Source organism: Malania oleifera, chromosome 5 (genome assembly GCF_029873635.1).
Source record: "Malania oleifera isolate guangnan ecotype guangnan chromosome 5, ASM2987363v1, whole genome shotgun sequence".
Lineage (NCBI taxonomy): Eukaryota > Viridiplantae > Streptophyta > Magnoliopsida > Santalales > Ximeniaceae > Malania > Malania oleifera.
Window position 1 is genome coordinate 58,875,524 of NC_080421.1, and position 144,179 is coordinate 59,019,702.

A 144,179-nucleotide genomic window follows, 5' to 3' on the forward strand; every position below is an offset into this window, starting at 1 on the left:
AATATGGACAGTAGGTCTTCAAATCTTGAAATGATCTACAGAGTTTATTATAAATTAACAATTTCAATAGAATTTCTAAATGCTATCAAAGAAAGTCCAAAAGGGTCAACATTATTATTACAAGCTAACAATGAACGTACCTCGTTGGTATCTCAACCAAAGAAACTTCTTTGGCATGAGATTCAAACTGGGGGAGAATGAGAATTTAATGAGTTAAATGAAAACAATGATGAAAAAATTCAAACAATTCAAAAGACAATGGCTACAAGTATTATTCAAAATCCAAGCAAAAATGTCAAAAATAATTTTTGATCTTTATTAACCAAAAGTAGATGTCTAGGACAATTAAGTTCAAGACAATCTGAAGATTTAGGCAGAAAAAGTATTTCAAGTTTTTACACATAACCAAATAAATTTTACAAACTTAAAGGAGTTAACTTTGAACTAGAAATCCTGCAAGGATATTGTCAAGAGGAATCTGATGAATTAATTTCTCCAACTATGTCTCAAGCATTAGATGAAGATCAAAGAAGAGTCTTAGAAGAAAGCCAAAGAAAGAATTTATTAACTATAAGTAAGAAGTTTGAACCAAATATGGAAGTCCTTAGAGAATACTATAAGCATAAATTAAATCAAAAGAACAGAGATGAATTTTTCAAAAAATATAATAAAGAAGAAAGAGAAAAAGTAAAAGCTGATTGGTTAGAAGAAATACAAAGGACTCAAAAGAACATTTTATTTTTCAAATATTTAAAGGACAGACAAACAGTCAATGTCATTCATAATAATGAAAAGAATTGGAAGCTTTTAGATAATAATGACCTATCCTCAATACATCCGCCTACACATTCAATTAAAATAGATTACAAAGGAACAAAAGTTATAGCCTCACCATATAAAGAACTCAAGGAATTAATGCACCCTCGGAATTTCAAAGCATTATGAATGAAATATTAAATCCTTATACAAAATTTACTATTGTATACATTGATGATGTCCTTGTATACTCTCAGTCAATTAAGCAGCATTTCAAACATCTTAACATTTTTCTTGAAGTAATTAAAAAGAATGTTTTTGTGGTTTCTCAACCAAAGATCAAATTATTTCAGGTAAATGTTAGATTTCTAGGCCATAATATTTATGAAAATACAATTACTCCAATATAGAGATCATTAGAATTTGTAGACAACTTTTCAAATGAAATTAAAGACAAAAATCAACTTCAAAGATTCTTAGGAAGTCTCAACTATATGGCAAATTTTATTCCAAATATTAGAATAATACTCAAGCCACTATTCAAAAGATTAAAAAAGAATCCACCAGCTTGGTTAGATGAACATACTCAAATAATTATTAAAGTTAAAGCTTTAGTCAAAACCCTACCTTGCCTTAGTCTTCCTGATCCAAAAGCTTTTATGATAGTAGAAATAGATGTCTCTGATGTTGGATTTGGAGGTATTCTTAAAAACCAGTTAGGATCCAAAGAAACCTTAGTCAAATTCCATTCAGATGTCTAGTCAGGACCTCAAGTCAACTATTCAACAGTTAAAACAGAAATTTTATCAATAGTTTTATGCATTCAAAAATTTCAGAGGTGAATTTCTCAAAGGATTTTCAGCCTATGGAAATTTGATGGTCAACCCGTTAAGCCACGAGAGCATATGAATACCATCTTCATTAACATGAAATGGATAAATTAACATAAAAAATGGTGTTCCCAACATGATTTCCTGTTGCATATATTTGACGAGTATAAAGGTAGTTTTAAAACAAATCTCTTGATTACAAATATGCATATCTGAAATTTTGTATTGTATTTGCAATTTTGCATTATTTGCTCCATATAATTGAGTTGTAGTTTTTTCGTAATATTAGGTCGGAATTAATCCCTCCTGAACATAGTTCATGTCTGCTCCAGTGTCGAGTAAGGCACGGGCAACAAGAACAAATGTTTTGTTAATTACTAATTTAACTTCTGTATACCATTTGTATATATTAACTTTTGATAAATATCCTAAAAATACTTCTCTTTCAAAATCGACTTCAAAATCATTTGTTTCATCTACCTTTTCAATTTCATATTCTATTTTGGATTTTCCTTTATCACAAAACGTATTGACTTTGATTTGTAAATTACTCATTTCTTTTTTCTTTTTTTTTATTTCTTCCTTTGTATTATTAACTTCTCTCTGTACGTCTTGTATTAAGGGTTGATTATTTGTATTGTTAACTAAAGTTTCTTTTTCTCTATATCTATTGATAATGTCTGCAATGTCATAACTCTTTTGAAATTCTAGTTTCCCATCTTTTACTAGATGTTCTTTTAATTTTGTAAAATATTTGCTCTTAACTTTTGGATCATCAATATGTTCTATCATTTCTAACATGACTTCACTTTCTTTTGAAATAACATTTAATGACTTTGAACATTTGTTATAAAAACAAAATCCTATATCCTCTTTACACGACTCTTCTTCGGATGTTGATTCTGTTAGCTTTGGTGTATTCCCAAGAGGGGGGTGAATTGGAATTTTAAAACTTTTTCCTAGGTTAAATCCTTAACCAGTATTATGCAACCTAGAATCTTTCTAAGCAAATGTCAATTACCCACTAATATAAAACTGTGCAAATGATCAATACAAATATAGCAAGCTCAGTATTCCCCAAATAAGTATGTATGCAAATATTTAAAGCAATTAAAACATTCACGGTGACTCAAGTACAACCATATATGTGCAGAATGGAAAGTGCGGAAATTAAATGGAGAGCCAACAAAAAATATGTTATCGAGGTTCAGCCAATACAGTCTACGTCACCGCCTTTGCTCACTAGCACAAGGATTTCACTATAAGCTCACTTCACGGGTGGAGCGGCACCGATTACAATCAAGTTAATTAATGGGGCTAACCTCAACCTACACCTTACAAGGATGGTGCACCTAGCTTTCCTAACTGGGTCAAAGCCAATCTAGGACTATTCAACAGGGATAGTCTCTCTCTTCAGGCCCATGCCTGAAATACAATCAATGAATAAGAAATTTTGTGTACAATTTAAGCGCTTCTACACAAGCATATATGTACTACAATACAATCAGGATAAATATGCACTCACATATGATATGGATTTAATGCTCGAGTGAGATCTTGAAACTTAATTCAAGATAGTATATTCAACAAGTGAATAGACAATGATACTTCAAAAACCCTAATCAAGTATTAAGCAAATATTTTATCAAATACAATCACAGTAGATACTTAGGGTTTAAGCTTGCAAAAGATTTATCAAATGAAGTGTGCAAGCTTCCAAGTCTTGCAATATAAATGCCAAGACTAGTAAGCTAAAATCAAGATCTTCCCAATCAAATATTTATGAAATAAAATACTATGGGAAAGATCAAATAAGTAAGAACTCTCAAAATAAAATTTTCAAAACGTGTGTGTATGTGAGAGTATTTGCCAAAGGAATGATTTGTAAAAGTGTATTCAATAACCACAATAACTTCCCTTCAACCTTGCAATTGATTTGCAAAAGATGGGAACAAGTAAAACCAACACTCAACCAAAAATAATGTTTGCCAGAAAGTATGAGTGAGAGTATTCAAAGATATGAGCTTGGAATCAAAAGGATGTAGCAAAAGAGTATGAAAATTTTGGGAGGAAAATTCCCTAATCACTTTTGCTAATTTGTTACTAATTAAGTAAAATGAAGTGATATATATAGGACCCTTTTATTTTGACCATTGGGGACCTATTTGTCATTTTTAGAAAAGTTTAAATGAGGTTAATAGAAAATAACAACGTTTTAATCTCATTAAAATCTGAGTAACCTGAGAGGGTCGATCGACCATCTTAATGGTTCGGTCGACCGTGGTGCTCGATTCGGTTGACCAGAGAGAATTTGAACTATGAGTTCGGTTGACCATTCATAAGGCAATTTCTGAACCTCCGAGGTTCAGTCGACCATTTTCAAGTTCAGTTGACAAAACTTTGGAGTTCGGTTGACAGAACTTTGGAGTTCGGTCGACCAGGCAATTTTTGTACTAAGAGTTCGGTCGACTGGGAGGTTGGGATCTCCCCATGAGTCAGTTTGGTCGACCAGAGCATTACAGCTCATTTTAGGTTCGGTCGACCAAAGGGTTAAACTGTTGAGCTTGTAGAGGTTCGGTCGACCAGGGCATTGCTTTATATTTCTGGTTGGTCAACCGAAAGGTCAAACTACTGACTTCAGGAAGGATGGTTTATCAAAGGGCCCTAAGTATTAGGGTTCGGTCTACCGAACATACCAATTTGGGAATTTCGATCCTTTTCTCTTTAAAAGGTTGTCCCTATTCATATGATGATTAAATTTAAGACAATAGGGAACATTTTTATGTAGAATTATGAGCCCTAAGGTCACTCTTAACTCTTTTGAGATCTACCAAAAAAATCTGGCGTCGGTCGACCGAAAGGTGATCCCTAAGGCCAATCTATGGTCATGTTGAGCATTGAACCCTTTCACACATGTAGATGCATTACTACAAACCATTTAAATTATTACAGACCAAAAAATGAATGCAAATATAATAGCAAACAGGTCTTCATTCTTTCGCTTCTTCAGATGTCATATATATGAAGCATGATCTTTGTAGTCCGTATGACCTCCTTGAATTCCTACCATCAGTGCGTGCTAAGGATGACCCTGTTCAAGAAACTCAGTGCACAGGTGAGAAACATTGGTTTTGTCATAATCAAAATGGGATCAAACTCATAGAGTCAACATTCTCCCCATGTTTGATGATGACAAAAACAATTTGCAAAAGTGGGCAAAGCCAACAAGCTCCCCCTAAGTATATGCATAGAATTTAAATTTGAAGTACATGCATATGAAAAATGAAGACCAACTAACACAAATTTTGCATTCAATTCTTAGTTGTCAATAAATCTCAATTCTTATATGTACTAAGATGTATTTAGCTTTCCCAATTTTGCATTTAGACATTTCTTCCCCTTTTTGACATCAGCAAGAATGGGCTACAGTAGGAAAGTAAACACAAGACATAGTCAATTAAGTGAATGATTTAATTTTGGGAAGAACATTTTTAGAAAATTCGGCAGCATGCTATTTGAAAACAAAGCATTTCCTAAAAATTAAACCAAATACCTAATTGATTCCCAAGTATGCATATCATTCAAATCAATCATGCAAGATATTCAGTTATAGTCCAAAACAATGCATGCCATGATTCAAATGCAACCAACATTCATGATCAGTATGATGCACACATCTTAATATATACATTAAGAACATGAATGAAAGTGCTAGAATTGTTAAGGAATTTTAGAGCCGAAGAATTTTAAGTTGAGTTGCTCTCCCTATCAATTTGAAGATATGGCTTAGGTGAAACGAGTTGCTTATACAGATTAAGATTCATTTCATTATGCCTAGTAGTATAAGTCTTTTACGAATTATACTAGATATTGATTAAAACATAAAAAAAAATCCAACCAGTATAATTATCCCAACAAATCATACATGCATCAGGAAAGTGATATTAAGGCATAAAGTGATGCTCATAAACCAACAATAGTCCATATTAGATTGTGAAGCTTTAAGTACTGGATATAATGTTCAAGGTTTTTCTAAAAAACCTCAATATTTCAATAAAGATAGTGATGCATATAAGATCTTTAAGCTCTTTCTCTAGGGATGGAGCTTAGCTCCTCTAACTACCTGATGATTATGCAAAGATGGAATTTAATTTTCAATTGGTTTTCACTCATCCTATTAAAAAAAAATGTTAACATAAATTTTATCATAATCAACTTTAGCACGTAGTTTTATTTTGGGAAAATTCCTGTTGAAATTTCGGCAGCATGCCGTCTGTAAATCAGACATTTTCCCATAAAACCTGTACCAAAGATATTCAAGCAAGTAATATATTATTCAATTTAAGCATGCAAGAACCTATATCAACTACCAACACGCAATACACATCCACTGCATCTGCCATGCATGAGGCATTCTAGACTAAGCATGAAGTCAGGGAGCAATTATCAATTCATAAATATAATCTATCCATCAAAGAACATAAATAGTGGAGAATAGAGGATAGCTTTGAGTTCAGTGCAATGCTTATATATAAATTCAGGCATAAAATAATGGTTGATAGCATTTTAATTTTTATAAACATGAAAGTGTAATTCTCCCTCTGAGTTAATCACTTAATCATTTTATGCCCTTTTCCTTTAAAGAAAAAATTTTAGCCAAGTATACGAAATTTTTAAATGATTCAAAATTGGTCAAAAGTGCTTTAGCTTAGAGGATCAAAAATTCACATGCAATACTTCTTCAGAGTCTTAAGCCAACGTATGCCTCTTTACTTATGAGTTCCAATATATGATAGAGGCCCAAGTTCAAATGGCTTTCAAATTTAATTGCTTATGCGCAGGTTTCTTTTGAACTATGACTTTTCTTTAAATTTGAAACCTAGTGCAATTAATTTAGCCATTCAACTTTACTAAAGATATGAACCTCTAAAGATTTGACTTGAAGTATTGAGAGCTTGTGAAGCGAATTTGGATAAACACTCTTATCAATTTAAATCTATGTTAGGTTCAGAAGAGTATTTAGAAGAAACAGGACAGTATATATGATATACTGTTGAATCCCTTCAAGGCTGCCTCTAATTTGGCTAAGAAGGATATCTTGTAATAAGCACTTAATAGAATAGGAATTCATGATCATTAGTGCTTATAACCTAGAGTAATGATTGCTACTTGTTCAAGGCTTTTAAGTTCAAGGATGGGTTTAGGATTAAATGATATATAGTGTGAGATGGATTCCCTAAACCACAAGTTAGTGCAATGGACAAAAGGTATGCTTAGCTTTAGATATTCATATTTAAGCGTTAGTTAAGCAATTTGCGATTTAAATACAAGGCAAACATGTCATGTCCATTTGGAAGTGGATTTTTATTCAAGCAGCCAATAATTTCATATTTCAATCAATGAATATATGTATTAAGTTCAGATTGGTTATTTTTCTTGAATTTCCATATTGGCTTAATTTTTCAAGATCCTTAGTATGTAAAATTTTGAATAGTGGACATACACTAAGTTTTTACATTTTCATCCCGAACCACTTCCTAAGCCTTTAGTCAACACTACCCCCTATAGCTAATCCTAAGTGTTAAGGAAGAATTATGTGATCATGTAATTCCTGTTTGAGTAAATTCTTTCTTGAATTTCAAGGGGTTTGTTTTCTTAACAACCCATACCATTTTTATGTCTTTGATTTTTGATGGGTTAGGACTAGGTGGTACTTTAACTCTCCAGACCCATTTGGATTTCACACCTTTCCTTTTAAACGGGCAATTAAATTTTATGTGCCCCTTCTTTTTACATAAGATACATGTGGAGTGAGTGTATGGACTGGAGGAGTACTAGTATAATGTTTAGATTCTCTTACAAAGTACCCCATGTATAGGTTCTTCCTTTTCCTATTTTCAATCCCATTAAAACCTATACCTTCTTTGTCTAAGGTCATCGATTGTGAGCCTTGAAGCTTGTCTAAGTTTTCTTTACCCCTAGTAAATGTATGAATGATTTTGACTTAGTCCTCAATTTTCTTTTCGAGATCTTGAATTTTTTAAGTTCCTTAGACCTTTGCGAACATTTTGAAGTTTCATAAATTCTTTAGTCATATTGTTTGCTTTATTTTCAAGATCAAGGATATGAAGATCCTTTTTATTTTCAATTGTAAGTTGGGATCTTACGTCTTTAAGCTCTTCTTGCAGCTAGGGGTGAGCAAACGGTCGGTTCGGCCAAATTCGGTTAAATAACTGAATTAACCAAAATTTTTTGTTAACAAGAACTGTTAACCGAACCGACCAAATAGAGGGGCCTCACCGAACCGAACCCGACCGAATTACCTTTTCGGGTAATTCGGTTAACCGAATTTAACCTAATTAATTTGAAATTAATTAATAAAAACATAATATATTTGTAGATTTTTTTACCAAATACTAATTAACATATTAACAAATTAACATATACTAATTAACATATTAACATATTAACAAATTAGCATATACTAATTAACATATTAACAAATTAACATATACTAATTTATATTTAAATTTTAATTAATTATTAAATCGGTTATTTCGGTTAACCGAATTAACATTCCTCTTAACCGAACTGATTTACCGATTAACCGAACTTTGTAAAACCATAACCGAACCGACCAATCTTAAATCCTCAACCAGTATTATGCAACGTAGAGTCTTTCTAAGTAAATGTCAATTACCCACTAATATAAAACTGAGCAAATGATCAAGACAAATATAGCAAGCTCAGTATTCCCCAAATAAGTATGTAAGCAAATATTTAAAGCAATTAAAACATTCACGGCAGTTCAACTACAAGCATACATGTGCGGAATTAAAAATGCGGAAATTAAATAGAGAGTCGACACAAAATATGTTATCGGGGTTCAGCCAATATTACCTACCTCCCCGCCTTGGCTCACCAGCACAAAGACTTCACGATAAGCTCACTTCACGGGTTGGAGCGGCACCGATTACAACCAGGTCAATTAACAGGGCTGACCTCAACCTACACCTTACCAGGATTGTGCACCTAGCTTTCCTAACTGGGTCAAAGCCAATCCGAGACTATTCAACAGGGCTAGTTTGCCTCTTCAAACCCACGCTTGGAATACAATCAATGAATATGAAATTTAGTGTACAATTTAAGTACTTCTACACAAGCATATATGTACTACAATACAATCCAGATAAATATGCACTCACAGATGATATGGATTTAATGCTCGAGTGAGATATTAAAACTTAATTCAAGATAGTATATTCAACAAGTGAATAGACAAGGATATTTTATAAAAACCCTAATCAAGTATCAAGCAAATATTTTATCAAATACAATCACAATAGATACTTAGGGTTTAAGCTTGCAAAAGATTTATTAAATGAAGTATGCAAGCTTTCAAGTCTTGCAATATAAATGCCAAGACCAATAAGCTAAAATCAAGATCTTCCCAATCAAATATTTATGAAATAAAATACTATGGGAAAGATCAAATAAGCAAGAACTCTTCAAATGAATTTTCAAAACGTATGTGTATATGAGAGTATTTTCCAAATGAATGATTTGTAAAAGTGTATTCAATAACCACAATAACTTCCCTTCAACCTTGCAATTGATTTGCAAGAGATGGGAACAAGTAAAACCAACACTCAATCAAAAAGAATGTTTGTAGGAAAGTATGAGTGAGAGTATTCAAAGATATGAGCTTGGAATCAAAAGGATGTAGCAAAAGAGTATGAAAATTTTGGGAGGAAAATTCCCTAATCACTTTTGCTAATTTGTTACTAATTAAGTAAAATGAAGTCATATATATATATAGGGACCCTTTTAATTTTGATCGCTGGGGGACCTATTTGTCATTTTTGGAAAAGTTTAAATGATGCTAATAAAAAATAACACTATTTTAACCTCGGTAAAAATCAAGCAACTCGAGAGGGTCGGTCGACCATCTTGATGATTCTGTCGACCGTCGTGCTCAGTTCGGTCGACTAGGGAGAATTTGAACTACGAGTTTGTTCGACCATTCGTAAAGCCATTTCTGAACCTCTGACGTTCGGTCGACCATTTCAGGTTTGGTTGACCAAACTTTGGAGTTCGGTCGACCAGGCAATTTTTGTACTAAGAGTTCGGTCGACCAAGAGTTTGGGATCTCCCTACGTGTTAGTTCGGTCAACTAGAGCATTGCGGCTTATTTTAGGTTTGGTCATCCAAAAGGTCAAATTGTTGACCCAATAGAGGTTCGGTCGACCAGTGTGTTGCTTTATATTTATGGTCGATTGACTGAAGGGTCAAACTGTTGACCCCAAGAAGGTTCAGTTGACCAAGGGGCCCTGAGTATTAGGGTTTGGTCGACCGAACATGCCAATTTGGGCATTTCGGTCCTTTTCTCTTTATAAGGTTGTCCCTATTCATATGATGATTAAATTTAAGACAATAAGGAACATTTTTATACAGAATTATGAGCCCTAAGGTCAGTCTAAGTCTTTTTAGGTCTACCGAAAAAATCCGGTATCGGTCGACCGAAGGGTGATCCCTATGGCCAATCTATGGTCATGTTGAGCATTAAACCCTATCATGCATGCAGATGCATTATTACAAACCATAAAAATTATTACACATCAAAAAATGAATACAAATACAATAGCAAATAGGTCTTCATTCTTTCGTTTCTTCAGAAGGCATATATATGAAGCATGATCTTTGTAGTTTGTATGGCCTCCTTAAGTTCCTACCATCAGTGCATGCTAAGGATTAACCCATTCAAGAAGCTCAATGCACAGGTGAGAAACATTGGTTTTGTCATAATCAAAATGAGATCAAACTCATAGTGTTAACAGATTCAATTTTTGAATAATGTGATGAACTTTCTTGAAACTCATCAAAAAATTCTTCTATTTTAGAAGATATTTCTGATTCTGATGATTCTGATTCACTACTTGCAATTAAAGAAAGCATTTGCCTTTTGAGAGTATTACTACAATTCAATTCTTTGATTTCTTGTCTAACTCTACAATCTTTACTATAATGACCTTTCTTTCCACATATGAAACAAATTATTTCGCTTTTGTTTTGATACATTGATTTTTCTTTTGATGGCTTGGAATGGTTTTTCTTTTTACGTCTATAATAATTTTTGTCATAGTTCTTGTAGTGTTTTTTTCTAGACTTATATTTATAATGAGGTTTATTATAATATTTTTTATACTTCTTTTTTTAGGGTGCTTGAAACTTCTCATACCCTATTGAGTACAAAAATCTCCCAGTTTACCTCTATTCCTTTTAAATTCACTTCTTATTTGAGATTGTATTTTAAGCTCATTGTAGAATTTTAAACCCTCATGATTAATGACAATAATAATTTGACCATAAGTAATTGTTGCGTAATTTTTTCCCAATGTATCCTTAATTCTATCTCTAACTCTTTGAGCAAATAATTTTGGTAATCCTCCTATAAATTTTTCCTTCCAAAAACCACTTCTGCCATCTGGTCTCCATAAAACTTTTGCAAGAAAAATGTCTTTGTACCATGAGAAATCAAACAATTTTGGACAAGTTAGATTGACTAATATGACACTATTCATTTCTAATGCATTGTCAGGTCCTCCTATGAAAGCTTTAAGGATTGACCAAAGTAATCCTGAAAAAGCGTCACTAACTTAAGTTGGTTGACCATTAACATCTTCAATTTTGACTGCAGCAAATATTTCTTCTCTTTCTCTTGAAGTGAGATAATTATCCCACCAGGCTTTAAGAGACCCATTAAATCCTTGAACTAGTAAATGTGCTATAGTTGGATCTTCAGCACTAGTGTTTGCTAAAGTTGTTTGTTGAACTAATGTGACAATTTGATATTCCGTAAAACCATTAAGATTCCATTCATAAAAAGCATTACCACTAAACCTTCTTTCTATTTTTAGGGGTTCATCTTCAAATAACAAGCTTGGAGGTGTTGGTCTTTTGTAATAAGTTCTATTGCTTTTACTTTTCCATGAATTATTTATCTTATTTATCTCTAAATCACTTTCTCCCTTAAATTTTTTCTCTAAATTATGAATAGCTTCTTCTTTTGTTAAGGTATTAATTTTTTTATCTTTATTTTTATGTTTGTTAAGTATTTATAAAACATTATTTATATTTTGTTCACTTTTAGATTCGAAACTAAAATTATTGTCTTTAGATGAGAAAGGTTTGAATATTGGTTCTTGCTTTTTAATTTATTTGCTTGATTCTCCTTTTTCAAAAGTAGATTTAAACTTGATATCTAAAGATTCTTCCAAGAGATTTTCAATTCTCGTGGATTGATTTGCAATTGTTTGTAGTATTTGATTTGTATAATTATTTTGACTCATTATTTGATCAAATTCATTGTTTAATTCCTTAACTTCTTTGTATGGTGAGGCTATAACTTTTGTTTTTCGGTAATTTATTTTAATCGAGTTTATAGGCGGATGTATTGAGGATAGATCATTATTATCTAAAAGCTTCCAATTCTTTTTTATTATTATGAATGACATTGACCGTTTGTCTGTCCATTAAATATTTGGAAAATAAAATGTTCTTTTGAGTCCTTGGCATTTCTTCTAACCAATCAACTTTTATTTTTTCTCTTTCTTCTTTATATTTTTTGAAAAATTCATCTATGTTCTTTTGATTTAATTTATGCTTGTAGTCTTCTCTAAGGACTTCCATGTTTGGTTCAAATTTCTTACTTATGGTTAATAAATTCTTTCTTTGGCTTTCTTCTAAGAATTTTCTTTCATCTTCATCTAATGCTTGAGACATAGCTGGAGAAATTGATTCTTCATATTCCTCTTGATAATATCCTTGCGGGATTTCTGTTTCAAAGTTAACTCCTTTAAGTTTGTAAAATTTATTTGGTTCTATATAAACACTTGAAATACTTTTTCTGCCGAAATCTTCAGATTGTCTTGAACTTGATTGTCCTAGACTTCTACTTTTGGTTAATAAAGATCGAAAATTAATTTTGACATTTCCTTGTGATCTTGAATAATACTTGTAGCCATTGTCTTTTGAATTGTTTGAATTTTTTTCATCATTGTTTTTATTTAACTCATTAAATTCTCATTCTCCCTCAGTTTGAATCTCATGCCAAAGAAGTTTCTTTGGTTGAGATACCAACGAGGTACGTTCATTGTTAGCTTGTAATAATAATGTTGACCCATTTTGACTTTCTTTGATAGCATTTGGAAATACTGTTGAAGTTGTTAATTTGTAATAAACTCTGTAGATCATTTCAAGATTTGAAGACCTATGTCCATATTATAATTCTTTGTTTGAATGTCTAATGTTAAAAGTTGTTTGAATGTCTAATGTTAAAAGTTTATATATTGATTTATCATGAAAATTTGCCCTAATGTTTGGATTTTATTCAAAGTATATTAGACCTTCGGCTATATTTGATTCTAACATTCCTAATAAGGAATCGTTAAACTCATGATGTCTGGCGTCTCTAAGTAAAACACAGACTGGCTTATTAAGACCGGCTCTTGTAAGAGAAAATAATCCTACTTGGACCATTATAATGTGAATTCTATCATAGTTTGTCTTATGGGCTGCTAAATCTTCTAGACTCAGGAGTCTCTTTTGTTGTCTTGCTTGATTTGTTACTAATGAGATAGATTTATTAACAACTTTGACAAGATATTCTTCATGAACTTCTATTGAACCCTTTTGTTTAATGATTTGAGATTCCGTTCTAGACATTTTCCAGATTTTTTTTGGATCTTGTTTAGGTAAATCTTCGCCATACCAATTAGCTAATCTTTTTTCAATCTTTCCTAATGAAATTTGAATTTCTTTTTTATTTGATCTATTACTTGAAGTGGATTCTCTTTGATCCCTTTTAATTTTTTTCAAAAACTTTCCTATTCATTTAATATTTTGAACCAATTTATCCATTTTCTTTCTTATATTTTCTTTATTTTACAAATTTTGATATCCTAATCGAGACCACCCTAGATGCTCTCCTTCCTTAACAGGTTGACGATCGGATTGCCACAGGCTGACCAACGCTTAGTGAAATCAAAACATGCAATTTTAAAGAAAGTGACATCCTTTGAAAAAATAATTTTTGATAACATCGAAAGGGGAAGACGAATCCCATTCGGGTTCAATGAGAAAAAGGTCTTCAATGATATCTTTGATAATGTAACCTTTTGCAATCTTCTTTTGAGAGGAAGAAGAAGAGTTTTTTTGTCTTTCCATAATTTCCTTGAATGAAGAGGTTTGAACTGTTGAAGGTTTGATAAGGGGTGAATATCTGTCTTGAATTGGGTCATCTTTTGAGGAGATGGCTTTTGAATAATAATCACTGGTTCTTTGTTGAGATATTTTTCCCCTGTAAAAAATCTCTTGTGAGAAAATATGGTATTGAATTTGAAGTCCCTTTGATAAATTCAATTTGAAAATCAAAAACCGAAAGAATGACTTGCTATCTAGAAAATATTTGTTGTGAAACAAGATTTTTGACATCTTTTTCCAAAATATCTTTTACACTTTTACAATCAACTCTCAGTAAAGATTATTTATTGAATAAATCATCTTGAACTTTTTGAATGCATAAAACTATTGATAAAATGTAGAGACCCGAACCACGAAAATAAGGAAATTAAATAAGAAAAGGAAAATGGGGATTTTAGCATGCTTCGTCGACGAAGTCCATGTTCTCGTCGACGAAGGCCCTTATGTAGTTCGTCACCGAAATTCAGTGCAAAGTCGATGAAGAAATATAGAACGTCCGAAAATATCAGGTTTAGGGTTTGTCGATGAAGCCCTTCTTTCGTCGACGAACGGCCTCTGTGGTTCGTCAACGAAGGTGTCATTTCGTCAACAAATTTGATCAAGTCAAGGGTCTATAAATAAATTTTCAATTGCTTCATTGTTAAGAAATCAAAATATCTCTCTCTCTCTCTCTCTAGAACCTGCACCCACACTCTCTCTCACTCTTCGATCTTTCGTCGATCGTTGCCCGCTTCAACGATCGAAAGGTACCATGAGGATCAGGGAGCGAATATCTACAAGTCTAGCGGAGTGGATTCTTGATCTCACGAAAAAGTTAGGGTTCGATTTTCGAGCATCTCGGGTCATTTTTTAGGAAATAGGTAAGGGGATTATATTATGTCAGCTATGTTTATGAGATCTAACAAAATGAAATGTTAAAATAGTTTTTAGATAAACAGTTACGACTTTTCTAGGGTTTTCAGGCCTAGGATTCGGTTAACCGACTTTATTTTCGAAACCAACCATTTAAATTCAAATATGATATTTTTAAAGTATAGTATTGGTTTTTCTAAACATTTTTACCGGTTGGGAAATTGTTATTTCGAACCATAGACTTTTTTTAAAATCAACCAAAGACGGTAGGGTTAATTATCTCCATTTTTCCCAAATTTAGCTATATATCTATATTTAATAAAAATAACAACCTGGAGATATTCATACCCCAGTTTTAGCAGCAGTATTTACTTTCTCAAGCAGATGATTTATTTATGAGTTACTAGATAAAAAATTGTGTGGCATAAGTATAGTTTTTAATTGGCATTAAATGAGCAAATTTGTGTAATACTGAAATGTAACGGCTATAAGTCGAGATATGAGATATGATGGCTATATGCCAAGAGATGAGATATAACGGCTAAATGTCGAGTTTATGAAATGCTAGTTTTTAGCGAGCCAGTTATGACAGATATGATATGTCGATTTTAACCGAGTCAGTATCTAGCAAATGTTCTCACAGAATTATGTACAACTTATGTTATATATAGTTTTATAAATGAATTATGATTACAGTTTTATATGATGTAAATTTCCATATATGATAGTAGAGCCCTGTTATGATAATCTCATGGTAAGAGCACGATACCGTAGCTATATGTATGTATAGGAAAGGCGATTGGTGGCTTGGGTAAAGTACTCTCCGATGCAGAAATTCTAGTGCTCCATCTGATGGAGTAATTTTGGATGACTCAGCCTTCGAGCGACCTTCAGGTACATATTGAATAGGCACCATCATACTACTTTATGTTTGACTTAGCATTAGTCGGCCGGCTATTTGCTAGGTCCAGTCTTCGGGCCGCACAACTCGTCATGGGAGGAAACATGTTGTACGTGTATGTGATGGCGTAATGACGCTAGTCCTACAGACCAGGTTGTATCTTCTGGGCAAATTTGGGCATATTTACTATAGAAAGGGCTATATTGAACCAACGGTATGTATTTTCAAATTTACAAAGCAATATAGTTTTAAAATGCCAATTAAATGTATTTAAATGTTAGCAGTATATGTACACACGAAATCTCATGCTAACCACACACTAATATCATATAATACATCTTACTAAGAGATGTCTCACCCTAGCATATAAATGTTGTTTCAAGTCCTCCGAGGGATCAAGCCTAGCGTCCTGCTGAGCTGAGTTTGGATAGTAGACAGTCCTTGTCAGAGCTGGTGAGATATTAGACAATGTCTATCTTTTTTGGGATTGTAATAGTAGTTTATGTTTTAGTATGTATGGATGTATATGGGAAATAATTAGAAACTCTGGTAAGTATTAGATGATGTATGTTTTTCAGTTGTGTATGATTATACAGATTAGTATGGAACACCCGTTTTTCCCTTGTTGGGCGGGTTGTATATGTATGGTATCAGAGATATTTATGTTATGTATGTTTAGTGGCCCTCCAAGCCCATCGAGAGGGTCGGGGCGCTACAGTTGGTATTAAAGCTAACCAGGTTGCTAGGCCTTGTAGACTTGGTTAGATGAGGTTAAGATATTTTACCAGAGTATAGGTTTCCGAGTAGGATAAGGATAGGAATGGGTATGATAGGAATTTCGAGTTTTGCTTCGTAAGCCTGGAGGCGGAAATCCATTGGCGAACTATTTCTTCTTTAATGACTTGGGATCTCTTGATTTTGAAGCCTTCTTAGCCATTGGATTATCTTTATACTTAAAGTCATACCAGCTCTCGATGTCTGATCCCAAGAGATTAAGATCAATGGTTTTGGTAGAATCATGATCTAATGAATCTGAATCAGACGATTCAAGTTGAGCATTCATTTTGATTAATTTAGACTTCAGACTACTAGACTTTGATTTTCTTGAGCATAGTGAAACAGTATCTTTGTCTCCAAAGACCTTATTCTTGTCTTTGGCTTTTGGATAAGATCCTTCAGATGGTGCAGGAGAAATATGACCAGAAACTCGAGCAAGCCATGCTCTAACCTTGCCTTCTGGCATAGTGAATTTGTCCCATCATCTAACCTTATAAATTCTTCGAACAACTTTTGAGAAACAGATTGAGTTTTCTTCTGGAGGAACTATAATATAATCCCACCAAAAAATCCAAGTTATCATGAAATAAGAACAAAAGAGTAGGAGTTTGAAAGATGGGTTAGACTAGTCCTGAGGGGGATGAAAATTCTTTTGAAATAATTCAAAGTCATTTTGAATTGTTTCTAGGAAAATACAGTTTTCAGGAGCAAAGAACTTGAACCATGATAAAAACCATTTGGGAAAAGTTTTTAAAATCTTTTGATCAAAATGAATAAACCATGAATGGCTATAATTACGGACGAACATTGTATTGAACCAGGCATCAATAAAATCTTTGTAGTCATAGTTTTGAGGACAAAAAACTCCTCTAAACCTTCTTGAGACACGTGGGTGCTGATCCCACTCGAAAGGAGTAATAATTTTCAAAATTTTGATTTTTGAAAATTTGACTTTTGAAACATCTTGAAGATCATAGTTATGATCTATAAAAACAAAGTTTGTTTCAATCAGAATCAATTCGTAAAACTTCATATCCTTCAAAGGGTTAGGAGTTTCAAAGTGACATACTCTGAAGAAATAATTTTTGATAACATCGAATGAGGAAAACGAATCCCATTCGGGTTCAATGGGAAACAAATTTTTTATGATATCTTTCGTAATGTAACCTTTTACAGTCTTCTTTTGAGAGGAAGAAGAAGAACTTTGTTGTCTTTCCATAATTTCCTTGAATGAAGGGGCTTGAACCGTTGAAGGTTTGATAAGGGGTGAATATTTTTTTTGAATTGGGACATCTTTTAAGGAGGTGGCTTTTGAATAATAATCACTGGCTCTTTGTTGAGGCATTTTTCCCTTGTAAAAAATCTCTTGTGAGAAAATCTAGTATTGAATTTGAAGTCCCTTTGATAAATTCAATTTGAAAATCAAAAACCGAAAGAATGGCTTACCATCTAGCAAAGATTTGTTTCGAAACAAGATTTTTGACATTTTTTCCAAAATATATTTTGCACTTTTACAATCACTCTAAGTAAAAATTATTTATTGAATAAATCATCCTGAAATTTTTTGAATGCATAAAACTATCGATAAAATTTCCTTTTTTACTGTTGAATAGTTGACTTGAGGTCCTGACTAGGCCCCTGAATGGATCCTGACTAAGGTTTCTTTTGATCCTAACCATTGTTTAAGAATACCTCCAATTCCAACATCAGAGGCATCTGTTTCTACTATCATAAAAGCATTTGGATCAGGAAGACTAAGGCAAGGTAGGGTTTTGACTAAGGCTTTTGAAAACTAAGGTGTAGTCCCAAGAAGGGGGGTGAATTGGGTTTTAAAATTTTCTTTTAATTCTTTGCAAGAATTCTTAACCCCTTCTTGATTTACCAATTAATTAGCAAAGTTGAGTTTATTATTCAAAGACATAATCCAATATTTAACACAACACAAGTAAATCAAAAATTAAAAATTCAACCAATCAACAACCAAAGTGTTTAATTCACAAAATACAATATTCAACACTTTGACAATTCTCAGCTTTTGTGTGTAGCCCTGTGTATATGAATTTGATTAAAGCAATGTAGAGAATGAAATTGATTTCTCAATTTGCTGCACAATCAACACTCTTTCCAAAAGCTTAGACTTTAAATAAACTTTCAGTTAATATGTCTTGGGTGTTGAATCAATCAACGTATTCCCTTATGGTTTCCGCACTTTATTGATCAACCAACGTACTTTATTTCGGTTTCTGCAAGTCCCAAAAACAAATTAAACTTCAGCTTATTTAAAATCCAATCCACGTAGTTCTTGTGATTAAGAAATTAAGAAATCCACGCAGTTTACAAGTTTTCTAGAATTTAGAGAGTAAGGGAAAGAGAAGGAGACCAAGGTTTTTACGAGGTTCAGCTTATTCCCAACCTACGGATTGGGAATCCACTATACCAATTCCTTTCCAGGCGGAACAAAACCGTTACACACTCCTTCAATAGGCTAGAGCACCACCACTCCAAGTGATACCCCGCACTCGGTTACTCCTTCAATAGGCTAGAGCTGCACCTCTCCAAGTGATACCCCACACTTGGCCAACAATCCAACAACCTGGAATAATCCAAGAACTACAAGAAATAAAAAATAAATGTTGCATACAGAAACACTCTCAAACAGAGTAGATTAGTACAAATTGAGCACTTTATACTTCAATAATTAAATATCAATATGAAATAGAATTGAAACTCAAGTATAGAATTCACCAATTCCATTTCTAGATGAATATCAGCAATAGGAACTAAGAGTAGGATGGATTAGCAACTCAGAAATTCAACAAATCGAATTTTGCAATGAGTTAGCGAGAGAGAACTTTGTTTGCAAGATTGCTTATAGCAAATTTTTCAATTCTTGGTGAGCTTTGATTTGTAAAACCATATATTTATAGGCTTAGAAAAGTATTTTTGTGATGCCCAAGTTTACTTGGAGTATTTCCCAAGTTTCCATTAATTTTGGGGCTCAAGCAACCTTATTTTGAAATTTAAAATATTTAAAAAAATTTATCGTTAACAGTGTTCAGACGTTTGAGGTATCGAGTTCAGTCATCTGAGATTCCTTAATGCTTTGAAAAATTTGAACTGGACATAGGGTCAGACATCTGAAGCGTAGGGTCAGACTTCTAAAGTTCTTTGTTCAGATGACTGAACTAAGCGTTCAGAAGTCTGAAGGTGTTCTGCCTGTTCTGTGTTTCAAAAATAAAATCTTCAGTCTTCTGAATTAAATCTTCAGACTTCTAAAGAAATTCTTCAATCATCTAAGGATTCTCCTCAGTCATTTGGGCAGACTACTTTTAGTTTTTTTTTTTTTTCAGCTTAGATTTCGAAAGTCATTTTTGCTCTCTTGCTTTGCTTCTTCATAAAACATTTTTCGGGTTTTGAAATAAGGTCTTTAAGTCTATAATTAATCCTAGAAGAGCTTCCAACATATTTCCATAAGATATTTAAAACATGAAGTACTTACATAAAGACTTCTTATGACTTTAGACATTCTATGGGCTTGAGGCTTCATGCTTGTTTTTCTTTGAGCTCTCTTGCTTTGCTTTTTTTTAGCTCTCTTGCTTTTCTTCAAGCTTTAATATACTTTAAGTTCTTTAACATTCATGCTCTCATATTCTTCAATCTTTGATAAGTCATCCTTGAATCCATACTTTAAGCTTCATATGATCATCCTTCTTTGAAATATAAGCTTTCATGAATCCTTCTGAACACTTGACCTTGCTTTCTCATAGTTGAGTCCTGAAATGTCATCACTTAACCAAATATGTTAAGTTCCACTTGTTTGTTAGCATCAAAACAGGATGTTAAGCCTTGTAAGACCAACAATCTCCCCCCTTTTTATGATGACAAATAAGGAGCAAAAATTTGAGTGAGTCTTAAAAAGACTCCCCCTTACAATAAGCATCATCTTAACAATATTTATAATATCAAGATCAATATTAATACCAATTTCAATATCATACAATATCATGCTCATATCTCATCATTCAAAATATCATGCTCAATTTTTACCCAAAATTTCTCCCCTTTTTGACATCAATCAAAAAGAGTAAGATATCAAGAAAAAAAATGCATAAATGTTAAGGCATTGAGCAACCATACTCAAAAGTTTGCATTCACATGCATGAAAAATTTACAACAAGCTCCAAAGTAGCATAAGAAAATACAACAAATAGTACATCATAATTTTCAATGATTTCCATCAATCATAGATCATTGTTATTTATCAAGTCTAACTCCCCCTGACTTAAATGTGTTTTATATTCAATAAATTCAGGTACCAATTGAAAATTTCATTAATTCATGGTACCAAATGAAAAATAGGAAAAAATCATAATACAAGCAATAAGTCATAATACTCCCTCTGAATTTAATACATTCATATTTGATACCAATTATGCTTTTAAGTTAATCATCCCATGCTTCAAATATTGATTCATATCATGTATGTGCTCATGGATACTAATATCAAATACCAATATCATATCATTATCATCATAACATGCTCATGGATATAATTATGCTATCATGCTCAAATTCCAATTGATATATTCATGGATACCAATATACTTCATAGATACTAATGCTAATGTCATATTATGCACTGCTCATGGATACTAATTTAGATGCCAATTTTTCAATTTATCCATGTAATCCATTATTAGCATGCATGATCAAAAATTAATCAAATCATATCAAAATTCATGTTTCTAAATCATGCTCAAAAAGTTCATGCTCAGATTTTCAATACATAGTGAGTCATAAATCATCAATATAAGTTAGATCATTTTCATGTCTTTGGCATTATCAAGATATCAGCATGTAAGCATGTAGCATATCAATATAGCACAAAAGCAAGGAGCATATCATTATCAGTTGCATTGTACTACAATTTGGCTCAAGTGCTTCTTATTCTCAAATATCTTTTCTTAATTAAAAACTTATGCAATAAGCTCAGATTTTCTAACTTTTGACTTCATATAAATTCCTAAAATTTATCTTTAATACTTTCTAAGTTAGGGCTTGTATGAATCATCTTATGATTTTGGCCAACAATGTTATTTTTGTTTTTATTCGTTTCAATAAGCTCTTAATCTCTTCTTTGAGATTTTCTCAAGGCTTTTTATCTAGATACCCATACTTTATTGGGTCACGATGGTTTAATAAGGAATGTTTCTTTTACTTTCCAAATTTGTTTAGTTTGTATACCCTTTCTCTTTAATGGACATTCGAACTTAACATGCCTTTTTTTCTTACATAGAAAACATGTGGTGTGTGTGTAGGCATTTGAGGAGGTGCTAGCGTAATCTTTAGAGGCTTTTGTAAAGTATCCCATGTAGAGATTCCTTTTCTTTGTATTCTCAACCCCATTAAATCCTATGCCTTCTTTATTTAAGGACATTCTTTATGCCTCAATCATTTTATCAAGATTTTCTTTGCCTTTTGTAAAGTTATAGATGATTTTGGCTTGATCCTCAATTTCTCTCTTAAGATCATAAATTTTTGAATTTTGTATATTTTTGCCCTTTTCTTGATTTTGAGATATTTTTTTCTGATTTTATTCTCTAATTCAGAAATATATTAATCTTTCTCATTTTCCATAGAGTATTAGGATCTTAAGTCTTCTAATTCTTTCATCAACTTTTCATTCTTGCTTTGTAATCTCTTGACTTTCAAATCTTTTCTTTTTCAGTAAGATTTTTAGATTTTAACTTATTTATCACAGTTTCATTCTTATTTTCTATTTTCTTGATTTTTAAATCTTTTCCTATTTCAACAAGTTTAAGGGATTCTAACTCTTTCATAACTCTTTCATTCTTGTTTTTCAATGACGTGTATCGTTTAGTCACATTAACTAACATCTTATGCACCTTGAATAAATCATTTTGAAGTTCTTCATAAGAGGGCATACACTCATCATTGGATTCTTCTGCTAAATTATCACAAGAACTATTTAAGGATTTGGATGAGGAGCTTTCCTCATTGTCCCAAGTCATATAGCAAGCAACCTTTTGGTCACTTGATTCATTATCGGAACTATTTGTACTCATATTGTCCCAAGTAGTGGTTTTATTGCCTTTTTTCTTTTTTTTTTTTAGAATCTTTCTTAAGTTTTGGACAATCTGGTTTTAGGTGTTCAACTTTCTTGCAATTACAGCATGTAGGTAGTTCTTTCTTTGTTTCTTTCTTCTTAGTTTCTTCCTCATCTGAACTTGAGTTTTGGATTTTTCTTTTGAATTTATTTCTCCTTCTTAGTATTCTTGCAAGTTTCTTAGATATGAAGGCTAGTTCATCCTTGTCCATTTCATCTTCATCTTCATCACTAGAGTTTTTGTTTGAAGTTTTAAAAGCAAATGTTTCTTGGGCTTTAAATTTTCCACTTCTTTCATTTATAGACATTTTTTATGTAAGAAGGGATCCTATGAGTTCATCTAGGGATGTATTTTTGAGATTTCTTCCTTCTGTTATAGCGGTGGCTTTTGGTTCCCATATTGGAGGAAGTCCTCTAAGAATTTTATGAATCATCTCATAGGTTGAGTATGTTTTTTCTAAAGCATTGAGGGAGTTTATAATATGTATGAACCTTGTATACATGTGTGTAATTGATTCATCCGGGTTCATCTTGAAGGCTTTATACTCGCTTCTGAGCAAATCTATTCTACTATCTCTAACATCAATGGTTCCTTCATAAGTAACTTCTAATTTATCCCAAATCTCTTTGGCTGATTTACATGCCATGACTCTATTAAACTCATTTATATCAAGAGCACAATATAATGCATTCATGGCACTAGAATTTACTTGCAGCATCTTATGGTTATTGTCGGTCATCTCTTTTTCTTCTTTGGGTATTTCCTTGCCATCTATGGTTTTAGTAGGAATTACGTCACCATGTGTGACAACCTTCCAAGCCTTCCAATCCATTGTTTGAAGATAAATTCTCATCCTTTATTTCCAAAATGTATAATTTAAACCACAAAATATGGGAGGCCTGGTAGAGGATTGATCCTCTCCAAAGGGAGCTACTCTTATTTGTACCATCTAGATCTTTATGTAGCTACTAGTTAGGATTTTCTACAACCTCGCTCTGATTCCAATTGAAAACCAAGGTGTAGTCCCAAGAAGGGGGGTGAATTGGGTTTTAAAAATTTTCTTTTAATTCTTTGCAAGAATTCTTAACCCCTTCTTGATTTACCAATTACTCAGCAAAGTTTCGTTTATTATTCAAACACACAATCCAATATTTAACACAACACAAGTAAATCAAAACTTAAACATTCAACCAATCAACAACCAAAGTGTTTAATCCACAAAATACAATATTCAACACTTTGACAATTCTCAGCTTTTGTATGTAGCCCTGTGTATATGAATTTGATTAAAGCCCTGTAGAGAATGAAATTGATTTCTCAATTTCCTACACAATCAACACTCTTTCCAAAAGCTTAAACTTTAAATAAACTTTCAGTTAATATGTCTTGGGTGTTGAATCAATCAACGTACTCCCTTACGGTTTCCACAATTTATTAATCAACCAACATACTTTCTTTCGGTTTCCGCAAGTCCCAAAAACAAATTAAACTTCAGCTTATTTAAAATCCAATTCACATAGTTCTTGTGATTAAGAAATTAAAAAATCCACGCAGTTTACAAGTTTTCTGGAATTTAGAGAGTAAAGGAAAGAGAAGGAGACCAAGGTTTTTACGAGGTTCAGCTTATTTCCAAACTACAACCTCGCCTTAGGCAAACCACCTAAGGATTCCACTATACCGATTCCTTTTCAGGCGGAACAAAACCGTTACACACTCCTTCAATAGGCTAGACATTCTAAGTGTTTGAGTCTTCAAGCTTGTTTTTCTTTGAGCTCTCTTGCTTTGCTTTTCTTTGGCTCTCTTGCTTTTCTTCAAGCTTTGATATACTTTAAGTTCTTTAACTTCCATGCTCTCATATTCTTCAAGCTTTGATAAGTCATCCATGAATCCATGCTTTAAGCTTCATATGATCATCCTTCTTGGAAATATAAGCTTTCATGAATCCTTTTGAACACTTGACCTTACTTTCTCACAGTTGAGTCCTAAAATGTCATTAGTTAACCAAATATGTTAAGTTCCACTTGTTTGTTAGCATCAAAACAGGATGTTAAACCTTGTAAGGCCAACAACTTTAACTTTAGTAATTATTTGAATATGTTCATCCGACCAAGCTGGTGGATTCTTTTTTAACCTTTTGAATAGTGGCTTGAGTATTATTCTAATATTTAGAATAAAATCTACCACGTAGTTGAGATATCCTAAGAATCTTTGAAGTTGATTTTTGTCTTAAATTTCATTTGGAAATTTGTTTGCAAATTCTAGTGATCTCTGTTTTGGAGTAATTTTGATAAATATTATGGCCTAGAAATCTAATATTTACCTAAAATAATTTGATGTTTCGTTGAGAAACCACAAGACCATTCTTCTTAATTACTTTAAGAAAAATGTTAAGATGTTTGAAATGCTGCTCAATTGACTTAGAGTATACAAGGACATCATCAATGTATACAATAGTAAATTTTGTATAAGAATTGAATATTTCATTTATAATGTTTTGAAATTCTGATGGTGCATTTTTAAGCCCAAAGGGCATTACAATCCATTCATAATGTCCAAATGGTACTGTAAATGCAATTTTGTACTTATCTTCTTCAGCAATCTGAATTTGCCAAAATCCAGATTTCATGTCAAACTTTGAGAATGTTGTAGCATTACATAACATATTTAGTATATCCTTTTTATTAGGTATGGGATACCTAATCCATTGTAAATCTTTATTCAAAGGTTTGTAATTAATAACTAATCTTGGAGCACCTCTCTCGATTTCAACTTGATTTTGAACATAAAAGGCTGAACAACTCCAAGGTGATTTACTTTTTCTTATTAACCTTTTGTCTAGTAAGTCTTTAATTTCTTTTTTGGAAATTTTCAAGTGATTCTTTATTGTGATACCCCGTGGATGAAAGGCTTAAAGGATTAGATGTTACTACCCATATCAATAAGGTACACCTTTCTTTTCGAGAGCCCTTCCCTTCCCATAAGAACTCCACAGTTAAGCATGCTTGACTTAAAGTAATCTTGGGATGGGTGACCTTCTGGGAATTTTTCTCAAGAAATATGTGAGTGAGGAGAAAACACACCAAAAATGATATGTGTTGGTCTATGGGGCCACTCATCAGTCTAATAAGACCCTTAACTCCCTGGTGGTTTGGTCCAGGTGGAGGAGAGACACGGGTCTCCTTGGCAGACCCAGGATGGGATGTTACAGAATGGTATCAGAGCCAATACCCAGCCGGAAGTGTGATGAGATTCACATCGCCTAAGTTTGGAAATGTGGGTTCACAACGAAGACGTTGCATTATATAAGTGGGGGAGAATGTGAAACCCCGTGGATGAAAGGCTTAAAGGATTAGATGCTATTACCCATATCAACAAGGTATGCATTTCTTTTCGGGAACCCTTCCCATAAGAACTCCATAGTTAAGCGTGCTTGGCTTGGAGTAATCTTGGGATGAGTGACCTTCTGGGAATTTTTCTTAGGAAATGTGTGAGTGATGACAAAATACACTGAAAAGGACATGTGTTGGTCTATGGGGCCAGTCATCAGTCCAATAAGATCCCCAGCTCCCTGGTGGTCTGGTCCAGTTGGAGGAGGAGAGACGCAGGTCTCCTTGGCAGACCCAGGATTGGGTGTTACATTTATTCATTTGGATTGGTCTTGCTTTTGTAGGAATTTTATCTTCTGTAAATTCTTTTGTATATGGTAGTTTTAATATATGTTTTTTACGAGACCAAAAGCATTGGATAAATTTGAACAGACTTCCCTTTCTAATTTTTCTTTGAATTTTTCAATTTTATCTTTGATTTCTGGATTTTGAATTCTTTCTTCAATCTTTTTATGATAAATCTCTTTTGATAACTGCTTCACATGTTTCCTTTTTTGTCTTATTAAATTAATCCTTTTGACTGCTAAATCTTTTAATGTATTGACTTCTTTTTCTTTCATTTTATCAATAAATTCAAACAATACTTCTTGACCTCTTATTTGTGTATGAATACCATCTTTATTAACACGAAATGGATAAATTATAATATGAACAAGAACAAGAAAATTTTTTATGCGAAGGATCAACTCAAGGCTGCAATTGCAGAGCATACTTATGAAAAGAAATTCATTCAAATAATAAAACATTGATTATCAAACTTACTTAAATTTTATTGAGATCAAGCTTTTATATGATAGAAACCTAAGGACAAAAAGAGAGGGGGGAGAGAAAGAGAGAGAAAGTTAGGTAAAGCTCGAGGCTTAGGATACTCTAAGAGAATCCCCACACTTGGTGCGAGATACAACTGAGAATGAAGACCTTATTTATAGACTTGAGGTCAGACTTCAAACATTTGGAATTCGTAAAGAGAAATGAGTGCGGGTACGTAGTGGGCCCCATCGACCACTCAAGACTACTTTAATAATTCCATACACTACTTTCGCTGACACTAAAAACAAAAGACTTTAGAAAAAGTAAACGTGATAACAACAAATGGACGGTCGCCTTTGGGTGGAAAGTCCACTATCACACAGTACTTTCAAGATAGACTCAAAAAATTTTTAAAAAAAATACAAAGTTGGCCTAAAGGTGAACAGCTATAAAACACTCCACTTACAAAACACTCTAAATTAAAAAGCTGGAGTAAAGACAACCAGCTTCAAAAATATAGACTTTTGGTGATAAAGACATCTTAACAGAAGCTTTTGTATCCTTTTGATGATGGTAGACAATGAGTTGGTGAGTCATTGTCTTTTTTTGAAAAGTAAAGCTGGATCATCAACCTCTTACTGTTGAAAAGGACGCCAAATAAATTGCTTCTTCTTTGATGACTTGGGATCTCTTGATTTTGAAGCCTTCTCGGCCGTTGGATAATCTTTATGAATAAATTCATACTAGCTCTCGATGTCTGATCCCAAGAGATTAAGATAAATGGTTTTGGGAGAATCATGATCTGATGAATATGAATTAGACGATTCAAGTTGAGCAATCATTTTGATTAATTTAGACTTGATACTTCTAGACTTTGATTTTCTTGAGCATAGTGACATAGTATCTTTGTCTTCAAAGACCTTATTCTTGTCTTTGACTTTTGGATAAGATCCTTCAGGTGGTGCAGGAGAATTCTGATCAGAAACTTGAGCGAGCCATGCTCTAACCTTGCCTTCTGGCATAGTGAATTTGTCCCACCATCTAACCTTATAATTTCTTCGAATAGCTTTTGAGAAACAGATTGAGTTTTCTTCTGAAGGAACTATAATATAGTCCTAACAAAAAATCCAAGTTATCATCAAATAAAAACAAAAGAGTAGGAGTTTGAAAGACGGGGCCAAACTGGTCTTGAGGAGGATGAAAATTCTTTTGAAATAATTCAAAGTCAGACGAACATTGTATTGAACTAGACATCAATATAATATTTGTAGTCATAGTTCTAAGGACAAAAAACTCCTATAAACTTTCTTGAGATGCGTGGGTGCTGACATCATTCGGAAGGAGTAATAATTTTTGAAATTTTGATTTTTGAAAAATTGACTTTTGAAACATCTTGAAGATCATAGTTATGATCTATAAAAACAAAGTTTGTTTCAATCAGAATCAATTCATAAAACTTCATATCCTTCAAAGGGTCAGGAGTGTCAAAGTGACATCCTCTGAAGAAATAATTTTTGATAACATTGAAGGGGGAAGATGAATCCCATTCGGGTTCAATGGGAAACCGATCTTCTATGATATCTTTCGTAATGTAACCTTTTGCAGTCTTATTTTGAGAGGAAGAAGAAGAACTTTGTTGTCCTTCCATAATTTCCTTGAATGAAGGGGCTTGAACTATTGAAGGTTTGATAAAGGGTGAATATTTGTTTTGAATTGGGACATCTTTTAAGGAGGTGGCTTTTGAATAATATCACTCGTACTTTGTTGAGGCATTTTTCCCCTGTAAAAAAACTCTTGTTAGAAAATCTGGTATTGAATTTGAAGTCCCTTTGATAAATTCAATTTGAAAATCAAAAACCGAAAGAATAGCTTGCCATCTTGCAAGATTTGTTTCAAAACAAGATTTTCAACATCTTTTTCCAAAATATCTTTTGCAGTTTTACAATCAACTCTAAGTAAAAATTCTTTGTTGAATAAATCATCCAAAAAAATTTTGAATGCATAAACTATTGATAAAATTTCCTTTTTAACTGTTGAATAGTTGACTTGAGGTCCTGACCAGGCCCCTGAATGGAATCTGACTAAGGTTTCTTTTGATCCTAACCATTGTTTAAGAATACCTCCAAATCCAACATTAGAGGCATCTGTTTCTACTATCATAAAAGCTCTTAGATCAGGAAGACTAAGGAAAGGTAGGGTTTTGACTAAAGCTTTAACTTTAATAATTATTTGAGTTTGTTCATCTGACCAAGCTGGAGGATTCTTTTTTAATCTTTTGAATAGTGGCTTGAGTATTATTCTAATATTTAGAATAAAATCTACCACGTAGTTGAGATATCCTAAGAATCTTTGAAGTTAATTTTTGTCTTTAATTTCATTTGGAAATTTGTCTGCAAATTCTAATGATCTCTGTATTGGAGTAATTGTATTTTGATAAATATTATAGCCTAGAAATTTAACATTTACCTGAAATAATTTGATGTTTGGTTGAGAAACCACAAGACCATTCTTTTTAATTACTTCAAGAAAAATGTTAAGATGTTTGAAATGTTGCTCAATTGACTTAGAGTATACAGGGACATCATCAATGTATACAATAGTAAATTTTGTATAAGGATTGAATATTTCATTCATGATGTTTTGAAATTTTGAGGGTGCATTTTTAAGTCCAAAGAGCATTACGTTCCATTCGTAATGTCCAAATGGTACTGTAAATGCAATTTTGTACTTATCTTCTTCAATAATCTGAATTTGCCCAAATCTAGATTTCATGTCAAACTTTGAGAGTATTGCAGCATTACATAACATATTTAGTAAATCCTTTTAATTAGGTATGGGATACCTAATCCATTGTAAAGTTTTATTCAAAGGTTTGTAATTAATAACTAATCTTGGAGCACCTCTCTCGATTTCAGCTTGATTTTGAACATAAAAGGCTGAACAACTCTAAGGTGATTTACTTTTTCTTATTAACCTTTTGTCTAGTAAGTCTTTAATTTTTTTTTTTTTTACAATATTCAAGTAATTCTTTATTCATTTGGATTGGTCTTGCTTTTGTAGGAATTTTATCTTCTATAAATTCTTTTGTATATGACAGTTTTACCATATGTTTTTTATGAGACCAAAAAGCATTGGGTAAATTTGAACAGACTTCCCTTTCTAATTTTTCTTTGAATTGTTCAATTTTACCTTTGATTTTTAGATTTTGAATTCTTTCTTCAATCTTTTTATGATAAATCTCTTTTGATAACTGTTTCACATGTTTCCTCTTTTGTCTTATTAAATTAATTTTTTTGACTGCTAAATCTTTTAACGTATTGACTTCTTTTTCTTTCATTTTATCAATAAATTCAAATAATACTTCTTGACCACCTATTTGTGTATGAATACCGTCTTCATTAACATGAAATGGATAAATTAATGTAAAAAATGGTGTTCCCAATATGATTAATCCCTCTTGAACACAGTTCATGTCATCTCCAGTGTCAAGTAAGGCACGGGCAACAAGAACAAATGTTTTGTTAATTACTAATTTAACTTATGTATACCATTTGTGCATATTAACTTTTGATAAATATCCTAAAAATGATTCTCTTTCTAAATCAACTTGAAAATAATTTGTTTCATCTTCCTTTTCATCTTCAAATTCTATTTTGACTTCTCCTTTATTATAAAATGTATTAACTTTGATTTTTAAATTACTCATTTCTCTTCTTATTTTATTTATTTCTTCCTTTGTATTATTAACTTCTCGCTATAAGTCTTGTATTGAGGGTTGATTATTTGCATTGTTGACCAAAGTTTCTTTTTCCCTATATCTATTGATAATGTTTGTAATGTCATAACCCTTTTTTGAAATTTTGGTTTCTCATCTTTTATTAGTTGTTCTTTTAATTATGTTAAATATTTGTTTTTAACTTTTGGATCAGCAATATGTTCTATCATTTCTAACATGACTTCACTCTCTTTTGAAATAACATTTAATGACTTTGAACATTTGTTACAGAAACAAAATCCTATATCTTCTTTACACGACTCTTCTTTAGATGAGGTTTCAATTTTTGAATAATCTGACGAACTTTCTTGAAACTCATTAATAAATTCTTCTTCTGATTCAGAAGATAATTCTGATTCACTATTTGCAATTAATGAAAGCATTTGTCTTTTGAGAGTATTTGTAAGAACCCGAACCGTGATAATGGGTTTATATATATAAAGAGAGGGACATTTTGGTAAAAGAGCAGGTTCGTCGACGAAGCCTTTGTTCTTCTCGTCGACGAAATTCAGAGGTTCGTCGAAGAGGAAAAGCTGAGAGGTTTGGGAAAATTTAAATATTAGGGTTCGCTGACGAAATCGCTGTCTCGTCAACGAAATCCCTGAAGACCTCGTTGACGAGGACACCAATTTGTCGATGAAATCCTCCGGGTCTAAGGTCTTTATAATGACATTTTCAGTTACTTATTGGCTAAGTTTTGGTTTTTCTCTCTCTCTCTCTAGGATTTGAAGCTCTCTCTCTCTCTCTCTCTCTCTCTCTCTCTCTCTCCTCGATTTCTTCGTTGTTTGTCACCAGAATCGTAAATCAAAAGTTACTGCGAGGATCAGTGAACGATTCTCTACATTTCTAGCGAATCGGAAGTCCGTTTTGAGCGTTTTTGGGTTTCGGGCTAAAATCGAGGTAAGGCTCGATTTTTATTTCTGATTTAGTATATGTGTAGAAGTACGGATTGTAAGTATGTATTGTACTGTGGTTTGTACGTTTTGAAGTCTCAGTACGTAGTTTTGAGGGCTGTGGAGTTCGTAGTTGGAATTCGGGTTAAGGTAAGGGGATTCTGTTTATATCAGTTCATTTTTGAAATCAGGATCAGTAAGCCTATAGGCTACGATCATATGTATGTTTTGGCTACTTATTTGAGGAAATGTATTGGGTAAAAATGTAGGATTTTCGGGTTATAGTTTTTCGGGAAAATTTGGGATTTTAGGTATAATCTCTGCTTTGATTGGAAAACTATTTGTTACATTGAAACTGTATTATTGAGGTGACTGTAATCCATATTTGCATAAACTGTATACTTAAAATTGTAATTGATATGATTTGTCGTAAACCAAATAAGTGTGGTATGTATGGATGTATGTATTTGTTCTAGGTATTTGTGAAACAGATATGTGGTGGCTAATTACCGTACGCTAAAATGTACAGGGACGTGAGTTTCAAAATGATTCCAGGTTTTGTGAAATCGGCTAGGGGCAGCTAATTACCGTACGCCGAATGTAGCGGCTAATTGTCGTACGCTGTGCCATGGATCGGTTAACTACCGTAGGCAAGAGTGTCCGGCTCTATATCTGAGGGTGTGAAATATCACCAGTCTAATTCCGGTTGGTGACCGAAGTGGTGTAAGCTATATGCTACATCGTATGAAGCAATGGATTCACTGTGGGCCTAAGTCATCGCAGCGTAGTTTTGCATGTGGTAATGTAGTCGTGGTGAGACTAGGTGACCTTATGTAGTTGTGTATGTAGCAATGTAATCACTATTGGGCCTGAGTCATAGATCTTCGTAGTTGCATGTGTAGTAATGTAATCGCCGTGAGACTAGGTGACCTAGTGTAGTTGCGTATGGAGCAATGTAATCACTATTGGGCCTTGATCGTCGCAACGTAGTTGCGTAGGTAGCAATGTAATCACTGTGAGACGAGGTGACCTTGTGTAGTTGCGAAACTGGTGTGACGACACTGACCGTATGTTTGTATGTATGTATGTATGTTTTGGGTATCGTATGAACTGGAATGGTTTTTTTGTGAAAATACTGTATGGAATATTTTGAAACTGTACGAATTGTTTCAAACTGTATCGTATGTATAGTGTTATGAAGTATGTAAAATGACACTAGTATGCCACACACTGATATAAACTTTTTTCTTCCTTACTGAGAGGTGTCTCACCCCGAATGTACGAACAATATTTTCAGGACCTTCAGGTAGCGGTAAGTAGCATCCTAGCATCGGGAAGCAAGGGGTGTCGTAGCTACTGCTAGTACCATTTAGGTACGAGTTTTGGTATCTAGGTTGTCGTGATGGTTTTTGTAGACACTTGGGGTATATTTGTATTATGGGAATGTATGTCCTAATTTGTAAAGACTCTGGTATGATCTTGTTTATATATAAAAGACCGTATTCCGCTGCATATCTGATGAGTATGGATTGGTATGAGTATATATAAAGGGCAATTGTGTACCCCACGGGGTCGGACCCTCTTATTTGTATTGTATCATGTATGTTTAAATTGATACAAAGACAGGTTAGGTTACTAAATTCACCCCCAGGTCCCATTTTCGAGTTCGGTGCATGACAGCTTGGTATCAGAGCTAACCAGGTTGTTAGATCTTGTAGACTTGGTTAGGAGTATTGATATGTACATACGAGAGTATAGGATGTAGGAAAATGGTAGTGTTGGTCGAGGGTTATTCTGTTACTAGACCGAGATTTGTCAGCGATAATCCGTGTTTTTCCTGGGATGACAATTCCAGTAAAGGCAGGGCAGACAATTGATGGATTTGTGTCAATGTGACGGGGCAGGCTTAGACTTGTGAGGGTAATATTTGACATGATTAGGCCTATGATTGTGTTAACTATGTATGATGTAGGAATTCTAACTGATTCCTATTCTGTTTTCAGAATGGAGCCCAAGGATAATAACTTGCAAAGTGGCTCCGATGAGACAGCAAGCAATGAGTCTCCTTTTGTGTCTCGTGGTTTGGCGAGACAGGTAATTCAAGAGATAGGACGGAGTGTTAGGAAATGTGAGAGTTCTCCTACTGATGCCGGGTGTACCATCAAGAGGTTCACATTCATGCACCCTTCGACATTTACGAGAGGAACGGATTCGATTATGGCGGAGGACTGGGTCGAGAAGACTGAGAGGATTTTAGAAGTTCTCCACTGCACTGAGAAGTAGAAGGTTTTGTACACCACCTTGCAGTTAACTGGGGAGGTAGGACGATGGTGGACAGCAGTGAGCCTACTGGAGAGGTAGAGGGCTGGTCCATCTAGTATGACGTGGGGCCGCTTCAAGGAGGTATTTTTCAAAAGATACTTTCCGGTCTCCACACGGGATGCTAAGTTTATTTAATTTCCAAATTACGTAGTATATATGATTAATAAATTAAATCATCCACGCAGTTTATGTATGCTGAAAATAAAGAGAGTAAGGGAAAGAGAGTGACACCGGGTTTTTACGAGGTTCGGCTTATCCCCAGCCTACATCCTCACCTTTGGCAAACCACCAAAGGATTCACTAAACCAGTTCCTTTCCGAGCGGAATAAAACCGTTGCACACTCCTTCGGTAGGCTAGAGCTCGCCTCTCCAAGCGATACCCCACACTTGGGCACTCCTTCAATAGGCTAGAGTAATCACCTCTCCAAGTGATACCCCACAATTGGTTAATGATCCAAACATCTTGAATCTACCAAGAACTACAAGAAATATGAAGTAAACACTACGTACAAGAACACTCCTAAAACAGAGTAGATTAGTACAAATTTAGCATTATGTACTTCAAGAATTTAAATATCAAGATGAAATAGAATTGAAGCTCAAGTAAAGAGATCACCAAGGGTTCTTTAGTGATTAAGAAAACTCAGTATTAGAACCGTAGGCTTGTAAATTAGCAGCAATCCAGAAGATATCTCCCAGATGGAGTGTGAGCAATAGAGAACTTTGAGAGAGATTGAGAGTTTGAATACAAGAATGTTATGTGATTACTTGGTGATTAATTTCTTGGGGTTAAGGGAGTATTTATAGGCTTTTTAGGATTAGTTTCCTTGTTCCCCAAGTTATTTGGAGTGTCCACCAAGTTTTTATAACGTTCATATTTAAAAAACTAATTTTTAGAATTTTCCCATTGAAGTTTAAAAATTAAAATCTTGTGGAGTTAGTCGACTGGACAAGCGACTGGGTAGGCATTTAATACAGGGTTAGTCAGCTGGACAAGGGGCTGAGACCCTTTTGTCTGCCAGAAATAAGTTTCATTAATTTGTCAGTCAGCTGATCTTGTCAGTCGGCTAACTGATCTTAGTTCAAAATGGTCAGTCGGCTGACTAGAGTTTAAAAAATAAAAAATGCAATGTCTTTTGGTCAGTCGGTTGACCAGTTTCATTTTCTGAAAAACTTTCATTTTTTTTTATTTTTAAATCTTTTTTTATTTGAAAGACTTAAATATGACTTGTCAAAAATATTTTCCCGAGTTTTAAAAAATTGGTTTTTAAGTCTTTGTTGCATCCTAATGAGCTTTAACAAAATTTCAAAAGATATTTAAAATATGAAGCACTTACATAAAGACTTCTTATGACTTTAAACATTCTAAGTGCTTGAGTCTTCATGCTTGTCTTTTGAGCTCTCTCTCTTTGCTTTTCTTTAACTCTCTTGCTTTACTTTTCTTTGGCTCTCTTGTCTTAAAGCTTTAAGCTTTTAGCACATTCTCTTTAACATCCACGCTCTCGTGATCTTCAAGTTTTAATATATATCATCTTTGTATTCATGCTTTGACTCATCTTTGTGATCATTTTACTTTGTATTCTCATTCTTAAATCCTGAAATATCATTATTCAACCAAATATGTTAAGTTCCACTTGTTTGTTAGCATAAAAAAAGGATGTTAAGCCTTGTAAGGCCAACAAACCCTTTTGTTTAATGATTTGAGATTTCTTTATGGACATTTTCTAGATTTCTTTTGGATCTTGTTTAGGTAAATCTTTACCATTCCAATTGGCTAATCTTTTTTCAATCTTTCCTAATGAAATTTGAATTTCTTTTTTATTTGATCTATTGCTTGAAGTTGATTCTCTTTTATCCATTTTAATTTCTTTCAAAAACTTTCTTGTTCGTTTAATATTTTGAACCAATTTATCCATTATCTTTCTTAATTTTTCCTAGTTTTAGTAATTTTGATATCCTAATCTGGGCCACCTACCGGGACCACCTAAGACGCTCTCCTGGCTTAACGAGCTTACCATCGGATTTTCACAGGCTGACCAACGCTTAGAAATATCAAATTTTGCAATTTTTCAGAAAAATGAAAAAGATAATGAATAGTAACTGGTTCTGATACCAAATCGCTTTAATAAAATTATTTTAATAAATTTAATACAGGCATGATAAGCCTAAGTTATGATAGTTCCAAATGAAGGGGGAATAACATTATTAAGATCCATATTAAGTTCCTAACTACATGGCTTTGTTATGATGTCACTCCAATGTGAATTCATGAAGAATATTGCACCATCATGCAAATATGATGTATGATAAAAATTTGTATAGTTAAGTTTCGCGCATAAGTATTTTTATTTAAATTGTAAAAAGTATTTTAATAATTTTAATAAAATTTATATAATTATAGTCAAATCAATATTATTGTCACTAAATTTATAAGTTAAATGCACACTTGATTGTAATCTCTTATAATTTAATTATTTTTCTTCACGTATATATGTGACTGTCACAATTTATTAAAGGAATGTGTATTTATAAATTTTTTAAAATTTTTAACTACTTATGTTTAGTTAAATATTACTTATTTTACAAGTACTCATGATTGGTACTTGTATATATATATATATATATATATATATATATATATATATATATATATATATATATATTTATTTATTTATTTAAAGTGGTTAATAGTATTTATTACTTTCAGAATTTATCAAGTTTAGCACTTATTATCACCTACTCCTCAAATTGATTACTTTTTTAAGTTTAATATTAATTAATAACTGGTTCTAAGCAATCTCTTAATATTTTTTTATCTTGTCATAACTTCACTATTTATCCAATACTTTCATAAAGTATTTTATTCTTTATAAAAGAGTATTTTTGTGCTAATTGTAAGTAATTATAATATAGTTAATACTCACTATATTATTATGATTTTATTATTGTATAAATATTTATACGACCATATTTTAAGAAACAAAGTAATAGTATTACAAAAGAAAAGGCCCTTAGGCTTATTTACTTGTGAAAAATTATTTTTCATTTTTAATTTTTCAAATAATTACGAAAAATTACTTCATCAAGCTGAAAAATAATTTTTTATTTTTTTTAGATTTCTTACATAAATGTTAAAAGTAACAAAAATGTATCACTTTGTAATCAATATAGGGAAATGAAAAAAAAAAAATTCACAATTCTGCAGAATACCATAAAATTATACTTTTAGCAAGAAATGATAAAATCACAATAAATGAACACTCGATATTATTTAAGACAATTCACTTACACTCGTAATTATTTAAAATCATTGTAGCTGCTTGATCATGTTTTTAAAAAATACTTTAACCCTATATTTTGAGAGATTTGATATTGAACTTTAGAGTTAAGTTTGTGCAAATTTGAATAAAATATAATATAAAATTGAACTAAATTTTGTCTAAATTGAACACAGATCTAAATTTGACGTTTAAAACAGACAAATCGAAAAATTTGAAGGCACGAGTTTTATACATTATATTTAGATTTATATATGTTTAAACAAATTTAAATATAAATTTAGATCATATTTTGTTTAAAATTATACAAATTCAAATTTAATGTCTCACTCTAAATTCTCAAACACAAAATAAATATTTCTATATTAAATTAGCCGGTGCATAAATGCACGAACACAGAGTTCATTGGCAATTTACTTTATATATTTTGTTAAAAGTAGCAAAAATTTATCTCATTGATGAGATAGTTTAGAGTCAAAAATAAAATATAAAAATTACATTCTCATGCTTTTACAAAACACAGGAATCACATTCAATAAAATATCACATAAAAGCTCATAAAAATTCTACTTTTTTTTTTTTATAAGAGAAAATGAATATCTTAACGCCTTCAATTTTTTGGCCTTTTTAAAAATTTATTGGTAACGTTTTCCAAAACTTCAAAAAGTAATTATCAAGATAATTCAAAAAGCATAGAGGGCGTGGCCTTTCGTTATTGCCCGCGACGGAAGGTTGTTGTTAAAAGTCCCAACAAAGACCCTCCTCCTCCTCCTCCTTAGCTTGCAAATGAAAACACCTCTCTCTCTCTCTCTCTCTCTCTCTCTCTCTCTCTCTCCTCAACATAATTAATATATATCTTCCATTTCTCTCTCTCTCTCTTCCCCTGCAGGAAATTCCTCTCGACACGCCTTCCTCCACCTCCCTCTCTATTTCTCTTTGAAAGCGTTTCTCTCTCCAGGGAGGTTCGTGAGCGTCGAGGATGGGGCAGCAGTCGCTGATCTACAGCTTCGTGGCTCGTGGAACGGTGATCCTCGCCGAGTACACAGAGTTCACCGGCAATTTCACCACCATCGCCGCTCAGTGCCTCCAGAAGCTCCCTGCTTCCAACAACAAGTTCACCTACAACTGCGACGGTCACACCTTCAACTACCTCGTCCAGGACGGCTTCAGTAGGCATCCTCCCCCTTCGATCTCCTTGTTTTTTTTCCTTTTCCCTTTCATTTGCCTTTCCTTCAGCCTTGATCCGTGTGTAGATCGTTCTGTTCATCTAATTATAGTATTTTCTCATGTTTCAGCGTTCGAATTCTTTCGTTATAAATTTTCATCATCAATTTCGCAATGATTTAGTCTGTTTTAGCTTTTTTTAAAAAAAAAAGAAATTCAATATGGGTTCATGTTTTCGGTATTATCTTTATCCCTCTGTATTTTATGTGCCCCAGTTTGATCTCTGAGGAAATGGTGGAAAAAGGCGGAAATGAGATTGTGAGATTGTTGCTTTGTGCACCCCACTGTGTCAAGTGTTTGATACTTGAACATACAGGAGGAGAGAGAAGTATTCCTGGGGGCGACGTCACATGGTTGTGTTACGCGCAGTTGAGTGGACAGATAGGATTTGCATTTTTAAACTATTTTCTTTCACGTGTTGTGTTCGCTACCAAATCTGGCATTTGGAAATTAAACAAAGGCATTGGTGAGTGGAAAAATTTCTGAGATGTGGTGTAGACCGGTTCGGATCTTTGTTTTAAAGGTCTGATTGAGGGCTTGTATTTCTATTCTATGTTAATAAAATTAATTTGATTGATGCAGTTTCTGCAAATGGATTTGTAGTGCTTGCTTCCTTTTGATAGATCAAAGAGGATACTGAGGATTTCTTTAGGTTGTCCTCATGCATTACAAAGTTCATAAGTTTGATGTTGTACTTTATTTGATTTATAGGCAGATTAAACCTGTTTTCTTTAGATATGCCAGGTCTTTAATTCTACAAGGATTAAAAATTACATGTTATGCTTACATATACCACTGCCATTAAGGAAGCAACATTTCTTACCTTTCCTTAATACAGACTTAAATAGTGATTTGGAGTACTCACACATCTAATATCATTGGACTAGTTTAACAACTGAGTATTTCGTGAGTTCGCAAGGCAAAAATAGTCAACAAATGAAGTTAAAGGATAGCATCCACCCTTTATGCTTCTGGTCTCTGAAGAGAAAATCTTTAAATAAGAATCATAACCTGTATCTTAGAAATCTACAATGGAGATTGGAAAAGCATGCATTTTTCTGTTAATTGATTATATTGCACATTCTATCATATACAATTCCATTATCTTATCTAGTGAAATGCATGGCTTTACAACCTTTGTCATCATTTCATTCATTTGCATGTTTGTTTTTGGCATTGAGAAATGAAACAGAATTAGTAAATATTTTATGCATTTAAGAGATGTAAATCCTTAGCTTTAACCTTTTATACTAATGTAGGGAAAAAATTTATTCATTTATTTATTTACTGTAAAAAAGCATGCTAAAACATCAAGGTGCTTTCTGTATGCAATGTTATATTATGCAGTTCAATTATTATTTTTTATTTTAGGTTAATGTGAATCGTGATAAAGTTACTGGGTTGCTCATTTTATATTGCTCATCTCCAACTTTTTGATTTTCTCTAGGTTAATATTTATGTATCATTATGTATACTTATTTAAATGACTTTATCCCAAAAAATCCATTGAAAAATTTGAGAAATTTTATGTACATTCAATTTAGAATCTTTTAGTTAGATCATCAAAGTTGTTTATATCATTTAATTATGTCTTGAAGCTCTTACAAACCCAACACCCAAGACACAACCTTAAATATTGTATAGGTTTGGTGGCTATTGCTGGTTAAATGCATCGGCACCAAGCATGTGAGTTTCTGTGTAGTCATTTCTAGTTATATACTCAAGTTTGCGAGTTCATCATTTTACCATTTTGTTTTCTTCAACCATGTATATTTTTTTTTGTTTGCCTATGTTTGGATTTTTCACTCTTCTATTTTTTGATTTGGTTTGTGGAAGTAAAATGTGGGTCTGAGCAAATGACGAAAAAGATAAATACATCACACTGATTGTATACTCCATGAAGCTTCAAAATTCGAGCTTTTTAAAACTGATGCTCAGCTATTTGGTCCATTTCTTTGCCTCTTTTCTTGTTCATCTATTTTTTTAAACTTCTTTCATCCAACTTTGTTTTTTTTGGGGAGGGGGTTATTATTTGGACAAAGGAGATTGACTGCCTTTGAGGTTTCAAAAATTCCAAGGACTTCTCCTAAGGTTTCAAGAATTCCATAGATCTCCCTTGAGGTTTTCTAAAAAGACACAAACTGCACCTTATATTTTGCAAAAAGACTAACCTTTTGAAGGGAGTAAGTGTCCCAAAAATCAAATGTCAGGGGAGGCCTGTGGGTTCTTTGAAATCTTAGGAGAAGTCATTTGGATTTTTGAAATGTTAGGGCAGGTGAGTGCCTTTTTTCCAAATCTCAAGGGAGATCAGTGTCTTTTGCCCGTATTATTTTAATGACTATGGAAAAGCATATTTTCTTATAGTGTGTCATTTATGAATGGCATCATTATGTGGTTAGGGTTGTGTCTCCAAACATAATGGTGAGTAGGCTTGAATTGTTGTGATTAAGGTGGTTTAATAAAGAAGGAAATTAGACAGAAATAAGAGGAGCTGTTGGTGACACTAATGGATGAGTTGCAGTGGTGGGGGATATGATGGTTGTGTGCCAGTGAAGCTGCAGCGGTCAAAGTGGAGCTGTTGGTGGCACTCAAGGATGACCTGCAGTGGCAGGGTGATGGTTGGGCTCCAGTAAAGTTGCATGATGACAAGCATTCAACGTAGTTTATGGTCATGTCACCTTTACCCCCAGCTGTCGCATCAGTGTTTGTTCGGGCTTGGGAGAACTTGAAGAATTGATTGGGGTCTATAAACAACTTTGATGGCCAGTGAACCAATTATGAACTTCTAAATTCAAGTAGCTTTAATTTTTTCCCAAAAGCTGGTGTGTGGGTTTTTTGGACCTTACTCTGTTTGTATTTATTATGTGCCTTTTTAATTTATTTCTTCATTTATTTATTGCTTAATTAAGCTCAATTTATGTAACTATTTAATAATTGTTTGTTTAATATATTTTGCAGCTTATTGTGTAGTTGCAGTTGAATCTGCTGGCAGGCAGATTCCCATTGCATTTCTCGAGCGAGTTAAGGAGGATTTCATCAAGAGATATGGTGGTGGAAAGGCTACCACAGCTGTTGCTAATAGCCTTAAGAAAGAGTTTGGGTACTTTCCTTTCCCCATACACATCATTATTTTGTTTTTTCAATATGAAATGAAATGTGCCTTCTCTTTAGCGAAAATATTAAGCTGCTGATAACATGTTAAATATGTAGGCCCAAATTGAAGGAGCAGATGCAGTACTGTGTGGATCATCCTGAGGAGGTCAGCAAACTAGCAAAGGTGAAGGCTCAGGTTTCTGAAGTCAAAGGAGTGATGATGGAAAATATTGAGAAGGTAATAAATTAGTATATCAGATGATTGGTTAATGTGGACACACCATGAAATACGGATTGGTTGGTTCTTTGTTGCTCTGTGTGAAGCTCAAGTAATTTACATGAATTTCAGAAAAGGGACCGTGAGAGGTTTGAAAATTCAGAGATGGAATATCATATGTTGATAATTGTTTGTATTGTGCACGCAGGTTCTTGACCGTGGAGAGAAGATAGAGCTTTTGGTTGATAAAACAGAGAACCTTCGTTCTCAGGTTGGTGAATGCATGTATCTTTTTTTCTTAAAACATATTTCTTTCAAAACTGAAACTGAGATTTTATTGTAGACAACACATCACATTGCTTGCTGCACTTGAAACTGCATATATCCTTTTGTCCTAGAAGAAAACGTATTTCTTTCAAAACTGAACGTGAGATTTTATTTTGTGGACAACACATGATGTTGCTTCTGCACTGGTTGGCCAACTGTTACAAAAACATTGTTAGAAACAATTTATGATTGTTTGAATGTGCTTTTCTTCAAACAAGTGTTAAACAGCCCTCACCTTTATTTCAATTGGCCAACTCTTCCACCACTTGAACACTTATCGGCCAGAATATTGTCACATCATCTTGTACATAATTTCAGCACAAACAATGCCCGACAGTAACCAGAACCAGAATTGAAGATATTGGTGGTTTGTTTACCTTTCAACAATAATATCGCAGAACAAGAACCTGTGAACAAAAGGGGCTCACAAATTGAACTAGGGACTGGGGCCAGGTTGCAGCTTCGGAGAACAGAACAAGAGTAGAGACTGGGGACAAGAATAGGACAAGGAGATGAGAATTCAGACGATTAAGAGAAACAAGAGAGAGAAGATTGTATGAAGAGATGGGAAGAGAAGACAGAGAACATGAGGGTTGGTGATATAATTTCAATGCGAAAGAAAGCTCTCTCAAAAGACAAGAATGAACTAATAAGTGCATTTTTAGCAAGCTTAAACAGACGAGGCATTGTCGGCCCCAAAAAGTTCATGCCCACCCAAACATTCTCCCAAAAATGAACCCTATTGTCATTACCCACTTTGGAGAGATGCCACTAGGGGTAATTGTGAGAAATAAAGCCACTTCCTCTAGTTTCCCACACATTTTGATGGAGCTCATGTTTACTTTTAATCAGCTTTTGCCACAAGGAATTAACTTCTAAGAAGAACCTTAATAACCATTTACCAGTTGGAGATATTTTTGGATACCACATCACCAACCCCTTGCTTTGGATTTGGAATGTTGGCACAAACTTTAATGAGCTAGCTTAATAGTTTGGATATTGTTATTTGTTTGCTAATTCTTAAATACATTTTAAATTTTAATGTATTGTAGTTATTTGTTGATTACTTTGTCATAAAATATGTTCTTCAGTGATCCAATTTATGACCTTGATTTTAACCGCCTTGCATCTATAGCATGTGGATGAACTGCAAACATGGTAGTTGTGGAATGTAGGAGTCAATGGATCAAACTTGAAGATGAAGGTGTTCACACTTCGGGCTAGGTAGCTTCACTCGTGCCACTGAATGACAAAGTATAAGCAAGTAATCCTTGGGGAATCTTAACCCTAAGTGAATGGGGCAATTTCGACTACCGAAATTTAGTGTCAAATGGGATTTTGCTCCACAAAATTCAGATGCCTTTTGCATCATGGGTTGAAGTTTCCATAATTGTAGTTAGTGAAACTAGGGATAAAACAAAGCAGTCTTCATAAGTGATAACCCTCGGTATTAGAAAAGCTCAACAGTTCTTCCGTATACTCTTAAACTGGCACTTCATCCTTGGTTGTTTCCTCGAACTTATTAGTAAGCTCTTGGTAGCAATTTCCCCACCTATTGCCTCCTCAGCCATAATCTCTCTTCCAACCGAAGTTTCCTCAGTCATTTCTTAATCAGCCAAAGTTCTTGAACAATTTCCTTCCTTTTGTTATTTTTTTTAAAGAGTAAACAATGATAGATGAAATTATTGAAAGATGGAAGTTCCTTTTGAAGCAAAATTTAGCTGAAGAACAGTAATTTATGAAATTACATGATGGTGAAATTTTGGACCAAATGCGTTCAGAGATCACCTAGGGAAATACTGCCAGACTGAAAGAAAAAGAATTTAGAAGGACAATGGTACGCACCAAAATGAGAATGCAGCAAAGGATTAGGTATGGTTATCAAAATTCTAGAGGAGCAATAATGATGTGCTTGAACAATAAAGAACACACTTATAAAATTCTCAAAAAAATTGCCTGTTCAAATTTTGGAGATAGTAGGGCCCTAATTATAGGGCTGCAAATGAGCCGAGCCAAGCTGTGGCGAGCTCGAGCTAGGCTCTTTTATTTATAAATGAGCTTGAGCTTCAAATTTTTTGTTTTAGACTCGTTTAGCATATATATAACTCGAGCTTGGCTCGAGATAAATGAACCAAGCCACTAACAAATTAAATGAATTGATAATTAATAAATATAATATGAAAAAAATATATTTTAAAGTAAAAAATTTAAAATTAAATATTTAATGTGATTAATATTGAGTTTGTTCACAAGCCTAATATCGAGCTAGTTCATGAGCTTAATTATAGAGCTAGTTCACGAGTTACTAACAAACTAGTAAAGGAGATGATATATGAGTGGGCTTGCGAGCTATTAAATTAGCTAGCTCGCGAGCTATTAAATGAGCCAGCTCGTGAGCCTAACAAGCTGAGTATAAACCAGCTCGAGTTCGGCTCGTTTAGCTGAGGATCTCCAAATTTGAGCTTGAGCTCGGCATGTTTAACTTAATAAACTAGTTGAGCACTGAGTAGCTCACGAACGGGTTGGTTCGGCTCGGCTCATTTGCAGCCCTAATTATCCCAAAGGCGATGTATCATCTAAGTAATGAGCTGATATGATTGTCAATCAGCCTAGGTCAGCATGTATTCATGTACATTAATGCATTTATGAGGGATAAATTGAAGTGACAATTTAGTGTGGTCACATTTAAAACAAGTTTAAACGAAGAGTTCAGGCTGTGGAGAGGGGAGCATTTTTTGTACTATATTCTGGCCGAACAGTGTTCAAGTGGAGGAAAAATTGGCCAACTGAAAGAAAAGCTTTTGTGAGGAACCATTGCCCAGCCTATACCAAATACCAAAGCTTGTGCTCGACCATGGACGAGATTGGGGGCAATTAGGTAATCAACAATATCAATGGAGTGTGTTTATTGGACGATCCCAAGGAGAACCATTGGGATAAGGGATAATTACTGATATCAATTCAAGATTAGGTTAAAGCTTTGTAAACCCTATCTTAGTGTTATCTTTATCTTTCAAGGAGTTTGTATTGGATTTAAGTGGTTCTTGATACCAACATAATTGTAATCATCATCATCCTCCATAAAGAGTGCAAATGTAGTTTTTCCTAGAATGGAACATTCTGGTTCATGGTATGGAAACAAGATAGGGGCATGGCACATCCTTTAAAAAGTGGAACGTTTGGGGTATACTTCTATAGAGCATTGATTGAAATGTGAATGGAACATGTATATTTTGGAGAAAATATTGAGGTGTTTCTAAATCTAGATTCTTTTGTGGAATATATTAATAATTACCAAAAATAGAATTACAATGTGATGGTTCCCCACTTTATTTAATAAAAAAATATGTTGTTCGAAAAATATCGAATTAAGACTTTGGATCCTTAGGTTTTGTGTTCTGGAATGAAAATGTGGCACGTTTTGGAATGATGATTGTAACTTGTGGTTCACTAGGGTGTTAGTGTTTTTTGGTAACTATGTGTTGGTGAGATATTGCGAAAGCCTTTAGCCAATTTCTCTCCAAAAATTATAGTAGTAGAATGTAATAAGTTTCATGGGACTTTCCCTTTTTTAGGAATCTCAATGAAAGAGAGGTTGGTGAGCTTACTACCTTGCTTAATGTGTTGGATCGCTTTTGCTTCTTTTAGGGGTGATAAGAGGGCTAGGGAGGGTGATTTTCTTGGGTTGGTTTTCTTCAAAATCTTTTTTTCTTCTTATGTTATTTAAGAACCTCTTCTCCTAATTTTTTTTCCCCTTGGAGCCAAATTATTTGGAAGTCTAAAGTTTCTTTGAAGATTCATACTTTCATCTGGACTCCGACTCTAAATGGCATTAGTATGCATGATCTCTTGTGGTAAAAAGGGCACTACAAGTCTCCTAGTCCTGATATCTGCTTGATGTGCCTTGAGCCCAACAAAATGAACAATCACCTTTTTCCTCCATTGTCTAGTGGCAACCCACCTTTGGAATGCTCTTTTCTCTTGCTTTGATGAAGCTTGTGTGACAACTCAGAGTGCGGAAGATAAGATCTATTGTTCATGAGTGTATGGGACATTGAAGTTTGGCTCAAGTAGAAAAGCTCTGCATTTTATGGAGTGGTTGTGATCTTTTCTATCTTATGAACTCTTTGGATTGAGAGAAATATGAGAACGTTCAAGGGTTGTACTACTACTTGTTTGTTATGGGATGGATTGGTATTCTTGGCTTCCTTTGAACCCATTCAATTGGGACTTTACTTCTGTCCAACCTTCGAAGGATTGGAGGGCAGCTTTATTGTAACATTTTTGGTTGTTGCTTTTTGTTCTCTGAGCCACCTTGTCCTCATTTGATTGTACATTGTTTCAGTCCTTAATAAAATTGTATCTTAACAAAAAAAAAAAAGGAAAAAAGAAAGGGTTAGTGTCACATGTAAACAACTTTTTGGTTCACTAATATCATTGGGATCATCATGGTTGACTTCATCGTCAAGATCATCATAGTTATCATCCAATGCATTAGTCTGTTGCATATCTACATTTGTCCTCAACCTAAATGTTGATATTTGATGTTTGAACGACTTAATGAAAATCTACCTAAGAAAAAATTGAGTCCATAATTTTGTTAGTAGTAGATAAAAAATTCACTCCTAAATTGTCCAATCCTCGCACAAGTTGAATTGGATGAACACTAAAGCTGTAGTATGAGTAATTTAGTAAAATAAGAAAAATATAATGTACTGCAGATCTTATGATCCTGCCATGATTATAGTTATTCGACTATAGTCCTGTCATTCCTATTGGTCCTACAATGATTGTGCTCTGATCCTATCAATTTGCGATCTATATTGGATCATGATTGTGTTTATAAAGTAGGTTCCTACCATCCATATTGTGATTTTAACAACTGTGGTAGAGGCCTACATCATACTGAACTTGTAGCTGAATTTTTTTGCTCAAGTACAATCACAATTCCTACTTTCGCTTTCTACTTCCTCACATAGGTAGGTATGGTAATCCAATAGATAAGACATAGCGTGTCTTTCCATTTGTGTTGATTTTGTAAATCTATTTTTTTGTGTCAATTCCATTAAGGTGGTCAAGGCCTAAGAAAAATTTGGCGGCCTACCTAGTCGAGGGAAACCAGTTGGCTCTTGGACCCCACAAATTTTGTTGCCCTTGTATGAGGGAATAGCTGATCTTGCTCCTTCTAAAGATATTGAGAAGACCTTTAGGAACATTTGTGGAGCTCTTCATATGCTCCAAGTTTGGTGGTTTGCATATTTCCTGAGTTGATTAAGAATCCTCTCTCATGCCTCACCCAAGTATTGGAACCTCTTTACTGAGTGTTGGCTGAAATTCAGTGCTCCTAGTGAAGATGGTATGTAATGTACATTTCTTGATTTGAAGTACAAGGGCTATGGCACCCTTTGTCTTAGGTCTTCAATAGCTACCCCAAGATAATCAGGAAGTTTGAGTGAGAATTTTCATCTTCAATGATCTTCATTTTTCAGATCATATTGAAGCCTCCAAGAACAAAAAGTATGGGCAAGAATTATATAATCCTTGTTACTTCATGAGATAGTTCAAAGTTGTTCATTGTTTGAACCTTCCATGATTCAATGGTTCATAGATTGAGTCATTGTCAGGAGTTCTGATGGTATAGCATGATATTGTTACATAATCAGCTTGTTGTTGTCTCACTTCCATTTCTCTCCTTATCAGTTCCGGCACAGCACAACCTGATGAAGGGATGGTTCTAAGTAGCTCTAGTCCTTCGGTTGACCCTCTTTGTAGTGCACACACAGTATCACAATCTATGGGAAGAATTGAATTAACCAAGCATGAACGTCACAAACATATTCTAATGAACACAAGTTGTTGAGATTTTGAAAACATATATGATTTGGTTTAAAAGCCCTTAGTTGATCATTTCATTCAAGTAATCAAGTTCACTTTAAAAGATGTTATATTAGAAGTGTTAGATCACAAGTCCTAGCGTACAAATCAAATGTCCCTAAGCATGGTACTAGCAAGCATGTTCATGTTGAAAATCTAGGAAGATTCAAAGAGAATGAACAAGGTTTTTCAATCGAGGATTTGGGTAGAGTTTCAAGGCTTACAAGGTACCTTTAGGGGCTGTTTTAGATGGTCACAAACAAGGAATTGAAATGAGCTTACCAAAAGGTTCGGAATGACAAACACCATGACACATGAGTACTTGATCGCACCACGAACAAGTTTGTTGATCCTTAGGAATCTTGAGACAAGAATGAAGCTTGAGGAAGGTTGTGGTTGTGAGCTATGAAAGAGAAGTGGGCGTGTAGTGTTGATGATGATGTTGATGTTGTCGTAGTCTCTCACCCCCCAATTTCCGGGGAGACGGAACGTAGCCTCACACTACTCACTCACAAGGAGAGGAACAAGATTCACAAGTTCAAGCAAAGACATCCTTTTTTTAATTGATAATGCAATTATCCCTTTTACAATACAAGTGATGACATATTTATAGCATTACATGAGCATGCACATGAGTCCATGACTTGCACATGGCTTCTTAAGAGATTAAAGAAAATATAAAAGTAAAATAAAACATTTAAAACATAGGTAATGAGGTTCCTTGGAAATAGTTTGTCATAGGAAATAGGTGCCTAGGAACTAGAATAATTATGCTAGTGGAGTTTAGGAACTTAAAATGAAATAAAGGCTTCTTGAAAAAACAAGACTCTTTGACTTGCAAGTTGTCATGCTTCTTGAAAAGCCAAGACTCTTTGACTTGCAAGTTGTCATCCTCTTTTCAAGCTAGCTTCCAAGAGAAGCTTCAATTGCTGCAAATAAAGTTCACAACCAATGGCAGATTTTGGGCGGTCATCCACGTGTCACAATTTTCGCGAAAGATACTCGAGGTGCATGTTGATCCCCATCATCTCTCCTTGACCAAAGAGAATTCTCCTCCAGAGAATTATGTCGAAAGTACTCGATATTCAGCTCCTTGTTGAGGCAAAAGACATCATCTTTAAGAATCCAACTGGTTTCTGATAGTGGCTTCCCTTTCCGTTTGACCAAAAACTTTTGGTTTGTTTTGTTCCAGCTCGTGTGTTTGTTGTTTTAACATCCAAAATGTCTTCAATTTGCTGGAGTTTCTTTGGTGGGACTAATGGTGGTGGCAAAGGTAAATTTGGATTTTCTGGTGCAACTGGAGTTATGAACGGGGTAGGCTCATCTGCAAGGTTAGTAGGGCTAGATTTTGCAAAAGAATTAGCTTCTAGAAAAAGCGTTAGATCTTCAACATTAAATACATTGCTTATACCAAAATCACCAGGAATATCTAACATGTAAGCAATAGAACTTATTTTTTTGAGAACTTTGAATGGTCCCATCTTTTTGGCATGAAGCTTTCTTACCTTTCCTAAAGGGATCCGTTTTAGGCAAATTTGAACCATAACTATATCACCTTCTGAAAATTCCTGCAACCTGTGATATACATCAGCAATAGATTTATAATGCTCATTGCTTAAATTAATTTTCATTCTTATCTGAGAGTGTAAATCATGTATGTGCTTCGCAAATGTATTAGCCTGCTCATTAGCCTGCTCACCACTCTAGACTCAGGTGGTAATGGAATGAGATCTACAGGATTCCTAGGACTATATCCTGTAACAACCTGAAATGGGCTAAGTCCTGTGGTCCTATTCACTGAACTATTGAATGCAAACTTGGCCATAGGAAGGCACAAATCCCAAGTTGTGATGTTCTAACCTACCAAACATCTCAATAGGTCCCGAAGGCTCCTATTTACCACTTCAGTCTGTCCATCAGTCTGTGGGTGATATGCACTAGAAAATTTGAGCTTGGTACCTAGTAATGCCCATAAGGTTTTCCAGAGGTAGCTCTCAAACTTCACATCCCTATCAGAAACAATGGTTTTGGGAAGACCATGAAGTCTCACTTCTTTCCTGAAAAATATAGTGGCAATTCTGTAGGCATCATGTGTTTTATTGCATGGAATAAAATGTGAAACAATCCTAGCAACATCTCTCTTCAGACTAGGCCAGTAGAACCTGTCCTCGATCATAGCTATGGTCTTATCTCTACTGAAGTGACCCGCAGCACCTCCGGCATGTAATTCCAAAATCAGCTGATCACGTAGAGATGTGGATGGGATACACAGTCTAGTTCCTCTAAAAAGAAATCCATCATGAATCACAAAGTTTGGGTGAGATCTAGGAACTCCCTGCAGCAAATCAGAAAAGATATCACAGAAGTCTTACATTGAGAGTACTATTACTTGATGCTATCGAAGCCAACAACTTTCACTTGAAGAGTTTGTATGGTGGCTACAACTCGGCTCAAAGCATCAGCAACCTTGTTCTTAACACCAGCTCGGTGTTTGAGTACAAAGGTGTACTGCTCTATATACTCGACCCATTTCATATGTCTATGCCCTAGCTTCTTTTGAGTATATAAATACCTAAGGGCCTGGTAGGCTGAGTACAAGACAAACTCCTGAGGAAGGAGGTAGCGTCTCCAGTGTCACAGTGACCGTACTACAACATGAAATTCCCTATCATAGGTAGAATACCATTGTTTTGCCTCATTCAACTCCTCACTAAAGAAGGCTATGGGGTGTCCCTCTTGACTAAGTACTCGTGCAATGCCTACACCTGAGGTGTCACATGCAACCTCAAATAATTTCTGGAAATCTAGGAGGTGTAGCAATGGTGCCTTAGTCATCAAATCTTTTATATACAAAAAGGCTTTTGCCGCAGATTTTGACCATCTAAATTCTCCTTTCTTGAGGAAGTTTGTAATGGGGCCATGGTGGTGCTAAAGTTAGCCCATGAAAACTCCTCGCATCATGTTTGTTCTGTGGAGTTGGCCAATCTCTAATGACTTTGACCTTATCAGGTTCAATAGAAACGCCATGCTCAAACACAATAAAACGAAGGAAGATAATGTGTGTAGTCATGAAAGTACACTTCTTTAAATTGGCATACAACTTCCCCTCCCTCAAAACCTCAAACACTCTCCTCAAATGGACAAGGTGCTCCTTCCTAGTCTAGCTATAGATCAATATATCATCAAAGTAGACTACAAGGAAGTGTCCAATTAAAGGCCTTAATACATGAATCATAACTCTCATGAAAGTGCTCGGTGTGTTAGTTAGCCCAAATGGCATGACTAACCACTCATAGAACTCATCATTCGTCTTGAAGGCAGTTTTCCACTGATCTCCTGGTTTGATCCTAATATGATGGTATCCACTTTTAAGGTCTATCTTTGAAATAATCTTGGATCCTACCATTGATCAAGCATATCATCTAGTCTAGGTATGGGAAACCTATACTTGACGGTGATCTTGTTGATTGCTTTACTATCTATGCACATCCTCCAAGTGCCATTTTTCTTGGGAGTGAGGAGAGCAGGGTAGACACGTGGAGTCATGCTCTCCTGAATAAAGCCCTTTACCCTCAGTTCATTCACTTGTTTCATCAACTTCTCATGTTTTCTCGGGTTCATTCTATAATTTGGTAAATTAGGCAGAAATGAACTAGGAACAAGGTCAATTGACATGTTGAATGTCTCTCATGGGAGCTAACTCAAAACTAGGAAAGTGGGTGATACTTCCAGTAATGTTTCATGCTCAGGAAGGGGTGCCTCAGTCTCCCTAGTAACAACCACATATGCTACTTGTGTATTTCGACTCTCTTGCTCAAACTGCTTTTAATTCATGATATTCAATTATTTTCCACTAGTTTTTGTCTTTTTCTTCTTCTTTTTCTCACCTTTCGGCCCTAGTGGACTTAAAACAATTCTCTTGCCATTACACCTAAAGGAATAAGTGTTGGCACGCCCATTATGTGTGAGACATCCAAATCATACAACCAAGGTTGTCCTAACAAGATATGGGCAACGTCCATGGGAAGGACGTCACACCAAATCTCGTCCTCATAATCACCAATCTTAATGGGGACTAGGCATTTATGGCTCACGGGCATGGTGGTGGCATCAACCCAATCTACCTTATATGGTTGTGGGTGTGGCTCACCTTTCAATCCCAACTTCTCAGTTGCGGATTTAGGCACAAAATTTATACAACTACCACCATCTATGATCATCTTGCAACTTTTACTCCCACACATGATGTAAGCATGAAAAATAGAAGTGCGATGCCAGTCCTTCTGATCCTTGGGAATGAGAACATGTACTTGATCCTCCTCAGGCTCACCCTCACCATCTTCCCTATCAAGTGCCAAGTTCTTGGTGGGACATTGTTTGGCAAAGTGTCCTTGTTTTTGGCACCTGAAACACACTGCATTGCTAGAACTTTGACGAGAGGATCCAGTCATGGACACTTTTCCCTTGTCCATATGGGATTGCTCCCTCAGGAGGTGACTTGACTTGATTGCGCGACTTGTCATAACTCTGCACCTTTCAAGAGTATGACTCATTTGAAGAGGTACCAAACCGTTTTCCCATGGACCTTTTATTCATTTGTTCAAAGTCATGAGCTAAATTATAGGTTTGTTCAAGGGACTCAATGTGATGGGGAAACAGTGCTCTCCTCAGTTCAGTATCCTATGTGAAATCGAGAGATTTACTAACTAACAGTCTCATAGACATCACATCTTATAGACAACTCATCGAATTGACTCATGTATTCTGACACGGTCATGCTACCCTGACACAAATTGTAAAGCTGATCCATAAGGCGCTCTCTATAGCTAAGGGGTACAGACTTCTCCCTCAACCTATCCTTCATTAGGTCCCAGTGCTCAATGGGCCTATGATCTAACCTCGCCTCTTGCCTCTCGACATTTAACCAATGGAGCTTGGCGTGCCCTGTCAACCTCATTTTTGCAAACTTAACCCTATGAGGGCCAGTCATCCTATACTAGTCAAAATAGGAATACATCTCTGTCAACCAATGTTGGAAGACTTTAGGGTTCATTTGTCCATCATAAGTAGGTCTTCACTTGCCTCATCACATTCTCGTAAGGATCATGATGGTCCCTACGGTAAGATCTCCTACCTTGAAAGTCATCAACGTCATAGTCGTCAATCCTCATCACCCCAATGTTGGGCATAGGGCTTATGACGTGGGGGTTTCCTCATGACGTCATCTTGGTGATTCACTTGCCTTTGTGGAGGAAGAGGAGGTCTTTCTATAGGAGACATAGGTGGCTCTCTAGGTTGTTCATCATCATTGCCTCGCTTAAGGGGTGGGTCTAAATTGTCTTGGGGTGGGTTATGGACTAGTTGGATTTCCAACCTATCTAGTCTTTGGCGGGTCTCAACTAGCTCTTGATTCAAGTCACGGACTTGATCTTGAAGCTCATATATTGAGGCATCTCTCTCAACATCAATCCTACGACCTCGGTAAGGATTCTCGGCTCGAGTAGACATCCTAGGGGTTGGGGAAGGATTCAGCCAACACTAGAGCAGTCCTTTGGAATGATGTTTGGTCACACAAAGTAGGGTCAAATGTGAACCTAACCTAGGCTCTGATACCAATATGATGTAAGACGGTTCTAAGTAGCCCTAGTCATACGGTTGACCGTATTTGTAGTGCACACACAATATCACAATCTATGGGAAGAATTGAAGTAACCAAGCATGAACATCACAAACATATTCTAATGATCACAAGTTGTTAAGATTTTGAAAACATATATGATTTGGTTTAAAAGCCCTTAGTTGATCATTTCATTCGAGTAATCAAGTGCACTATAAAAGATGTTATATTAGAAGTCTTAGATCACAAGTCCTAGTCTACAAATCAAATGTCCCTAAGCATGGTACTAGCAAGCATGTTCATACTGAAAATCTAGGAAGACTCAAAGAGAATGAACAGGGTTTTTCAATCAAGGATTTGGGTAGAGTTTCAAGGCTTACAAGGTACCTTTAGGGGCTGTTTTAGATGGTCACAAACAAGGAATGGAAACGAGCTTACCAAAATGTTCGGAATGACAAACACCACGACACAAGAGTACTCGATCGCACCACGAACAAGCTTGTTGATCCTTAGGAGTCTTAAGACAGGAATGAAGCTTGAGGAAGGTTGTGGCTGTGAGCTATGAAAGAGAAGTGGGCGTGTAGTGTTGATAATGACGTTGATGTTGTCGTGGTCTCCCACCACCCAATCTTCTGGGAGACGGAGCGTAGCCTCACACTACTCACTCACAAGGAGAGGAACAAGATTCACAAGTTCAAGCAAAGACTTCCTTTTTTAATTGATAATGCAATGAACCCTTTTACAATACAAGTGATGACATATTTATAGCCTTACATGAGCTTGCACATAACTTGCACATGGCTCCTTAAGAGATGAAAGAAAATACAAAAGTAAAATAAAACATTTAAAACATAGGTAATGAGGTTCCTAGGAAATAGTTTGTCATAGGAAATAGGTTCCTAGGAACTAGAATAATTATGATAGTAGAGTCTAGGAACTTAAAATGAAATAAATGCTTCTTGAAAAAACAAGACTCTTTCACTTGCTAGTTGTCATGCTTCCTGAAAAGCCAAGATTCTTTGACTTGCAAGTTGTCATCCTCTTTTCAAGCTAGCTTCCAAGAGAAGCTTCAATTGCTGCAAATAAAGTTCACATCCAATGGTGGACTTCGGGTGGTCGTCCACGTGTCACAATATCCACGAAAGATACTCGAGGTGCATGTTGATCTCTATCACAATCTCTCCATGACTTGGTGGTAAACTGGCTGAGGAACTTCCTGGATGAACCTTTCAAGATCCTGCACCCTGAGGAGAAACGCACGGAGCATGTGAAGAAAGCATTTGAGAGCACCCCTCCTCCCCCACCCCCCAAACAAAAAAAAAAGGAAAGGAAAGGAAAGTAAGAGTGAGGCTATAGTGGTGCTGATCTAACAATGCAATGAAGAAGTCCTCATCCAAGGGATGTGGCGCTATTCACCCTGCAATTGCCTAGTAGTAAGAAAATTAAGATTCCTTCATACTGCATTGAGTTCATTAGGGCTTTTGAATTTGCATTAAAATCAAAATATGATCCCTAGTTTAAGGTCAATATGGAAGATGTTAAAGGAGGAGCATTGAAATGTTTTTGGGAACAAAACAATATTAAGTGTCAGAAAAAGCTTGCCAAGCTTATTTTGCCCGATTCCCCCCATTCTACCTATGATTAGGATTATAAACCTTACAGACTTGACAAGTATCCTCATGTTTATCATGCCATATTCGCCTTGCACCGGGGCCTGAACGAGGACTTGATGATTATTTTATAGTAAAACTACCCAAATCATAGCCTTTAGAATGATACTTTTTTTTATGAAGGTGGCTGATATTATTTATGATAACTTTTTCTTTTCATGTTGGTACAATTAGGGAAGAAAAGGGAAGAAACTGGCACATAATTGACTGAAGCCAATAAGGGCCGCGTGGCACTCATCAAGAGCTCTTTCCCAATCAAGTCAGCCAATAATCACACATTCAATCCTATAGACACGAGCGCCAGATAAGTCTCGATAACCACTCGTAACCAAGAAATCATCAATACAAACAACAATAGATCACATAGGCAAGAGACATTCATATACAAAATATTCATAGAGCAATAAGGTACATCATTGTCCAAGACAACAAAACACAATGATGGAAAGGACTACTTGTTTTATTCAATTAAAGAGAACAACCATACAAGCATTGATACAAGTAATTTGATATTCATTTTAAATTCCTGGAGAATACATCTAAAGCAATCTCTACCTCTTATTTGTCCCATGACATTGTCACCCCCTAACATCCTCCCCTACTTGTTTTATCAACATACTCGTCAATTTGCTGTAAGAAGTCTTCAGTTTTTGAATTCTGATGCCACTATCTTGGAGTTCATGAAATCTTGAATCTTCTGCATGGCATGCTAGAGGTTTTCTATCTTCTCCCAACTGTTCTCTTCTTTTCCTGGCCCTATCCACTTAACTAGGTATTGTTGTTGTTGACAACCTTCTTCATTGACGACTCTGTCTGCAAGGATCTCCTCGACATCTTTCATCTTTGGTTATAGTCTTCATTTTGAAAATGGTTGATCTCCTTGACTTTTGTCAATGCGAATCTTCTTCATCAACATGGAATGGTTTTAAGTTGCTGACTTGAAACACTGGATGGATTGGTTATCTATGGCTCTTCATTCTTTCTAGTTGTTCAAGTCGATAAGATGCATGTCCAACTTTTTCCATCATCTTGATTGGGCCTTCATATCGTCGTAAAAGTCTTTTATCCTTGCCATGAAGAAATCAAAATGTTTTTGGTGGCATTTTTACAAGAACCAGGTTTCCAGCTTCAAATTGTTGTGGTTGTTGCCCTTTGGCCGTCCATATCTTCATGCACTTTGAAGCTTTTTCCAACTGAGCTCGAGTGACTTCTATGTTTTGTAACTAGTTCTTTGTGAATTGGTATGCTCTCGGGCAATTTCCACTATATGGACCATCAAGAGTGCGGGAGAGTTGGTTGTTGACTATCACAATCTCAAAAGGACTTTTGTTAGTTGCAGAACATTTCATAGAATTAAAGCAAAATTGCGCTGTATCCAATAGTGAAACCCAATTTTTCTGATTGGAGTTCACAAAGTGTCGCAAGTATTCTTCCAACGTCCCATTAAAGCGTTATGTTTAGCCATTTGTTTGAGGGTGCTAGCTGGAAAGATTAATGCTTGATCCCATCAAGCAAAATAGTTCTCCCCAAAATCCACCAGTGAATTTGACATCCCTATCATTGATTAGGCTCTTTGGAACTCCCCAATACTTCACTAAATGCTTGAAGAATAGTTGAACTGTCTTTTTTGCTGAGCATGACTTTGAAACAGGTACAAAAATTGCGTGTTTTGAAAATCGATCTATCACCACCAAGATTATGTCAATAAAGTCTAAAGAGACGCTTTCCGATGGTCTTGTTGGTATTGGCAACAGCTCCAGCAATCCCGGGGTCTTCTTTCTCCCCACCTTGGCTTGTTGACAAATCCAACATGTTTTTGTATGCCTTAAGCAATCCCGGGGTCTTCTTTCTCCCCACCTTGGCTTGTTGACAAATCCAACATGTTTTTGTATGCCTTACTACATCATTTTCCATATGCGACTAGTAGTACCCTTGTGTGATTAGTGCTTAAGTTTGTCGCCATCCTGCGTGTCTAGCACACAAAGCGTCATGGCATTCTTTTAATAATGTCTTCCTTAAGTTCCTAGCTTTGGGCATGTACAATTCCCTTCCTCTTGTCATTAACAACCCATCTTCCATTCCGAATTCTTGCGTCTTCTCTTCTTCTACCAATTTTATCAATGTCTGGGACTGCTGATCTATTCTCAAGTGTTTCTTGATAAGTTCCTTCATGGATAAAGTAGCCCCACTAGTCGATAGATGATTTATGAATTTCAATCCTGCCAATTTTGTTTTCCTACTTAAAGCATCGCCACCTAATTAGTCTTCCTTGCCTTGTATGCAAAGTCAAAATTGAATTCAGCTAGTTTCCCTTGCCAGCGGGCTTGTTTTGAAGTTAGTCTTGGTTGTCACAAGAAGTGTGTGACAGCCACATTATTTGTGTTTACCACAAATTTGGACCCCAAGAGATAGTGCGTCTAAACCCAAAGAAAGTGTACCACAGAAGTTCTTTCTCTTGGGCTGTATAGTTCCGTTCGGTACTTGTTAGTTTTCAATTTTCAAAAGCAACTGCCCTTCTTGCAAAAAAATTCCCCCTAATGCAAAGTCTGATGCATCTGCCTGCACTTCAAATGGCTTCGTCATGTCGGGAAGGATTAGCACTGGATCTCCCGCAAGTTTCTTCTTTAGCTCATTAAATGCCGATTGTCAATCCTCTGACCACCCCCACTTTACCCCTTTTTTCAACAAATTTGTCAATGACACGATTCTTCTAGAGTACCATTCTATGAACTTCCTATAGTACTTGGCAAGTCCTAAGAAGGATCATAGCTCTCAATGGATGTAGGTGGTCTCCACTCATGGATGGTTTGTACCTTCGCTGGATCCATTCGTATATGCACCTCTTCAATGATATGCCCCAAGAACTTGATACATCTATAGAAGAAAGCACATTTCTCCCCTTTTTAGGTGCAATTGATTTTCCTTGAGTTTTTGAAAGACTTGCTGAAGATGTTCCTTGTGTTTAGCTAGAGACGAGCTGAACACCACAATGTCATCATGGTAGACTACCACAAATTTATCGAGGTAGTCCTAAAAAGCTTGATTCATTAAAGTACAAAAAATGACAGGTGCATTTGTTAGTCTAAAAGGCATAACAAGGAATTCAAATGCTCCATACCGAGTGATACAAGTGGTCTTGGGTTCATCCCCCTCTGCAATGCGCACTTGATGTTCTCCTGATCTCAAGTCCAACTTAGTGAAGTATTTGGGTGTACTTAGCTGGTCGAAAAGAACTGCATTTAATGGAATAAGATATTTATTGCGAAGAGTCACCTTGTTGAGGGCTCGACAATCCACATATAGTTGCAGACTCCCATCCTGTTTCTTCTGAAATAACACTGGAGCCCCAAAAGGTGCTTTTGATGGCCGGATGAATCTTGCTTCTAGTAGTTCGTTTAGTTGTCTTCTAACTTTAGCTAATTCAGGTGATGCCATTCATTATAGGATGTGGGTTGGAGGTTTTACTCCAGGGAGGAGCTCTATTTCATGGTCTATCTATTTTTGGTTTGGTAAAATGCTAGGGAGCTGCTCGAGGATTACTTCTTTGAATTTTTCTAGTTCTTCCTTGATCTTAGTCGGACATGCGTTTGTTTCTTTATCCCCTGAATCTATACGTAACACTATGAACAAAGGTTCTCTCCTCTTCACTCCCTTCTTGAATTGGAGAGCTGAAAGCAACTTCTTTTCTTTTCTAGTGCTACGGGCTACTGGCACAGCACAAGGGGTATCCCCTTATTAGCACTAGGCAATCGGTAGCGGGAATCAGCATTGAGCGCGTAATTTTGAGGAAATCCATTCCTAGAACCAAATCAAAGTCGTTGAGGGGTGCGTTTGTGAAGTCTATTGTTCCTGGCCAGGGCCCCATTTGGTAGGCCACTTTAGGGGTGACTCCTACAGTGGCTAAAGCTTCTAAATTTACCGTCGTCAATTTTCCCACACCCCTATAAACCTGAAATTTTAACTGTTGGGCTTTCGTATCAATGATAACATTATGAATGACACTTGTATCAATCATGGCCTTGGTAGTCTTCCCGTTCAATATTTGATCAACATACATTATGCCCTTTTCCCGAGACTTGTTGGTAATTGCTCAACGTTCCAACACCCCCAAAAACCTTAAGGCTCCCACCATATCCTACTTCTCTCCCGAATCTGTTTTCCAGGTTTCTGTTCCCTCTTGTAAGGCCTTGAGGGCATTCACAGCCTTTCTTTCAAGGCACTCTGCTATGCGATGAGGTCCTATGCAAAGAAAGCACGAGATCGATGGTCGGTATTCCCTGTATGCTTGCCCTTCGACTCCCTAGTTGTTGAAGGTCTCCTATCTCTCTAATAACTTTTAGTTCCTTTGTCACTTCCCTTATTGTAGGTTTATACGCCTTGTTGGGCTTCTTTTAATTATTGGCGGACATTGGGTATTTCCTCTTCAGAGAACTATCTAAAAAATCGTCTAATCGTTCGGCCATTGTGAGGGTAGAGGGGAGGTCACGAACCCCTTGCCTTCGCAATTCATTCTTTGGCCATGTCTTCAGTCATTGGAGGAAATGGAATAACCTATTAGATTCAGCCATGTTTGTCAAGCATCAAAGCCTGGAACTCTTGTACATAACTCATTATCGAGCCTGTTTGTTGTAAATCATACACCTTGCATTATGCCATGTAATCTAAATTCTTTGGATAAAATTGTGCCTTCAAAGCCTCTTTCACTCCTTCCTAGGTATCGATAGCACACTGATTGTGCTACATATCTTCGCATTTGGTTCTCCATCTCAACTTAGCATCCTCGGAAAGATATGCTGTTGTGATGTTCACTCACTCTTCTTCCAGTTTGATCCATGAGCACTTAAAGTAGTGTTCCAAATCGAAGATGAAATTGTCCAATTCCTTTGTATCTCCGGCGTCCCCATAACTTTTAGGTTCCTGTAACTTCATGCGAGTTCCCTCAATGGTATCAATTATCAGCCTTCGGGACATCTGTGCCACCGCATTTGATTTCACACTCGTCTCCTGCAAGTTGCTATGAAATTGGTCAATTATGTTATGTAAGTTGTCCATTTCCTTCAAATCTTCTTTCCAATCACTAATGGACTCTTTGACATTTTCTGCAAGCAAATAAAAATTGTTAGTTAACTACCGTAAGGAGGCCTCAAGCTTTATTGGCTCTCTCCCTTGGGATGTAAGGGATGACAACACGCCCTCAATGTGTTTCGGCCTATTCTCAAAGGCTTCCAATTGCTCATTGTTCCTGCCTCAAGCTCTATTGGCCTTTTCTCTAGGGATTTTATGTGTGGAATGAATTTCTCAAGTTTCGTAATTCTTTCCTCAAGCTCATATACACCATAGAGGTTTCCTCTAGTGTTTTCTTTGGTGGCCTCAAGCTCTATTGGCACGCCTTTCTCTTTTAACGATTCCGTGACAAACCTTTGGAGTTCAAAGAACTTTGTGTCCAAGGTTTCAAGTTTTGCCACTCTTGCCTTAAGCGTCTCGACATGTTTTGACTTTCCATACCTTAAAGTTCTCATATTTACCACTCATGGTGCTTGCACACACTGTGCTCTAATGCCAATTGTCACAAACCCCCAAATAAGACTCAATTAAGGGCCGCACAGCACTCATCGAGAGCTTTCCCCCAATTGAGTCAGCTGATAATCACATGTTCAAGCTTGCAAACATGAGTACCAGATTAGTCTTGATAACCACTCGTAACTAGGAAAACATCATTACAAACAATAATAGATCACATAGGCGAGAGACATTCATATACAAAATATTCAGAGCAATAAGGTACGTCACTGTCAGGACAACAACACGCAATGAAGAAAAGGACTACTTATTTTATTCAATTAAAGAGAACAACCATATAACTATTGACACAAGTAATTTGAGATTCATTATAAATCCCTGGAGAATACATGTAAAGCAATCTCCCCCCCGCAAAAAAAAAATTTGTCCCATTACATTGTCACTCCCTAGCACTATGCCTTTAGCCTCTACTTAGATACATCCTCAGCTCTTTGTGTTAGCAACAAACAAGTGTTCCATCTGTCATTGTCACCCCCTTGGAGCGCTGTTTCAGGACTTAATGCTTTTGAGGCTGGTGATGAAGTTTTGGTGGGATTTAGCGAGGAGCTAGGTTGAAAGTAACCAGGAGAATGAGCCTATTTAGGGAGACCTTCTTCAAATGAATCCCTACCAAGTGCCTTGGCCATGACCCTTGCACCTAAAAAGGGTCTCATTAGCCACCCTCTTCAAAACATACCCAATTTGAGCCTTCCATTATGACAATGCATGTGAATGGAAATGCAAGTGCTCCTTGTTTTGGTGACCTTGGACTAGGACACAGAAAAGCTCCATGGCCAGTGGTAAGGACAAGCAAATATTGGAGGTGTGACAATCCAAAGAGCACATTGGGAGGACTGCAGAAGTTGGGTCATTCAAACCAGATAGGAGGTTCAACTTCGATCCCACTTCCTCCCAATATAGTCATACCTTCTCCATGATCAAATTGCATTCAAAATTATTCGCTTATCTGCGTCTCTGCGGCAATGCTGTTGACCTGCAGAGTTCTTTTTTCATTAGTTAGCTCAGTTTGTCCTTGCTTTTTTCACAACCCTTCAACTTTATAAGATACATGCAAGAACATTCAACAGGTTCAGTCAGACTATGAAGTTGGTGGATGTGTATCTGCCCTTAATAATCTATTCTCCTGAACTTGGTAGTCTTTTGTTAGTGAAGTTAAAGGAGGTGGGCTAAGCCATTCAAAATGGGGCTGAGCTGCTGGTGAGAAAGGATGAGTTTGGTGCCCAATTGGTTACTTAAGAGGTGATCTACATATCTCCCAATCCTTAGAATCTCCCTCATTCCCTATCCTTGGATTAGCTTCGTAAGGCATTTTTGCTCAAGTAGCCTCCCAAATATCAGGGTGAGGGCGATCTTGAACAGGATTTTTTGTTATCTGATCAGAAGGCCTAGACACACTACTCTCTTCATTTGTCCTAGTAGTTGTACTTTGAACGAAAGCACGCACAGGAAGCATGCTTGGCGGAGGCTGTCTGCTTAGAGGCTGAGCTAGTTGCAGCATGGTAAGTTTCAGAAGCTAGCATTGCTAAGATCTCCTTGTTTTATCAACTGACCAAAGCCTCTAGGGTGATGGAAAATTTATTGTGAAAGCAGCTCAAAACCATAAAGCAACCATTAGCAGCCACAAAGAAACTGAGTAGATAGGGCGATGAGCTGCCACAAGAGGCCTTGTGATACGGAACCCCAAGAATGAACGTTCAGAGACCCCAAATCAGATTTATCAAAACCCCAAGCCCAAAATAAAATTCAACATGGCAGTGGATCCTTGACCTATTTCTTGACGTGAAGCATAAACCAAGAATATCAAATTAATGGATGAACACCACAAAGGTAGCACCTTTGATAAGCTTGGTGAAAGTTCAATGAAGAACTTGAAGAGAAATAAACCTCACTTGTAATTGTATTCAGCCAAAAATAATCATCCTTTAATACAATAGAGTGTCGGTTACTTATAGAAAATAAAAGAAACCCATGACATCAGTTCGGCCAATAAAAATAGGCTATGACATCAATTTAGTCAATAAAAGAGCCCCACATAACCTTAAGCATGCCATGTCATTTAATGAAACATGTGCAAGTCACATGTCATGCTTAATTGACACAATTGGCCCACTATTTAGTCCATAAAAATTCCCTAAACAGCCCTTATTGGCTTAAGGTTCCAGCTTCACACGTCTTTAGACTATTTACCATCTTAGGCTCTTCAAGAAAGTCCTTTTCTTTAGTGTCCATGGTCGTCATTGACTCTCGCTCAAGCAACTTCTCGATTAGTCCTTGCATAGCCTCCTTGACCTTCTTGGCTCTAGCTCTTGTGATGGGTTCGCTTGGCATGTGCAGAACATCGTGTGCAATCAGAGTTTATGGGTTCATATCATTCCCCCTCTCTTCAAAAAGATTCGTCCTCGAATCATCACCTACATAAAAAAAAAAACGTTGAAAGTTGCATTGACCTTATATACTCACCCGGTAGATCCAACTTGTATGCATTATCGTTGATCTTTTCTACCACTTGAAAAGGTCCATCACCCCTCGGGTGTAGCTTTGTTTTCCTTATAGTAGGAAACCTCTTTTTTCTCATATGCACCCATACCCAATCTCTCGGTTCAAAAGTAACGAACTTGTGCCCCTTATTAGCCTGAGATGAATATTGTCGGTTCTTCTTTTCGATGTGTTGCTGTGCTTGTTCATGGATCCTCTTCACCAAGTCAGCCTTGTGTCGTCCGTCTAAGCTAGCCATCTCATTCACAGGTAGCGGCATCAAATCCAATGGAGTCAAAAGATTAAAACCATAAACAATTTCAAATGGAGAAAAATTAGTAGAAGCATGCACAGTTCTATTATAAGCAAACTCAACAAGTGGTATGCATTCTTCCCATGATTTTAAATTCCCTTGAATGACCGCACGCAATAAGGTAGCTAAAGTCCGATTAACTACTTTGGTTTGACCATCGGTTTGAGGATGACAAGTAGTAGAAAACAATAGCTTAGTTCCTAACTTTCCCCACAAAACCTTCCAAAAGTAGCTCAGGAATTTAACATCTCTATCACCCACAATTGTCCTAGGAATGCCATGCAATCGCACAATGTCCCTAAAAAATAAATTGGCTATATTCGTGGCATCATTAGTTTTATGGCAAGGAATAAAATGTGCCATTTTAGAAAATCTATCAACCACCACAAATATAGAGTCCATACCCTCTTTGGACCTAGGCAAACCTAATTTGAAATCCATTGAAATGTCTAACCAAGGTTCACTAGGTACAGGCAAAGGAATATAAAGGCCATGAGGTAAGACCTTAGACTTAGCTTGTTTACATGAAATGCATCTAGAACACACTTTCTCTACATCTCTACGCATATGTTGCCAAAAGAAGTGTTCATGCAGAATATCTAAAGTCTTTTGTACCCCAAAATGTCTCATCAAACCCCCGCTATGTGACTCTCGCACAAGCAATTCTCTTAAGGAGCAGTTAGGCACACAAAGTCAATTCTCCCTAAACAAATATCCATCATTCCTATAGAATTTATGAAACGCAACTTTATCTCATGCCTCATACACAATAGCAAAATCAGAATCTTTAGCATATAAATCCTTTATGTACTCAAAACCCAATAGTTTAGTGCTAAGTGTAGTAATTAAGGCATACCTGTGAGAAAGCGCATCAGCCACGACATTTTCTTTCCCCTTCTTGTACTGAAGGTTTTGATGAACTCTACCCATTTGGTGTGGCGGCGATTTAGCTTACCTTGCCCCTTCAAATGCTTTAATGATTCATGATCCGAGTGGATCACGAATTCTTTTGGCCACAAGTAGTGTTGCTCATAGTAGTTAAAAGCGCGCTTGAGGCGCGCCTAGGCACAAGGCGCAGTGAGGCGATGAGTTTGGCGCCTCATACTAGGTGGGGCAAGGCGACCTGCAAAAGGCGACCCCAAGCGAGACGAGGTGCAGTGAAGCGCGAGGCATAGTGAGGTGCGCCTTGTGTTTTTTTAAGCCATTTAAACGAGAGAAATAGCCCAAGCCAGACTCGTATCTATCATTCGACTCAAACGAATAGAGCCCTAGCCCCTTTTGACCCTTCGAAGCCCTTCGTGAGTTCGTTTGCGAGCCTTTGAACCAGCCGGAAGCCTTCGCGACTTTGTCTTTGAGCTTCGACCATGATCGTGAGTTCATCTTCAACATTTTGAAGAAGCACGACCTGCGCAACTTCGTTTCGAACCAGTCGGAGCCCTCGCGAGTTCTTCTGCCTGCCTTCGAAGCAGTCGTGAGTTCGTCTGACTGCCTTCGAGCACGACATGAGTTCGTCACGTCGCCTTCAACATTTTGAACCAGCTGGAGATCGTCTTTAAGCCTTCGAACCTTTGTAAGTCTTCTTCTTCTTCTTCTTCTTCTGCTTGCATCCTGTTGCCTGCTGCTTCTCTTCTTCTTCTTCTGCTGCTACTGCTGTTGCTGCTGCTGCTTGCATCCTGCTGCCTGCTGCTTCTCTTCTCTTCTTCTTCTTCTTCTTCTTCTTCTTCTTCTTCCTACTGCATGCGTGCTGCTGACTGCTGACTGCTGCCTGCTCTTTTTCTTCTTCTTCTTCTTCTTCTTTATATGTAAGCTTACTGTTTTTTAATTTATAATATTGTTTAATTAATGTAAGCTTATAAATTATAACTAATAACGTAATATTTATTTTTTTTTTATAGAAATTTAGCTACTATTTTTTAATTTATAATATTAAGTTTAATTAATGTAAGCTTACAAATTATAACTAATACATAATATTTATTTTTTTTACAGAAATTTAGCTACTGTTTTGTTAATTTATAATATTTAGTTTAATTAATGTAAGTTTATAAATTATAACTAATACATAATATTTATTCTTTTTATTGAAATTTAGCTACTGTTTTTTAATTTGTTCGGAAATGCATTATGTAAGTCTTAAATTTTAAATATATGATGCATTGTTTTTTCAGTTAGGATACGGGATACCAAGTCTAAAATCTTAAATGGATTCTAGTTCTGGATGTGAGGCCTCGGCAAAGAAAGATCCCGCATGGAAGTATGCACATTTGGAGGATAAAAAAAATAGAAATAATTTGACTTGCAATTTTTGTGCTAAAGTCACAAGGGGAGGAATATTTCGGGCAAAACAACACATTGTCGGAGGATTTCGAAATGTGAAAGAATGCTCTAAGTGCCCTGCTCATGTACGTGAGGAGATTAAAGAGTATATGTTGAAGAAAGATATGGAAAAGGAGGAAAATGAGTTATTGCCCGACTTTGATGATATAAATCATTACGGTGAAGATGAAGAAGATGAAGTTCAAGAAATTGACATTCGTGGCAAGAGAGTGTTTACTAGTGATAGAAGTAAAAGATTATACCAATCCAACTTGAAGAAACCAAAACAGAAGGGGCCTATAGACTTGGTTTTTACTCCCGATCCAAAGAAAGCGGTTCAAGTTAGGAAAGAAGGGAAGATGAAGCAAACATCAATAAATGAAGCGTGGAAGAAAGAACTAAGAAAAAAGCCAATAGGAGATTTTGCTAGGTGGGTGTATGATGCTGGGATACCATTTAATGCTGTACGTTTGAGTAGCTTTGCAGTGACACTTGAATCGATTGGACAATATGGTCCTGGAATAAAGCCACTTAGCTGTCATGAAGTGAGAGTTCCTTACCTAAAGGAGGAAGTTAGTCAAATGAAAGAGTTGTTAAAGGTCCATAAGGAGGAATGGACAAAATATGGCTGCTCAATTATGTCTGATGGTTGGAGAGATTTAGTTGCTAATAAGGACATAATCAACTTTTTAGTGAACTCTCCAAGGGGATCAGTATTCATCAAGTCTATTGATGCTTTTAATATTGTCGAGAATGCAGATAGAATGTATAGATTACTTGATGAGATGGTCGAGGAAATTGGAGAATCAAATGTGATTCAAGTGGTAACTGACAATGTGTCAAACTATGTTGCAACAGGTAAGAACTTATTTTTAGAACTACTTTCTATAGTGTATATATTGTTTACTTTAATATTTTAATGGCTTCATTCCTTGATTTTTCAACAGGGAGATTGTTGGAAGCAAAGAGGCCACATTTATATTGGACACCGTGTGCTGCTCATTGCATTGATTTAATTTTGGAGGATATTGGGAAGATGCCTTCAATTTATGCAACTTTGAAAAGGGCAATTTTTTTGAATGGCTATATCTATAATCGTGTTGGTGTTGTCAACTTGATGAGACAGTTCACTGGAGGAAAGGAGTTACTAAGACCTGCAGTTACAAGATTTGCAACTGCCTTCATCACCCTTCGTTCAATCCATCTTCAAAAGAACAACTTGAGGAAGATGTTTACTTTTGAAGATTGGAATACTACTAAATGGGCAAAGGAGGCGGCTGGCAAAAGAGCAGCTACTATTGTTTTGATGCCTACTTTTTGGAGTACCATCGTCTATGCTCTTAAGTTAACAGGTCCACTTGTTCGTGTACTCCGTTTGGTTGATGGGGAAAAGAAGCCTGCAATGGGATACATTTATGAAGCAATGGATAGGGCTAAGGAAGCCATAGCTAAGGCTTTTGTTGAGAGAGAGGATAAATTCAAGGAGGCATTTGAAATTATTGATACGAGGTGGGGATGCCAACTCCATCAACCGTTGCATGCAGCTGCACACTACTTGAATCCAGAAATTTTCTATTCAAACCCCAACATTTTGCAAGATGAAGAAATTATGACGGGTTTGTACAAATGTATTGGAAGGTTACTGCCAACTATTGAAATGCAAGATAAAGTTTCAAATGAGTTGGAAAAATACAATGCTGCTAGTGGCGTCTTTGGAGTTAGTTTGGCAGTGAGACAAAGGAAGACAAAAGCACCAGGTAAAGTGGCATTTGTACTACCTCTTCATTTTTGAAAATTATTTTTGCTATTTACCTAGTAGGTATTCATTTAAAATTTATTTTATAACAGCACAATGGTGGATGGCATATGGATCAACAACTCCAAACTTGCAAAAGTTTGCTGTGAAAATTCTTAGCCTCACGTCTAGTGCTACCAGCTGCGAAAGAAATTGGAGCATATTCCAACATGTAAGTCATTAGTATATCATGGATTAATTATTAAAGAACAAGAACTACCAATCTACTGCTTTTTAGAATCATTATTAACCATATCACTTTAAACTTTTTGCAGCTTCATAGCAAAAGGAGAAACAGGCTATCCCAGCAACGCTTGAATGATTTGGTATTTGTGAAATATAATCGAACTTTGAGGCGTCAATACGACAAACGTGACACCATTGATCCCATCCTCCTAAAGGACATTGATGATAGTAATGAGTGGTTGATTGGTAGGATGGATGGTGATTCTGATGAGGATGATGAACTTGTGTTTGAAGATGATAATTTGACTTGGGATTCTGTTGCTAGAGCTGCTGGACTAAATAACCCCCCGCATCACACTAGATCAAGAATAAGTACAAATATGCCATCATCATCTAAAGGAAGAGGAGGCTTCATCTAGTAGTGCAACCAGTGCTAGGGGTCGGACCACAATGTTGGAACTTGTAGATGAGGATGAAATCCAAGTGGATAGTGCAGAGGAGACGGAAGAGGAAAAAGATGTTGGAGAAAACAGTTCTGATGATGAAGAGGAAGATGATGATATCTTCACCGACTTAGTTGATGATGAGTGATGAGTGATGATTGAGGAGGATTTTTAGATTTTATATTTTGAAATCTTTTATTGTACTCTTTTCTTTTGATGTTGAACTATGTTGAATTGTTGATACTTTTGGGCTTCGTCTTGGCAATTTTATTAAATTTCCAATTTTTTTATTGAATGTTTTGGCATTTTAAATTCTAATATCACTAGATATTCATATGTTCATATATAAATTACCCCAAATAGATATTTTACACCATTTTAATAATTGTGTGCCTTACCTTCGTGAGGCGCGCGCCTTCGCCTCGCGCCTTGGCTTCAAAGACCCTTTGCGCCTCGGCTCGCCTCACGCCTCTGACTATTATGGTGTTGCCACGTCTCCAATGCCCTCACCAAGGCATACAGTTCTTTATCATACGTGGAGTAGTTCAATGCTGCCCCGTTGAGATTTTCACTAAAATATGCAACGGGACACTTATCTTGCATCAAAACAGCTCCAATAGCAATCGCGGAGGCATCACATTCAATCTCAAAAGTTTTAGTGAAATCAAGTAAAAGTAACAATGGAGCAGAACATAACCTATTTTTAAGCATTTTAAAGGAATGTTCTTGTGCATTACCCCATTTAAACCCCACGTTCTTTTTTATCACTTCAGTTAAAGGTGCAACAATGGTGCTAAAATCTCTAACAAACCGCCTATAAAAACTAGCCAACCCATGAAAACTACGTACATTAGTCACAGATTTAGGTGTTGGCCAATTTTTTATTGCTTTTACCTTTTCCTCATCCACTTCTATGCCTTTAGCACTCACCATATAACCCAAGAAAATAACTTTTTCCATGCAAAAATTACATTTCTTTAGGTTCGCAAACAATTTTTCTTTTTTAAGAACATCTAGTACACCTTTCAAATGATCCAAGTGATCATCAAGATTCTTGCTATACACTAGGATGTCGTCAAAGTAGACAACAACAAATCTGCCTATGAATGCACGCAACACATGATTCATCAAGCGTATGAAAGTACTAGGTGCATTGGTCAGACCAAAGGGCATAACCATCCATTCATACAAACCGTACTTTGTCTTAAATGCAGTTTTCCATTCATCACCCGGTTTCATTCTTATTTGATGGTAGCCACTTTTTAAATCAATTTTAGAAAAGATGCAAGAGCCATGCAGTTCATCTAACACGTCATCTAATCTAGGGATAGGATGACAATGCTTTACAGTGATTTTATTGATGACTCTACAGTCGACGCACATCCTCCATGATCCATCTTTCTTCGGTACCAGTAGCATGGGTACCGCACATGGACTCCTGCTCTCCCTCACATGCCCCTTGGCAAGCAGCTCCTCAACTTGTCTTTGAAGTTCCTTAGTCTTCTCGGGGTTGCTCCTATAGGTTGGACGGTTGGGAATCGTAGCCTAGGGGATGAAGTCAATCTGATGCTCAATTCCTCTAATTGGTGGCAAACCATTGGACACGTCCACAGGAAAGACATCCTTGTATTCCTGCAGCAAAGAAACAACAGCACTAGGCAAGGAAGAGGTGAGTTCGTTAGTGCTCAAATATGCCTCCTTGTACATGAGTACAACTAGAGGTTTTTGTGCATAAAAAGCTTTCATACACTTTTTTTTCTTTTGCATACAAACTCACTTTTTCCTCTCGTTGTTTTTCCCTCATTTTAATTACTCTTTTTTTTTTTTTTCTAATTTCAATGCTCTCTGCCTCTCCTTTTGTTTTATTCTCAACTTCTTTTTTGTTTTTCTCATCATTTGCTCTTTTCAATCTCACTTGATCTTCATACACTTGCTTAGGAGTCAATGGTACAAGGGTCACACTCCTCCCATCTTTTATAAAGGAATATGTATTCTTGAACTCATCGTGAGTGACACGTCGATCATATTGCCATGACCTGCCCAATAAGATGTGACTAGCATGCATAGGGACCACATCACATAGAATCTCGTCAAAATATTTTCCAATTGAAAATACAATCAGCACTTGCTTATTCACCCTAACCTCCCCACACTCATTCAACCATTGAAGTTTGTAAGGCCTAGGATGTTTTATGCATTGCAACCCCAACTTCTCTACTAATGTGGTACTAGCTACGTTAGTGCAGCTCCCTCCATCGATGATCATGCTACACACCTTATCATGGATGTAACATCGAGTATGAAATATATTCTCACGCTGCTCCTCATTTTCATCTTTCACCACATGCATGTTTAAAGCTCTCCTAGTTACTAATGCCTCGCCATGGACAGCATACTCAACATCACTAGATTCTTCTAGTGAAGGCATGGACTCATGATCACTCTCTTCATCATCGGTCTCAATAGTACCATCATCTCTCATAATCATTGCTCTTTTATTTGGGCATTGTGATGCAATATGGTCAGTCTCCAAACACCTAAAACACTTGGTATTTCTGTACCTACTAGGTTGAGAAGAAGTTATATCTTTTTCATGGCTGCCCACTTTGTCTTTGCCTTTCTCCTTCTCTTCCTTGGATTTGGAAACAACTATTTCTTCTTTTGATTTCCCCCAATTCGGTTTCCATGTGTAGTGGGAAGCTGAAGTTGTTGTAGCATGTTTGTTTCCACCCTTGTGTTTGAGTTGCCTCTCTACTTTCATTGCCATACCATGTCCTCTTAACTCCACATAGTGCTGTAGCTCCACTATGTTAGCAATTTCCCAGTTCAACCCACATAAGAATCGTGCCATTGTAGCTTCTCTATCTTCCTCAATATTTGCCCGAATCATAGCCATCTCCATCTCCTTGTGATAGTCCTCCACACTTTTGGTACCTTGGGTAAGGCTTTGAAGACGTTAGTGTAAGTCTCGATAGTAGTGGTTTGGTACAAATAGCTTCCTCATCACCGCATTCATTTCAGCCCACGTCTCAATAGGTCTTTCCATGTTTCTACGCCTACTAAGAAGAATTTGATCCCACCATACCAGTACGTAGTCAGTGAACTCCATAGCTGCCAATTTCATCTTCTTTTCTTCGGAGTAGTTATGACACTAAAAAATGAGCTCAACCTTCCTCTCCCATTCAAGGTATACATCCGGGTTATTTTTCGCTTGAAAAGGAGGAATCTTCATTTTGATGTTTCCGATGTTTCTATTGATGTTATCTCGACCCCTTGGCTCCCATCAAGGTTGTCGCTCTTGCCTAGCACTTCGATTAGCAAATCTGCCATCATCACTTGCTTCATTGCTACCTATATCATGTTCAAATTTAGCAATCGGAGGAGTATGTGGCCTTCCTGCCTTTCATTGGATTGCCCTCTTCTTAGTCCATCAATTGCTGCGTCTTGTCTATCCAATCTATCTCTGAACTCTTCAAAAACCGTATTGAGTCTTTCAAACTGCTGTTGAATGGCTTGCAAGGTGAAGAATGAGTCTTGTGGTTTCATTCTCGCTACCTTTGCTGTAAGTTTCAGCGCCAACCACCTTTCTACTCATAATTTCAAACCTGCAAAAAGGATATTAGAGAGAAAAAAAATTCCTCACTCACTCCCTTACGTGTTTACTCTCCAAACAATGACACTCAACGCTCGTGTTTTTGACACAATTTTTTTTTTGGATTTTTACCTCTGATACGTTCACACACTTGTGCCTCTTACCACTCAGGATTTCTCTTTTAGTTATTTAATGAACTAATCCCAAAAAAATCAAACGCAACTAAATCAATGAAAACAACTAAATCAAGACACGAAACAACGAAGGAAAGACAAAAAGAAGTCAAGAAAACAATAATGACGCAAACGAAATAAAAAGAAATTCAATGGAACAAAATAACCAACTCGACCAAGGATATATTCAAACATAAATCAGAATAATAAGCTGCTGCCTCCTTTTTTTTTTTTCGAATGCAAAATACTGCTTGTTCTTTTTTTTTTTTTTTGATGCACAAAATGGTTTTTTTTTTTTTCAATGTGCTCTAATTGGCCTTGCTATATTTCTTGCAACTTCCAGCCACAAAAGATTCAATCTTGATGATGGACGATATTAAAGAAGAGATGGAAAATTTTGAAAACAAGAAAACAAGATAGGTAGATCGGATGATAGAAGAATATGAAATAAGGATAAATGATTATAAGATAAAAGAATTTTCGAAAGCAAACAAGAAAAATAAGATAGATAGAACCTAATTTGAACCAAAGCTCTGATACCAAATGGTACAGAACCCCAAGAATGAACGTCCAGAGACCCCAAATCGGATTTATCAAAACCCCAAACCCAAAATAAGATTCAACATGGCAGTGGATCCTTAACCTATTGCTTGACGTGAAGCACAAACCAAAAATATCAAATTAATGGATAAACGCCACAAAGGTAGCACCTTTGATAAGTTTGGTGAAAGTTCAATGTAGAACTTGAAGAGAAATAAACTTCACTTGTAATTGTATTCAGCCAAAAATAATCATCCTTTAATACAATAGAGTGTTGGCTACTTATAGAAAATAAAAGAAACCCATGACATCAGTTTGGTCAATAGAAATAGGTTATGACATCAATTTGGCCAATAAAATAGCCCCACATAACCTTAAGCATGCCATGTCATTTAATGAAACATGTGCAAGTCACATGCCATGTGTCATGTCATTTAATGAAACATGTGCAAGTCACATGTCATGCTTAATTGACACAATTGGCCCACTATTTAGTCCATAAAAATTCCCCAAATAGCCCTTATTGGCTTAAGGTTCCTGCTTCACACGTCTTTAGACTATTTACCATCTTAGGCTCTTCAAGAAAGTCCTGTTCTTTAGTGTCCATGCCCCTCATTGACTCTCGCTCAAGCAACTTCTCGATTAGTCCTTGCATAGCCTCCTTGACCTTCTTGGCTCTAGCTCTTGTGATGGGTCCGCTTGGCATGTGCAGATCATCGTGTGCAATTGGAGCTTGTGGGTTCATATCACCTTGGTATCCTCCATAGAGCAGTAGAGAAACTACAACATACCATTGCTTCTTTTTAACCCTGTTCATAATTAATTCTTGTAGTTTTAATATAATCATCCAAATCTCTTTTTTTATGGAACGTTATTAGTAGAAAAATACATCTTATTTTATTCACTAGTTATTCAATTCCACATTTTTTACTGGATGTATTATGACTGAACTTGTGGTGTTTGGTTTAATAAGGGCAGTGCAACTTAGTGAAATCTGCTTTTATAATCAAGACCAACAAGAGAACAATTTTCATTACAATGTCATGATTAACATTCTATGGTTGATCATGCATTTGCGTTGAATATACAGTGTTCCACACATGGAAATCTTTCTTTTGGTGTTGGCCATTGACAGTTTGGTCATGTAAGTTGCTATTTAATAATCTCCTCCATCTAATACTTTTATGACCATGAACAAGTAAAAGTCCTTTCCAATCAAGAAACAATTTGCCCAAGGCAGGATCTCTCTGTCCTAAAGGTAAGATTACCATCTGCTCTAGCTCACTTGAATGAAAAGATGTTGGCCTCATCTATTGAATACTTGTTCACTTTCTTCTTGGTGAGAATATGGCCCAACGCTAAAAAAAAAAGCCTTCATTTAAGTTCTAATCTAGCCAACATAATGTGATCATATAATTCCATATCTCGTCTGCGTTGTGTCATTTGTGGCTCTTATGAGCAATTGAATAGTGATTTCTGTGGGAGCATTGTATGATGCCCAGACATTAAAAGGGATGATGAGGTGCTGGTAGCTGACTTTTGAGTGACCCTGTATGCCCATAGACCGAGTGTGGCCCTTGAGAAGCTTTGGGTTCTTGTCTATGACTTCTTTTAGTTCGGCTTTCAAGGTTTTATTAGTGGAGTTGGCTTGCTCATTAGCATGCGCATAGTAGGGAGTGGAATGGACAAACTCAAAGCTGTTCTTTGGCAGAACTCTTTTAACATCCTCTCCAGTGAAGACTGAACTCTGAAGCCTATAGTGGTCCTTGTCTTTGACATGCTTCACATCCCTCAGCATAGCTTATGCGGTCAATAAATGTAATCAGGCAGTAATAATCAATCTCTTTGTTACAATTATAGGAATGTCTATTGGATGAGTTCCAAATTGCCTTCATAAAAATCTGTCGTGGCTAATAAAGCCTCTTTCTTCAAATGTATTTGAAGTTGCCCATCTTCAATCCTTACCTTTCTTGATTGACTGATCTCCAACATAACAAACTTAGGGGGTGTTTGACAAAATTAAGCATTAGCACTGAAAACTGAATTAGCCTTTGAATTTTATGAACCGATTTAGAGCTTGGTGAACCCCTAAATACTGAAAAGTGTAACTTATTTGGTGAACATCTGAATGTAATCTTTTAAAAAAATTAAAATTATAAAAAATTCAAGAGCACAAATAAAGTTACTCAAATTGAACAGAGTCACGGTAGAACAATGGCTTCAAAGATGTTCTTACGGAGTCTGATGAAGGGGGTGGGTAACCCCTTTTCTGTTCCTGACGGAGAGCACTATTAGGCTGGTGATGTTGCTAGGGAAATGGCAGAATTATCAAAGCTGCTTCCTCCTCATCAGTAAATGAAGCCAAGTCGGGAAATTGCAGGAGGGTTCTTTTCTCTCTATAGATGCTTTAATTGAAAACTGTGTTATGTGCTCTGAAACAAATGCATCTATGTTAGTTGGGGATGATGTGGCTGCTGGAGAAATGTCCAAGGGTGATTTGGTTTCACCCACCGACTCCCCACAGGGAACCAGTCCCATGGAGAACTGCTGGATCTACTTAAAAGAGCAGCCCCAATTTGACGCCCTTAGTGATTTCTTTGCTCTTCATTGATTTTTAATCAATTTTGTCGGAGACTTATATTGATGCCCTAACTTATTTCTTTGTCAATCTCTTCCTGCACTGCTGCTTTGCCCATTTGTTTTAATTTGGTCAAAGGAAGAGTCCCAAAAATGTTAGAAAATGCGGAAGCAAACGTTGTTCTGGAGCTGCTGCTCGCTGGAGAGAATGGAGGGAGAGGGACACGAGCACAAATTGTTGCTGACTGAATTAGAAGGGGTTCGAAGGGTCAATGGAGAAGTAAACAAACAGCACCGGTTTTTTACGCTCCCTTAGTTGACTAGCTGCCCTCATCTTGTTTATAATTTCAGTGCACATGATTTTCAAAATTTGTTGCCATTTCACTTTTCACATTTCAATAACTGAGTGGTATCATTTTGTTCACCAGTTCTTGTTGCATTACAATGAAGAAAGAGGTGACGACAACATGGCATTTAGCTTTTTGCTTCTACAGTTGGTTTTCAGCTGTGACAAAAATTGAAAATGGGATTTTATGATTTTCTTGTAACCTGCTACAGCACTTTAACACCCAGAATTTACTTTTGTGGATAAAGAATTTGTTCCATAAATACTATTTGGTTAAAATTAAAATAAATGACTACGTGAGTTGAAAACTAATTAAAATAAAAATATCCATAAAATAAATATTTGAAAAAAATAGTAAGTCATTTGAAAAAGTATTTTTGCCATTTTTCAGTTGCCATGTACAATAGGATTGTCCTTGGAGCACTAAGTGGGTTTAACAAAAATAATAATCAAGTAAAAAAATATAACTAATTTAAATTTATATTTTATATATATATATATATATATATATATTCTAATTTGTATTCTTGAACATATTTATTGATATGTATTAATTATATGTGTTTTGAGGATACAACCACATGATTTGCATTAGGTTTATAATTTATTTCAGTTTTGAAAATATTAACCAATAAATATTCTACTTTTTAGTTTTTGATTCTTGTTTTAAATTTTCATTTTTTACAATGAGAGCAAGGTTTACAATTGAGTAAAACTAATCCATGAAACTGTCCTTTTACTGTGTAATTGTGTTCAGCATCCTTATGCTTATTGTGATTAATCAACTTTGATATAACCTTAGGCATTAATATCATATTGTTTGTTTTGATCCTTTGGGATTTGAGGGATTTTGCCACGACAGGTCTATTTCGAATCATGTCTGATTTGTTTGTATTTTGTTTGATTTTGTGCCGACTCATTTTGTTACTTCCCCAAGTCTGCCTGGTGTCTTTGTGTTGGTAATTTGCAATATGTAATCTGCAAAGAGTGTATTGATGTGTGGTGCTGCAGGCACAAGATTTCAGACAGCAGGGAACCAAGATGAGGAGGAAGATGTGGTTGCAGAATATGAAGATAAAACTGATAGTGTTGGGCATCATTATTGCCTTAATTCTCATCATAGTTTTGTCCGTCTGTCATGGGTTCAAATGTTGATGGTCCTCTTGATTAATAGAATTCTCGCTCGAGGATCGGTGCTGCCGTCGCTCGGAAGTTCGATATGTCCCCTATAATGTTTTCTGTTTTTTGGTTACACTGTTTCTGCTAGTCTGTATTGTAAGACGATGCTTGTATAGCTTTGTATTCTTGAATTCTTTTGATATTATTAAGGGTCTTGCACGCACTCTGCGGGAAAACTTAAATCGCTTGGTTTCTCCTCTACTTGCTAGTTGCAATGTATAGTATTTTACTAATAACATTTTTAAAGAGTTTCCACTATTTTTAAATTTTAAATTTTAAATTTTTAATTTTTTGTATGGGTAGCTAAACCTTAGGCTTAGACTGTAGTCATCATTAGGGACCGAGCCCCAAATAGACCTAGGCAACCAAAAGACATCCTATTGAATATATCTTAACCCTATGCTACGCAGGGTTGCAATATATTTGCTCCCATCAAATGCTCCCCACTCGAGCTTTAAAATCCACTTTTAGATTTCAGAATATATTTTCATAGCTCAACTCATGAAAGAAGATTTTGTTTTAGTTTTTTTTGTTTTCATAGTATTTTTTGTACTTTCGAGGTGATAAGTGGACTTCAAATATTTTAATCAAGGTGGACCTTGAATTGTTTGATGGTGACTTTTGGTATTTTTATAATGTTAATCCTACACCCCAAATGATTAGACCGAGCCCCAAATATTCTTGGACCAAGATGAGCTTTGAGCATTTTATAATTTGTTTTGTCACTAGAATGCTTGGACCGGGATGAACCTTAGATTCTTGGATCATGGTGGCCATTGGCCCTTTTATTCTTTAATTTATCTTACACCTTAGATACTTGGACAAAAGGTGCTCCTTGGATTCTTGGACCGAGGTCGCCATTAGACTGTTATATTGTCAATCTTACACCTTGCATTGAGGTGCTCTAGGGATTCTTGGACCGAGGTGGCCTTTGGGTCTTTGGGTCTTTTCATACTCTTGTGAGTCTTGCACCTCGAAGCTTGGACCAAGGTGCACCGTGACCTTGTGTTCTTGGACTAAGGTGGCAAGTGGCCTTGTATATTCTTTATTTAGCACTTTGGATGGGTGCTCCTCGAATTCTTGGATCAAAGTTGCCATTGAGACTTTTTCAAAGGTATTTCATGGTCACCACCTCAAGTTTCCACGTCTAGTCATATGATTAATGTGACTTCTTTTTCTTATATAGTTCCCGATGCTGTGACCTTTTGTCTTGGGTATGATAGTGATCTTCTATTTAAGGATAATTAGCAAATAGACCAAGGTGACCTTCTCTTTCATGTGTATATTCTAAGCTTAATACCTCTATTTACTAATTTTAAAGAAAAATTTAAACTAAGATGTCTTGCTCTAAGGCTTTTTGTGAAGGTTATTTTCTGCCCTTATGTACTTTGTGATGATTATGTTAAGTGGGCCTATTTGACTATTTGTATTTGACTTATTTGGCCTTTCATACTCTTGAACTTAATCACTTTTCTGAGTGCGTCTATTTGGCCTTTTGTACTTGTCCATTCTTCCAAACATTGCCGTGTGGGATTTTTCCTTTAAGCATGTTGATGCAGTTTCCAATTTCCTCCATTATTAGGTCTTCTTGAAGGCCTGGCCAGTCTTGTCGCCTATTTGAGCTCTCCTTCTACCCCTTGGGTTATTCTCTAAAAAATATTTTCCGGTACACAAATTGCTAAAAAGAGAATATCTTGTCACATTATTATCATGAAACTTGGTTTACATTTATAACAACCTTTTGTTTTAATTGTATCTTCTATCTTTGTGATATATAGTTTTTGAACGATTTCCCCTTGCATATCAATGTATTGGCCCCATAAACCCATTAGTTTAATATTCCATCAAGCATACATCTATAAGAAAATTGATTTATGTAATTAAGTATGCAGGTACCCCATTTTGTTCGAGACATCATATAGCTCTTTTGACCACTATTTCTTTGTTTTAATTTTCAAAAAACATAAAATTAAGTCTAAAAGTTTTTGAACATAATCTCTAGAAAGGTTTTAAAAAACTATAAATGGCCATTTTTACTTTGACAATTTTTAATGGGTGTCAACTCCCTCATTGGGCCTATTGAAAGTTCTTTGCCAAGTAGACTCAAGGAGGGTGGAGTCTTGATTTTGGAGGGATTTTGCCATAATTTGCCTTTGAGTTGGTCAAATTACCAAAATGCCTCTAGCACCCATATGGGTGTTCCTGCATTGGAAATTAGAAATGGTGGTCCAATTTGTGCGTTTTGAGAGATGGGAGGAAGGTCAAGTGATTTTTGGGCTTACCATTTTAAGAAAGTTAATGCACTTTTTTTAATTTTTAAATAAGTTAACTCTTAAATCCCCATGGGGATTAATATCTAGTTGGTCCCCTACCCCCTGCTCTCCTTAACATTACTCTTCATGTGATTTTATATTTTGATTCCCAATCCATGGATATGTGTGATTTTAGATTTATAGCTTTCATATATATGTGTGTGTGTGTACGTCTTTGATAAAAAATTAAGAACCTTTTAAGAGATTATAGGGATTTATATAAGTAAATGTTAGGTTAGTTTTGAATGAGCTTATTATGTCAACTCTCATCAAAAGTGTAAAAGATATTGATAGAATTGTAGAAATCATAGAAGTAAAGAGAAAAGAGGGAGGTGAAAAGACTTAAATTAGAAGAGCTAAGGAGAGATAAAAAGGGAGGAGATTAAGGGGAAAAGAAAGTGAGAGAGAAAGAGATAAAGAGTAAAAGGGGTAAAACACATTTGGGCTTGTTTATTGCATGATGTTTGTTTGTTGAAGCTGGAGACATCTTATTAGATAGTTGTACCCTTATTTATACTCCATTGGGGTCAAACCTATATAAATTCTAAGGTTACAAATCATAAACTCAAGTCATAAATCATAATTATATATTCAGTATGTTTCTAAGCATTAAAAGCCTTATAAAAAAATTAGGATTGTTTCAAACATTAAATACCAAATTATCATAGTTGACATTCATACTTGTCGATGCTTATTATCTACCTTGTCACTTGATGACTAGGCGATCCTAGATGGCTGGACAACATTTGCCGTTTGGTGATTGGGAAATCTTCTTTACCTGGGTGGCTACTTATGATCTCTTTGCCTTGCCCGGTGGCTAGGCGATCAATGTCGCCTAATAGCTATGTGGCCTTTGTTGCTTGGAAGATATATGTTGATACTTTGGGTATTGTATTCTGATTGTTATGTATATACTATCTTCTACTATTAGGTTGTATAAATGAAATGACTATTTACTCGGTACCTAATGCGGGTCGGGTCATATGGGTGGTAATAGGATTGTTGATATGGCCGATTTGTGAATATTACTGATAACATGTGAATATTTATTATTGTTTATAAAAAAAAAAAAATCGGTACAACTACAATAACTATCGAACAACGATCCATATGAAGAATGGCGCTCGTATATCCTTAGACATGGGTCTTGACTTTCCCCTATTATAGAACCGTGTTTAACGCCCTATCTTTTGATATTCTTGGTTCACCAAGGTGGCATGTAACACACATTATTCGAGCAATTTTTTCATTGTGAGTCTTCAAGTGATTTTCCTAATTAGGATTGCCACCATTCTCTAAGAGAGTGCAAAAAGGCAATGCAAACAATGTGTTTAAGTGAGTGGGTTGACAAACATGTGTTGACAAAAAATGTAACTTGGATAGGAGAAGGATTTAGGAGGATTGTCATTTCAGGTGGGATTCATAAGCTCTTAATCATAAAATTTAGTACTTGAATTCATACAAGTGAGATATATACTTAGATGTGGATACAAAAGTATGGGTCCTATATTGCTTTATGAGACAAGACTCAAACATGATAAAAATGGTTGATGACTTTAAAATTGCATGTGGAATCCCTCGTATCCATTGGGCTTTGAACTTATAATACAAAAGTTGTTCTACTAAAAATTTTATTTCTCTAGGTATTCATTGGGTTTTGAACTTATAATACAAAAGTAGTTCTATTAAAAATTTTATGTCTGGTGGCCTTTTCAAGTCTACTCTCTCTCTTTCTCTCTCTCTCTCTCTCTCTCTCTCTCTCTCTCTCTCTCTCTCTCTCTCTCTCTCTTAAAATTTGGATGATAATAGAACTTTATATTAGTGAAATATTTCAAACTAGCATAAGAACTTGATGATCAAATTGATGAATTTATTTCAAATATATATATATATATATATATATATATATATATGTCTATCTCTGTGTGTGCTTATACATGTGCAAAACTAATTCAAATAGCTATTGTATTAGTTCAATCAATCAAGCAATAAAATAATAGTTAACCTTTGATTGATGCTAAACTAAGTTTAATTGAGTATTTGAGCATAATTTGATTGCTCTCCAATTTCAATCTCAAATTTGGTAGTAATCTCACTTTGGATAACATGAGAAAAAATCACATTCAACAAATTTGGTCTACTTTATTATAGGATAATCATGATTATAAAACTTACACACAAGGCATATACATAAATAAATTCCATTTTTATTTTTTTTTTATGTAAGAAGACAAGTTCGAGCAACTATCCCTTGCACATTGAAATAGAGGGGTAAAGGTGCATGACTCATTTCCTCAAGAGAATGATAACAAATATACCACAAAGACCCTAAAAAGTTCGTTCATGCCCCTCTAAATCCTCTTGTTCATTTAAATTCAAAGTCATGCTACTTAGTAACTATGGTTTACAAACTATACTGGATTGACACGAATTTGCTTTGATTAAACCTAAAATTAGAAATGAAGTCAATCAAGGTCTTATTGGCTAATTTAGTTTGAGTTGGTGCTAACCATCTTAAACAAGGGTTAGCCACAGCTAAACCTAGTTGTTTCTTTTGATGACCAACTTCATTGTTTATTTGTGACTTATAGCAACCCATGTTGAATTTATTTTAAAAAATTGAGGTGCAAAAATCCTAACGGGTTACCCCTCCAAACCAAGCTCAATAAAACAACTGGGATGTCAAATATCACTTAGTAATTAAGATGTCAATAAAACACTGTTGGGGAAATCTAGAATTGTTCGACTTGTGAAACCTCTCTCTCTCTCTCTCTCTCTCTCTCTCACACACACACACACACACACACACACACACACACACACACACACACATGTCCACACAAAAATTTAAAGAATAGAGAAAGGGTAAGTTGTAGTCTAATGACAAGTCTACATGGATCATTGCTTTTTGGTTTTAACTAAAAAAGTAGTGGATGTTTTATTGAAGTAGAAAAAGGTGAATAAAAGAAAAGAGGGGAAAAAGAGGAGAATGGTTGAGATTGATCTCTTGATGGGTTTGAATGGGTAACATGACCTTGGATTAGCATCAAGGACGGATTTTTAAGGAGCACCAAAGAGCTCTTTTTAGTGTTTGTGGTACCTTTGTTATGACTCTCAAAGGGACAAGTCACACATTGAAAACCTCCATCTTCTTCCTATATTCTGATGTGCTATTTTTTTTTATTTGTTTTATTTGTTTTTTTTTTTTTTTTTTTTTTGTAAAAGATGGCAGCACCTCCTAAATTTTATTAGAAAACCCCTCACTTATGGCAGAGGAAAACCGTGGTTACAATTTTGAGACTTTGGGACAACAAAAGCAAATTCCAAGACCCTAAAACTAACTTAATCAACATAAACCAAACCAAAAAATCAAACACCAGCAACCAAAAAAATTAAGAAACTAAACCACTAAAAGAGTAATAACACAAAACGTCATGAGCGCAAAGAAGGAAAACCCAACAAGTCTAATTGAATCATTCTCTTAACTTGCTGAGGAAGATCATCTTAGCAACTATATGATCAAGAAATACCAGATTCACCCTGTTTGGCAAAGAAATCTGCACTTTTATTCGCCTCCCTGTAAACATGTTCCACTTTGAACTGTATGCCTCTTAATGCTAGCATAAGTTCTTCCCACAAATCCCATAAGTTCCAAACCGAGCACTTCCCAGAATTTATCCACTGAACCAACAAAGCATAGTCACATGCAATCTCTACTTGATCAAATCCGAGATCTTTGCACAGACTAATCCCTAAAATAATCGCTTTCAATTCAACCATGTAATTTGTTCCATGACCCAATAATGAGGAAAAAGCTGCTTTAAATAAATATTTTTCATCTCTTATCACGCCTCCACCACCACAATTCCCTGGGTTACCTCTATACCTCCCATTCACAATCAATTTAACCCAACCTATCCTAGGTTTACACCATTTGACTACACGAAGAAGACGAATCCCCACATTTTTACTTGAATATTCAAAGCACGAAGGACTGCAATATCCGTGCAAGAAGCAGGTGCACATTTATTTAACTTGTCTGAAATGGATCTCAGCGACACAGTTCTCACCGAATCATGAATTGATTCCATCATGACTCTACATCGACGAGTCCAGAGTCTCCAGATGATGAGACTAGGTATAAGACCTACCAAAATGTCTAACTATGAGGCCCGTCTTGCACAACTAAATCAGACATTAACTCTACCTTTCCAAGTACTCGTTGCCATACAACTAACACCCAATGCCACTGCTGCTTTTTTCCATACCTCCTGAGTAAAAGATCCGGTGCAAAACACATGGTCTAGAGATTCAATCTTGGCATTTAAACAACAATCACATCGAGAGGCCATTTGGACACCTACTTCTTTAATACGAGTATCAACCGGAAGACAAGCAAACCAAGATTTTCACATACAAATTGACACCCTTTTTGACAACATAAGATGCCAGATCCATTTTGCAACTGAGAATTCCTCTTTATTTTGATGTGCTATGATTAATTGTTTGGATCACTATGCCCATGATGAGAAATGAGATTGAAAATCCTAAGTTTTGTATACGTCATATCATAATTTTTCATATGCTAAAGACAACTACATTCATACAAAATTTGTCTTGTCATATAGATGTATTTAATGCCAAATTTGGAATGGAACTCAAGTAATCAATTGAAGTTCAAATACAATTCTAGAGCAATCAGACCATGCTCAAGAACTTCACTACTGCACACAGTATGGCTTTATTGATTTCAAAATATATAATTGTCATTTTGATGTCTGCTTGATTGAAAATTTTTATGTACGTGTGTGCATATATATTCTATTATATTGGTTGGCTTTATTAGCTTGAATTAGAATTTAGGTTCACCCACCAATTTAAGGGATTTAATCAAGCCACTTGGGTTCATCCAGTTGGTTCTCAAAGTTTTAAAAGACCGAGTCTGCCAATGGAGGCATCAACCTCAACTTCTTCCTCCCTTCTTCTTCTTTGTTATGATAAATTTTCACCATTGTTTATTTATTAATTTGATAAATATCTCGACCATGATCCTTGTACACCTATCATTTTTTTTTTGATAACCGAAAACTCTAACCACCATCGCCATATTTTGGATACTATGGTGCGACACCAAGCCTAGAAAAGTGAAAGCCGTTCACCCATTGATACACCCCTATAATTCACCAACGTAATATTTTAAGAAAAAATCAAACCCGTGACCTTGAGATCACCAAAGTTACAAGTCGCCCTTACCACTTGAGCTGACTCAACTAGACCTTGTACACCCATCATTAGATCGCACATCTCATCTCTTATCTAATCATTCAACCAAACTTGTGAGAATAAGGGACGGCGAGAGTGCAAAGCTGTTTGTAGGTCAATTCTTGATTCCCCCAATGTTGAGGTTGTGCTAACTTTGGATACTGCCGGGGTGACATATGGCTGACCTTTAGTTGGCCGATTCACACTAGTTGACATTGAACTAACAACTTGAGCCTTAGTTGGCTTCATTTTTTGAAACGACTTGATGACTGATTCTGGTCAAACTAGCCAATCTAGTATAGTTCTTAAAAGTTTGTATTCGTTTTAACAGAACCGTAATTATGAAGGCTTTATTAATTGCATCATCTTGCACAGAAAATTGAAGGACTTCAAACAAGACTCTAGCAGGCACTTGACATTGAAAATTGAAATGTTTTCTTAAGCTTCGTTCTCTTTTCAGACTTTGTAAAATCTCATATGGAAGCTAATATAAATAAGAAATAATCTGCCAAAAGAAAAGCTTTAGAGAAATATGGCAACAAATAACATGACTGGCTGACCACCAATGACTTAAATAAAACTGAAGCCTGAGCACACGCTCTCATGGATTGATTTCCATGTTGTCAATAAGCCTGACATTTCCAAACCAGGCAGCAACGCAAAACACAACAGGACTCTTTACCTCTTCCACTGCTTCCAGACTTTCTTGCCCAACAATCTGCAAGTGAGTCACACAAGTAGAATTTTAGTAAACATGATTCATTCAGCTCTGATGCAAAATGCATTTATGGAATTGCACAGCACTCTGGTACAGTTGAATCTGATCCAACTGACATCTGCAGTGCATAAAGAATGTTCAATCCTTTTAGTTCTTTTTCCTAAAAGAAAAATGTTTTGCCTACATTTATTCCGTTCTGGGGTTTAAACTGAAGGTAAAATCACAATGAAGATAAAAAAGGTTCAGAGGAAATCCACAAAATGGGGTCTAAAAATTCAATGGAGTACAAGCATCAATTCAAAAGTGATGGCAACTACTGTTGATTTAAAATGAGCAAGTCTCAAATATGAATATGTGAGGGACACTAGGATTCAAATCAGAATGAAACTTCCCCTGAAACGAAAACTAAGAGGACAATGAAATTTCAAGAGGAAGGTAAGGCTAAAAAAATTGTCTGCATAAGAACTTGCACTAAGTTTTCAATCCTAACCTTTTTATGTCAAACAACATCTCCTGTGCAGGAGACCATGGCTGTATGGCCCTTGGGGGAGAAAAAGAGCCTAATTTATACTGTTTGACCCATTGTACGTGCATAGAAATCACATATCTGAACCACAAAAACCAGCTACTAAAAGTATATAAATTGCAAATGAAAACAGGCAAACATAAGAGGAAACAGAGAAAAAAGTGTTTAGATAGAGATGCCAGTGTTAATGCAATGTGTTGATGTAAAGAATGTTTCTAGAATAAACAGATTGCAACAGCTTAAAAATCAATCTGAGAAATTTACCACAAAGCTTTCATAAAAATTTGCCATCAATGTGAGTTTCACTACTTATATGTTAATTGCGTTTCCAGTTAATAATAGTATATGTGTTTTCTTTCATTAGTGAAAAACTGTGAACTTGTTTTGTTGTGCAGCAAAATCAGTATGAACATAAACAGATCAAGAAAAAGATGTTGCATGCCCACCTCAGCATAATCAATTTTCCCACCAACTTCATGTATTGCTTGGATGACCGAGTCTCTCAATGCACTGCAATTAGCTTGACCATTTTCTGCAGCAGATTTAGCTCTAGACAGTGACCTGTTTATCAACAATGCCTGTAGGAGACCCAAAGAAGAAAACATATGGGTTCTGTCGGAACTCAGGGAACACAGAAGAGAAAAAGAATATAAGGAAACCACTTTTTAATTTGGTGGTCAAGGAAAATAAGAAAGAAAGTAAAATATATGCTAAATCATTGAATAAAAATTTAAATTACAACCCATAACTTTACTTTTTCTTAATTTTCAAACGTATTTCAATAAATCTTTTTTTTTTTTTTGATAACATGGTAACTCCAGCCACCGACAAGCCTTGGGAGCCCCCCCTCCCGGTGCGGCACCAAACCCACGGGGTGGCAGTCTTCCCCCCTGGTTCGCCACCTAGGTAAATTGGACGCAGTCACAGCTTATACACGCTTGGGCTGGACATTCAGGAAACGGCAATAAATCTTCATTCTTAATCACATTTGTGATAGAGAGAGAATACAATGAAAAACTGGTTTCCATCTTATTTTTTTTCTTTCCTTTCCTCCCCTCACAAAATCCTTTATCCAAGCAGGAGTATAAGTTTTTCTTCCTCAAAACTAGCCCGAGGAAAATTTCAAAAGGATTATGATAATGCTACTTTCAACAAGGCAACTTGATAAGACTATTGATCAATGTTAAAGGCAAAGGCATGCAGCAAGGTGTTTGACCCTTGCGAGGCAAGGCGTAAGCCTTAAGGTGTTGAGGTGTAAGCCTTTTGAGAATTTTATTTTTAGATAGAAATATGTAAATAAATAACATATACTTTAAAAAATAAAAAAATAAAGAAAAAATCACAATTTAAATGTTAAAAAAATCAAATATAATTTTTCAACTACTTGTTGGCCATTGCTAACTTGGATTCATTACGTATATCATGACAATAGGTAGCTATAACATTACATAGTTCAAATTATTTTCAAAATCTAAGATACAACTCTCAACAATTTTGAAAGGTTGAGGTTAAGAGTTTTAGAAATCAAACTCATATTATGACATTCTTTTTATATAAATATGTAGTTAAATTTTCTAATTAAATTAACTCGAGAATTACACACCAAAATGCATGAGCCTCAACTAAAAAGGCACAAAAGGTGTGCCTTTTTTGTACAAATGTGTAAACCTTAGTGTCTAATGCGTTAGCCCTTCTAGGATTTCGTACTTTAGATTGAGCCTCAAGGCGCTTTAGGCATGCCTTGCCTTGAGGCAAGGCTCAATTAAGCCTTTTAAAACATTGAGATTGATAATGGTCACAAGTGGGAACTAGAGCCATGTTTAGAGTTGGGTAGTGCCCATCTTGTTTTGATGGATTTGGAAAGAAAGAAAATAAGGGACTGTTTTAAAGATGAGGAAATCTAAATTATTAATTTAGAAGGGCATTTTAAAAAAGATAAAAATTATTATGGGGTCTGTGCTTTGTGTGGAAGTACATTTGTCTTCTCTTGATTTCGGTTAATTCTTTTTTTATTTTTTTAAGGATGTAGGCTTTTTTTTTTTTACCTCATATATATTTCACATGTACAAGGGCAGATATCCCTCATCCTTTATATTTAAATTTTGTTACTCATAAAAAGAAAATGATTTTTTTATTTTCCAAAATAATTAAGGGTTCAACTAATTGATATCAAACCCTTTCTTGATCAACTGATCAAGGACATATGGTACCACCATTCTACATCACACCAACATTTTGCTTTCAGTGCTAGATAATTTTCAAATGTGCTAAATGAAAATTTTCAACTAGGCTAGATGCAAAGAAAAATTAGCGAGATTAAACAAACAGTAAGATTAGCACTGGGAAGAACCTTTTGCCTCTGGTCAGATGAGAGGTGCACATTTCGGGAGCTCATCGCAAGGCCGTCATGATCACGAACTATGTCAGAACCTATCACCTTGATCGAAAAATCAAGATCTCGAACCTGTAGAAAAGTTCGCCAAACAAGAATCAATTAGTAGCACTAATTTTACCTCTTTAATATTCCAAGGACATCATTCCACCCATATCTCACTCAGAAAGAAAAAACAACTTTTGACTTGGTGGATCTGAGCGTTTGACAATTTAGACTTCAGAACTGGTCTCAACCCCACAATTGAGCTATTCAAGCCCCAAAAGAAAATTTATACAAAACTTTTTTTCCTGGGAACCAAACCAAACCACTAACGTTTGAAATCTCTGGCTTGAATTGGATATATTTAATTGGCAATTTGAATTTCAATAAAGAAAAGAGAGAAAAAGAACTCATCTAATGTATTACACAAATTTCTTAATTTTAACGTTTAATTGACAAGACAACAAAGATGTAATAAACTCCCATTTTCAGTTTCTGTTTCTCCTGTCGTCTTTTATAACTAAAATCCAGCAAGTAATGGGTCGAAAATATAATAATTAGCAGTACTAAAACTGAGCAAAAAATCATCAAAACTCACCATTCGCTGAACAATCCGCCATTGCTGATAATCCTTCTTCCCAAACACGGCCACATCCGGTTCCACTATATTGAACAATTTGGTAACAACAGTGGCAACCCCTCTGAAGAAAACAGGCCTGCTCTTTCCACACATACCCTTTTCCAACCTCTCCACTCTGACCCAAGTCTCATGCACCAATCCCCTCTCCTCCACACACGACACAACCCCACCACGCTCGCAATTCCTGTTGTTACCAGAGCCAGATACCCCATAGTCATATAGATTTTGGGGGCGAAAAACAACATCAACACCGCCAGGAACAGCCATAAGCTTCTGAAGATCGCCATTAAAATCAGATGGGTATGTGGAGAGATCCTCGGAGGGAGAGAACTGACCTGGGTTGACATAGATTGAGACCACAATGAAGTGAGTGTGCTTCCGGGCTTCTGTGACGAGGGAGATGTGGCCTTGGTGAAGGTAACCCATGGTGGGTACGAGACCAACGGTCTTGCCTTGGGCCCTCATCGTCCTCGACCATCTTCTCATCTGGTCCCTGTCCGTGATTACCTCTGGTTCTCTCAGCGCCATCAGGAAATTATTAGACAGAGGGTTGTGCGAGTGTTTGATTCTAAATATCAATCAAATAGTCTGTTCAGTAATCGGACAGGGGTTCGGTTTGCTTTGAATCTCGATCGATCCATTTATAGGTTGGAAGGGTAGGTTCTAGGAATCTGCACTGAAATAGTGGAATGGAAGGAGTTTTTTTTTTTTTGTTTTCATTTTATTATTTAATAAACTATTAAATAAGAGTTTGTTTGTGTAAAAGTTCAAATATTTGGAGAATTGCTGCCTTACCTTAAAAACAGGTATATGCGTGTATTTATAGAGATGTAAAAAATATTCTTATTACAACTAAATTATGAAAAGATAGGAATAGAGGAATACATTTGAATTCAAATATTTAAATTTAAATCGATTACATATCTAAACAATATATCAAGAATCTTAAAAAATATTTGAACTGATTTTCGTGTAACTGCATATCAAGAATCCTGAAAAATATTTGAATTGATTTTCTTGATTTTCGTGTAACTGCTTTGTGAAGAACCGCTGGTTGTTGTTGTGGATAAGTCTATAACATGCCCCCTCAAGCTTAACTGTGCAGATGCAATGTTCAGCTTGTCACGAAAAAGAGAGAACCGAGAGGAAGATAGGGGCTTGGTAAATATATCAACGATCTGATCTTTGGTAGAAATGAAGCGGATGTCTAATGTACCACAAGCAACCATATCTCGAACAAAATGAAAATCTATCTCAACATGTTTGGTTCGAGCATGAAAAACCGGATTTGAGGATAAATATGTGGCACCAATATTGTCACACCAAAGAATTGGAGTTGTAGAGGGAAGCATCTCAAGCTCAGTCAGAAGAGAACATAACCATGTGATCTCAGCTGCGGTATTTGCTAATGCTTTATATTCAGCTTCAGTGCTTGAGCGAGCTACAGTAGCTTGCTTCTTACAACTCCAAGAAATTAGATTATCCCCAAGAAAAACACAGTAGCCACCTGTGGAGCGTCGATCATCCCTACTTCCAGCCCAGTCCGCATCAGAGTAGGCTTGCAGTGAAAGGGAATGCGACTTGTGAAATTGGAGACCAAAATCCACGGTGTGCTTGGGGTAGCACAACAAGCGCTTGGCTGACTACCAATGACGGATTGTGGCTCGTGAAGAAACTGAGAGAGCTTGTTTACCGTGAATGCTATATCTGGTCTGGTGATGTAGAGATATTGAAGAGCACCAATAGTGCTTCTATAAAGTGTTGGGTCCGAAAATGCTTCACCTTCATAAGTCGAGAGTGTCGTTGCTGTGGCCATAGGAGTCTGAACTGGTTTTGCTTCTAACATATTGGTACGTTTCAGGATATCCATGATATATCGATGTTGAGATAGAATGAAGCCCTTGGAATTTTGAATCATTTCAACACCAAGAAAAAAATGTAAAGGACCCAAATTTTTAACAGCAAAGTCATTGTGCAATGTGGATAGCAAATCATCAATAACTGACCGTTTATTGCTTGTGATGAGAATATCATCCACATATATAAGCATAAATATTCTGACCGTGGAGGATGTATAAACAAACAAGGAAGTGTCGGATCCTGAGTATTCTTCAGCTTTAATATTCAAATTAGCAAGTTCTGAAGTAAGATGATGTTTCGCACCTGAGTCTGGGTACCAAGTTGCATCAGTTGAATTTTGGGAAGTTGATACATATGCTTGGCCTTGAGAGGAATCTCGCTGGTACGATTCATCACACCTGTAATAACAGTCCAACGCCACATGACTCGTTTTTTTGCAAACTTGGCAAACGGGACGAGAGTTGTTGGAAGAGGATGAAGAACTTCGACCATGCCCCTTGCCTTGGTTGTTTCGAGATGGTGAATTCTGATAATTGCTTCGTCCATTGTGACTTGGAGAGCCGCGACGATTGCCACGACCACCACGATTTGTGGTGTTGCGGGATGTGAAATTGGCATTAGCGACAGTTAGATCAATTGTGGCTTGATGCTGCTCCAATCGCTTTTCATGAGCAAGAAGATAACCATAGAGGTCTTCAATGGAAAGAGGTTCAACTCTAGTGGTAACAGATGTGAAAAAGGAGTCATAATCCGGTCCAAGGCTTGCAAGAAGAAAAGAAACAAGCTCATAATTGTTTAATGATTGATCAACAGCAACAAGGGTATTGGTGAGGTTGGTAAATTGCTGAAAATAATCAGCAATTGAGAGGTTGGCTTTTTTGAGAGTAGCGAGCTGAAAGTGTATATTGGTGATTCGGGCATGAGAGGAGGAGGAAAACATGCGTTCTAGTGCAAGCCATATTTCGCGCGAGGTGGTGCATTTAACTACATGAGATAGAATTTTTTCCGTGAGGGAGGAGGTAAGGACACTCAGAATAAGTTGATCTTGAACGTGCCAAGAATGGAAGGCAGGATTTGGAATGATTTGGGTTGAGTTGTCACTTTTGGAAATATAAGTAGGTGGTGCCAGTAGGGAGCCATCAACATAGCCGAATAAATGAGTGCCTTTAAGGTAGGGAACAATTTGGGCATGCCAAAGTAAGTAGTTGTTACAACTTAGCTTGATGGTGATAAATGAGTGAGTAGTAAGAGAGGTGGGTGGGGATGGAACAAGAGCAGAGGTGGAGGAGGCCATTGGGATCAGATGTTGGTCACTTAGGCTCTGATACTATGTGAAAGCTCAAATATTTGGAGAATTGCTGTCTTACCTTAAAAACAGGTATAGGCGTGTATTTATAGAGATGTAAAAAATATTCTTGTTACAACTGAATCATGAAAAGATAGGAATAGAGGAATACATTTGAATTTAAATCGATTACATATCTAAACAACATATCAAGAATCTTAGAAAATATTTGAATTGATCTTCGTGTAACTGCATATCAAGAATCCTGGAAAATATTTGAACTGATCTTCGTGATCTTCGTGTAACTACTTTGTGAAAAGCTGCTGGTTGTTGCTGTGGATAAGTCTCTAATAGTTTGGTACAAAATTTTCCATTTGTGCATCCCAAATCTCGTTGAATGGTCCATCGAGATTTGAAGAAAACTTGCTAGACCATCCAACGAGTTTTAAATGGTCATGGCTCTTTGTGTGTTGACGCGTGACACTTAAATGGTCTAGCGAGTTTTAATTGGGAAATGAAACACGTGACAAAACTCGCTGAATGAGGGCGTTTCAAGTCTCCTTCCTCCTCCATTCCTTGTAAACTTGCAGAGAGCATAAATGAGAGGACAACAGCAGCAGGCTAGATATTGGACTTGCAGCAAGTGACCGTTGGAGGGAGGGATGAAGAATGTAGCTCGTAGCAGGTGACTATTGGAGGGAGGAAGGTATAAAAAAGGGGAGATTAGGTATGTCAAAACCCTAAACACTTCGGTTAATAACTCTTCAATTGTTAGTTTCATTCAAGGATTCAGTAGTTTGATTGGAAAATTTATTATTTAGATTCGTAAATTAGTATTTGGTTTGAAAGATTTATTATTTGGAATCTGCATTCGAAAACTCCTAATTGAAGGTTAGGTTTTATCCTGTTATTTGTATTTGAATTTGAATTTTTTAATTTGCTATATATTTAATGTGTTAATTTGCTGTTATTTAATCTTAGGTTAATTTGTTGTAATTTAATATGAGGCTAGGGTTGAATTTGTTTATTGAATTTTACTTAATTTAATTTTAGTTAATTATTCAACCACACAAAGCCTCATAGTTCAAAATATTTTGTAAGCTTAATTATATATACACATACTTATATATATAAAGTGCATTGTACATAATTGTATGTGAATAATATTTATAATCTTAGTGAAGTATAGAGATAAAATAATATACTAATAGATTGTCATAATTTGATTTTAAAATATTAAAATATAACGATTGATAATTTTTTTATATTATATTATGTTTCAAATTATAAAATACAAACATAGATATGAGATGCTATCATGAGACTGAATAAAAAAATAAGAAAGATCCATTAAAATATAGTATATGATATGTTCCAAATGCTCGTGGGCAACATATTATGCAAAAATAGATAAGAAGAAATATGATATGTTCCAAATGCTCGTGGGCAACATATTATGCAAAAATAGATAGGAAGAAAAGTATTTTTACTTGAGATTGTTTTTTATTTATTTAAATGTTGCGAATCTTTAAAAAATAATTGTATATTAATAAAAAAAAAAATGGCAGATGTTGTTGGGTTAGGGTTTGGTGGGGAGGAAGAAGGCAGAGCATTAATTGGTGGGGGCCCATCATCCACAATTATTGATCGCGTGGACCGCCGCCTTGTCGTTTCCAACTGGATGGAGTCCTTTCCTATTTTAAAGAATAAAAAAAGACACTTCATCAACTAGTATGAGGTTACCTATATTGGCATTTTAAAATATTATAATTCTCATATTTCAAAATAACATTTTGGACTACTTCCAAAATAAGTTTCTTTGTAAGATTGGGTCATTGGGTTTTTTCTCACAATGCAAATCTCCCTTTTTTAAAATTTCCTTCCCTTTTACTCTTTTCCTTATTATTATTATTATTATTATTATTATTATTATTATTATTATTATTATTATCCATAAATAAATTTTTCGGGTCTCTACATTAGTAACTTTTGAGGGCAAATAAGTTTGCAACTCTTGGCTCCAATTCTTGGTACTCAAAGTATAGGGTTAGAATTATATTTGTTAAATTGGAAATTTAGGGATAGAGGAAAGAATAAAATACAAAGACCACAAAAGAGAGTAGAGTTTATTGATTTGAAAATTGACATCTTTATCACAGCATCTATTTGGGCATTTAAAAGAGTCTATTAGCAAGCTTCTAAAAGTGTTTGATTAAAGTCTATAAAGCTTAATGTTGCGACGTCCCGGAGCGCAGGTGCCCCGGGGTGGCGAAATAAAAATTATGGTTTAAATTTTTGGGAAAACAGAAATGGAGTCGTCACTAACCTTTTAGTGTTGTTAGAACACTTAATTACTGTCCAGTTAAGGGTAGAATTGATTTGCGTTACCAAAGTTGGGATCGGGAGTTCGATTACGCGAGGGGAAGGTACGAGCACCCCCTACGCGCCCGTTCTTATGAACGGTACCTAATTAATTATGAAATTATCCCACAGTAAATTTAAAAAGTCTTTAAAATTACTCATTTTTAGTAAATTTTTGAAATACACACAAAAAAATATATATAATATATATTCCCTCAGAACCAAAGTACGTGAAGTCTGAAAGCTCATACCCTCTCGTTAATATTATAGGAGAAAAAAATCAACAAAATATTTTATAAAAATAAATACCATAGTACATATAAGGTCAAATAACAAAAATACTAAAAATAGTAATAATAATATTAATAATGATAAGAATAATAACAATAATAAGACTATAATAATAAATCATGCCATAATAATAATAATAATAAAAAGTACTAATAATTGTAATGACCCAAATAATAATAATGTAATTTAAATAAAGAGGAAGGGAAATTGTCAGGGTCTCGTAGACAAATATAGGGGATTCGTCGACAAGGGTATAAGAGGACCTCGTCGACGAAGACAAGACTTATCAGCAAGAAGATACCGAGAGAGGGTTTTGGGGAAGTCTGATACTCGTCGACGAAGGTGCAAGTTCGTCAATGAACTTTCTACATGACTCGTCGACGAGGTGATGTGTCTAGTAGACGAATCCAGTCCTATAAATATCAAAAACTCGAATTTAAACTTAAAAATTAAGAAATCTCTCTCTCACACACACACACACTCTCTCTCTCTCCCTTCGGCTCCCTCCTCTTCTCCCTTCGATTTTGGGCCAGATTTCCGCCGATTCGACGATCTGAAGGCACCACGATGCTCCTAGAGAAGTTCTCTGCATATTTGCTATAGCGGATCGTCGGTGGAACTCCGTTGAAAATCATCCCTGAGTTAAGGTAAGACTTTTCATGCTGAATTTGGTCCTATTGTAGTTATAGGAATGATATTCGCATGGAAATACTGAAGTTTAGTAATTGGAGTTTTCATTTTCAGGGTATTGATTAGGAAATCTTACGGGTGTGAGACCAGAATTTATAGGGGTTTTTCTTAGTAGCCAGGTAAGGGAACAAACTAAAGTAGTTATTTTCCATGCAAATTATTATTATGTATGAGTAAATTTATTTTCAGGAAGCATGTATTATATATCTATATCACAAAGGAAATGCACGTTTGGGAAAATACTGCTATTATGTTGAAATGTATATATATGTATGAGATGCTAGAAATTATGATTTTTAGAATACAACGTATGACTTTATATAGAAAATGTGTGGCGTGAATATTACTTTATGTGAAATGTATTACGATATGATTTTGTTATGAATGAAACATGTTTTTAGGAATATGAAATGTTACAGTACAAAATGATGTTGAAAATACATGATAATTGATTTATTTTCAGAATGATATTTATGAAATGATTTCGGCGCGAGGTCGTATATATATATATATATATATATGAAATGTTCGGTGCGAGACTATATATATGTATTTATGAAATGTTCGGCGCGAAGCTGTATATATGATGATTTCGACACGAGGCTGTATTTATGAAGTGAGGAAAAATGCTATAATATCATGTATTATATGTTATCAGAACCCGAATGTTAATTTAGCTCAGTTTAGGAGCACGGTACCATAGCTTATAGATCAGATATCTATGATTAGATTGGTACTAACCCCCCTATGAGGGGATGAGAGATGGATAGTCGATGTGGCTTTTAGTAGAGTGTGGACATCCATCTGACAGTTTGGACCAGGGTGTGGTGGGCCCATCGTACTTACAGACATTTTTGACTCGGCAGTGGTCGGCCAACCATTGTAGGGTCCCGCCTTTGAGCTGCACAACCCGTCATAGGGGGTAATACATGACATCAGCTAACTATTCATCGTGGGTGTGTTTTCAGTAATATTAGTTATAACAGACATTTCATGATCAGTATGGATTATTAGAAAATATGAAAGTATATGATTATTCCACCATGTTGTGATGTATGTTTTTAGATATATGAAATGTACTGAGTATGCATAATTGCAATAAATATTCATGTTGTCACACAACTGTATTTAGTTTATTTTCCCTTACTAAGAAGTGTTTCATCCCAGAACATTAAATGATTTTTAGGAAACCCAGAGAGACCGGCGGGCCAAGGCCGCCGTTGAGTGAGTTGAGCTTCCCTACTAGAAGGGTAAGCGTTGATCTAGGATCAGGAGATTTTTATTGTATGATCCTAGGGTTATTTTGGATTTTTTTGGAGATTGTATATAAACACAGTATTATGGGATTACAGTAGACTTTGGTATTATGTATTCTATGGTTTTGAGAATGTGATTTAAATTTACTGCTGCTTAGGTTTCCATTGTGATTGACAGGTGTCCCCGTTACCCACGGGTTCGGGTTGACTTTTCTATTTATTATGTTTCATTTTATATTAAGATTTTTGAGGTCGTTACAGTTTAGTATCAGAGCCTAGGATATTAGATTCTGTAGACTCTAGAGTGCAGCAGTAATAATACTAGAGTATAGGATAAGGGGATTTGAGGTCTGGTTTTGTAGTTTAGATGCAGGACTTCCATGGTGGTTTGTGTGATTTTTCTGGGGTGACAATTGCAAGAAATTCATGGTAAACTATCGTCGGTTGGGTATCTAGGTTGCAGGATCGAACCTTGAATTAATCATGTATAATTGAATCTGTAAATACAATACGAGTAATATAAACCATCACCTTTTTCCTGTTGCTTAACATATCTGTACTACGTTTCTACTCAAAATACTTCCAATATAGAATAGTATATTTTCTGTCTCTGTAAATCTATATGTACATAATAATAGCTGAAAACTTTCCTGTGGATAATTGTGTGTCATGATTTAACCCCTTATGACAGGGTTGTGCGGCTTGTAAGCGGTATCTATCCTAGTTGGCCGACCAGGATAAACCACTATCCTCCATCGGTCTGATTAGCCCTCCTCAACTCATATCTGATGGGGAGTCTGTCCACTTATGGGCTCTATACGATGGACCTTTATACCACGTATTATCTGAATAGGTGGTTGCACTCTATACTATATATAGCTACAATATCGTACTCTGTAAACTGTAATGGTCTAATAGGGCCTGATACTATATAATACATTTCTGTATATAACTATCTGTTTTACCATGATTATGTAATAACTGTATTAACCATGGCGCTGTGGTAAACTGTATATGTATAAACTATATTTTTTGTAATAAACTGTAAAATCGTATGTCATGGTACTGTAAACTGTATTTGTATCAACTATATAATCATGATATTCTGTAATTACTATAAAATATTTCCTCTGTGTATATATTCTATAAAACATAACTTTGAAAAAAAATACTATAAAGCATGTTTATGTACTATAACTATATTCTCAAGCCACACAGTTTTTTTAAAACATATTAATCATACTTGATAAACTGTATAAATCTCTGCTGTGAATACTAATCTGGTAGAATATATATAATTTTACACTGAAATTTTACTCAAATAACCTAGTATAGCATATTTCCCTTACCTGTTTTCTGCTAAAAATCTCCTACTATGACGGGTCCTACACCCGCAGTGTTCTCCACTCAACACCCTGAAAATCAAATATCCCAGAATGAAACATCATTATTTCTTCGTCTACTGCATTTCCTACAACTGCTCGAAAACCAAATTTCAAATAAAAGACCTTACCCTAAATTTGGGAGGAATTCCAATTTCATCTCACCGACGATCCGCTCCAGTAGACTTGGAGAGAACTTCCCTAGGAGCATCGTGGTGGCCTTAGATCATTGATCCGGTGACTAATGGGACCGAAATTGAAGAAAAATGGAAGAGGAATGGTAGAGAGAGGAGAGAGAGAGAGTCTTCGATGAAATTTTTGTGTAAAAACTGAGTTTAAGCACTATTTATACTGTGGGATTCGTCAATGAGCCACGTCACCTCGTCGATGAGTCCTGTAGAAAGTTCGTCGACGCACTTGCACCCTCGTTGACGAATTTCAAACTTCCAAAAAATCCACTCTTGGTATCTTCTCATCGACGAATGCCCTGTGTTCATCAACGAAGCCGTTAGAAAATTCTTGAATTATTATACCCCTAAGTGCAACGTCATCGACGAAGTCGGCTTTCTCCTTCTGTTACTGTTTCCATTTCCCTCCCTCTTTACCATTTAAATACCATTATTCTTCGAGTCACCACATTCTCCCCTCTTTATAAAATTTCGTCCTCGAAATTTACTGTAATGACCTGGAGAAATTATGATATTTAAATAATAAAGAGGGAGGGAAATGGAAATAGTAATAGAAAGAGGCAGCCGACTTCGTCGACGACGTTGCATTTTGGGAAGTAATGAATCAAGAAAATTATCAGATCCTTGTCGACGAAAGTAGGGGACTCGTCGACGAGGGTACAAGAGGGCCTCGTCGATGAAGACAAGTTTTGTCGACGAGAAAATACCGAGAGGTTTTTTGGGCGACTCTGAATTTGGTTGACGAAGGAAAGAGGTCGTCGAAAAAATTACTATCGACCTCGTTGACGTGCCTCGTCAACGAAGCCACTAGTATAAATAGTGTAAAACTCAGATTAAATGTAGAAAAATAAAAAATCTTCTTACCCTCTCTCTCCTTTACTGTTCCTCTCTCCTCTCTCTTCGATTTCAAGCCGAATTTTCACCGATTCGACGATCTGAAGCCACCATGACGCTCTTGGAGAAGTTCTCTCCTTTTTTACCGGAGCAGATCATTGGTGGGAGCAAGTTAAAATTCGTCCCTGAATCATGATAAGACTTTTTATGCCGAATTTGGTCTTTTCATAGTTATAGGAAATTATATTCACGTGAAAATACTGAAGTTTAGTATTGGAAGTTTTCATTTTCAGGGTATTGATCAGGAAATCCTATGGGTGTGAGTCCAGGAATTCATAGGGGCTTTTTAGTTGCCAAGTAAGGAAATAAACTAAAGCAGTTATTTTCCACGCGTATTATTATTATTTATCGGTAAATTAATTTTCAAGAAAGCATGCATGATATTTGAATATTATTGAGAAAATATATGTTATTGGGAAAACACTGCTATTATACGAAAAATGCGATTTTAGAATGAAATGTACGAAATTATTCAACTTTGTGTGGCATGAATGTTATTTTTCATGAAAAGTAATGATATGACAAATTTTATGAATAAAACATGTTTTTTAGGAGTTATGAAAAGATATAGTATATTATGATGATTTTAATAAGTACATAATAATTGATTTATTTTCAGAATGATATGTATGAAATGATTTCGGCTCGAGGCCGTATATATATATGAAATAATTTTGGCGTGAGGTCGTATTTATGAAATGATGTTCGGCGTGAGGCCATATTTATGAAATGATTTTCAGCGCGAGGCCGTATTTATGAATTTATGAAAAATTCTATAATATCATGTATTATATGTATCAGAACCCGAATGTTAGTTTAGTTCAGTTTCAGGAGCTCGGTACCATAGCTATATAGATAAGATATCTATGTTCAGGTTTATGCTAACCACCCCACGAGGGGGTGGGAGATGGATAGTTGACGTGGGTTTCAGTGTAGAGTTGTAGACGTCCACCTGGAAGTCCGGATAAGGGTGTGGTGGGCTCATTGTACTTACAGACATTTTTGACTCGGCAGTGGTCGGCCAGCCAGTGTCGGGTCCCGCCTTTGGGCTGCACAATCCGTCATGGGGGGTAATACATGACACCAGTTAGCTATTTATCTTGGGTATGTTTTCAGTATTATCAGCTATAACAGATGTTTTATGAGCGATATGATTTATTAGCATATATGAAAGTATATGATTATTCAGTATGATATGATGAATGTTTACAGATATATAAAATGTACTGTATATGTATAATTGCATTAAATGTTCATGTTGCCACATAGCTGTATTAAGTTTATTTTCCCTTGCTGAGAAGCGTCTCACCCCCGAATTTAATTAATTTTTCAAGAGACCTTGAGAGACCGGCGGGTCGTGGCCGTCGTTGAGTTTGTTAAGTTGCCCCACTAGGAGGGTAAGATTTTGTACTAGGATCAGGATTATTTTGTTGTGAGATCCTATATTTGGAATGTTATGGGAGATTGAAAATATATGTATGTTATTTTGGTGTAAGTAGACTCTGGTATTATGTTTTATGGTTGGATGGTTGTAATTTTATACTTACTGCTGTTTAGGTTTCCGCTATTTATGACTGGTCTATCCCCATTGCCCATGGGTTGGGTTGATCATATATTTAAATATGCTTATTATTTGATAAGTTAAGCAAGTCGTTACATTTATTGTTCATATATCTCATCATTCTTTAAAGGCAAAATGGTCTACTTATTTTATTACCTGCCCTCACTTATGGTGGAGGAATACTGTGGTTATATGGGTAGTTCTGGGAGATTACAAATATAAAAGAAAATTTACTCCAAAACCAAAATACTACCTATCTTATATATTACATTACAATTCCACTATGTTAAACAAAATAAAATTACTATTATTTTAATTATACATTACTGTTATAACCCACTAAACAGGTGGGGGTATTTCTGTCTAATCTAGCTTTCGAGCTCCCACGAAGCTTCTTCTATCGCACGATTCCTCCACAGGATTTTTACTAGTAGTATCTTCTTATTACGTAATTCCTGTTTTTTTTTTGTCTAAGATCTGTACTGGAGCTTCCTCATATGTTAGATCACCCTTGAGTTCCAATTCTACATAGCTGATGATATAGGAAGGATCGGGGACGTATTTCCTTAACATAGATACATGAAACATGTCGTGAATCTTGAATAAAGATAGCGGTAAAGCAAGCCAATAGGAAACTGACCCAATCTTCTCAAGTATCTCAAATGGGCCAATGAACCTAGGGCTCAACTTACCCTTCTTCCAAAATCTCAGGATTCCCTTCAGTGGTGCTATTTTCAGAAATACATGATCACCTACTCCAAATTCCAATTCCCGGCAGTGAGTATCTGCATAGCTTTTCTGCTGACTCTGTGCTGCACTAATTCGATCTTGAATGAGTCAGACTTTATCGTACGCCTACTGAATTATCTCTGGACTCAAAACTCGCCTCTCATCCAACTCACTCTAGTATAAAGGGGAATGACACTTCTTACCATAAAGTGCCTCATAAGGAGCCATGCCAATGCTAGTCTAATAGTTGTTGTTGTAGGAAAATTCCACCAATGGCATATACTGAGTCCAGCTACCCCCAAAATCCAAAACACAAGCTCACAACATATCCTCGAGTACTTGAATAGTTCTCTCTGTCTGACCGTCAGTCTGAGGATGGAAAGCGATGTTGAATGCTAGCTGAGTCCCTAGTGCCTCTTGTAAACTCCTCTAGAACCACGATGTGAAACGTGGATCATGGTCCGAGACTATGGATACTAGCACTCCATGGGGTCGAACAATCTCCTGTATGCAAATCTCTGCAAACCTGTTCATAGGGTAGCTAACCTTAATGGGCAGAAAGTGTGCTGTCTTCGTCAACCTATCAACAATTACCCAAATGACATTCTGACCATGTGGTGCCTGCAGTAGCCCAATAACAAAATCCATGGATACGTGATCCCACTTCCACTCAGAAATGAAAAGTGGCTGCAACTGAACTACCGGCCTCTAGTGCTTAGCCTTAACCTGCTGGCATGTCAAACACTGCTGCACAAACTCTACTATTTCCCTTTTCATGCCACTCCACTATAAATACTCCCCTAGATCCTTATACATTTTCGTATTTCCAAGATGAACAGTGTATAGAGATCTGTGTGCCTCCTCTAAAATCGTCCTCCTGATGCTATCATCCGTAGGTACACATAATCTAGTGCAAAATCTCAAAGCCCCATCGTAAAAAATGCTGAATTCTTCCCCCTAACTATCCTGTATTCTAGCTATCATCTCTACTAATTCTGGATTATTCCCCTAAGTAGCTTTAATTCTCTCATAAAGTGTAGGCTGTATAACCAGACTGGCAATAAGCGCCTGAGGATCATCTCTCCACTAACTTTATGCCGAGTCTTTCCAAGTCCATCTGAATTGGGTGCTGAACTACTGCAACTAACTGTGCTGTATTTTCTAATTTATGGCTCAATGCATTGAGCAGCCACCAAATTTGATTTACGTTAGTGGTAACTGTTGGTGCAGTCATAATCCTTGATGAGTTCTAACCACCTTCTCTATCGTATATTCAACTCTTTCTGTGTAAAGAAGTACTTTAGGCTCTTGTGATTCGAAAATATTTCACATCTCTCACCATATAAGTAATGTTTCCAAATCTTCAGTGCATATACAACTGCGACCTATTCCGGATCATGAGTAGGTTAGTTCTTTTCATACTCTTTCAACTTCTTGGATGCATATGCCACCACCCTACCATGCTGCATCAGTACACAACCAAGCCCTTTTAAAGATGCGTCATTGTAAATCACATACCCATCACCTCCTGATGGAATTGTCAGTATGGGTGCAGTGACGAGTCGCTGCTCTAGTTCCTGGAAACTTTGCTCATATTCTTTTTCCCACACAAATCTGGCATTTTTCCTGGTCAACCGCGTGAGTGGTCCTGACAAAGCCAAAAATCCCTCCACAAATCAACGGTAATAACCTGCCAGTCCCAAGAAACTTATGACTTCCTACACGTTCTTCGGCCTAACCCAATTCACTACCACATCGATCTTGCTGGGATCCACTGATATACCATCTCCTGAGATCACGTGGCCTAAAAATGCAACCTTCCCAAGCCAGAACTCACACTTGCTAAGCTTGGCATAGAGCTTTTCCTCCCTAAGAGTCTATAGTACCCATCTCAGATGCATCTTATGATCCTCAAAACTCCTTGAGTAGACCAGTATATCATTAATAAAAACTACCATAAACTGGTCTAGATATTGGTGAAAGACTCTATTCATCAAATTTATAAATACGTCTGGGGCATTCATTAAACCAAACGGCATAACGAGGAATTCGTAGTGCCTATACCTAGTCCTGAAAGCTGTCTTTACAACATCCTCTGCATTTACCCTCACCTGATGATAACCTATGTCGCGACGTCCCGGGGGCGCGTGTGCCCCGAGCGGCGAAATTAAAAATCAATTTTAATATGGTGTGGAAAAACATGGATGTCGGAGTCGCCACTAACCTTTAGTGCGGTTAGAACACATGATTACTACCCCGTTAGGGGTAGAATCAGTCTACATTACCAGAGTTGGAGTCGGGAGTTCGGTTACGCGAGGGGAAGGTACTAGCACCCCCTACGCGCCCGTTCTTACGAACGGTACCTAATTAATTTGAAATTATCCCTAAGTTAATCTAATAATTCTTCAAATTACTCCTATTTTATGAATTTATAAATAAATGTGAAAAATAAATAAATAAATAAAGATAATATATACATATATAATCCCTCAGAGCTTAGGATACGTGAAGCCCGAAGGCTCATACCCCCGCAATAAAATCATAGGGATTATAAAATCAAAATTATTTAAGAAAATACGCTCCCACATTTTAAAATTGTAAGTAAAAGTTTTATAGGAAAATATTAGTATGGGAGGTTTTAATAATAGATATAATAATTTAAACATAATAAATAAATAAATAAAATAGTAATAAACTAGAATATTAGGATACCAAAATACGTACTAATCAACATATATAATAGAAGCTAAAATATCTAACATACCAATAATAGTAGAATATAAACAATAATATAGACTAAGATAATGAGCAAATATTAAAATACTACATGTGCGTTATAAACAAAAATACTTAAACATACCATAATACACATAATTACGATAATAATAATAAATATCCACAAATAATATAATACGTAATAGATTACTATAATACTATATATACTAAACATACCATATAATAGCATGATACCAAAACACCAAAAATATTACCTAAAATATTAAACTTATCACAATAATTAATACCTTGTATATTAACATACTAAAAATATAATAATAATATATAATATTACCTAAAATGCTATATTACTAAATGTACACGGTCACCTAAAATACTAAATTAAATGTATAATGCTACTTACAATTCTAAGTTGCTAAATATAAATATCATTTATTCAAATAAATATTATAGCATTAAAAATTCCACAACAATGTTATGAACACAACAAAATGATAATACAATCGTATACAAGAAATAAATAAATAATAAACAATAATGAACATCAATATATACGCAATAGCAATATAAAGTAAATTAAATAAAACACTACTCAAAACCCTAGTAACGTGAAATAGCCAAAACCCTAAAATAAAACAATAACCCAAAACCCTAAATGGTCGTATTATGAAAATAATGTAAATAATCAAGAATCCTATATGTGCATAAATATTACAATCATAAATAATAAACAAAATCCCTAAATACCGTATGAACAATAAATATGACAAATATCTTAAATACATCAAAAAGCCTAAATAATGTCTACACGATAAAACATCCTAAATAATATGTAACAATAAAAATAAGTATATTACAATGATTACAAAACAAAAAAAAAAGGAAAAAGAACCCCAAACATTAGATATTAGAACAAATAAAACAATAATAATACAATATATATACAAAATAACATTAAGAAGAAAAAAATATATATAAACAAATTACAAAAACATCACTCGTGCATGTGTGTGTTTGTGTGTGTGTGGACAAGTTGTCCAAGAGATGAAACTCAAAGAAATTAATAAAATCAGTAAATATTAACAAGGGAGAGTTAGAAACAACCGAGTAAGGTTTCAGATTGATCAGATAATAAATCGCCGCTCGATTGGCTTCATCTAGTTGAATGCGCATACACCGACGATTCCACTGCTGCGGCGGTGAGACAGCTGTGTAATAAATTAAAATGAAATTGTAAAACTCAAAATAATAATCTGAATGGTGAGAATTAATATAAAAGGGTCAGAAACAACTTGATAAAATTTTGCATTGATCGGATAAGAAATCGCCACTCGATTGCCTTCATCTAGTTGAATGCGCAGACGCCGATAACTCCACTGCTGCGGCAGTGATACGACTTTGTAAGAAATTAACACAAAGGGAGAAAACTCAAAAGACGAATCTGAACGGTGAAAATTAAGAAAAAAGGGTTATAAAAGACCTCGTAAAGTTTCACATTGATCAGATAAGAAATCACCGCTCGATTGGCTTTGTCTAGTTGAATGCGCAGATGCCGATGACTCCACTGCTGCGGCGGTGATACGGATGTGCAAGAAATTAACACGAAGGGAGAAAACTCAAAAAAATAATCTGAACGGTGAAAATTAATAAGAAAGGGTTAGAAACGACCGTGTAAAATTTTGCATTGATCGGATAAGAAATCGCGCTCGATTGGCTTCGTCCAGTTGGATGGGCAGACGCTAATGACTCCACTGCTGCGGCGGTGATACGGCTGTGCAAGACATTAACACAAAGGGAGAAAACGCAAAAGAAGAATCTGAACGGTGAAAAGTAAGATGAAAGGGTCAGGAAAGAGCTCATAAAGTTTCGCATTAATCGGATAAGAAATCGTTGATCGATTGGTTTCATCTAGTTGACTGCGCAAATGCCAACGACTCCATTGCCGCCGCACGAGACTGCAAGGTAAGGTTTTTCTTTCTTTGGTCTGTGCCTCCTCCCCTTTGGCTTGGCTATGCCCCCCTTTTATAAAAAAAAATTCTATAAACCCTAAAAAAAACTTCCTTTTTGATTTGATTTTTCTTTTTCTTTTCTTTTTTTTGCTTTTACTATTATGGTAATAATGAAAATAGTAATAGTAATAATAATTATAATAATAATAATAATAAAATCAATAAGGTAATAATAATAATAATAATAAATAATTGTAGTAAAAGTAAAAATAATAAAGATACTATCAATAAAATAATAATAATAAGACTAGTAATAATAATAATACTAATAGTAATAGTAAAAATGACAATAATAAAATAATAATAATAATAATTATAGCAAAAAATAAAAATAAAAATAAAAATGAAGTAATAATAACAATGTAAATAATAATAATAATAATAATAATAATAATAATAATAATAATAATCATATCGGGCCTGGGTAAAAATGGGGTGTCTACAACCTAATCTGAGGTCGATCTTGGAATATACCCGTGTACCCCGAAGCTAATCAAACAAATCGTCAATACGGGGTAGAGGATATTTATTCTTAATAGTAACCTTGTTGATTCCTATGTAATCAATACACATCCTCATAGACCCGTCTTTCTTCTTTGCAAACAACACTGGAGCTCCTTATGGCGATGCACTGGGTCGTATAAATCCCCTATTCAGAAAGTTTTGCAACTAATTCTTCAATTTTCCCAACTTAGCTAGAGCCATACGATAAGGAACCTTAGAAATCAGTACCGTCCTTGGAGGTAAATCTATGGGAATATACACCTCACGTTTGGGAGGTAACCCTGGTAGCTCCTTTGGAAAAACATTTGGAAATTCTCGTACGACTAGGGTACTGTCAAGCTTCACTTCATTCTATGACACTTCCCTTACAAAAGCCACAAACCCTTGACTTCCGTCCAGGCGCAATCTACTCGCCTACATAGCTAATACTAGTTGCGATGGAGCACGTACACGAGAGCCAACAAACTTGAATTCTTGCTCACCAAGGGATTTGAAAATTACTTCCTTCTAAGAACAATCAATACCGACGTGATTAGTTGCCAACCAATCCATACCTAGTATTACATCAAACCCACACATCTCAAACACAATCAAGTCTGCTAGTAGCACTCTCCCCTGAATTTCTATTGGATAGCCTTTAAGTACCTTTTTACACCTCAACACTGACCTTGACGGTGTAGCTATTGATAGTTCTTTATCTAGTAACTCAGTCTCACTTCCAGATAATTTAATGTACGATGCTGAGATAAAGGAATGAGTAGCACCTGAACCAAATAAAACAATAATGGGATGTGATAAAAAAGTAAAAGTACTTGTCACCACATCCATAACAGTCTCAGCATCACCCGACGTCAGAGCGTAAACTCGGGCCAAGACCACATTCCTCTGCTGTCCTCTATGAGGCACCTGATATCCTCCTCGATAGGGCCTAGGAGCTGGGAGTTGGTCTGGCAGTCCCGGGCATGCACGTGCCATGTGGCCGGGTCTCCCACATTGATAACATACCTCTCTCCCTACCTGACACTCCCCTAAATGACGTCCCCCGCACGTTTGACATACCGGGACGATCGGCACACCCTGATTCCCTCGAGGTCCTGCCATCTACCTCTGATCTCCCCTATCGTGACCTCCTCTCCATGGATCCCTACTGGAGCCATCCTGAAAGCCCTGAGGCGCAAGCCTCTTCCTCTGATTTTGAGCCGCTATACCCCTCTATATACCACTCTCAATGATCGCAGCTTTGTCTACAACCTCTGTAAATGTCTGAGCTTTGAAGCCAATCACCTGCTCAAATAAGTTTTGCCTCAGTCCTTCTTCAAACTTCATTTTCTCTTCATCAGGTGCTAGATGTGGAGCAAAACGCAACAACTCGATAAATAGAGTCGCGTACTGAGATACGGTCATCTGCCCCTATACCAGGTGCATAAACTCTGCCGCCTTCGGGTTCCAAACGATAGCAGGAAAATACCACTCGAAGAACAGCTCTTTGAATCGGTCCCACGTCACTGGTACTGGAACCGACCTGTACTCCTTAATCAATCGCGTTGATCTCCACTAGCACTTCACCTCTCCTGTCAGCTTATATGCTGCAAATACTACCTTATGCTTATCCGAACAAGGAAGCACTGCCAAAGTTTCTTCGATGTCCTGGACCCAATTCTCAGCTACAATTGGGTCATCTCCTCTAGCAAAGGATGGAGGCTTCATCCGTGTAAACTGTTCGATCAAACAGCCACACTCCCCAGAGGTCCTGGCCATCTCAGCCATCACCTACTGAGTGATGCTGCACAGTACTGCATCGGTATCTCCACCTATGCTGGAAAGTCCTGACCTGTCCTCCCCAGCATTCGTACCATTGCTTCCCGGGTCCATCCTGAAACAAGAAACACACTTAAGCACCTTATCTTCTACACATACCTATCCTATACCAATTCAAAATTAACTACCTTTCCTGACCTTAACTCAATATCCAGTTCTATCACTTAGACACACGACCTTAGATTAGGTTATCATCAGGTGAGGGTAAAAGCAGAAGATGTTGCAAAGACAACTTTTAGGACTAGGTATGGGTACTACAAATTTCTCGTTATATCGTTTGGTTTAACGAATGCCCCAGCCGTGTTTATGGATTTGACGAATAGAGTCTTTCACCAGTATTTGGACCAGTTTGTGGTAGTTTTTATTGATGATATACTGGTCTACTCAAAAAGTTTTGAGGATTATGAGATGCATCTGAGATGGGTACTGCAGACTCTTAGGTTAATATAATTTTATATTAAATTTTATTCAAATCGAATACGAATCCAAAATTATTATTCAGACGAATTTAAATTTTATTATGACATAAATTTTAAATCTTTGCTTGAAAAATGTCTGGCAAATATGATTTTTTATATGAACTTTTCCTTTGTTTGAAATCATGATTTCACAGAAAATGTTTTATTAACTTAAAAAAATGGGCTGACCGTGCAAAGTTGTGGGCCCAAAATGAGCGGGAGACACAATGAAAGAACTTTCTTCTTGAAGGGAACAAGTTAATCACGCCGTGCATTTTGATAACCATAAATTTAAGTCCCAAAAAAACAAAAAAATTATAAAAGCGTAATAAATAAATAGATAAATAAATAAATAAATAAATAAATAATATTTATCAATATCCCAAGTGCAAGGATAGTTGAATTTATTTTTTATTTTATTTTCAAAAATTATTTATTAATATAATTAGCATTATTTTTTATGTGTGGTAATAGGAAGCTGCATTTCACATCATGGAGATGGATAATTGGACGGCAGCTGGCATGCATGCATTGGCCCACTCCATCTACCTATCTTATCTCTAGTGGTACCAAATCTAAATCCCCACAGAAATTAAATTAATTGATGGCCTTCAATAGTTTGGCAGTTGGGAGGGAGAGGGAGAGGGAGAGGGGCACGAGCACTAATTAGAGGGGGTTGGAAGGGTCAATGGAGAAGTAAAGAAACGGCACCGGTTTTATAATTTGGGGTCCATTCAGTGAACCGCCTCTATATAGAAACGCTCCCTTAGTTGCCCTCCTCTTGTTTATAATTTCAGTGCACATGATTTTCAAAATTTGTTGCCATTTCACTTTTCACTTTTCAAAAACTGAGTGGTCATCACAACGTGCGCCGTTAGCTTTTTGTTTCTATAAAAATTGAAAATGAGATGATTTTCTTGTGACCTGCTACAGCACTTTAATATTCAGAATTTACTTTTGTGGATAAAGAATTCGTTTCATAAATACTATTTAGTTAAAGTTAAAATAAATGAATATGTGAGTTGAAAACTAATCAAAAAAAAAAAATATCCATAAAATAAATATTTGAAAAAAATAGTAAGTCATCTTAAAAAGTATTTTGCCATTTTTCAGTTGCCATGTACAATGGGATTGTCTTTGGAGCAACCACATGATCTGTATTAGGTTTATAATTTATTTCAGTTTTGAAAATATTAACCAAATAAATATTCTACTTTTTAGTTTTTCTATTCTTGTTTTTAATTTTCATTTTCGACAATGAGAGCAAGGTTTACAATTGAGTAAAACTAATCCACGAAACTGTCCTTTTACTGTGTAATTGTGTTCAGCATCCTTGCGCTTATTGTGATTAATCAACTTTGATATATAACCTCAGGCATAAATATCATATTCTTCGTTTTGATCCTTTGGGATTTGAGGGTTTTTTCCACGACAGGTCTACTTTGAATCATGTTCATATTTTGTTTGATTTTGTGCCGACTCATTTTGTTACTTCCCCAAGTCTGCCCGGTGTCTAATAATGCATTTGTCTGTGTTGGTAATTTGCAATATATAATCTGCAAAGAGTGTATTGATGCGTGGAGCTGCAGGCACAAGATTTCAGACAGCTGGGAACCGAGATGAGGAGGAAGATGTGGTCCCAGAATATGAAGATAAAACTGACAGTGTTGGGCATCATTATTGCTTTAAGTCTCATTATAGTTTTCTCTGTCTGTCTGTCTGTCATGGATTCAAATGTTGATGGTCCTCTTGATTAAGACAATTCTCACTCGAGGATCGGTGCTGCTGTCGTTCAGAAGTTTGATATGTCCCCTATAATGTTTTCTGTTTTTTGGTTACACTATTTCTGCTAGTCTGTATTGTAAGACGACGCCCGTGGAGCTTTGTATTCTTGAGTTCTTTTGATATTATTAGGGGTCTTGCATGCATGCTGCCAGAAAACTTAAATCGCCTGGTTTGTCAAGGAGAAAACCGGGGGAACAAAACCAGCGGTGTATGTGTTGTGTGTTTGTACTGTTTTAACGTTTGCAGTTTCCCCAAGCAAAATGCAATTATGCATTTTTGGCTGGTAGTCTTCTGATTTTTTATTCTGGTTCTCCTCTACTTGCTAGTTGCAATGGATAGGCTAAACCTTAGGCTTAGACTCTAGTTATCATTACTGCTGGATTTTTTAGTGAACACAATTTTAGACATTTCAGATTCAGAAAGGTGGTTTGAGGCAAAATTTAAACTAATTATATATGCATGAGAAATTTTCATTACTCAAAACAGCTTTTGAAGAGAATATTGCTTCAGTGTTTTTTTTTCCCTCTTTTTTATAGCTTAGTATTATGAGATCTCATCTATATCAAGAATCTTAAAAAATATTTGAACTGATCTTCGTGTAAATGCATATCAAGAATCCTGGGAAATATTTGAACTAATTTTCATGATCTTCGTGTAACTGCTTTGTGAAAAATTAAGCCTTTCAGGTTCTAATTTTGAAAACAATCAATTACGAACTTGCAACAACTACCTTAATGTTTTTTAATTAATCAACCTAATGAGTGATTTTATAAATCAACCTAATTTACCCAATTACTTTGAATACCTATTATCTATTTAAAATATTTATAATATTCACACAAATAAGAGTACGTGGAAACTAAATAGAGGTAAGGGTAAGAGAGATGCAAACTCGATTTTTACGAGATTCAGCCTACCCCAGCCTACGCCCTCGCCTTGAGCAACCCATTCAAGGATTCCACTAAAAATCCGCTCCTTTAACTGGGACGGAACTTACTTTATAATCTGCTACTTACAAAAGGCGTAGCTTCCTCTTTAACCCTAGTTCATAGCCTTAACCGTGAATACAATATAAAGATTATAATTTTTGCAAAACTCAAAATGCTTCTAACCAAACTAGTGAATACAATAGAAATTCTAGTACATACTCATATGATAAAACATGAAACTCAATATGTATGTAACGATAAGATCGTTATATGAGTAATGTGATGCCTCATAAATTTATTTTTAATTAATATCTTCCAAGAAATAATTTCTTTAAAATAAAAACTTTGGAAATCTTAGGATTTGATTTCAACTCACTTTATGCAAGAATAACAAATAAGATCTTTAAAAGATTAGTTTTGAATAATATGCAGATCTAAGTTCTTGTTATCAAATAAACTTGTAAGATTAAATCCTTGAAAAAATATGACTTTGAATATTGTCAAGATTTAAACAATATATAAAAATTCTCAAGAATATGTGTCTACAAGTTCTTAGAATTTGCAATCAAATAGTTTTTGTAATAACAAAATACCAAATCTTTGAATGAAAATATAGTTTTGAATATCTAAAAAATTTTAGTTTTAGAAAACTTTTCTCAAGCATTTTACTCAATCTATGAATATAAAATACACAACAATATTTTTGCTCCCAAGTAAATATTAAATATAATGAATGTGGAAAACAAGAAAATAGGATTTCAATGCTCAAACTACTTAAACCTCAATACCAACGCTGATTACAAAATATGTGCGTGAATGCCTTTTGATCAACAGAAAAAATGCCCAAAACAAAATGCAAAATCTTTAGAGTGCAGGCACAAGTTCAGCAATTTGTTCAAAGCTTTCAAAATGTAGGCAAAAAGTTCAACGCTCTCAATAATATGCAAAAAGTTGTTCTTCTAGGGTTTAGAGATTATTTTTATAAGTGTTCTCAGCCCTAGATTAAGTTTTGGCCGTTGGATCAATTAGATTAAATAATTTTCGTGCGTATCTTCATTGAAACGCATTCTACGCAACGACCTTTGTCGACGAATGGGTATGTTTGTTGACAAGTGTACAACACTCGTTTGTCGATGAGGTCATGAGTTCGTCAATGAGACTACTGTCTGAACTTTTTGGGCTCTCAGTATTTTTTCTTCGACGAGAAAACATTGTTAATCGCCGAGTGGCTTTCATGTGTTCATCGACGAGGCCATGGGGTTCGTTGACGAGACCTCTAAAATTTATTTCTAAAAATTCATTCAACCTACAACTAATGTAAAATAATCTTTCATGAAATGCATGAGTCCTAAGGTCTGTTTAGGGTATATTTGAGCTTTGAATTATATCATATGACATATGTAAATACATTCAATTCTAAATACATATTCCTATTGAAGATCTTGTACTTGAAGCTTACTTCTTATCATTTTATTCTTCTAGTTCCATGGATTGAGTCAAGTGATATGTACTTTAGATTCCTCGTGACTTCCATATCAAGCTTACTGTTCGTGCGTTCTAAATCATGATCCTGTTCACAAACTCAATTGCACAGGTCAAATACCAAATGATTTGTCATTATCAAAATAGGATTGGACTCATAGAGTCAACAATTCCTTATTTATTTCTAATTATTTCAATAAAGATATAATAAGAAAGGAGTAGACATCTTTATGGTAAAATTTGAAAAATAGTTATTCCTCATTATAGACTCATAAAAAGTTTTATATTGTTATTTATTTTATTATAACAATATAATTTATTGTATAACTAATTATAAATAATTTATAAAAACTTATCTATTTTCGGGAGTAGACATTTTACAAATCAAACATAACCTTAAAATACTTAGGAATATATAAGAAATAGCTATTTTCTAAATTTCCCAAATTTACACTATATTACATTTTATTGCAAAGTATAACTATTCCGTTGGACCAAACAAGAGCCTCATTACACATATTGGGACCGAAAAATTCTTTACTCTTTTCCAACAAATCTACGAGTTGTCACTACCCCAAAGTACTTTGTTAACAACATTTATATATCAACACCATACTTTTTCTTTGCATTTATATATAAGAAATTGCTATTCTCTAAATTTCTAAATTTTACATTATATTACATTTTATTGCAAAGTATAACTATTCTGTTGGACCAAATAAGAGCCTCAGTACACATATTAGAACTGAAAAATTCTCTACTCTTTTCCAACAAATCTACTAGTTGTCATTACTGTTGACCTTATGGGTCATATCCTATTTTGTTTATGATAAATACTTAGGTATTTAATGGTTTTCAAGTTTGTGTGCAGGTTCTTATTGGCAAATACTCATATAGGGACATGTGGCAACTTGAAATGAAGCCCGAAGACCCTGAAGATTCTATTTCATATTGTAAAGTCAATTAATGTAATATGAGTCTGTAATAGTAACTAGGAATATGGTCTATAATAATCTCTACATGTCATGCATGTAGGTTTGTAAGCTCAGAAATGCCATAGACTGACCATAGATACCGAATGACCTTAGGGCACCCTTCGTTCGACCAATGCCAGATTTTTGGGACTACCTCAAAACGGCTTCAGTAAGATCATAGCATGACTCTAGGTACACTCACACACATATCATACAAAATACAGGAGTGTTAAAAATACACTAAATTGAATATATTAGGAAATTTGAGAGAGTTCAGGCGACCGAACCCAAGGAGTTCAAAATTCCTCGGGCGCCCGAACAATTGAGAAGTCAACAGTTGACTTAGGCTCTCGGGCGACCAATCAAATTTATGCATACCGTCCAAGGGCGCCTGAACCACCTGGAAGGGACATTCCACCAACTTGGGCTATCGAGTTGTTTAGTTCAAATTGAGCCCCGGGCGACCAAACACACGAGTTCGGGCTACAAAACCTATGACTAGGCACCCGAATTTACAAAGAAATGTTTCTGACTTTGATTCGGGCCACCAAACTGAAACTCTGCAGCTCAATATCCTAGTTTGTTGGAGAAGAATGACATTTCATATTATCTATAGTAAAGTAAACCATAAAAGTGATCTTACAAGAAAAGAAAGGGCCAAAGCAAGTATGAAGACTTGAGCGTTTAGAATGTTAATGTCTTAAAAGTATCATGTAAGTGCTTTAATGTTTAAAATATAGTTTGAAATATTTTGAAACTCTTAGGTTAACTTCTTGGACCTAGATGCCTTTTAACATACTTGTAAAATATTTTTATAAGGTTAAAAATTATTTTAAAAAGGTTAGAATCATTTTTGGAATGAAAAACACCAAAAAGAGTTTTTTCCAAATGCTATCAGTTTTTATACATTTGCATTGACGTGTATTTTTCTCTATCAAAAACTCTTTATTTTAAAAAGTGTTTAACATGAAAGTTATAGGATTTTCTCTTAGCTATCTTTTGAGGCCAAGAAAAACTATTTTGGAATTATACGGAAAAAGTTATGGTCAAAATACTGAAACGGGATCATAGTTGTCAGCCAATTGAACACTGTTCATGGGAGGAACTTTAGCTGACTGAACAGCAAACACAACCACTTCAGACGTCTAAAGAGTAACCTCAGATGACCAAATATTAAGTTCAGTCATCTGAAGATTTTTTGCTGAATATTTTTTTTAAAGGCAGAACCATCTCAGATGATTGAATTCGAGACTTCAGTCATTTGAACACTATTAACGGGCAGAAATTTTAAAATTTTTTTAAAAAAATATTATTTAAAAAATACTGTTAACGCAGGTCTATTTTGAATCATGTTCATATTTTGTTTGATTTTGTGCTGACTCATTTTGTTATTTCCCCAAGTCTGCCCGGTGTCTAATAATGCATGTCTTTGTGTTGGTAATTTGCAATATATAATCTGCAAAGAGTGTATTGATGTGTGGAGCTGCAGGCACAAGATTTCAGACAGCAGGGAACCAAGATGAGGAGGAAGATGTGGTCGCAGAATATGAAGATAAAACTGATAGTGTTGGGCATCATTATTGCCTCAATTCTCATTATAGTTTTGTCTGTCTGTCTGTCATGGGTTCAAATGTTGATGGTCCTCTTGATCAACAGAATTCTCACTCGAGGATCGGTGCTGCTGTCGCTCAGAAGTTTGATGTCCCCTGTGTTGAAGATTAAACTTGAGAACAGTGGGACGGTGGCAGCAAAAATTTGACTGCAGCAGCTTCATCAACCGGCAGCCCACCTCCATTGAAGTTAAGCAAGATTTGGCCACCAACCTTACCAAACCAGCCACAATCGTTGAAGTTTAAATTCCCACCATTGTTGATTATTTGGTTTCTGTAATTGCTATAAATAGGTGAGTGTGTGTGCATTGTAAGGGTGGTGTGTTGAGAGTGTAAAGCCAGTGAGAGAGAAAGAAATGAGAGTTGCTTCCTCTGTGTATTCTTTCTGATTGAAATAAATTGTTCTTGAATTTATCCTCATTGAGTTTCAGTCACAACCAGTGACTGAGTGTTCCTCTCTACCCATCAGTGGTATCAGAGCGTCCAGGTACGCCGGAATTCGCCAAACAGAGGCGAACAGAGGAGAAATTCAATTTTCTTCTCAGTTTTGAAGTTGTTCCAAATCCCAAATTGAGCCTGCCATTGTGCAATTAGACTCGAGACGATTCCAACGGTGGAAACTACGTCTCAAAAGGACACCCAGAGAGTCTACACGCGCTCCCACGCGCCTCCTACGAAGACAGCATTTTTCCCACCCGCCGCACGCGCCGATGAAGACTCCGGCAGACGGCCACATGCGCCTCACTCTCCCGCACGCGTCTTCTTCGCCCGATTGGAGAGATCCGACCCGGACAGCGACCCGCAACCCGGCCCAGCGACCAGGAACTCGGATCCGTGCCCGAGACTTGACCCGCATCCGACCCGCTTCCAGAAGCGACACGCGGTATGCGCAGAGAACGCCACGTGGTGTAACGGGATCATTAACGCCGTTAAACTGCCGTTAAGTTAAACCGGTTAGTTAAAAATTCACCAGAATTGCCTATAGCCGGTTCAGTGATTTTTAGACCGGTTCTTTGCAAACCAAAATCGGTTCCTAAGGTTTTTCAATCTTTTGAATTTATTGGTGGCATTAGATTTACCAAAATCAGTCCCCATCTCTCTGTTTTTTATATATTAAATTCGATGGCTAACGGTACTATCCAATCGGTCATTCCAAAATTGACCCGAGAGAATTATGACAACTGGTCGATTCAAATGAGAGCCCCTTTAGGTTCTCAGGATGTCATGGACATCGTTGAAGATGAGTACAGAGAAAGCCCATCAAAAGAAGTCGAAGCAGCTATGCCCGAAGCTCAAAGAACGACCTTGCGAGCCGATCGAAAGAAAGATTGCAAGGCAAAATCCATAATCTGCCAAGGCCTTGATGAGGCCATGTTCGAAATCATCGCCTACGCAAAGACATCTAAAGAAGTTTGGGACTCTCTCCATCGAACACACAAAGGTGCAGATAAAGTAAAAAAGATTCGTCTTCAGACATTGCGAGGTGAGTTCGAATCTCTCAAAATGAAGTCTACTGAATCCATTACAGACTACTATACACGAGTAATGGTAGTATCAAATCAATTAAGAAGAAATGGAGAAATTCTCAATGACGAGAGAATTTGTGAAAAAATTTTGCGATCTTTAGATCCAAAATATGATTATATAGCTGTGACCCTAGAAGAAACAAAAGACTTGGAAACAATGTCTGTAGAAGAACTTGTGGGCTCACTCCAAGCCCATGAGTAAAAAGTCAATAGAAGAAGTGATGATAAAGCATAGGAGCAAGCTCTCCAAACGAAGTTGTCCCTCACTACAGATAGATACGACAAAGCGGGGACGTCACAACAAGGAAGAGGACGAGACCGAGGATCTCGTGGAAGAAATTCTAGAAATTTTACCTCCAGAGAAGGTGGCAGAGGCAGAAGAGGTCCCACTAGAGGAGGACGAAATCAACAGAGCTATGTCCCACAAGGCAGAGGACAAGGAAGAAGAGGAGGATATAATAATCGCTCGAATGTAGACAAAAGAAACATTCAATGCTACAATTGTCACAAGTATGGACACTATAGCAATGAATGTTGGGGGCGACAACAAGAAAAGGTTAGCGAGGAGGTCAACCTTGCCGAAACTGATCATGCAGATGGAGAGTCGTTGATGCTGATGGCACACAATGCAACTCCTCAGGACCAGAGTGTTTGGTACCTTGATTCTATAGCCAGCAACCATATGACTGGCAGAAAGAACCTATTCTTTGAACTTGATGAGAAAGTTCAGGGGGAGATATCTTTCGGCGATAATTCTAAAATCCCAGTCCAAGGGAGAGGAGATGTTTTGATCAAACAGAAGTTTGGAGATCATGCTTACATCTCCAACGTGTACTATGTGCCAGCCATGAAGACTAATATACTTAGTCTCGGACAGCTCGTGGAGAGAGGCTATCGAATTAGCCTCAGTGATAAGCAGATGGTGATAATAGATGCTCGAGGAAAGCTTGTTACTCGAGTTCAAATGGCAAAGAATCGAATGTTTCCGCTTGCCATTCAACATGATACGCCAAGGTGTTTGAGCGCTATCATCAAAGACAAAGACTGGCTATGGCATCTAAGGTATGGGCATCTAAACTTTGAAAGTTTGAAACAATTGGGAAGCAAGAAGATGGTGAAGGGCTTACCCAATATCCATCATCCAAATGTGATATGTGAAAGCTGTATTTTGAGCAAGCAACATAGAAATAGCTTTGGAAAGAAAACCGACTGGAGATCAACTATGCCGCTCCAACTAATACACACAGATGTGTGTGGTCCACTAAGACCATTTTCAAATGGACAGAATCGATACTTCCTCACCTTCATCGACGACTACAGCAGGAAGACCTGGGTCTACTTCTTGAAAAGGAAGTCAGAGGTGTTTGACAAGTTCAAAGAGTTCAAAACTCTTGTGGAGAAACAGAGTGGCTTCCGCATCAAGTCACTCCAGTCAGATCAAGGAGGAGAGTACAAAGACGAAGCTTTCCTGAAATTCCTTAGACAACAAGGGATTCAGAAACAGTTCACACCATCATACACTCCCCAGTTGAATGGTGTAACCGAAAGGAAGAACCGCACAATCCTTAACATGGCTAGAAGCATGTTAAAGGATAAAAATGTGCCCAAGAGTTTTTGGGCAGAAGCAGTGTTATGTGCAGTCTATCTACTCAATAGGTGTCCGACGAAGAGTCTTGATACAAAGACACCATATGAAGCCTGGAGTACTCACAAGCCCAGTGTGAGTCATCTTAGGGTGTTTGGCTCCATAGCCTACGCCAAGATCCCAGAAGCAAGAAGGACAAAGCTGGATGATAAAGGAGAGAAGTGTATCCTTGTAGGATACGGTGACAGCACCATGGGATATCGACTTTACAATCCCATCAACAAGAAAGTCTTTCACAGTCGGGATGTCATCTTTGAAGAAAATGAATCCTGGAAATGGGACCAGGCTGAATGTTCCAAAGATGCGGAATTGATACTTGAAGGAGAAGAACCTACACAGACAAGAGAAGTGGCTATCGAGCCACAAATTCCTGAGCTGCAGACACCTCCATATGGTTCACCACAGAGGAATGAAGCTCCATCACCAATTGAGCGTGAAATCTCAGACATGAGACCTAGAGGAGCTCGAAATCTAGCCGATCTGTATGAAAATACAGAACCAATGGAAGAATATGTTGCTCTAAACTGCCTGTTGCTAACTAGCGACCCAGTTAGCTTTGAGAAAGCTAACGAAGAAAACAAATGGAGAAAAATGATGGATGAGAAGATTCAATCCATCAAGAAGAACAAGACTTGGGAGTTGATAAATCTCCCGAAGAACCGCAAAACTATTAGTGTAAAATGGGTCTACAAGACCAAGAAGAACACTCAAAGAGAAATCCAGAGATACAAAGCAAAACATGTCGTCAAGGGTTACAGGAAGAAAGAAGTGAAATTGATATCTTGCAGAACGTATGATCGGATGACTAATATTTTCACAAAACCACTCAGGCATGATATTTTTGCAAGACTGAAGACAATGCTCAAAATAACAAAGTTAGGAGAATCAAGTTTAAGGGGGGATGTTGAAGATTAAACTTGAGAACAGTGGGACGGTGGCAGCAAAAATTTGACTGCAGCAGTTTCATCAACCGGCAGCCCACCTCCATTGAAGTTAAGTAAGATTTGGCCACCAACCTTACCAAACCAGCCACAATCGTTGAAGTTTAAATTCCCACCATTGTTGATTATTTGGTTTCTGTAATTGCTATAAATAGGTGAGTGTGTGTGCATTGTAAGGGTGGTGTGTTGAGAGTGTAAAGCCAGTAAGAGAGAAAGAAATGAGAGTTGCTTCCTCTGTGTATTCTTTCTGATTGAAATAAATTGTTCTTGAATTTATCCTCATTGAGTTTCAGTCACAACCAGTGACTGAGTGTTTCTCTCTACCCATCACCCTGTAATGTTTTCTGTTATTTGGTTACACTATTTATGCTAGTCTGTGTTGTAAGACGATGCTCGTAGAGCTTTGTATTCTTGAATTCTTTTGATATTATTAGGGGTCTTGCATGCATGTTGCCAGAAAACTTAAATCGCCTGGTTTGTCAAGGAGAAAACCGGGGGAACAAAACCACCGGTGCATGTGTTGTGTGTTTGTACTGTTTTAACTTTGGCAGTTTTCCGGAGCAAAATGCAATTATGCATTTTTGGCTGGTAGTCTGATTTATCATTCTGGTTCTCTTCTACTTGCTAGTTGCAATGTAGTATAGTGTAACCGATAAGGTTTTTAAAGAGTTTCCACTATTTATTTTTTTATTTTTTATTTTTTATTTTTTATATGGGTAAGCTAAACGTTAGGCTTAGACTGTAGTTATCATTACTGTGGGTTTTTTAGTGAACACATTTTAGACATTCCAGATTCAGAAAGGTGGTTTGATGCAAAATTTAAACTAATTAAATATGCATGAGAAATTTTCATTACTCAAAACAGCTTTTGAAGAGAATATTGCTTCAGTGTTTTTTTCTTTTTTTTTCCCCCTCTTTTTATAGCTTAGTATTCTGGGATCTCATCTATATATAGACATATATCATTAACGCTGGGTTTTTAGAGAACACAATTTTAGGTATTTCAGATTCAGAAAGGTGGTTTGATGCAAAATTTTGAGTAATTGTATATGCTTGATAAATTTTCATTATTCAAAACAGCTTTTGAAGAGAATATTGCTTCAGTTTTTTTACCCCTTTTTATAGCTTAGTGCTTTGAGATCTCGTACATATTCCTAGGAATAGATTAGTTTTAATAGGTTAGTTACAATTAATTATATAAGAAATTATGTAATTATAAAGAAAATAATAATGTGAAATATTTATGAGTCCATAATAAAGAATAGATAAGAAATAATTATTTTCAAATCTATCATGCATATGTCTGTGTTTTTTTTTTTGAAGTTACATATTCATCTTGAATGAAATAATTAGAAATATATAAGGAATAACTATTCTCTTGATTCTTAAATATTAAACTATATTTCATTTTATTTTAATTGATAACTTTTCTGTCGAATCAAATGAGTCCTAGGTTGTCATTATAGGGTAAACAACAATGTGAACCTTTTATATGTATATAATAAGGGATATAGATAAGGAATAATTATTCTTAAATTTTACCATGAAAATATATATTCTTTTCTTATTATATTAAATGAAGAGCTCATTTGGTTAAGGGAAATAGCTATTTGGAATACGATGAAATATAGTTTAAAATTGGGAATTGAAGGAATAACTATTCCTTATTTATTTCTAATTATTTCAATAAAGATATAATAAAAAAGGAGTAGACATTTTTTGGTAAAATTTAGAAAATAGTTATTCCTCATTATAGACTCATAAAAAGTTTTATATTGTTATTTATTTTATTATAATAATATAATTTATTGCAAAGTATAACTATTCCGTTGGACCAAACAAGAGCCTCAGTACACATATTGGAACTGAAAAATTCTTCGCTCTTTTCCAATAAATCTACCAGTTGTCACTACCCCATAGTACTTTGTTAACAACATTTATATATCAACACCATACGAAACGCCTTGATAATTATGGAGAAAGGCAAAAGGGAACGGCAACACGAAATGCCTCAATCCTCAGAAGTTTTGTTCGAGGGCTTGTTGATTTAAGGGATGGCGATACGAAATGCCTCTCAGCGAGTGCTTGTTATGAATGACTGAATTGGGGGACGGCGGCACAAGACGCCTCAATTTCAGCGAATGCTTCTTATGTATGGATTATGTAAAGTGTAGATTTATGTGAATGAGACTTTTGAGCTGAATAATGAATTGTAACAATATATATATATATGTGTTATGCAATTATATAGGTGTGAATACAATTTATAAATGTTATCCCATTTAAAGTTAAGGAATATATAATGTTATGTAATAAGTCATTTACCATTGATAATAATTTATTCCGTATTATTGAGAAGTGTCTCACCCCATTAAATATTTCAACATTTCAGGATCGCCAGGAAAGCAAGCCTAGTAGCTCAGGGTCGAGGTGTAGATATTACAGATAGGGTAAGTACTGATTTGAATCAGCTTATATTGATGTTTTTGGTAATTTTTGAGTAATAGTTCTATTTAGGAAAATGGTATAGTATTGGTTGGGAGGTAATACTATGGTATGTATAGTTTTAGAAATGTCTATTTTTGCTTCTGCAAGCAGTGGATGGACATAGATTTAATATTCGAAATATTATGAATATATTTTTGGGACTACCTCAAAACGGCTTCAGTAAGACCATAACATGACTCTAGGTACACTCACACACATATCATACAAAATACAGGAGTGTTAAAAATGCACTAAATTGAATATATTAGGAAATTTGAGAGAGCTAGGGTGATCGAACCCAAGGAGTTCAAAACTCCTCAGGCGCCCGAACAATTGAGAAGTCAACAGTTGACTTAGGCTCTCGGGCGACCAATCAAATTTATGCATACCGTCCAAGGGCGCTTGAACCACCTGGAAGGGACATTTCACCAACTCGGGCTATCGAGTTGTTTAGTTCAAATTGAGCCCCGGGCGACCAAACACACAAGTTCGGGCTACCAAACCTATGACTGGGCACCCGAATTTACGAAGAAATGTTTTTGACTTTGATTTGGGCCACCAAACTAAAACTCGGGCTGTCAAACCTATTTAAAGACCTATTATTATTGTGTCTGTTCGGGCGACTGAATCACAGTTCAGCCACCCGAGCCACGCCGGGTTAAAAATTATTTAACTGTGGTAAATACGGGTTATTTTGGGTTAATTTTATTTAAACATTTTGGAACTTTTCTTATAATTCCCAACATGTCCCAAATGGTTATAATTTTACCCTAACCTATAAATATAGGTTTATTTGTGTGGATTATGGAGAGATTAAGAAAAATCATTAGCCAAAATTCTCTCAAACCCAAAATCCCATTTTTCCTATAATACTTTCAAACACTCTCATACCTTCATTCCATTGATTAATCTTAGTTTTGTGAGAGTTCTTGCTTGGGTTATTGCTTAGTATTATTGCTCATAAGTTTGCTTGATTGATTGGTATTGATTTTGGGGAGTTAAGCAAGGTTTTCCCACAAATTTTGTTTAATAAATCTTGTGTTGGGAAAAACCTAGTAGCTTAAGGATCTTTGCATTGTGATTGCAAAGATTTCTATAGCTTAATTTTGTTGTGCAAAATATTTTTAACAAGTTATATTATTCTTTCAAACAACTCTTAAGCATATTTCATTGAAGAAAATATTTTTGAGTTGATTTAAAGATTGTTGCAATGTCTTTGAAACTCTGATTCATTATTGAGATTTGATACAACTTGTTTCAAAGAAATAACTTGATTAGAACACTTCTAAGTATTCTTTCGATCATATCTTGTTGAGTGTAGCTTGCACAAAAATACACATCACTGAGCTTACATTTCCGATATTACTGATGTGTGGTTGATTGAGTATATTGTAGTAAATACCTGCTTAGTTGAGAAGCACATTTTCGTGTACATAAATTCATATTTGTTGTATTACAGGCGTGGGCTTGAAGAGGGAGACTAGCCCTGTTGAATAGTCCCGAACTAGCTTAGACCCAGTTAGGAAAGTTAGGTACGCCATCCTGGTAAGGCGTGTTAGTTGAGGTTAGCCCCTTGAATTGACCTAATTGTAATTGGTGCCGCTCCACCCGTTAAGTGAGCATTAGTGGAATTCTCGGGCTTACGAGCTAGAGGCGGGGATGTAGGCACAGTTAGCCGTTTTAATTTTTGCATTTTAAATTCTAGCACATGAATGTTTGTATTTTACTATTGTGAATGATTGAGTTAATAATTGCATAGAAAGACCTTAGGTTGAGTAATACTGTTGCTAGATTAGTTGAACCTAGGAGGAAATTTTTAAATACCCAATTCACCCAGTCTTGGGAATACACCAAAGCTAACAACTACCCCATAGTACTTTGTTAACAACATTTATATATCAACACCATACGAAACACCCCGATAATTATGGAGAAGGGCAAAGGGGGCCAGTGACACGAAACACCTCTATCATCGGGACTTTTGTTCGAGGGCTTGCTGATTTAGAGGATGGCGATACAAAACACCTCTCAGCGAGTGCTTGTTATGAATGACTTAATTGGGGGACGGCAGCACGAGATGCCTCAATTTCAGAAAATGCTTGTTATGTATGGATTATGTAAAGTGTAGATTTATTTGAATGAGGCTTTTGAGCCGAATAATGAACTATAATGATATATATGTGTTATGCAATTATATATATGTGAATACAGTTTATAAATGTTATCCCATTTAAAGTTAATTAAGGAATGTATAATGTTATGTAATAGCTCATTTTCTATACTGATTGTGATGACCCAAAAATATATATATGATTAAAGCACAATAATAATAAAATAATAAAAATGGTCATTGATTTAATATCAATACAGAAGTGTTTTTCTGTAGGATCCTTGATTCCATGTTTGATGCCTAAGAAAGACCTTGTCTAAGCGAGTGCTTAGAGACCATTGCGGCCCAGTCGCTCCCTGGAGGTCGGCCTGGTCAAAATGGAATTTCATAAGATAAACAGGATAGACACTATTTGTACACATAAATAAGTATATATACATAAAATAGTGTTTTGACACACATAATTTGTAGAAATACATAATAAGATGATAATAATATAGGTATCATATATGGGGCCCACAAGACTATGTGGGGTCCACATGAGTCCTGGAGCCACAAGACACTATTTATATACGTAAATAAGTACATAAAATAATGTTTTGACTGATATAATTTGTAGAAATATATGATAAAATAATAATAATATAGGTATCCTATGGGGGGCCCACAAGACTGTGGGGCCCACATGAGTCTCGAAACCGTATGGAGGTTTACACGAGTCTCAAAGCTATGTAGGATGCATAAAATCATATAGGAGTTATTCGAGTTACGTAGCATCCATTCGAGTCTCGAAGTTGTGTGGGGCCCACATGAGTTTTCAAAATTTAAATTAAATTTTTGTTCAAAAATAAATAATAAAATAAATAAATACTAAAAATAGTTTAAAAGTAATAACAATGATAATAATAATGATAAATAATGATTAAGAAAAATAATAAAATAATAAAATAATTAATTAACTAATTGATTAATTAATTAGGTAAGTAATTAATTAAAAATTTATTTGATGGGAATGGTGGCAAGCACTCTCACATGGCCTCCATCCCCACCCCATACTCAACTCATACCTTACCCATCCCTTGCCCATTCTTTAATTTTTAAAAAAATTATAATTTCATCCATCTCCCCACACTTTTATAAATTTCATTTCTTCTCCAAAATTTTCCTATAAATTGATAGCTCTCAACCTTCATTTTTCACAATAATTTTCCAAGGAAGAGAAGAATTAGTGAGTGAAAGAAATTGTAGTGGAGAGAGAATTTTTGAGTAAGTTCTCAATCACCCACTCTTTCCGATCTCATTTCTTAGAGATAGTTACAGTGTTCGTAAGGAAGAAGGTAAGTAAATTTTGATTATGTTAGTTTTTTTTTAATTTAAAATTCATACCCGAGTTTATTTTATAATTAAATTTCAATTATGTTAATTAATTCCATAAAATTTCCATGAGTTTATTTTTACGCGTATTTAATTATAACAGTTCTATTTTTAATATACTTGCATCTATTTTTGGGTTAAGAAATGTTCTAATCCCCTCGGGTAAATTTTCAGCATTTATTTCTATTCAAAAATAAAATTATATATATTTTTAACACAAAAATTGTGTGGCATGAGTTTATTTCTACGTTATATTTTTTTATGAAAATATGAGTAAAGATGAGATTTTCATGAGATTATTTTAAATTACATAAATTATAATAAGATGATTTTAAAACCCTTTATGGTAAAGTAAGTTCAAAGTTACAGATGTTCGGTACCGCAGCTTCAAGTTTATACAGATCAGAGTGTACCCACACTGTTTACAGAGTGGTTATTTATGTTAGTGGATTTTTCCTGAGTGCACACCTGGTTCCGGACCAGGACTTAATAAGGAAAATCTCACTTAAAGTTTACGTACGTTGATTTAGTTTGGTCAGCCAGCCAGCTAAGTCCAGTCTTCGGACCGCACAACCTAGTCATGGGGGTAAACATGACTTATGGCAAATAGGCCTAAGGGTGGTTTTTATAATATATGTTTATACATATTTAATTACGTGTATAAAGTTACTGATGATTTGAAGGAAAAGTATAAGTTTACATAAAAATGATCATTTTAGTACTTAAATGACAATCTAAAGAAAACGTATAAGGAAAAATATATGTATATTTATCATTAAATATTTATACAGTTTTAAAGGTAAAAGTTTAATTTAACAGTTATAGTATGTGATTATAAAATTTTACTGTTATAGTGATGGTAAAAGTTTTATGTAAAAATTTTTAAATTTATATTTATTCTAAAGACAGTTTTGAAGTTATAATATTAAATATTGTTTTACGAAATTTTTAAAAAAGCTTATTTTTGCCACACACTAATAATAATTTTATTTACTTACTGACCGTCGTCTCACTCCAATCATATTTTTATTTCAGATAACTCTGAAGAGCATGTTGGAAATCAGGCTTAGCAAGCATGCGGGTGGGGATTAGAAAAATAAAGATTGATTAGAAATATTAGTATGATTTCAGATATTTATGTTTGTGTAATTTTCTTCTTTTGAAATAAGTGATTGTAATATGGATAATTAACGCTCTGGTTTAATAAAAATTGAGTTTATTTTGCTTCCGTTGTAAATTAGTAGTAAAAAGTTAATATCTCAAGCCCCTCGGGGTCGGGGTGTTACACTGATAATAATTTATTCTATCTTACCGAGAAGTGTCCCACCCCAATAAATATTTCAACATTTCAGGATCGCTAGGAAAGCAAGCCTAGGAACTCAGGGTCAGGGTGTAGATATTACAGATAGAGTAAGTGCTGATATGATCGACTTATATAGATGTTTTTGGTAATTTTTGGGTTATAGTTCTGACTGAGGAAATGGTATAGTAATAGTTGGGAGGTAGTACTTTGGTATGTATAGTTTTAGAAAGGTTTATTTTTGCTTCCACAGGTAGTGGTGGACATAGATGTAATATTCGAAATATTATGAATATATGTTTTATGATTATTATGAAAAAAATGGAGACGTGACAGTATGGTATCAGAGATGTCATGTGATGACGTTATTATTATGTTTATTATCGTTATTATATTAGAGCATATTTTGGGGGCATTAAAAGTCTAGATTTCTTACCTCTAGTGCTACCATAGTGAAATGTTTCATAAAGTCTTTTAGGTTTTTTGCATCTCCGTGAGCAAAGTTCATGAGACTAGCAGAAGTTATTGTCATTTTCCTATTACTAACAAAATGAGTTGCAAACTTCTTACTAAACATAATGAAATTACTAATGGTGTGAGGCTTTAGACTATGGTACCACGACTAGGCTGGACCCTTCAAGGTTGTTACAAATGCCCTACACAAGATTTGGTCTGCAGCACTTTAGAGTAGCATCAGCAACCTGAAGGTGTCTAGGTGATCAATAGGGTCTCTAGTTTCATCATACAAATTGATTTGGGGTATCTTGAACTGTGTAAGTAAATTTATACAAATTTCATCAAATATCCAAAATTTATGCTCCCAGACACATATTAAGTGTTTTTTTTTTTTCTCTAAATCATTTTCTAATTCGTAGCAATGTGAAAAGAACTTTAAAAATACATTAAGGTCCGCTCGGAACTTGAAAACTAAGAGTGAAAAGAAAGGAAATTAAAATATATATTAAATCAACAAAAACTTTATTTTATTCATGATTAATATTTAATTTTTCTTAATTCAAAATAATATTAGAATATATTTTTATTTCAAAGGTAAAATCTAGCAATATCCCTTGAGTATTTTAAATATGACACTGCACCCTCTAAATTTTCGAAAACTATCGAAAATTTATGAAAATTTTTTGAGAACTACTTTTTGAGAACATTTTTTTTTAATGAAAATTGAGTTAAATGCAAAGAAAAATAGATTCAAATATTTATAATTGGATTAATTCTCCAACATTAATATACAGACCATGGGTTTGCCCAAGAAACAGTTATAGCACATCCCTAAAAAAGACTTCAAGACTTGTTTGAAAACCTATAGTTTCAATTTGAAGCAACACAAAGAACCTAATCCAAGAAATCCTTTCCCTCGTATATATTTATTTGTCATAACTAAATTTTATTTGCTTCATTGTTATTTACATTCTTGTTTGGTTATTCACTCCATTTTAGGAATTAATTGGCTGTTGGGATGGGCAACTATAAAGGTAATGCTCAAAATATAATAGTTTAAAATAAATCTTTCTCTACTCTAATCAACATTATGCAGAACGATTAATTATCTAAAAAAATAAAGATAATCCACATCCGAAAAACAGAAACCAGCCACAATCACAAATAGAATAGAAATATTTATGTGAAAACCTTTTGGTATGAAGGAAAGGACCACAGTGACGAAATTCACTTTCAATTTTCTATTATACCAAAATAATATGTTACAATAGGTCTTCTCCATTTGAAACTAGAGACATACATCAACGACAATTATCAACAACTATAAATTCTAGACATATAAAGTAATATAAGGTGAATTTCAATGAAAAATAGAGGGGTCGTATCTAAAAGTAGAGGCTGCTGTTCAAGACAAGAAACTAAAGCTATCAAACTCCAAAAGACAATCAAACCGACCAAAATTAATAAGGATGAGTCATTAACAACACAACAAAATTTCAACTCAATTAGATAAGAAATCATCATTCGACCATTAAAATCAAGTTGAATTTTTGGTGATAAATTTTCTTCTCTCTCTCACTCTCTTCTTGATTGTCCAAAGGATACATCAAACTTACTTGCTAGCAGCTATAATGTGATGACCCAAAAATGAATATATGAGTAGAGCATAATAATAATAATAATAATAATAATAATAATAATAATAATAATAATAAAAATGGTAATTAAGTTAGTATAAATACGAATGTGTTTCTCTGATAAGATCTTTGATTCCACGTTTGATGTTTAGGAAATACTTTATCTTAGTGAGTGCTCAGAGACCATTGCGGTTCAGTCGCTCCTTGGAGGTTGGCCTGATCAAATTGAAATTTCATAAGATAAAAAGAGTACACACAGAGAATGTAACGACCCAAAAAAAAAAATGTATACTTAGTAATATAATATGCATAGGAGCAGGATAATAATATGCATCTAACATCTAATACTGTATAATATAATAGAAGCTAATCAATATAATATAATAAAAAGCCACTGTCTAATCTATATAATTTAATAAAGAAACCCGCTGAGTGCTTATGGCCCAACAATTGGTGTAGCCTATAATAATTAAATGACCCATTATATATTTTATTCCTGTTACTAACCGAATATAATAATCCAAATCCAAACCCCATTACATATTGATTAAACAATATATTTAATATAATAAGATAATTACTAACCGACACCCATTCAATTAAACAATATTATTGCCGACACTCCCCATTCAAGATGTACATAATAAATGATATATAAAATATTAGATGAAAGGATGCACTACTTATATAATATAATATAATATATTTTTTTATTTAAGCTGCCATTCCGTTCCCACATACAAACCTAATAATTGTTGATTTTTTGAGTTCGATCTCTATTTTGATGATAACAAAGCACAATTATCTCATCTGTGCTTTTAGTGCTTGAATAGATTCGTAACTGAGAACGCACATATGACAAAGGCAAAGTGGAAGCCGTAAGGAACAGAAAGCTCACATATCTTGTCCCATTCCACAGAGAATTCAAGAGCAAAGGAGTGAAGACGTGTTTTTATTTCAGTTGTATTGTTTTAGATTATATTTGTATATGCATGTCTCACATGATATAGTAGAAGCTCAAAAATGACCAATATACTGACTCGTGGACACATGTTTTTCATGAAATATTCATATGCACTTATCCTAGGTTTGTTTAAAATTTTAGAAGGTTAATAGGACTGAAAAACTAGGAACTCATCGACTAGTGCCTTGCCCTCATCGACGAACACATGAAGGTCACTCGTCAACTAATGCCTTATTCTCATCGACGAGAAAATACTGAGACCTCAATATTTTTAGACAGTGACTCGTCAACTAATCCCCTAGTCTCATCGACAAGCGAGTAAAGGGCACTTGTTGACTAGTGTGTCCACTCGTCGATGAGTCTGTCGGGTAGACCTGACGCTCTAGTGCTCAATGGTCAGAATTTTTTGAAATAAATCATTTATTACTCCTCCAACAACTAAAAAATGGCTATATGCTGAAAATCCTTATATGTACCATGCCCAAAACTTATTTTACATTTTTTGCCAATATTTATTCACTCAAAAATATTTTTGGGCAGTCTTTACTCTCATTTTCAACATTCAAGAGCATTCGCTCACATTCCTTTCAAAACTTTGTTAGACTTGAGGTTTGGTAAAGAAATTTATTTTTGAGCATTCAATCTTTATCTTCAAAGTATTTCTTCTCTCCTACTCTTTTATTTAAAATTTTATTGAGAGCAAGAACTCTAGTTTTCCTTATATCCATTGTTTGAAAAATCTTTTGGAAAAAAGTTTATTCTAGGGCTTGAATATTTGAAGCATTCACTTTCATATTTTTATTCAAAAATTTCATACTCTCTTATTATTTTGGAAAAACCATTTGTGAGCGAACCCTAGATTCTCCAACACACATTGTTTGAAAAATCATTTCTTGGAGAAATATTGCATCGGGTTTAGATCTTTGAAGCAACTCATTCAACATATTTTTATACAAAATTATATATTATTTTATTACAAAAATCATATTGAGATCAACACATTTACTTCATTGAGCTTCAAGTTATATCTTGTGAGAGTGTTTAGGATTTCATTATACTCATCAGCTTATTGAGAAGCATCTAAGTGTATTCAAAATTATTTTTCATCACTAGTATTTACTGTTCGGATTGTGAATAGGGGTGAGGTAGCTACGCCTCGTGAGCAATGAATTAGGAGGAAGCTTTACCTCTTACATGCAACAAATTAGGAGGAAACTGTGCCTCTTGTGAGCAACAGATTGTAACGGGAAGCTCCACATGGTTTTATGGAGTGGAATAGTGGAATCCTTGGGTAGTTTGACCAAGGCAAGGACGTAGGCCGGGTTTGGCCGAAACTCGTAAAATCTAGAGTTTGCATCTCTCTTCCTTTATTTCATTTTATTTCTGCTTGCGTTTAATTATTTATTTCACATATGCTTATTATGAATGTCTTAAATATTTCTTGCACTTGAGATGGATTGGGTAGTATTGAATTGTTTGAGATATTCTTAACTTGAATTTATTAGGTTGTCTAACACTGAAATTTGAATATCTTCTATCTTGTGTTTGTGTGGTGGGGTTTTTCAAATTAGGACTTAAAGACTAAAAATATTTTTAAATACCCAATTCACCTCCCTCTTGGGATTACACCTAAAATCACATTTGGTATCAGAGTTTCGTTGCATAGACTTAAACATTTTTTATAAAAAGATCACGATGACTCATGTTGGTGTATCCCCCTTCGGTGAGGGACGATCTTATTCTAGTCGTCCAATATTTTGCGGTTAAAATTTTTCAGTTTGGAAACTAAAAATGAGTATTTTTATTAAATCGATGGACTAGAAGGCTTGGTAGACAATAGTTAAAGGAATTTGTATGCTTATAAATGAAAATGATACTAGTTTTAATGCATGCAAATTCTAATGCCATAGATATGTTATATTGTGCTTTAAATTCTAATATTTTTCATGAAATCATGGCATATAAATGTGCGAGAGATATCTGGGAAGAGCTTGAAAAGAGATGTGGATGATTTGAAAAGAAGGAGACCACCACTCGAGAAGCTTCAAGTTCAAATAATAAAGTGGTGGCAAAATATGAACGAACTAAGTTAGTCAAGGAGGAGGTACATGTATCTCAGTCTGTTTTAGTTAATAATTCATTTATTGATTCATGTGATAATTTTTGTGATAAATCTTGCGTTAAATCTTATCAAAAATCATGTGATGAATCCTGTGTTATATTGTGTAATGAATTATGTGTTAAATCATCTGTTAATAATTCTGATAATGATTCATGCAATGTTTCATATGATAATTTTAGTGACATTTCTTGTATTGAATCATGTGATAAAAGTAATGATGAAAGCATGCCCTCTAACGTTAATCTAGAAATTGTCTCATTTGAAATACATAAATTTCTAGTTAGGATGTCCAAAAAGAAATCATTTTTGAAAAATGTGAATGAAAAGCTAGCAAAAAATCTAGGAGAATTAAAAGAACATCATGCTAGACTAAAAAAAAAAGATTAAGAAGATTTTAAAAATAACTTGCTTGGAGGAAGATATGGAAGATCATGCTAGAATAATTTCCAAGGCTATAAATGAGAAAAGTGACTCAAAGAAACCCTTAGGAATTAAAAGGAATAAGCTTGCCAAAAAAAAAAAAAAGGGTTCATGTTTAGCCTATAAATCCCATAGTCATACATCTTATAGTAAAAATAGGTCATATAAGCAAAATATTTCACATGCCTATAAAACTTGTTTATATTGTGAAAGAAAAGGGCACATATGGTTTACTAGTCTATGTAGAAGTGCTAGAGGCAAGGATAAGAAAATAATATGGGTAATTGAGAAGGCAAGCTCCTTTGGACCAAAGGAAGAATGGACTCCAAAAGGAATTACATAACTGTTACAAAATAATTATTCCTTAGCTTTTAGGATTTGGTATATAAGGAGTTGTGATGACTAAAGACTTGGAAAGTGATGTGGGCTTAAATTGTAAAACCTTAGTATATGCCAAGATTCTTAGAAGAAAATCAAGCCAATACGAAAATACAAGTAATATGTCCAATCTGAACCTAATACATATGTATCATAATGATTGGATAAATATGAAATTAGTAGTTATTAGCATGCTAGTTTTGAAATGAAAGTTACAGAAGCATGCTTGAGTAAAATCTACTTCCAAACGGACAAAAGCATCATTGCTTATGTAACGACCCGAAATTCATTACCATTTTTTTTTCATTTAATTAAACTTAAAATTACTCTGATACCCTTCTATTATCTACTATAACATCTCAGACCCTAAGTGAGCACTAAGGAATCCCTGATCATGTACACACCTACGTTGCAGAACACATAAACTGTACATCCACATTTACAATACTAGAATTCAGTAATTTTTCCCAAACCATACATACATATATACACATCACCCCAATATCATCTACTCAAAAATACAATCTCCTGTATACACTTGCTCTACAAATAGGGTAGTGTTATCACCCTCTCTATGTGCAAGTCTGATCCGCTTGCCTAACCGGATCACCTGAAAAATATTGAATCACTAGGGCGAGATAACGCTCAGTAAGAGGAAATATGCTATTACTATTGTGTGGCATAGAGTTACATAAATACTATATTGATAAGTAACTGAAACAGTGAAAGTTGATAAAACCATATACATTACATTTCATATCTATTATGGTTTAAAATACATCTGTAATATCTGAGTTTCTATTTATTCATACTTCTAGTATTGTAATATGTCTGTTGATATTCGATTAATCTGTATACATATGAATAACTATGAAAATACCCTGAAAAACTGTACGTCATGATTTAACCCCTCATGATAGGGTTGTGCGGCTCGTAGGTAGGACTTAACTCTGGTTGGTCTACTAGGTAGTCAACTATAACTCTACCAATCCTTAGCCGGACAATCTGCAACCTCTCTTAGGCACGGTACTGATATCTACCTCGTTAAACTAGCCACTTCAACCTAGACTTTTGGGGAGCCTGCAATCCCTCTAGGCATGGTTGACGGAAACCTTCCACACACTATCTAAGATGTGTGGTTGCACTCTAATATGTAATAGCAACGAAACTGTGCTCTGCTGACTGAACATAAATTGATTCATCAGGGTCTGATACTGTATATACTATCTTCTATATATATATATATATATATATATATATATATATATATATATATATCTTACTGTTTCATCTCGATTCCAAAGTAACCATAACACCGAAAACTATTCTGAAAATACTATATAAAATGTTACGTAATATCTAAACTTTATAAACTGCAATAACTAATCTTTAATATCTGAACTGCATAAACTGTATATCATAGTGTTATGACTTTAATATTTTAGAAATCATGGTAATCTGTACATGCTATAAAATATCTATCTGCGTAAACACTATAATTCATAATTTTGTAAAATGCGATAAAACATATTTCTACATGCGTACTGTAAATTATAGTAGTATGAAAACTGTATAATTCATATACTGATCTAATATTGTCTCATGCCACACAACTACATAAATAAATATCTCATATACTGATAACTGTATTTCCTGATATACAAATAATTTCTGAACTGAAAAATAATTTGGAAAAATATATAATTTATTAATAAATATTCTAAAATTCCTAGCATAGCATATTTCCCTTACCTATCTAACTGGGTGGCTTGCCTCCAATTCAACTCTCACGCCCTCGGCATACCAACCTTAAAATCCTATAATTACACACACACACACACACACATTTCCTCAACCTATCTATTCACAATTTCATAAACTTTAATATACCTGGCTCCTAGAAAAATATCTGCTGGGGTCCTTAACCTATACGTGTAGGGTCTTAAAAACATCCTAACCCTAAAAATATAACACCCTAATTTTACTTCACAAAACACCAGTATACTCTCATACAACACCAAATTTAAGCTTAAATAAACTTGGTAATACAAAAAATACCCAAATAATCTTCTTACCCTAATTTTGGGATGGTGCCCAAGTTGCCCCAATCAACAATCTATTCCAGCGGACTTGTAGAGAATCTCCCCAGGATCAACGTGGTGGCTTTCGATTGTTAAAACGAAGAGAAATGGGGCGAGAAATCTAGAGAGAAGGAGAGAGAGCCGAGCAGAAAAAAAAAAAGAGAACTGAGAGATTTTTTATTTCCTTGTTGAAATGTCATTTTTAACTTTTTATAGATCTTTGGCCACGTGGCCTTGTCAATGAGCCATGACACCTCGTCGACGAGTCCAAGAAGGAAGTTCGTCGATGAACACCTAACCCTTGTTGACGAGTTTCAGGCCTTGAAATTAGCCCTCTCGGTAAGTTCTCGTCGACGAGAAACGTGTCCACATCAATAAGCCCAAGAAAACTGTTTGTCGAAGAACGCAGAGCGTTCGTCGACGAGACCTTGTTGAGTCCCTTTTGAGATTTCCTTTTCTATTTCCTTTACTAATTATTTAATTTCTATAATTATCTAGGTTACTACATTCTCCCCTCTTTATAAAATTTTGTCCTCGAAATTTGCTATCTGTATTGAACACTATCTTTTAAGAAAAATAGCTACTTATTTTATTACTTACCATCACTTATGACAAAGGTATACCATGGTTACATTTAGGGTTTTGGGAGATTACAAAACTCATAAAAGAAAATTCTCCCAAAAGCAAAACACTGCCTATCGTATAATCTAAAATACAATTATTGTGATGACCCAAAAATATATATATATATATATATATATATGATTAAAGCACAATAATAATAAAATAATAAAAATGGTCATTGAGTTAATATCAATACAGAAGTGTTTTTCTGTAGGATCCTTGATTCCATGTTTGATGCCTAAGAAAGACCTTGTCTAAGCGAGTGCTCAGAGACTATTGCGGCTCAGTGGCTCTCTAGAGGTCGGCCTGGTCAAAATGGAATTTCATAGGATAAACAGGATAGACACTATTTGTACACATAAATAAGTATATATACATAAAATAGTGTTTTGACAGACTTAATTTATAGAAATACATAATAAGATGATAATAATATAGGTATCATATGTGGGGCCCACAAGACTATGTGGGGTCCACATGAGTCCCGGAGCCACAAGATACTGTTTATATACATAAATAAGTACATAAAATAATGTTTTGACTGATATAATTTGTAAAAATATATGATAAAATAATAATAATATAGATATGCTATGCGGGGCCCACAAGACTGTGTAGGGCCCACATGAGTCCCGAAGCCATATGGAGGTTTACACGAGTCTCAAAGCTATGTAGGATGCATAAAATCGTTTAAGAGTTATTCGAGTTACGTAGGATCCATTCGGGTCTCAAAGTTGTGTGAGGCCCATAAGACCATGTGGGGCCCACATGAGTTTTCAAAATTTAAATTTTATTCTTGTTCAAAAATAAATAGTAAAATAAATAAATACTAAAAATAGTTTAAAAGTAATAACAATGATAATAATAATGATAATAATGATTAAGAAAAATAATAAAATAATAAAATAAATAAATAATTAATTAATTAGGTAAGTGGTTAATTAAAAATTTATTTAATGGGAATGGTGGCAAGCACTCCCACATGGCCTTCATCCCCATTCCATACTCAACCTATACCTTGTCCATCTCTTGCTCATTCTTTAATTTTTAAAAAATTATAATTTCACTCATCTCCCCACACTTTTATAAATTTTATTTCTTCTCCAAAATTTTCCTATAAATAGGGAGTTCTCAACCTTCATTTTTCACAACAATTTTCCAAGGAAGAGAAGGATTAGTGAGTGAAAGAATTTGTGGTGGAGAGAGAATTTTTAAATAAGTTCTCAATCACCCACTCTTTTCGATCTCATTTCTTAGAGATAGTTACAGTGTTCGTAAGGAAGAAGGTAAGTAAATTTTGATTATGTTAGTTTTTTTTTTTTATTTAAAATTCATACCTGAGTTTATTTTATAAGTAAATTTCAATTATGTTAATTAGTTCCACAAAATTTTCATGAGTTTATTTTTACGCATATTTAATTATACCAATTCTATCTTTAATATACTTGCATCTATTTTTGGGTTAAGAAATGTTTTAATCCCTTCCGGTAAATTTTAAGCATTTCTTTCTATTCAAAAATAAAATTATATATATTTTTAACACAAAAATTGTGTGGCATGAGTTTATTTCTACGTTGCATTTTTTTTATGAAAATATGAGTAAAGATGAGATTTTTACGATATTATTTTAAATTGCATAAATTATAATAAGATGATTTTAAAACCCTTTATGGCAACGAAAGTTTAAAGTTACAGATGCTCAGTACCGCAGCTTAAACTTTATACGGATCAGAGTGCACCCACACTGTTTACAGAGTAGTTATTTATGTTACTAGATTTCTCCTGAGTGTACACCTGGTTCTGAACCAGGACTTAATAAGGAAAATCTCACTTAAAGTTTACGTACGTTGATTTAGTTTGGTCGGCCAGCCAGCTAAGTCCAGTCTTCGGACCGCACAACTCAGTCATGGGGGTAAACATGACTTACGGCAAACAGGCCTAAGGGTGGTTTTTATAATATATGTTTATACATATTTAATTACGTGTACAAAATTACTGATGATTTGAAGGAAAAGTGTAAGTTTACGTGAAAAGGATCATTTTGGTGCTTAAATGACGATTTAAGGAAAACGTATAAAGAAAAGTATATGTATGTTTATCATTAAATATTTTTACATTTTTAAAGTTAAAAGTTTAATTTAACAGTTATAGTATATAATTATAAAATTTTACTGTTGTAATTAATGACAAAAGTTTTATGCAAAAATTTTTAAATTTATATTTATTCTAAAAGAAATTTTGAAGTTATAGTATTAAATATTGTTTTACGAAATTTTTTTTAAAAAAACTCATTTTGGCCACACACTAATAATAATCTTATTTACTTACTGAGTGTCGTCTCACTCCAATCATATTTTTATTTCAGATAACTCTGAAGGGCATGTCGGAAATCAGGCTTAGCAAGCATGCGGGTGGGGATTAGAAAAATAAAGATTTATTAGAAATATTAGTATGATGCTAGATATTTATGCTTATGTAATTTTATTCTTTTAAAATAAGTGATTGTAATATGGATAATTAGCACTCTGGTATAATAAAAATTGAGTTTATTTGCTTCCGCTGTAAATTAGTAGTAAAAAGTTAACATTCCAGGCCCCTCGGGGTCGGGGTGTTACAATTATACTTTTATCACAATGTATTAAAGTACCTTTATCTAAACATCACTAACTAATACTGTACCACATTAAATAAGTGTGGGTATTTCTATCTGATCGCCTCCTTAAGCTCCCATGAAGCTTATTTTATAGCATGATTTCTCCACAAAACTTTATCTAATTGAATTTTCTTGGTGCGTAACTCCTGTTCCTTCCTATATAGGATCTGCACTGGTGTGTCTTCATATGTCAGTGAATCTCTGAGTTCTATTTCTACATAACTGATCACATGGAAAGGGTCTAGGACGTATTTTCTTAACATAGAAACATGAAATATGTTGTGTATTTTGGACAATGCTTGTGGCAAAGCTAACTTGTAGGCTAGTAGATCCACTCTCTCCAATATCTCGAATGGGCCAATGAACCTAAGGCTCAACTTACCCTTTCTCCCAAATCTAACAGCTCCTTTCAATGGTGATACTCTAAAAAATACCTGATCTTCAACATCAAACTCCAATTCCTGGTGGCGAGTATCAGCGTAATTTTTTTGTCGACTTTGAGCTACATTAATTTTATTTTTAATTAATTAGACTTTATCGTATGTCTGTTGCACCAACTTTGGTCCCAGAACTTGCCTCTAACCCATTTCATCCCAATACAAAGGAGAAGGAAACCTCCTACCATATAACGCCTCATAAGGTGCTATGCCAATGTTGGCCTGATAGCTGTTATTATAAGAAAACTCAACTATTGACATATACTAGGTCCAGCTACCACCAAAATCCAGCACGTATGCTCGTAGCATATTCTCAAGTATATGGATTGTTCTCTCTGTCTGCCCATCAGTCTGAGGATGATATGCCGTGCTAAATGATAACTGAGATCCCAAAGCCTCCTGTAAGCTCCTCCAAAATCGTGCTGTAAAACGTGGGTCACGGTCTGAAACACTGGATATTGGCACTCCATGGGATCGAACTATCTTTTGAATGTAGATCTCTGCCAGTATATGCATAGGGTAGCTAACTTTAACAGGTAGAAAGTGAGCTGTTTTTGTCAATTAGTCAATAATCACCCAGATAGCATTCTGACCATGCAATGCCGGCGGTAACCTAGCGATGAAATCATGGATATGTGATCCCACTTCCACTTAAGAATGTGGAGTGGTAGCAACTGTCCCCGTCGGCCTCTAGTGCTTAGCCTTTATCTGCTGGCACGTCAAACACTACTGCATGAATTCAACTATCTCCCTCTTCATTCCACTCCACCATAAAGTCTCTTGAAGATCCTGATAAATTTTAGTGCTACTAGGATGAACTGTGTATAGGGATGTGAGCCTCCTCCAATATAGTCCTCCTGATCTCAGCATTTGCAGGAATGCATAGTCTGGCACGGAATCTCAGGGCTCCATCCTTTGAAATATTGAACTCCTGTTCCTATCCATCTTGCACTTTCTCTATCAATTCTGCAAACTTTGTTTCATTCTTCTGTGTAGCTTTACTTTTCTCCTGCAAGGTAAGCTGTACCACCAAGTTAACAATGAATGCCTAGTGATCACCCTCTCTCAGCTCTATGCCTTGCCTCTCCAAATCCATCTAGATAGGGTGCTGAATCTCCATTGCTGACACAGCTGCTCCTGCCATTTTCTTGCTCAGTGCATCTGCCACTATGTTTGCTTTTCCTGGGTGGTAGCTAATGGTGCAATCATAATCCTTGATGAGCTCCAACCATCTTTTTTTGCTGCATATTCAAATCTTTCTGGGTGAATAAATACTTTAAGCTTTTATGATCAGTGAAGATCTCACATTTCCCACCATAAAGATAATGCCTCCAGATTTTCAAAGCAAACACCACTGCAGCTAACTCTAGATCGTGGATAAGGTAGTTCTTTTCATACTCTTTAAGCTATCTATATGCGTAGGATATGACTCTGCCGCGTTGCATCAACACGTACCCGAGTCCTTTATGGGATGCATCATTGTATATCACAAAACCATCATTCTTTGATGGAATAGACAATAACAGTGTAGTGACCAGCCATCGCTTCAACTCTTGGAAGCTCGGCTCACACTCATAAGTCCAATCAAATTTCACGTTCTTTCTTGTGAGTTGTGTCATTGGACCTGATAATCTAGAGAAGCCATCCACGAAACGCTGGTAGTACCTTGCCAGACCTAGGAAGCTTCTGACCTTATGAACATTCACTGGTCTCACCCAACTCGGATCAACTGATATATCATCCCTGGAGACCATATGCCCAAGGAAAGTAACTTGCCCCAACCAAAACTCACATTTCTTAAATTTGGCATACAGTTTCTTTTCCCTCAGCACCTGCAAAACCAATCTTAAATGACCCTCGTACTCCACCAAACTCTTTGAGTAGACTAGTATATTATAATGAATACCACAAAAAATTAGTCTAAGTACTGGAACACTCGATTCATTAAATCCATGAACATCGCTGGTGCATTTTTCAATTTGAAAAACATTACTAGGAACTCATAGTGCCTGTACCTGGTTTGGAATGCTGTCTCTGATACGTCCTCTGCCTTGACTTTCGCCTGGTGATAGCCTGACCAAAGATCAATTTTGGAGTAGACCTGGGTTTCTTGGAGTTGGTCAAATAAATCATCAATTCTGGGAAGAAGATATTTATTCTTGACTGTCAGTTTATTTATCTCTCTATAATCTATGCACATCCTTATGGTCCCATCTTTATTTTTCACAAACAGAACTAGGGCTCCCCAAGGTGACACACTAGGCCTGATAAACCCTTTATCTAACAATTCTTGCAACTGATCTTTCAATTCCTTCAGTTTAGTTGGAGCCATTATGTGCAACACTTTAGATATTGGTGCCGACCCTGGTAACAGATCCACGGTGAATTCAATCTCCCTATTTGGTGGTAAGCCAGGTAATTCCTCTAGAAAAGCATCTAGAAATTATTTGACTACTGGAATATCAACCCGTTTTAGTTCTTCCTTCGGAAATTCCTTTATGTAAGCTACATATCCCTGGCATCCACCTTGAATCAGTCTTCTGGCCTGAATAGCTGACACTAGCTGTGGCGAGGCATGCACACATGAACCCACAAATCTGTATTTTTGCTCAGTTGGGGGTTTGAAAATCACTTCTCTCTAATGACAATCTATGCTAGTGTGATTGGCTACCAGCCAATCCATACTTAATATTACATCAAACCCCTACATATCTAATATCACGAGATCAACTGGTAGTACTTTCCCCTGAATGGCCACTAGAAAATTTCTAAGTACCTTCCTACGCCTCACAATAGATCTAGTCGATGTGGATACCAACAACTCAACAACTAACAACTGTGCTCCAACCCCAGCTATGTTAACATACCCCGACGATACAAAGGAATGGGTTTCACCTGTGTCAAACAAAACAAAAACTTTATATGGTAAAACAGTAAGTATACCTATGACAATGTCTCCAATAGTCTCAGCATCTCCCAGCGTCAATGCATAAACTCTCGTCGGTGCAATGTTCCTCTGCTGGCCTCCACGGGGCGCCTGCTGTCATCCAACCCAATATGATCCAGGAGCTAGTGCATAGATCAGTGGTTCCCAACATGATTGTGCCATATGGCCAAATCTCCCACACCGATAGTAGATGTTCTCTCCCAACCGACATTCACCTGGGTGCCTCCGGCAATATCTAAGACAAATAGGAATAATCTACCCACCCTGAACACCACTATACCCCATTATCTGTCTCTAGCCTCCTCCATATTGGTCTCCTCTCCCTGGGCCTTGGCTGGGACCTACTAAGAAACCCGGTGGTGTGGGCCTTTTCCTTTAGCTCGGTACTCATCTATCTCCTCACTCTTCTCTGCTACTGTAGCTCTATCAACTAGCTTTGAGAAATCCTGCATCTTCAGTACTACCACCAATTTGTATATATCTCGTCTCAAACCTTGCTCGAACATTCTGACTTTCTTAACTTCATTTGGTACAATATATGAAGCAAAGTCAAATAATCTTGTACTTTGACCTCTCTGATCGTGGCAGGATAATATCTGCAAAAGAATATGTTTCTTAATCAGGCCTAGGTCATCGACACTGGGATGTGTCTCTGCTTCTCTAGCAATTTTGTGGCCGTCCACCATCTCTCGGCCTCTCCTACCAACTTATACGTGCCTGACCCTCTGCTCGTCACTTCAGCGGAGCACCATCAGTATTTTTTCTATCTCCTGCATCTAATTCTTTACAACTGCAGGATCAGCTGTTCCCGAAAATGCTGGTGGGTTCATCTTTGTGAATTTTTCTATCGTGCACCCCTACGTAGTAGATGGACCTCCCTGCTCCCTGGAGCTCTGTGCAATCTCAGCCATGATTTGCTGAGCTATGCTGCGTAATACAACATCCGAGTCCCCGCCTCACATGCTAGATGACCCTACTCCATCATTGCCACTAGTGTGGGCACTACTACCTCTTGGGTCCATCTTGGAATAATACCAAATTATTCTGAGAATCCGAACCTTACAATGCTACTCTAACTAAAATACCCCATACCTCCTTTCACTATAGGGTCTAGCCCTACCATATGGAAATAGAAATCGACAATAGTTTACTATGATTTTCTTGAAATTGTCACCCCAGGAAAAACACTAAAACCACCCCGAAGTTCCCGCTTCCAGATCGCAGAACAAAACCCCAAATTCTCATCTTAGTTTCCTAACATTAACTCACTAATATTCTGTTCTATCCTTCTCAAAATTCTATTCCTATATTCTAGTATTGTTTTCTGCTGTACTTTGGAGTCTATAGAACCTAGCAACCTAGGCTTTGATACCAAAGTGTAACGACCTGAAATTCATTACAATTTTTTTTCATAAAATTAAACTTAAAATTACTCTAATACCCTTTTATTATCTACTATAACATCTCAGGCCCCAAGTGAGCACTGAGGAATCCCTGATCATGTACACACCAACATTGCGGAACACATAAACTATACATCCACATTTACAATACCAGAATTCAGTAATTCTTCCCAAAGCATACATACATATATACACATCACCCCAGTATCATCTATTCAAAAATACAATCTCCTATATACACTTACCCAACAAACAGGGTTGTGTAATCACCCTCTCTATCTGTGAGCCTGATCCACTCGCCTAACTGGATCACTTGAAAAATATTGAATCAGTGAAGTGAGACAATGGTTAGTAAAAGGAAATATGCAATTACTAGTGTGTGGCATAGAGCTACATAAATACTATACTGATAAGTAACTGAAACAGTGAAAGCTGATAAAACCATATACTGTACATTTCATATCTATTATGGTTTAAAATACATCTGTAATATCTGAGTTTCTACTTATTCATACTTCTAGTATTGTAATATGTCTGCTAATATTCTGTAAATATGTATACATATGCATAACTATGAAAATACTCTGAAAAACTCTACATCATGATTTAACCCCTCATGACAAGGTTGTGCGGCTTATAGGCAAGTCTTAACTCTGGTTGGCCTACCAGGTAAGTCAACTGTAACCGTACCAATCCCAACCTGGCCAATCTACAACCTCTCCTAGGTACGGTACTGGTATCTACCTCGTCAAACCGGCCACCTCAACCCAGACTTCTAGGGAGCTTGCAATCCCTCTAGGCATAGTTGACGGAAACCTTCCACACACTATCTAAGATGTGTGGTTGCATTCTGATATGTAATAGCAACGGTACCTTGCTCTGCTAACTGGACATAAATTGATTCATCAAGGTCTGATACCATATAAACTATTTTCTATATATATCTTACTGTTTCATCATGATTCCAAAATAACCATAACACTGAAAACTATTCTAAAAATACTGTATAGATTGTTCTATAATATCTAAACTTTATAAACTGTAATAACTGATCTGTAATATCTGAACTGCATAAAATGTATATCATAGTGTTATGGCTTTAACATTTTGGAAATCATTGTAATTTGTACATGCTATAAAATATCTGTTTGTGTAAACATTGTAATTCATAATTTTGTAAAATCTGATAAAACATATTTCTGCATGCATACTATAAATCATAGTAGTCTGAAAACTGTATAATTTATATACTGATCTAATACTTTCTCATGCCACACAACTACATAAATAAAAATCTCATATAATTTTAACTATATTTCCTAATATACAAATAATTTCAGAAGTGAATAATAATATGGAAAAACATATAATTTATTAATAAATATTCTAAAATTCCTAGCATAGCATATTTCCGTTACCTATTTGACAGTGAGGCTTGCCTCCAATTCAACTCTCACGCCCTCGGCATACCAACCTCAAAATCCCATAATTAAACACACACACACACACAAATATATATATATATATATATATATATATATATATATATATTCCCTAGAAAATCACCACACACATATTTCCTGAACTTGCCTAT

At 35.5% G+C, this 144,179-nt stretch overlaps 3 protein-coding genes and 1 non-coding gene across 5 annotated transcripts; 3 read left to right on the forward strand and 1 right to left on the reverse strand.

The window, feature by feature from the left end:
• The first annotated feature begins 37,622 nt into the window (after positions 1 to 37,622).
• Positions 37,623 to 76,704, forward strand: LOC131155471 (vesicle-associated membrane protein 721-like). Its single transcript, XM_058108637.1, has 5 exons — positions 37,623 to 38,078; positions 41,092 to 41,233; positions 41,344 to 41,464; positions 41,652 to 41,714; positions 76,279 to 76,704. The coding sequence occupies exons 1-5, from the start codon at positions 37,889 to 37,891 to the stop codon at positions 76,420 to 76,422; spliced, it is 660 nt and encodes a 219-aa protein (XP_057964620.1). The 5' UTR covers positions 37,623 to 37,888; the 3' UTR covers positions 76,423 to 76,704.
• Positions 39,984 to 40,070, forward strand: LOC131156914 (small nucleolar RNA SNORD36). Its single transcript, XR_009137176.1, has one exon. It is a non-coding gene; the product is annotated as a small nucleolar RNA SNORD36 (small nucleolar RNA).
• On the forward strand, positions 64,343 to 68,334 carry LOC131155470 (uncharacterized). The gene is made up of 4 exons (XM_058108636.1): positions 64,343 to 66,473; positions 66,563 to 67,372; positions 67,464 to 67,582; positions 67,686 to 68,334. Exons 1-4 carry the CDS (start codon positions 65,501 to 65,503, stop codon positions 68,013 to 68,015), a joined length of 2,232 nt encoding a protein of 743 aa, XP_057964619.1. The 5' UTR covers positions 64,343 to 65,500; the 3' UTR covers positions 68,016 to 68,334.
• Positions 76,705 to 84,342: 7,638 nt separating the features above from the next.
• On the reverse strand, positions 84,343 to 89,071 carry LOC131155472 (pantoate--beta-alanine ligase). Of its 2 annotated transcripts, none has more exons than XM_058108638.1 (4): positions 88,237 to 89,071; positions 87,615 to 87,728; positions 85,711 to 85,842; positions 84,343 to 84,738 (listed from the first exon to the last, which is right to left on the reverse strand). In XM_058108638.1, exons 1-4 carry the CDS (start codon positions 88,804 to 88,806, stop codon positions 84,622 to 84,624), a joined length of 933 nt encoding a protein of 310 aa, XP_057964621.1. In that variant the 5' UTR covers positions 88,807 to 89,071; the 3' UTR covers positions 84,343 to 84,621. The 2 variants fall into 2 exon arrangements, with proteins under 2 accessions (XP_057964621.1, XP_057964622.1); XM_058108639.1 differs by lacking the exon at positions 84,343 to 84,738 and adding an exon at positions 85,289 to 85,345 and having other exon boundaries at positions 88,237 to 89,038.
• Between the last annotated feature and the right edge of the window lie 55,108 nt (positions 89,072 to 144,179).

What these genes read in the sequence shown, in the direction of transcription:
- LOC131155470 (XM_058108636.1), top strand. Translation starts at nt 65,501, where the DNA reads ATGGATTCTAGTTCTGGATGTGAGGCCTCGGCAAAGAAAGATCCCGCA. An exon ending in GTCAAACTATGTTGCAACAG is followed by an intron (nt 66,474 to 66,562) that starts GTAAGAACTTAT and finishes ATTTTTCAACAG; the next exon opens with GGAGATTGTTGGAAGCAAAG. An exon ending in ATTGGAGCATATTCCAACAT is followed by an intron (nt 67,583 to 67,685) that starts GTAAGTCATTAG and finishes AACTTTTTGCAG; the next exon opens with CTTCATAGCAAAAGGAGAAA.
- LOC131155471 (XM_058108637.1), top strand. Translation starts at nt 37,889, where the DNA reads ATGGGGCAGCAGTCGCTGATCTACAGCTTCGTGGCTCGTGGAACGGTG. An exon ending in CCTCGTCCAGGACGGCTTCA is followed by an intron (nt 38,079 to 41,091) that starts GTAGGCATCCTC and finishes TATATTTTGCAG; the next exon opens with CTTATTGTGTAGTTGCAGTT. An exon ending in CAGAGAACCTTCGTTCTCAG is followed by an intron (nt 41,715 to 76,278) that starts GTTGGTGAATGC and finishes GTGGTGCTGCAG; the next exon opens with GCACAAGATTTCAGACAGCA.
- LOC131155472 (XM_058108638.1), bottom strand. Translation starts at nt 88,806, where the DNA reads ATGGCGCTGAGAGAACCAGAGGTAATCACGGACAGGGACCAGATGAGA. An exon ending in GGCGGATTGTTCAGCGAATG is followed by an intron (nt 87,729 to 88,236) that starts GTGAGTTTTGAT and finishes ACTTTTCTACAG; the next exon opens with GTTCGAGATCTTGATTTTTC. An exon ending in CATCTGACCAGAGGCAAAAG is followed by an intron (nt 85,843 to 87,614) that starts GTTCTTCCCAGT and finishes GGTCTCCTACAG; the next exon opens with GCATTGTTGATAAACAGGTC.